The sequence below is a fragment of the Carcharhinus amblyrhynchos genome, chromosome 1 (genome assembly GCF_965287045.1).
Source record: "Carcharhinus amblyrhynchos chromosome 1, sCarAmb.v2.hapA, whole genome shotgun sequence".
NCBI classification, from domain to species: Eukaryota; Metazoa; Chordata; class Chondrichthyes; order Carcharhiniformes; family Carcharhinidae; genus Carcharhinus; species Carcharhinus amblyrhynchos.
In genome coordinates this window covers 72113519-72257697 of record NC_137324.1, presented here as the reverse complement: position 1 = coordinate 72257697, position 144179 = coordinate 72113519, and positions in this window count along the sequence as shown.

Sequence of the window (144179 nt, the reverse complement as noted above, 5' to 3'; positions counted from 1 at the left end):
TCCTGTGGATCATACTGACATCAACAAAATCCCAGTGTTGTGCTGAAATGACCAGTACTTGATTAAGTAATTGGATTTCTTGGCTGTCCTTTCCAGTCGATGGGCATCGAGCCTCTGGTATTCCCCAAATATCCCTTGGCAGTGGGAAGACACCAGGCTTCCCTACCAACACCTTCAGCCAGCATTTTTTCTGCCTCATAAGAACATAAGAACATAAGAAATAGGAGCAGGCGTAGGCTATCTAGCCCTTTGAGCCTGCTCCGCCATTCAATAAGATCATGGCTGATCTGAAGTGGATCAGTTCCACTTTCCCGCTTTCTCCCCATAACCCTTAATTCCCTTGCCTACCAAAAAACTATCTACCCCGTGTCTTAAATATATTTAGCGAGGTAGCCTCCACCACTCCAACGGGCAGATAATTCCAGAGATTCACCACCCTTTGAGTGAAGAAGTTCCTCCTCAACTCCGATCTAAACTGCACCCCCCCCTTATCTTGAGGCTGTGCCCTCTAGTCCTGCTATCCTTTCTGAGCGGGAAGAATCTCTCTACCTCTACCCTATCCATCCCCTTCATTATCTTATACGTCTCTGTAAGATCCCCCCTCATCCTTCTAAACTCCAACGAGTACAGACCCAGTCTATTCACCATAGTCCAACTCACTCAACTCTGGTATCAGCCTAGTGAACTTCCTCTGCACTCCCTCCAAGGCCGTAATATCCTTGCGCAAGTGCGGCGACTAAAACTTCACACAGTATTCCAGCTGCGGCCTCACCAGTGCCCTGTACAGTTGCAGCAAGACCTCCCTGCTTTTATATTCTATCCCCCTCGCTATAAAGGCCAGCATCCCATTTGCCTTCCTGACCACCTGCTGCACCTGCAGGCTTGGTTTTTGCAACTCATGCACAAGGACCCCCAGGTCCCTCTGCACCGTAGCATGCTGCAGCTTTTTGCCCTTTAAATAGTAATCCCTCCTACTATTATTCCTGCCAAAGTGGATAACCTCACACTTGCTAACATTGTACTCCATCTGCCAGGTCCTCGCCCACTCGCTTAGCCTATCTAGGTCCCTCTGCAGACTTTCCACACCCTCCGCACAATTTGCTTTTCCATTTATCTTTGTGTCATCAGCAAATTTCGACACCCTACACTCAGCCCCCTCCTCCAGATAATCTATATAAATGGTAAATAGCTGAGGCCCCAGCACCGACCCCTGGGGCACTCCACTAGTCACCAACCGCCAATCCGAATAGCACTCATTGATACCAACTCTCTGCCTCCAATTAGACAGCTAATCCTCTATCCATGCTAACGCCTCACCCCCAACTCCATGCCCCCTAACCTTCTGAAGCAACCTTTTGTGCGGCACCTTATCAAATGCCTTCTGAAAATCAAGAAACACCACATCCACCGGTTCCCCTCAGTCTACCGCGCTAGTCACATCCTCATAGAACATAAGAACATAAGAACATAAGAAATAGGAGCAGGAGTAGGCCATCTGGCCCTTCGAGCCTGCCCCGCCATTCAATAAGATCATGGCTGATCTGTCGTGGCTCAGTTCCACTTTCCCGCCCTCTCCCCATAACCCTTAATCCCCTCTCTTATCAAAAACCCATCAACCCGCTTCTTAAAAATATTTAGCGAGGCAGCCTCCACCACTTCAACGGGCAGAGAATTCCAGAGATTCACCACCCTTTGAGTGAAGAAGTTCCTCCTCAACTCCGTTCTGAACCGCCCCCCCTTTATCTTGAGGCTGTGCCCCCTAGTCCTACTGTCTTTTTTGAGCGGGAAGAGTCTTTCCACCTCTATCCTATCCATCCCATTCATCATCTTATACGTCCCAATGAGATCTCCCCTCATTCTTCTAAACTCTAACGAGTACAAGCCTAGTTTATTCAGCCTCTCCTCATAGCTCAACCCCCTCAACTCCGGTATCAGCCTAGTAAACCTCCTCTGCACTCCCTCCAAGGCCAAAATATCCTTGCGCAGGTGCGGCGCCCAAAACTGCACACAGTACTCCAGCTGCGGCCTCACCAATGCCCTATACAGCTGCAGCAAGACCTCCCTACTTTTATATTCAATCCCCCTCGCTATGAAGGCCAGCATCCCATTCGCCTTCCTGACCACCTGCTGCACCTGCAGGCTGGGTTTTTGCGACTCATGCACAAGGACCCCGAGGTCCCTCTGCACCGTCGCCTGCTGCAGTTTTTCGCCCCGTAAGTAATAGTCCTTCCTACCATTCTTCCTACCAAAGTGGACCACCTCACACTTGCCAACATTAAATTCCATTTGCCATTTCCTGGCCCATTCGCCCAGCCTATCTAGATCCTTCTGCAGACTCTCCACACCCTCCGCACAATTTGCCTTTCCCCCAGTCTTGGTGTCATCAGCAAATTTCGACACCCTACACTCGGTTCCCTCCTCCAGATCATCTATATAAATGGTAAATAGCTGAGGCCCCAGCACCGACCCCTGGGGCACCCCACTAGTCACCAACCGCCAATCCGAATAGCACCCATTGACCCCCACTCTCTGCCTCCTATTTGACAACCAATCCTCTATCCACGCTAACACCCTACCCCCAACTCCATGTCCTCTGACCTTCTGCAGTAACCTCTTGTGAGGTACCTTATCAAACGCCTTCTGAAAATCCAGAAAGACCACATCCACCGGCTCTCCTCTATCCACCGCCCTAGACACATCCTCATAGAACTCCAGTAAATTTGTCAGACACGACTTCCCTTTAATGAAACCGTGTTGCGTCTGCCCTATCAAGCAATTCCCTTCAAGATGCCTCGCAATTTCCTCCTTAATGACGGATTCTAACATTTTACCTACCACAGACGTTAAACTAACCGGCCTGTAATTCCCCGCCTTTTGCCTGGCACCCTTCTTAAACAACGGCGTAACATTAGCCGTTTTCCAATCCTCCGGCACTTCCCCGGAATCCAGCGACGTCTGGAAAATAACCACCAAGGCATCCACTATCACCTCCGCCATTTCTTTCAGAACCCTCGGATGCATTCCATCCGGTCCTGGGGACTTGTCCACAATCAGCCCCTCCAGTCTGTCGCGCACCACCTCTCTAGTAACAGTAATGTCATTAAGACCCTCCAGTCCTACCACCTTTCCATCGCTAACACCCGGCAAATTATTCACGTCCTCCTCCGTGAAGACAGAAACAAAAAAGTTATTCAAGACCTTAGCCATATCCCCATCCCCTACCACTAGGTCCCCTTTCTCATCCGCTAAGGGACCAACGTTCACCCTAGCCAGCCTCTTCCTTTTTATATATTTATAAAAACTCTTGCTATCCTTTTTTATATTAAGCGCTAGCCCAGCTTCATAGCTTCTTCTACCCTCCTTTATCAACTTTTTTGTCAATCTTTGTTGACATTTAAACCTTTCCCAATCCTCTTCTCGCCCACTGCTCTTAGCTACTCTAAATTCCTCCGCTTTTAATTTAACACTTTCCTTCACCTCCTTCGTTATCCACGGCTTATTACCTCTCTTCCTACTGTCCTTTTTAACCATCGGAATAAATTTCTGCTGAGCACCAAGAAAGATCTCCTTAAAGATCCTCCACAGCAGACCTACCTTCCAACGCGCTCCCCCAGTCCACATTCGCCAATTCTTCTCTCATCCTACCATACTCCCCTCTATTCAAACAAAGGACACGTGTCCGGGAACCCACTTTCTCCTCCTCCATCTGCAACAGAAACTCCACCATACAATGATCACTCTCTCCAAGAGGATCCTTCACCTCAAGGTCCCTAATTCTACCCGCCTCATTACATAGCACCAGATCCAAGATAGCTCGCTCCCTCGTCGGCTCCAACACACACTGTTCCAGGAAACTATCCCGGCAGCATTCCAAGAACTCCTCCTCGAGCCCACCTCGTCCAACATGGGTCGACCAATCAATATGCAGATTGAAATCCCCCATAACTACTGCCGTCCCATTCCTGCACGCCGCACTTATTTGCGCGTTAACAGCCCGCCCCACCTCCAGATCATTATTCGGGGGCCTATAGACGACACCCACCAGCGTCTTCCTCCCTTTGCTGTTCCTAATCTCCACCCACAACGATTCCACTTTCTGCTCTTTGGCTCCGATATCATCCCTTGCTACCACCTTGATACTATCCTTAATCAGCAGAGCTACGCCACCCCCTCTTTCCTCCTGCCTATCCTTCCTAAACACTTGATAGCCCTGTACATTCATCTCCCAGTCCCTGTCACCTTGCAGCCACGTCTCTGTAATGGCCACCAGATCGTATCCATTTGTGTCGATCTGCGCCACCAGCTCATCCACTTTATTCCGAATGCTTCGTGCATTCAGATAAAGCGCTTTCATCCCAGCCTTCTTCTGGACCCTATTTGCCGTAACGCCACCACTTGGGACATCCTCAGCCTCCTCCCTTACCTGTACCCTATCCTTAACTGTAGACCTCCTAACATCACCTACCCTCGCACCCTCCCCCCCCCTAATTAGTTTAAAGCCCTGTCTACAGTCCTCTTTACTCGATTCGCCAGCACTCTGGTCCCAGCACGATTCAGACCAACCCCATCCCGCCCGAACAAGTCCCACCTACCCCAATACTGGTGCCAATGCCCCATAAATTCGATCCCATTCCTCCCACACCAATCTCTGAGCCACCCATTCACTTCCTTTATCCTGTCAACCCTACACCCGTCTGCACTCGGTTCAGGCAGTAGCCCAGAGAAGACCACCTTGTCGGTTCTACTTTTTAATTCCATTCCCAGCTTCTCATACTCCCTCCCCAGATCCTCAGTCCGCACTTTGCCTACGTCGCTTGCACCCACATGTACCACCACAACTGGGTTCTCACCCTCCCACTCCAGATTCCTCTGCAGCCCAGCTGCGACATCCTGTACCCGAGCACCAGGCAGACAACACACCCTTCTGTGCACTTTGTCATTGTGACAAAGGACAGTGTCAATACCCTTCACCCCACTATCTCCAATCACTACTACGTTCCTTTTCCCCTTCTCTTTGCCTATGTCCTGCTGCATCACTGTACCGTGTGCAGTTTGCTCACCAACCTCACCTGCCTCGTCCTCTTCCAGACTGGAAGCAAGAACCTCAAACCTGTTATGCAGATTAAGAGGCTGAGGCCTCCGCTCCTCACCCCCCTTCCTCCTCCCAGCAGCCCCCTTTTGTTCCTGACCCTTAGATTTAGACAGTCTAGGGGGGGTGGATGTCACTTGCACCCCATTGACAATGACACCCTCTCTCCCCTTGATGAGCCTCAGTGTCTGTAGCTCAGAGGCCAGCTCATCCACCTTGAGCTGGAGCTCCTCCAGCAACCTGCACTTACTGCAGACATGGCCACTGGGAAGGACCCTGGGGTCCACCAGTTCCCACATCATACAGGAACCGCACATCACATGCCCCTCCATTATTCAATATAATTTGTTTTGGGAAAAAATTTTTTCCTTGTTTTTTGCTGTAGTAGTTTTGAAAAAAAAATTTTTTTTTTTTTTTCCCTTGTTCTTTCAACCTGGCCTTTTTACCTTCCAGCCCTTTTTGATATTAAGCCCTAATAGCTCACTCTGCTTCCCTCTCACTCCGCTGCACGCTCCGACGCTGCCCGCTATCTACACCAGGCCTCCTTTTAAACTTGGCGCTGATTTAAAGCTGATGGGCCACAACTGCCTGATAATCACTCCCTCACAATTCTTAAAGCAGTAAATACAATAAGTAAATGCTTTAAACAGTTCTACAAAGAACAAAGTGCTTTAAACTTATTTTAAACAGGTTTTTAACAGGTAAAGTCTTAGCTTTCTCTCTGATGCTCCTTCCTCGTCTGCTCCAGCAAACAATGTAAGGCTTCACCGTGTGGACACTTGATAATTAAAGCTGATGGGCCACAACTGCCTGATAATCACTCCCTCACAATTCTTAAAGCAGTAAATACAATAAGTAAATGCTTTAAACAGTTCTACAAAGAACAAAGTGCTTTAAACTTATTTTAAACAGGTTTTTAACAGGTAAAGTCTTAGCTTTCTCTCTGATGCTCCTTCCTCGTCTGCTCCAGCAAACAATGTAAGGCTTCACCGTGTGGACACTTGATAATTAAAGCTGATGGGCCACAACTGCCTGATAATCACTCCCTCACAATTCTTAAAGCAGTAAATACAATAAGTAAATGCTTTAAACAGTTCTACAAAGAACAAAGTGCTTTAAACTTATTTTAAACAGGTTTTTAACAGGTAAAGTCTTAGCTTTCTCTCTGATGCTCCTTCCTCGTCTGCTCCAGCAAACAATAGAATTCCAATAAATTTGTCAGACACGACTTCCCCTTAACGAATCCGTGCTGCGTCTGCTCTATCAAACAATTCTTCTCTAGGTGCCTCGCTATTTCTTCTTTGATGACGGATTCAAGCATTTTTCCCACAACAGACATTAAACTAACCGGCCTATAATTACCTGCCTTTTGCCTACTACCTTTTTTAAACAGTGGCGTAACATTAGCCGTTTTCCAATCTTCTGGCACTACCCTGGAATCCAGCGAAGCTTGATAAATAATTACTGAGGCATCCACTATCACCTCTGCCATTTTCTTCAGAACCCTGGGGTGCATTCCATCCGGTCCTGGGGACTTGTCCACCATCAGTCCCACTAGTCGATCAAGCACTACCTCTCTAGTGACTGTAATCGCATTCAGGCCCTCAACTCCTACCATCCTTCTATCTTTAATACCTGGCAAACTATTCGCGTCCTCCTCCGTGAAGACCGAGGCAAAAAACTTATTTAAGACCTCAGCCATTTCCTCATCCCCCACCACTAAATCCCCCCTCTCATCTTCTAAGGGTCCAACATTCACTCTAGCCAGCCTCCTCCTCTTTATATATTTACAAAAACTCTTACTATCCTTTTTTATATTTAGTGCTAGTTTAGGTTCATAGTCTATCCTTCCTTTCTTTATCATCTTCTTAGTCAATCTTTGTTGATTTTTAAACCTCTCCCAATCTTCTACTCGCCCACTACTTTTAGCAACTCTAAACGCATCAGCTTTTAATTTAATACTTTCCTTTATTTCCTTTGATAACCACGGCTGATTATCCCTTCTCCTACGATCCTTCTTTACCATCGGAATAAATTTCTGCTGAGCACCGAGAAAGATCTCCTTAAAGATCCTCCCAAACCTTTTCCCAAGGACTGGTAAAATGCAGCCCAAGTGTGGGTTCCTGAGAGCAGTCATGAGCTAAATATGGGAGAGATGGCCTTGTAGCCAGGCAGCCAGTCTCGAATTCACTACTTGGGGCAAATAGTGAGAAATTGGGATAAACATCATGCCAGATGCAACAAGATGAGTGGAGAAACTACCTCCACCTCCTTTACCACTGCCATCACTATTTTATTTCACAAGAAACAGATCTCTTAATTCACTTGAATTACCATCCAAACTCCAATCATTCCACTCTTTCCAAAGTCCTGGAATATATTTTTGCCTCACAGTTATGTTCCTTCCTCCACCAGTACTTATTAATTTAGATCCTTGAATCTAGTTCACATCCCACCCTGAGCAGAGATGAGCCAAGTCACAAATACCTAAGGTGATGGCTTTCCATCTGCCCCCACCTTACATGACCTCATTATCAAGAGGGAACATTCCATCATCCTTTAACACACCACCCCTTACAGGCCAGCACTGCTCCCTACTGGGTCTACCATTCTGTCACAATGCAAGTATTACATTCCCTCCAACACCTTCACCTCCTCTGCTCTAACAGTCACTTGCAGTGTATCACAAGGTCCATCCTTGTTGCCCTCATTTTTCATTTACAATATCATTTGGAAACCTTCGGCATTCGTGGGTAAACACAATTGACTCTAGTTGTCTGCTTTCTTCATTAATTTCAAGACTTTTCTTAAACTCTCTAGGACTGCCTGTCTAAAATTACCTTGGAGGGGTCAAAATTCCATAAACATAATGTAAGCAAGAACAACAATTACTCCCATTAGCTTTTGTCTACATGTGGCTTTGACTCTCTGCAATCACCTCAGAATGTTAATTGCTATGTGAGCTTCATGCTATATTAAACTACGCCCAGCTTTCTATACCATATCCATTCTGTTCCTCGGATTACTTTCATCCAACTCTCCAACGTTGTCTGCTCTGTGCCTCCAGTTACTGAAATCTTAGTTCATGACTTCTACACTTTAATTCTCTAATGTGCAAGCCTTCTCTGATTCTCCATAAGATTCAACACATCTAAATCTCCACGAGTTACATCTTCATTTTGATTAAATCCTATAATTCCATCACCTCTGTCCACTTCAAGCTCTTCTGTTCTCCAGATAAGAATAGCTGATTTAATAAAGAGTATAAGAGTATATAAGCCTGTGCTACCAGAAAAATGTAATTAAGTGCTCTGCACACTGCAGTATTCTCATCCTTGCTTGTAAATTCCTCCTGGGCCTCACTTTACCTATTTTCACAGTCACTTGCTGCCTCATATCCATATACATCCCTGTTCCTAAAATATTGTTGGTTGCTTTTTGTGGAGGTGTCAGAAGTCCTGCTACTAAAGCTGGAAGTGGGAAGCATATCCACTTCGGTGTGCGCTGGCATCTGGGACCGAGGGAGATGTATTGCCAGTGGGGAACAATTGAGTTGTTGCCATTCAATTAAAGACAATGGCCTACTCCCAAGAACGGCTGACCCAATCAGAAGGCTGGCAGCTCAGCAGCCTCACCAGTTGGTGGCCATTATGGAGACTGCTGCAGGCAAATAGTTTCAGTGGTTGGGCATCCTTGAAAAAAGGTGATTGGGATAGACAGAGTGGCCTCTCTACCCTTTTCTGCTCATTATCAGATCCATACCCTCTGTTTATCAACCAGTATGCCAATGGAAACTGTTTAGCTTGTCTATTAAAATTCATCATCATTGTCTGCTCTGTGCCTCAATATGTTGGAGAGTTGGATGAAAGCAGTCCTAGGAACAGAATGGATGTGGGATATAAAGCTGGACACAGTTTAATAAAGCACTAAGCTCACAGAACGGCTAACATTCTGAGATGATTGCAGAGCGTTAATGCCAGATATAGACCGAAGCTGGTGGTAGTAATTGTTGTTTTTGCTTACATTATGTTTATGGAATTTTGATTCTTCCAAGATGAGTTCCACTGTTTTCCAAGGGCTCTCTCAGTGGTGGGTAGTGGGGATGAGGGAATTTGATAGGAGGCCAAAATATCAGTTTCATACTGGAGTAGATTTACAGCTGGATCTTTTACTGGAAAGGGCTGCATGGTGACACAGTGATTAGCTCTGCTGCCCCACAGGGTCAAGGACCCGGATTTAATTCCTGGCTCGGGTCACTGTCTGTATGGAGTTTGCAAATTCTCCCCGTGTCTGCATGGATTTCCTCCCATAGTTCAAAGATGTATGGGTTAGGTGCATTGGCCATGTTAAATTGGCCCTTAGTGTCCCAAGATGTGTAGGTTAGAGGGATCAGCAGGGTAGATATGTGGGGTTATGGGGATAGGGCCTGGGTGGGATAGATGTTGGTGCAGACTTAATGGGCTGAATGGCCTTCTTCTGCACTGTAGAGATTCTATGCCCACTATGACAAATTTGGGAACTTGCTGGAGGCTGGCATGAAACTCATTTGCATCGCGCCAATGGAAAGCAGATGAAGGTTTGACCACCCATGCCCAATTCTCCACAGACCCAGCAGGAAAACATGCTGGTGTGAAACACATTTGGAACGCTGTGGTGTGCCGATGTTCAGGTGATTCCCAACAATGTCTAGGGCTGCCTGTGGAATTTGGGATGGAGGCTGATGGTGACTGTGGAACACTACAGCAGTGAGTCAAGGAACATCTGCAGATGGTCCTTCCTGATTTAGCATCTGGGAGCAGGTCCATCATCCAGCCTCAGAATGTCCCTGGTGGTTCATCTTCTTTCTCAAGAGGCCCATCTTCTGGTCTCAGGATGCTCCCCGAGATCTATCTTCATTCCCGGCAGGTTCACCTTCTTCCTTCAATTATGGGTCAGTGATGTTGGGTATGTTTTCAGTATGGCGTCCAGATAGAATGGTGGACTACATGCCATCAGGTCCACCTGCCACGGAATATGACGCAAAAACACCCAGTTGCATAATTAATGAGGTGGGGCTGGAAGATTTGGCATGTTATCCTGCCAACCTCCACAGCTGGAAACACTCCACATTCCTACCCCCACCACGGGACTTAGTCCCTAACTCTCAGGAATTTCATATCTTGTATGTTTCACTTCCTCACTGGTTTTCAAACACCTCCTTTGAGTCGATCTTTTTTTTTCTCTCTCCACTTGATGTGAAATCCATTAAGGTATATTCATGCATATTAGGAGTTATTTGCAGCTTAAAGCATTATCGGTATTCATGAGGAATAAAACATGAAGCATCAGTATTAGACAATCAAGTAATTAGATGTAGAAGTAATTCATATTTGAGGAAGGTTCATTTACGCTTTCCAAATGAATGTTCTTAGAATATGTGGCTAAATATCTTCCAGTGAACAAAACCCACATAAATACTTGGCAATAGCAAAAATTGCTTTCCTCTCTCTGCCAAACCTTCTTGATTTTAATTGATTTTTGAAGCTTTACTTACGACTCAGCCTTAACATAGATACATTTCAAAGATACAATGCATAGTTTAAAGAAAATTGACACAGGAACAATGACGAATAACCTTCTGAAAATTACACTTGTCAAATTTAGATCCGTTGTAACAATGCATTCCCCTCACAAATCGAAATACATACATTTTAGGCAAGACTGGGATTGCACAGCTGTTCCTAACTGTTACAATTTCCAGACAAATGATTTTAACATTCAGCTGTGGCCAAGGATATACCATGGTTAGCAAACTGTTCAATTGAAAACACAGAACCATGGCTTTTGCCAACAAGCACATAAATTAGCACATCAAACTTAATTCCAAGACAGTTCAAAGGAGATCCTTATGCTGGACCAGCCAGTCTGGTGCCAAGCTGCCATTTTAAATTTAAAGGGACATGACTTGACATCTTTTTCCACATGTACTGAAAGGTGTCCCTTGTAGCTTAGCTTTCAAGGATTTTAAAGATGTAAGTACAGTTCTTTTAATATAAGATTATTGGCTCATTATTACAATGCCACAGTTTAAGAGAATAAAATGTTTTTATTTTGTTGATTAGATTTCTGTGTTCTTTGAAAAATAGAAAATCTAACTCAAAAGGATATTGCATGGACTGAGTAAAAACTCCCCATCAACAGAAAGAGGAGAGTTCATCCAAAGGGATTGCAATAATACACAACATATCGGGCCTTAATATCCAAACTCCGGGTTTTGTATTTGGGGGCCAAACTAATGATGTACAAGGAATACATCCACACCCGACTCCCCCATCACCTAATGTGATTTCTCACATAAAGTCCACATGGCAATTACCTGAGAGATACAAATTCCCCTGGGCAATTGCCTTGCACTAAGAACCTTCCAAAAGTTTGATTTAAATCTCAAACTTTGGTTGCTTCCAGTGGTGTTACATCAATAGCTACCCAGACAAATTAAAACCACTTCCAACTTCTGGGTAACTGTTGTACAAACACACACAAACCCCCAAGGGATGCCCAGCACCCCTTCACCATTATCCACCTCAACGAAGATTTGTTATCTCCATGGGATGTCCCCATCAGACTCCTCACCCACAAAACTCCCCACAAATCCTCTCCCCCCCACCCTCACCCACATGGATTTTCTCCCCATCTCTGCCCAAGGCTTAACTTCCAACTTTCTGCCCCCTCCCCCCAAAGCCTGACCCAACCAGACACCCCCTCCAAGCTGCAACTTGACCCACTACCACAAGGCCTGGGCCCAGAGGCCCAACCTGACTCCTCCCCCCATCACCTCCACTGAGGCGGGGTGATTTTCCTCCTGAGGCATAGCCTGAACTGCTCCCTCCACAAGTCCCTAAATCACCTCTCCATGTGGCCCGATCCAATCTGGCCTTCTCTTGGAGGCCCAGGCCAATCCAAAATTCAACACCCTACCCCCCTTCCAAATTGCATTGAGGCCCAACCCAATTCAAGCCCCCCCCCCAATTCCCACCGAGGCCTGAACTAAACCTCCCCACCACCCCAAAGTACAATGCAGCCCAAGCTCCGCTCAAAACACCCTCCCTTCCTAATCCTACTCACTTACCTGACTTGTCCTTGTCTCGTTCAAGCCTTTAAACTTGGCTGGATCTTTAACTTACCTGATTTCACCTACAAAAAAGAAACTGGAACCTCCTAACATGGGACTGAGCTATCATGGACACCAAGCCTCAGGAACGTGCTGCACTGCCTTGACCCCACCTGACCTGAGTCAGAAAGTTGGACAAGATGGGATTGAAAATAATTTCACGTAACCAAGTAAGAGCGGAGTGGCAATGTGACTCTGGCTGCCGCTTTGTAGAAGTTCAGGTACAATATTTTCTCCCATTCGTTACTGGATTTGTGAAAATGTGACCAGGTTAGTAGCAATTACAGCTGCAAAGATTATTTATCAGAAACAGCAGATAAGATAACCTGATTCATAAAGAAGAGTATATAAACCTGGATAATGCTTTCATTAATAATTTTTCTACATAGCATTTAAATATTGAACAGTATCCCTTATCTAATCAAAGCTTTCCTGTTGCACATGACTGAATTTGATTTCTGGCGTGCTTTCTGCAATCTGATTGGGGTTAGTTAATTCAGGAAAGCACTGACCCAGCAAGATTTGGAGACACCTATAAACAAAATAATTGGAATTTTACCTCAGCAATGGTAATTCTTCAATAAGCTTTAACAGACTCCTAATGACAGTAATAAAACATGACAGGTAAAAAAATGAAAATGAACTCTTTTTGACTGTTGTCAACAAACCTCTGCTAAACCAGCTAAGCACTCTTGTCTGAACAACCCATCTGACAGCCTTCCTTTCCTAGTGGTTGATAGGTATTGTTGGCAATCAAAATGGAAAAAGATCAAGATATGTGGGAGTACTTCCAGAGTAGGTAATGAGGGATGGGAAGGAGATCCCTGTGGAATGGAGATGTGAGGTACTGAATAGCACAGTGTAACATATTTCTGAACTGTGGTTCAGGGTTGAAGAGAAAGGAACAATTTAAAATATTAATTTTAAACTGTCTACACATGATAAGAGTGCAATAAAACTCACCATATAATTATCAGGGTTTTAAATTGAGTTGTGAGATTCTCATATGTTTCTAATTTCACTCCACTGCACTGTGATGTGGAACCATATTATTGTGCGATAGTTCGGGCTGAGCAAGAAATTGAATGCATAAGACGGAACAGCAAGGTGGCACAGTGGTTAGCACTGTGCCAGGGGCCCAGGTTCGATTCCCTGCTTGGGTCATTGTCTGTGTGGAATCTGCACGTTCTCCCTGTGTCTGCATGGGTTTCCTCCGGGTGCTCCGGTTTCCCCCCATAATCTGGAAGACGAGCTGGGTAGGTGCATTGCCATGCAAAAGAAAATTCTCTCATTGTACCCGAAGAGGCACCTGAGTGTGGCGACTAGGGGATTTTCACAGTAACTTCATTGCAGTGTTAGTGTAAACCTACTTGTGACACTAATAAATAAAACTAAAAAAAGCCGCCATTGACGTATGTTGGAAGGATTTAAAACTTGATACTCAAATTCCTTGCCCACATTATTAATGGCTTCCTTGGCTGTCAAATCTTGGAGCAGGACCTGAACCCAAAGCCTCTGGATCAGCAGCAGGGATGCGACCCACTGCACAACAGGATCTCCTCATACACTTCCTTCCTCACCCACTTACTTTAGAACACTGGGTTGGAAATCATCAGGTTCTGGGCAATTTTCATCCTTTTACCATTATTTTAAGACTGTTTTCTTGCTTACATTCATTTTAATGAGTTATGGTCCGTGTTTTTTTTTACCGGTTTCCCTGGAATGTCAGGTATATTACCCACTTCCTCTACTGTGAAGACAAAATAATCAAAAAGTTGATCCAGTCAGTAACTGCTGACAGATGATTTGTACATGTGGGCCATCATAGCTAAACCGAACTCTTACTTAACATCTGTGCATTTCCAGCAAAGGTTGCTGTGCAGCACTTAAGAGCTATGGGGGAAATCTTTAGTCACGCTCGCTTCCCGTCCGAATGCCAGCATGGGCTCAAGATTCGGAAGTCACAGTCCTTGCCAATGAGAATGTGAATTTGAATCTTCTCCACTCCATGGTGGTTGAGGTCATCATGGATTTGAATGTATTTAAATGTTGTTAAGCCATCTCTTCACCAGATATTGACCCCTCACCATATATTGATGTTGCGCTGAACATGAACCTGCAGTGGGGGTTATTTCAGGGGCGCATGGATAAGAATAGCCCCCATTGGAGAGGGATGTGGCCAGACAGTGGCCTGGCATGCTCCCATACAGGTTGGCACCATACCCATGCCAACTTGTGCCAAGGGATGAGCCCAGTGGGAGCCTCCTGGGGGATGGGGTGTTCATTTAGATGTAGTTCAGTGGATGGAGGAGCTGGGAGTCCCTGAGAGCTCCATGGTGGGCTGGGATGAGGTTTACTTAAGTTCTGATGCGGTGCCTTTTAAAGAAGGCACCCCTATCTCTGAGCAGCCGGGTTTTGCTAGTGTACATAAGAACATAAGAAATAGGAGCAGGAGTAGGCCATCTAGCCCTTCGAGCCTGCCCCGCCATTCAATAAGATCATGGCTGATCTGTCGTGGCTCAGTTCCACATTCCCGCCCTCTCCCCATAACCCTTAATCCCCTCGCTTATCAAAAACCCATCAACCCGCGTCTTAAAAATATTTAGCGAGGCAGCCTTCACCACCTCAATGGGCAGAGAATTCCAGAGATTCACCACCCTTTGAGTGAAGAAGTTCCTCCTCAACTCCGTTCTAAACCGCCCCCCTTTATCTTGAGGCTGTGCCCCCTAGTCCTACTGTCCTTTCTGAGCGGGAAGAGTCTCTCCGCCTCTAGTGTGTTGAGGTCCCTCCCCTTTGTATGATAACGTGAAACACACACCCCCTTGATTTTCTTTGGCAGCATCATAAGATCTGAGAGAAAACTTCTCACTGGAAGCAACACTCTGCTATGTTTTGGTATGATTTAGTCCAATATTTCTCTAGTATTTGCCATTATGCTGAGACCAAAGCATATTGCTGCCACAGTTCAGATGAGCTATCCAGAAAAAAAACAAATTTGATAACATCCAAGCTGGCATGGTTCAGTGCAGCAGTATCAGAATTTGGGGTTATGCACCTCTTTTTGGCAGGAATAGACATTAAAGTGCCCAAGTCATAAAATGCGAGTTGGGGAATCTCCTCGTTCATGCACAATCATCAGGTAAAAGAAACCTGAATAGTTCAACTTTCACTCTGGAAGGGCTGTTGCAGGATGGAGCCTGATTTGCTGTCATAGATACAGGTCAAAAATGGCCACACGTTCTGCTGAGTGCCAAGCAGAGCAGTTTAAAATGTTTGCCTCTGTTCTCTGGAATTTCAGCCCAGTTGCTTTGTTTAATATTAAATCCTCATTTCTCATACCCAATTAACTACTGCCTCCCCACCCCACCCACACCCATGTCTGATACATGCCAACTCAAGGCCCTCACTGAGTCGAACGGCATCTTTTAAACTCATGCCATTTTGTTGCTAACCTATACCAACCATGTACCTCACTCAACACCTTTTTCCCTGACGCATTCCATGCCAACTCACCTAGTATTCACCATGGGCAGAACTCAGGAACAATGTTGAGATTAAATTTAAACAAATCTACATATCTATTACAATTTTAATTGTGATTTTAAAAGAAAAAAAACACCATTCAAAGCTTTAAAGGCCCCTCAAGTACTTAATCCCTTATCAAGGAAATTGACTTGTTTTTGTTAGCCCAAATCAAAGACAGATAATCCTTGAATTAAGCTGTTGATCTGTCAATCATATTCTCAATTTACAACACTCCCCACCTCGCTGTGATCATTGTCGATTGTGGAAAACAAACAATTATTTAAAAATATAATGATTGTCCTTTGGATAATGTCAGCAAACAGCTAATGTAATTGGTGGAACAGTTTTCAATTCTCACACAAGCTGGCTTTCTTAATTTTTAAAGAGTTGGGGATTTAAATAACTTTATAGCTTGACAGTTCCACAGACCATATTTGCCCTTCAAAAACATTTATGTCAAACCTAAATCATTTATGTTTAATCATACTGTGAGTAAGTCTCTTGCCTACACTGAAAATGCAGCCTGGTTGAAATCCACACTCATTTCAGATGGCCCTGCTGAGTTCAAGTTTCTCGTGTGTGAGTCACACCTCACCCCGTTTCCCCTCCAGGTGAAAATAGAATCAATTGGAAATCGTGAGGTTTAAAAACCCCTCAAGTACTTAATCCCTTATCAAAGAAATTGACTTGTTTTCATAACCCCAAATCAAAGACAGATGATCCTCGAATTAAGTTGTTGAGCTGTCAATCATATTCTCAATTTACAACACTCCCCACATCGCTGTTTTCTTTGTAGATTATGGAAAACAAACAACAATTATGCGAAATATAATGATTGCCCTTTGGATAATGTCAGCAAACATCTAATGTAATTGTTAGGACAATTCGTTACTGAACTCTCACTGACTCAGTGAGATTTAAAAAAAAACTGGGCTCTGGCCACCTTTTAAAGGTCCCCAGAGTCTCCACAACTTGTGAAAATCTAAGCAAAAATTCAAGCATCTTTTATTCAATTAACCCCTTTCTAGCCCCAGTGATCTTCAGCTACATGTGTAGGCGAACTTTCTTTGACCAGTCAAATATATTTGATATACACAAGAAATACCCACAGACAGTCTGATGTTCCCAGCTTTTTGCTGCGGATAAACTCTTTTATAACTTGACATAATTTTCCCATACTCCCACAATCGTGGCCTATTTTCTATAATTTACCCCATATGTCAGTGTTCCTATGTTGCTGCCACAAAAAGTATCTAACAAAGTCATGTTAGCTTCAAATAAAGTAAATTGGGGCTGGGGTTTTCTCCAAAACCAGCTAAGTCTGATGTTGGGTGGGAAAAGCGGTGTTGAAACCGCTCGTGGCAAGGGCAGCTTTCTCTGCCATGTACCACAGCACATAATTCATGATTCCATGATGTATCACTGGCAGCCAGCCCCTGAATTGCTCACCCTGCCATAAATCAGGCACTTGATGATCCAGATGCCATTTATAAAGGCAGTCCCAGCACACAGCTTGCATACAAGAAAAGAATCTTTGTCCAGGTGCCCCTGGCATCCTCCAGGAAGTCTGGCACCTCCATGGCAATACCCTGGCATCAAGCTGGCACCACTAGGCATTAACCTATTGTTACCCTGGTGTTATGTGGGCATTACCCTGGCACTACCCTCTCCCCCAGAGCATTCCACTTACCTCAAGCATCCCTGGGAATACTGATCACCAGTTGCAAGTCTTCTGAGACCAGTCGTGCTTTACGATGTTCTGAAATCATGCCACCATGGGTGGATTTTCTAACATTCTGGTGTATGGGCCTGATAATTATGATTTATTATAATGAGGTTCTAGACATTGAGCATCAAGAATTGCAGCCCGCCTCTGATAAATGCAAGGAGATAATTACTTCCTGGTTTGACATTGTCATGAAACACAACTTTGCTTTCTCCTGACATTTCCTGCTCTCCTCGTTGAATCTGGGAGTGGGAGTGGAAAATCTCATCCCAGATCTTAACAATTTGTCTGTCAGTAACCTGATAATCTTACAACAGCTATCAATGCATTTATTTGCTGGAGCATTGGAAGTTAAATCGCGTAATGTCCATATATTGCAAACCATCATGCTATAAAATTGTCTATTGTGTTTTCAGCAGCTTAAATTATATGCAGCTTTGTATATATTGATTAGGAAATAATAGTACAGGTTGTGTATTGGATGACTCAGTCACTTTACACTTAATACTTTTTAAAATTTCATGCTTTTTATAATTACGTTCTTGAGGGTTTTATGAGTACTGATCCATGTAAATATACTCTTGTTTTAGAAAATAAACGAATTTCAATGGCCTAATGTATATAAATTGTTCAGGTCCTAGTTCTGCTCTTTAATGCAATCCATAATTATTGAGTTAATGGTTATATGAAACTATCACTCTGTAACAATTGCATTTAGCAATAGTTCACTAAAGCTCCATTGTGTGCCCCAGATTAAAGCAATTTGATGGTCTGCTGCTGACTTTACCAGCTGAACAAAATCGAGACATTTGCTCTAATTTGATTACAAATACTGAGATGCTAATTCAGGCCTAACTAAGGAAGTGAAGTTCGCCTTGGGTAATAGCACAAAATGGAGTGATTCCATTCCTTTTATTCTCCACTTCATTTACTTAATCACTTTAATGGAACAAAGTGTAAATGGGTTGTCAATTTGCTATTACCTATTTTATGCCCTAGTCAAATTTCAACCCTTAACATTGTTGATGAAGGAAGTACCATTAAAATAGTAATGAATAAACTTCTTCCACATGTCTGGACCGTATGCCAACTGTTGACTCTATCAAATCAACAAAAAACACTGAAGCTGATTTAAGAATGAGGTACTATCATCAGTTAACATAATAACCATGTAAGGGATATAAATACAGGAAATCCAGTTCCATTGTCACCTCACTCCTCTAATACAAAGGTTGTAGGAACTGGAGGACTTTTGTGTAATTATGTGACTCAGATGAAGTAAAAATAATGAAAAGCAGATTAGCAAACTAGTGACGCCTGAGAAGCATAAATGATGTTTGCTTAATACTCCGTTTTATACTTAAACGTTTCTGTCCAAAATGTCTGCCTTAATTACTTCATCTTTCTGTTCTCAGCTTTGATATATGAGTGCCTGACTTCCAACATCACTCCCCAATGAACTGAAAGTGGATGGGCACATTAAATTCAACAGATGGCCTGCCTACCTGCATGTCCTGCCCCCACCATGATTATACCAGCAGCAGGGGTGGCATTGCCCCCTTAAGGGCTGCCAGCATTTAACTAGTGGCAGGAGAAGGCCAATCAAAGTGGTCAGTCTGGCAACTTTCCCTATGTGGGCTGGTGGGGGAGGGGTGGCACATGCAGGGAAGGGCACCCTCCTTAACTGGGCTCCTAGACCTGTAGGTTGTCTTCCCCAAGCTTGTCCTCCCCTCATGGCCATCCCCATCACTGACACCCTTGGCTGACCTCCAAACACTCGCAAAGTTCCAACCCATTGCAGCTCATCTTGTCATTGCCCAAGTGCAGTACAGGCAATGGTGATCTGTTCTGATGGCACTGCTTGTGCAGAGAGAGCTTCTGGCCCCTGACTGGCTGGCAGTTTTAGTAAGGGGAAGAAATCTCCCCACCAGCTATTTATTTGGCCATGAAATGACTCCAGAGTGGTCATTATTCCCCTGGTGGATTCTCCCCACTGATATTTTAGCCAATAGGATGGGGAACATGGTGCCTCATAGACCATGACAGAGGGTGGTTGTAGAGGGTTGTTTTTTAAACTGGAGGTTGGTGATCAATCATGTGCATCAGGGATTGGTGCTGGGGCCACTGTTACTTGTTTTTATATTAATGCTTTGGATGAGAATTTAGGAGGCATGGTTAGTAAGTTTGCAAATGACACCAAGATTGGTGACATAGTGGACAGTGAAGAATGTTATCTAGGATTGCAATGGGATCCAGAGGTCAATGAATGTCTGATGGAACTTAATTTAGATAAATGTGAGGTGATGCATTTTGGTAGATCAAATCGGGGCAGGACCTACTCAGTTAATGGTAGGGCATTGGGGAGTGTTATAGAATAAAGAGATCAAAGGATACAGGTTCATAGCTCCTTGAAAGTGGAGTCACAGGTGGACAGAGTGGTAAAGAAGGCATTCAGCATGCTTGGTTTCATTGGTCAGAGCACTGATTACGGAAGCTGGGACATCTTGTTGAAGTTGTACAAGACATTAGTAATTCACAATTGGAATGCTGTGTGCAGTTCTGGTAACCCTGTTACAGAATGGATATTATTAAACCAGAAAGAGTGCAGAAAATATTTACTAGGATGCTACCAGGACTTGATGGTTTGAGTTAAAAGGAGAGACTGGATAAACTGGGATTTTTATCCTTGGAGCATAGGAGTGATCTTATAGAGGTCCGTGAAATAATGAGAGGCATAGATAAGGTAGATAATTAACATCTTTTCCCAAAGGCAGGGGAGCCTAAAACTAGAGGGCATAGGTTTAAGGTGAAAGGGGAGAGATATAAGAGGGTCCAAAGAGGTAATTTTTTCACTCAGAGGGTGGTGAGTGTCTGGAACAAGCTGCCAGAAGTAGTAGTAGGAGTCTGTACAATTTTGTTTTTTAAAAAGCGTTTAGACAGTTACATGGGTAAAATGGCCATAGAGGGATATAAGAACATAAGAAATAGGAGCAGGACTAGGCCATCTAGCCCTTCGAGCCTGCCCCGCCATTCAATAAGATCATGGTTGATCTGTTGTGGCTCAGTTCCACTTTCCCGCCCTCTCCCCATAACCCTTAATCCCCTCTCTTATCAAGAACCCATCAACCCGCGTCTTAAAAATATTTAGCAAGGCAGCCTCCACCACTTCAACGGGCAGAGAATTCCAGAGATTCACCACCCTTTGAGTGAAGAAGTTCCTCCTCAACTCCGTTCTAAACCGCCTCCCCTTTATCTTGAGGCTGTGCCCCCTAGTCCTACTGTCTTTTTTGAGCGGGAAGAGTCTCTCCACCTCTATCCTATCCATCCCATTCATCATCTTTTAAGTCTCAATGAGATCTCCCCTCATTCTTCTAAACTCTAACGAGTACAAGCCCAGTTTATTCAGCCTCTCCTCATAGCTCAATCCCCTCAACTCCGGTATCAGCCTAGTAAACCTCCTCTGCACTCCCTCCAGGGCCAAAATATCCTTGCGCAGGTGCGGTGCCCAAAACTGCACACAGTACTCCAGCTGCGGCCTCACCAATGCCCTATACAGCTGCAGCAAGACCTCCCTACTTTTATATTCAATCCCCCTCGCTATGAAGGCCAGCATCCCATTCGCCTTCCTGACCACCTGCTGCACCTGCAAGCTGGGTTTTTGCGACTCATGCACAAGGACCCCGAGGTCCCTCTGCACCGTCGCCTGCTGCAGTTTTTCGCCACGTAAGTAATAGTCCTTCCTACCATTCTTCCTACCAAAGTGGACCACCTCACACTTGCCAACATTAAATTCCATTTGCCATTTCCTGGCCCATTCGCCCAGCCTATCTAGATCCTTCTGCAGACTCTCCACACCCTCCGCACAATTTGCCTTTCCCCCAGTCTTGGTGTCATCAGCAAATTTCGACACCCTGCACTCGGTTCCCTACTCCAGATCATCTATATAAATGGTAAATAGCTGAGGCCCCAGCACCGACCCCTGGGGCACCCCACTAGTCACCAACCGCCAATCCGAATAGCACCCATTGACCCCCACTCTCTGCCTCCTATTTGACAACCAATCCTCTATCCACGCTAACACCCTACCCCCAACTCCATGTCCCCTGACCTTCTGCAATAACCTCTTGTGAGGTACCTTGTCAAACGCCTTCTGAAAATCCAGAAAGACCACATCCACCGGCTCTCCTCTATCCACTGCCCTAGACACATCCTCATAGAACTCCAGTAAATTTGTCAGACACGACTTCCCTTTAATGAAACCATGTTGCGTCCGCCCTATCAAGCAATTCCCTTCAAGATGCCTCGCAATTTCCTCCTTAATGACGGATTCTAACATTTTACCTTCCACAGACGTTAAACTTACCGGCCTATAATTCCCCGCCTTTTGCCTGGCACCCTTCTTAAACAACGACGTAACATTAGCCGTTTTCCAATCTTCCGGCACTTCCCCGGAATCCAGCGACGTCTGGAAAATAACCACCAAGGCATCCACTATCACCTCCGCCATTTCTTTCAGAACCCTCGGATGCATTCCATCCGGTCCTGGGGACTTGTCCACAATCAGCCCCTCCAGTCTGTCGAGCACCACCTCTCTAGTAACAGTAATGTCATTAAGGCCCTCCATTCCTACCACCTTTCCATCGCTAACACCCGGCAAATTATTCACGTCCTCCTCCGTGAAGACAGAAACAAAAAAGTTATTTAAGACCTTAGCCATATCCCCATCCCCTACCACTAGCTCCCCTTTCTCATCCTCTAAAGGACCAACGTTCACCCTAGCCAGCCTCTTCCTTTTTATATATTTATAAAAACTCTTGCTATCCTTTTTTATATTAAGTGCTAGCCCAGCCTCATAGCTTCTCCTACCCCCCTTTATCAACTTCTTTGTCAATCTTTGTTGACATTTAAACCTTTCCCAATCCTCTTCTCGCCCACCGCTCTTAGCTACTCTAAATTCCTCCGCTTTTAATTTAACACTTTCTTTCACCTCCTTCGTTATCCACGGCTTATTACCTCTCTTCCTACTGTCCTTTTTAACCATCGGAATAAATTTCTGCTGAGTACCAAGAAAGATCTCCTTAAAGATCCTCCACTGCTCCTCAGCAGACCTACCTTCCAACGCACTCCCCCAGTCCACATTCGCCAATTCTTCTCTCATCCTACCATACTCCCCTCTATTCAAACAAAGGACGCGTGTCCGGGAACCCACTTTCTCCTCCTCCATCTGCACCAGAAACTCCACCATACAATGATCACTCTCTCCAAGAGGATCCTTCACCGCAAGGTCCCTAATTCTACCCGCCTCATTACATAGCACCAGATCCAAGATAGCTCGCTCCCTCGTCGGCTCCAACACACACTGTTCAAGGAAATTATCCCGGCAGCATTCCAAGAACTCCTCCTCGAGCCCACCTCGTCCAACATGGGTCGACCAATCAATATGCAGATTGAAATCTCCCATAACTACTGCCGTCCCATTCCTGCACGCCGCACTTATTTGCGCGTTAACAGCCCGCCCCACCTCCAGATCATTATTCGGGGGCCTATAGACGACACCCACCAGCGTCTTCCTTCCTTTGCTGTTCCTAATCTCCACCCACAACGATTCCACGTTCTGCTCTTTGGCTCCGATATCATCCCTTGCTACCACCTTGATACTATCCTTAATCAGCAGAGCTACGCCACCCCCTCTTTCCTCCTGCCTATCCTTCCTAAACACTTGATAGCCCTGTACATTCATCTCCCAGTCCCTGTCACCTTGCAGCCACGTCTCTGTAATGGCCACCAGATCGTATCCATTTGTGTCGATCTGCGCCACCAGCTCATCCACTTTATTCCGAATGCTTCGTGCATTCAGATAAAGCGCTTTCATCCCAGCCTTCACCTGGACCCTATTTGCCGTAACGCCACCAATTGGGACATCCTTGGCCTCTTCCCTTACCTGTACCCTATCCTTAACTTTAGACCTCGTAGCGTCACCTACCCTCACACCCTCCCCCCCCCTAATTAGTTTAAAGCCCTGTCTACAGTCCTCTTTACTCGATTCGCCAACACTCTGGTCCCAGCACGATTCAGACCAACCCCATCCCGCCCGAACAAGTCCCACCTACCCCAACACTGGTGCCAATGCCCCATAAATTCGAACCCATTCCTCCCACACCAATCCCTGAGCCACCCATTCACTTCCTTTATCCTGTCAACCCTACGCCCGTCTGCACTTAGTTCAGGCAGTAGCCCAGAGACGACCACCTTGTCGGTTCTACTTTTTAATTCCATTCCCAGCTTCTCATACTCCCTCCCCAGATCCTCAGTCCGCACTTTGCCTACATCGCCGGCACCCACATGTACTACAACGACCGGGTTCTCACCCTCCCACTCCAGGTTCCTCTGCAGCCCAGCTGCGACATCCCGGACCCGAGCACCAGGCAGACAACACACCCTTCTGTGCACTTTGTCATTGTGACAAAGGACAGTGTCAATACCCTTCACCCCACTATCTCCAATCACTACTACGTTCCTTTTCCTTTTCTCTTTGCCTATGTCCTGCTGCAGCACTGTACCGTGTGCAGCTTGTTCACCAACCTCACCAGCCTCGTCCTCTTCCAGACTGGAAGCAAGAACCTCAAACCTGTTATGCAGATTAAGAGGCTGAGGCCTCCGCTCCTCACCCCCCTTCCTCCTCCCAGCAGCCCCCTTTTGTCCCTGACCCTTAGATTTAGCCAGTCTAGGGGCACCCTCTCTCCCCCTGATGAGCCTCAGTGTCTGTAGCTCAGAGGCCAGCTCATCCACCTTGAGCTGGAGCTCCTCCAGCAACCTGCACTTACTGCAGACATGGTCACTGGGAAGGACCCTGGGGTCCGCCAGTTCCCACATCATACAGAAACCACACATCACATGCCCCTCCATTATTCACTGTAATTTTTTATGGGGAAAAAATTTTTTTCCTTGTTTCTTGCTGTAGTAGTTTTGAAAGACCAAACACAGGAAATTGGGACTAGCTTAGTGGTAAAAACTGGGCGGCATGGACAAGTTCAAGAGCCTGTTTCCATACAGTAAACCTCTGACTATATGATTCAACTGCATATTTCTATGTTTTAGATATTGGATTCATTACATTAATTTATTGATAACATTTTACTCAAGTTCAATTAACAAAAATTACATTACACAATTATATCGTAAGTAGAGTGCTAATTCATTTTGCTCTCTTTTAATCAACTTCCCCAATACTTAATTATGATTAGAAGGTTGTTATTTGAAAAATCAAGTGAGCACCAGGCTGAATTTAGATTGTTCAGATGAAAGTGATAAAAGTAACGAGAATCAAAGAGAGAAGATGAGAAGAGACAGGCAGCTTGGATTTGATTTGATCTTTTATTGTCACGCGTAAGTATACAGTGAAAAGTTTTGTTTCTTGCGTGCTTATACAGACAAAGTATACAGTTCATAGAGAGGGAAGCGTGAGAGTGCAGAATGTAGTGTTACAGTCATAGTCAGTAAAGAACAACTTAATATGAGGCAGGTCCATTCAAGAGTCTGGCGGCAGGAGGGAAGAAGGTGTTCTTAAGTTGATTGGTACATTACCTCAGACTTTTGTATCTTTTTCCTGATAAAAGAAGGTATATCCGGGGTGCATGGGGTCCTTGATAATGTTGGCTGGCTGCTTTTCCAAGGTGGCGGGAAGTGTAGACAGTCAATGATTGGTAGGCTGGTTTGCGTGATGGTTTGGACTTTGTTCATGACCCTTTGTAGTTTCTTGCGGTCTTGGGCAGAGCAGGAGCCATTCCAACCTGTGATACACCTGGAAAGAATGCTTTCAATGGTATATCTGTAAAAGTTGGTGAGAGTTATAGTGGACATGTCAAATTTTCTTAGCCTCCTGAGAAAGTATAGGTGTTGGTGGGCTTTAACTATAACGTTGCCATGGAGGGATATGTTGTTGGTGACCTAGAAACTTGAAGCAATTCCATTTCAACCGCATTGAAGTAGACATGCGCATGTCCTTCACTAGGCTTCCTGAAGTCGATGACTATCATTTTTATTTTGCTGTCATTGTCAAGGCATTAGAAAGACTGCCAAAAAGATGTATGAGAATGATTTCAGAGTTGAGGGATTTCAGTTTAATGGATAGACTGATGAAACTGGGGCTGTTCTCTTTTGAGAAGGTAAGGTTGAGAGATTTGATAGAGGTGATCGAAATAATCTGGACAGCGTAGATGGGGAGAAACTGTTCCCATTGGTGGAAGAATCACGAAACAGAGGGCACCAATTTAAGGTGAATGGCAAAGGACCAACAGTGGCATGAACAAATTTTTTTTTGCAGTATGTGGTTAAGATGTGGAATATACTGCCTGAGAGTGTTCTGGACGCAGGTTCAATTATAGTCTGCAAACAGGAATCAGATAGTTATCTCAAGAGCAAAAATTGGTAGGGCAGCTGGGAAAGGGTTGGGTTCTGAGAGTCAGAATTAGTTCCTACAGAGAACTGAATGGCCTCTGTTTCTACTGTATCCATTCTATGATTCTACAATTAGCACAATAACTTACACCATAAACACAGGGAAAGATACTAATATAATACTATTACATTATGGAAGGGATAAATTAACATTATCGTTATCATGTGAATGAGATTAATGTCCTTATTTGGTTTTGATAACTAACTATTTAACAAAAAACAACTGAGCCAATGGCATTACCATTGCAACCACCAACCAAATAACATTTGGATCATAGGATAGTGGCAAAATAGTACAGCATGGCTCATTGTGCCCACTGAATTATTCAGGGGCCCATTGTGCTCAAAAGCACTTAGCGTGACATTTATTATAAGTATGTTAATGGAAGAATTCGTAAGAGAATGTGGAAATGTTAAAGTCAATTCCATGAAACAGCTAAATTTGAAGAACCTGGTGAGAATGGAGATATCGACAATGTGAATCTGAATGAGGGCAGCAGCAGCCTGGACGAGAGTTGAAGCAGGGAGTCTGGAGTAGGTGTGGCTGAAAACCTAGCGTAAGGATACTCAAGATATGAATTAGGACTATATTGGCACATGAAGAGAAGTAGTGAGTTGAAGTGGTCCATATTCCATCGGTGAAAGAGCAGGATCAGATTTCAGGATGGAAGCTGAGCTTATGAACAATTTGGATAGTAAGGGACTGGCTTTGGGGTAGAAGTCAGGGTGACTGAGAGAATGCAATCGGAACTGCATTGATCAAACTGCCTTGATCAAAATAACAAGAATGTGATAAAGATTGACAAGTCTTTATTTTATCCGTGAGCTTTAGCAAAACTATTAGCTGCTAGAAATTGATACATTTTTGTGATGTGATTTATAATTATTTAATACTATTTTATTTGAAACACCATGTGTACTCTGCAAAAGAAAAACTTAAAACAACAACAAACAAGGAAATATTGCTCTGAATTCGGTTTGAAAACCTAAAGAAAATGTGTAGAGTAAATCCACACAACTCAGATGCTTTAATGTGAAAGATTCAGTTAGCTTTCTTTAACTTTCCAAGTTTTGCAATTACCTAGACATCATCTTCCCAAACACTTGCAGGTTTAAATGTGCTTTCTTCTAATATTTGCTGGTTGCCCTTCATGTCTTATCTTAATACTCCCATTAGCAATGAGTCAATCACATCACAAGCGGAATAAAAATGTTAGAAGGAGAAAGTAAGAAATATTAGCACACAAAAGGAACCTTCCTTCCATCACTAAACACACAGGTTAAAGAAATCAAGATTGAATATTTACTTTGCGCATATTAGAGAAGAAAAGTAATAACAGGCAACTTTAAATCTGAGATTGTTCTTTGTCCCCCCCTTGAAACATCAATAAAGTAATTAGGTATGTCCAATTCTTTTTGTTTAGTGGTTTCTATTGATCCAGCAAAAAATAAGCACAATGGGCTAAATGTGCTGTAAATTTTTAAGACTGCATGGGATAACTGGAAACTAGTAGAGTTTAGTGAGGACAGGGTGATGGATGAACAGATGAGGGGGTGATGACATTTTGGTTGAATTGGAGTTTATGTAAGCTGGAGCTGGGAGGCCAGTGGTGATGTTTAATCTGGAGGTAATGAAAGCCCATATAAAGGATTTAACAGTGATGGGAGTGAAATAGGAATGGGGAAAAATGACATTCAGAGGTGAAGGTTGCTGGCTTGTTAATGGACCAGATGTGGGTTTGAAACAGAGCTCAGGGTTAAATAGGATATTGGAACTGCATGCTGCTGTGTTCTACCCAAGTGACCAGTTATCAGAGGGAGAATGGAAACAGGGGAACATATTTACTGCTGTGTAGGGAAAACTTTTGGCTCATTGTAGTTTATATTGGAAAGGAGGTCAGACAATATAACACCAGTCATGGGTTCATTTCTTTGGACATTTGCAGTTATTCTGAAATAATTACAATGGATGACTGGGATGAAATCTGGCAAAATTCAAACTCTTTGGGCCGCAGCTCAGATCAATCCATGTGATTTTTCTTTTTTAATCTCACTAATTGTGGATCCGTGAGGAGCTGATATAACTGACATGCATGTTCTGAACTGTTCTTTCACTCATAGTGATCATAGTTAATCCATCTGCCTCTGTGGAGGAGAAAATGTCCCACAACAGAAAGGAGAGAATGAAGACCAGAGGTGTTATCCGAGCAGAGGACACTTTCCTCCAGTGAGCTGCAGTGGCAGAGCTTGCTGGAGAGGAGGGAGATCATTCCTGTCAGAAGGCCAGATTGGTCTCCCCCAAGAATCCAGTGAGGATGAACCAAGTATACATTGCCCACATGCAAACAATGACTGTGAGTGACGTGTAGGAGCCTGCCTTTCCAATCGTTCATTATCTCTTCTCTCCAGCTACCAGCACAAAAAGGTAGAGGAAGACCTCCAACAAGTGCCTCAGTCCCAGCTTCCAGGCTACCTCAGCTGAGGAGGGAGAGCAACTTTCAGATGAAGACCCTTAACGGTGTTTACCTCCACTCTCCACCAGCGCAGAGACACACAACTTGGTAGATCTTAGTTCTCGAGTAGGCTTGAGTTCACAATCTGGGGATCAGCTCACAGACATGTGCGGCTATGAGAACTGGTTAACAGGGTTAGTGATTATCCTGATGCTGTCACCCTGGCATTTCTTGTTTGTGGATGTTGCAAGTATTTGTCATGGCCAATATTGGTGGCTTTTCTCCCAACTGTATTGTTTGATGGCATTTATTTTATGACTGAGGGTTTGGGACAAGCAGTATTCATCGTTAAGCAACATAGACTTTCATGCCTCCCTGCAGCACGTTTTCATTTCTGTGTTTAAAGCTGAACGTTATCCCTTTCTAAGTTCCCATTTTCCCTACGCATGACTCGCAATGATTGAAATTGGTTCCACTTGGTGACATTTGAAATATCTGCTAGAGGGAAATGAGTGTGTGATGTTAGAGGTTTGTGCTCATCCAGATGAAGCTGTGAGGATCACACATTGCTTTTGAAAGGCTGCCTCGCAGTGTTTTACGGAACCTTCTGTAAAAGGCACGGCGTGAAATTTGGTATGGAATTTATTGCATGACTGTGTATTCATTGACTTAGGGCAGACAGAAAGGATTGTCCTTTGTGAGATGGACAATGTGGAGGACTAGAATGCTATGAAAGCGATGCTTTAGCACATCTCCTGGGTGCTCAGCAGGACCTATGAAGGGAAAAAGTTGTTTTAACTTGTATCAATACTGACTGGATCACATCACTCTCCAATTCGTAGGCATTGCAGCATATGGATTTGGCTAACTTCTGACAAATACAGAGTCTTGAGTGTTTGTAAATCATAGAATCATAGAATCCCTATAGTGCAGGAGGAGGCCATTTGGCCCATTGACCCTGCCCCGACAACAATCCCACCTGGGCCCTATCTCCATAACCCCATGTATTTACCTGCTAATCCATCTTTTTACCTTGATAGTCCCACTGACCCTAAGGATCAATTTATCACGGCCAATCCACTTAAACTGCACATCTTTGGAATTCGGGAGGAAACTGGAGCAACCAGAGGAAAGCCATGCAGACACAGGGAGAATCTGCAAACTCCACACAGACAGTGAACCAAGCCGAGAATTGAACCCGGGTTCCTAGCACTGTAAGGCAGCAGTGCTAACCACTGTGCCATGAGAGGACAATACCAACCTATCTTGCAGCTTTGAGTCTATGCTATAGATTAACAGGTAACAGCGTCCTGATGCCTGAGACACAGTGACAAGTTGATGCCTCTGCATTATTCATTTATGAGAGCTGGTGTTTGGGGAAATGATGCTGTCCAGATGATATTCCCTCTTGAGACAGTCAAGCACTAAACATTGATGAATACTTCTTCTGTTAGTACCATCTTGGTAAGCTGCTGTCGTACTGATTTGAGAGCATCCATGTATGTAATAGTGTGTCAGCTGCTTGCAAACTGCCATGTCCACATGGCAGCCTGCAAACAGGTTGAAAGGACAGCATGTGGAATTGCTTAAGGCAGTGTGCTAGTGGAGTGCTGATGACATTCCACAGCAGCCGCATGTTCCTTTAGCTAATGTGCCTTCCAAGGATGATACCCGCCATTAGGGTTGAAGTAGACTTTTTCTGCTTCCACGGTCATTTTTCAAAAATTTATTAGTGTCACAAGTAGGCTTACATTAACACTGCAATTTAGTTACTGTGAAATTTCCCTAGTTATCATACTCTGGTGCCTGTTCGGGTACACTTAGGGAGAATTTAACATGGCCAATGTATCTAACCTGAACATCTTTGGAGTGTGGGAAGAAACTGGAGCACCGGTGGAGGAAACCCACAAAGACACGAGGAGAACATGCAGGCTCTGCACAACAGTGACCCAAGCAGGAGTCGAACCCAGGTCCCTGACGCTGTGAGGCAGCAGGACTAAACACTGTGCCATTGTGCTGCCATTCTGAGATTGATGACTTTACACCATGAAGGAAGGCTTTTTTCGTGTCCTCATGCATTGAAGCCCGAAGAGAACTTCAGCTGTGAAAACTCATTCTCACCTCACTCCTCCTGGAATCTTGCAGCAATGAGGGTATCTGCTGTGTTGTGCTCTTGCGATTGTATCGTCTTGTGGCCACCCCCTTCTGAGTTTGCTTTGTCTGAGGACGTATTTAGCTCCTCAACACGTCCCTCTGGCAACTCATCCCCTTTTGAAGTGCTATGTGCAGCAAATAACAATGATGTGGGATATTTACTGTGGTGAGTGTTGGAGAATCCCACCTGACCAGTCGAAACATTGGAAACACATCTTTAACAAGCCAATAGTCTGCTCTGCTTCTACTCTGTGGTGGGATATGCAATCTCTACTCAGAAGCATTTTCTGGCTGATGAACAGGTGCCATTAGCTATGGTCTGAGGGTACCCCTTATCACCAAGGAGCCAACCCTCTAAATGCTGAGCTCTCTAATATCTTTGGCACATGGGAGTGACTCAAAATCTATCAGTTGTGAGAGCTTCCTGTCCACTGAGCACAAACATGCCACATCTACTTCCTGTGATCGTGCGTTAACTAAGTGTTCAGAGAGTGAAATCTTTTTCTATTAATTAATCTCAAGGCCACGTGTGTGCAGTCAGAGGCACACTGCACTTAGGGAAAGCTGTGATGCAGCGAATCTCACAGCTCTGGCAGCCTGGCACGCTGAACTGGGTGTAATGGTGAGCTTTTATCTTAGCAATGAGAGTCCCACACTGAAAAGCAGAAGCATTTGAATTCAGCTGGGACCAGGTAACTGAGAAGCATGAAGCTTTCCTCAGAAACTGCTAATACAGGCAGGGCAATACAGAGGGACAGAAAGCAAATCCCTGAAGCTAAATAAAATAAAATTTTAGAAGCCAGGAAATAAAAAAGGGGAAAACTCTAGGAAGACTGAAGTCAAGGAGCCATACGAACTGGAGCCTGAACAAAGTGCTGTGAACTGAATTTAAGATGTGGAGATGCTGCCGTCGGACTGGGGTGTGCGCAGTAAGAGGTCTCACCACACCAGGTTAAAGTCCAACAGGTTTATTTGGAATCACAAGCTTTCAAAGTGCTGCTCCTTCATCAGGTGACAGACTGATCGGGTGGGTTCACGACCACTTTCTCGCCTCTTACAATGTGACCGGCCTCTTGCTCAGGGTGGTTGTGGGCTGGGGCAAGCAGTACCCCTTGGGCTCTGGCATTGTCCACCAGGCACAGGGCAGTGCCAAGGTGGCTGGGCCTAAGGAGAGAGACAGGGTCTGAAGGGGGCAGGCCTGAAGGGGGTGGGCCCACAATGGGAGGCAGGCCCATGACAGGGAGGTGAAGGGATTGTATTCTGCATCAGAGATCAGCAAGGGCTGTGATCAACTGGGAAGGTGGGTGGATCAGGGCCAGCAATTGGTTGTGGGGGAGTAGAACAAGGCCAGCAATTGCAGGGGGGGGATCAATTGAAGGAGTGCAGATATCCTTGGGGGGGGGGAGGCAATGTCTGGGGCTGTGGCGAGGATTGACAGATTTCCCAGTGTGCTATTGTACAGAGGCCTCGACAGCTCAGTAGCTGACCCGCCAATGTGAAAAGACTCTGCCCACATTCCCTTCTAGCAAGAATCACATTTTGCCTTTTTTTCTAAGTGCCATATGACTGCGTCCAGGAGTTCACTCGAAAAATGGGCATGATTCTCTCCTGTTTTCATGCTTGCTCGACACTTAGAATGTTTTTGGTTAGATCACCCCCTTCAGTGTTTTGTCTAGCTTTGGGTGCCATTCAATTCCCCCTGTTGTTACTGTGCCTCCTCGATACCTGAACCATTTCTACTTTGAAGGCTTCCTATTGAACTATTGCAGTTTGTGTACTAACTGTCGATTCCAACCCAGTTGGACCAGATCCCTTCTCAACTCACTCAAGTTAGCCTTCCACCCATTAAACATGTTAATGCTTTGCTGCTCCTTGTCCTTTTCCATACCTGTTCTAAAGCTGATGAAATTATGACCACCTTTCCCCAAATGACCCCTCGCTGCATATTGGGGTGATTAAAGCTCTATTTCATTATCACTGTGCTGGAGTTCTACCTGCCTGTAAATTTACTTTTCCGTCTCTTTCCTTTGGTAGCTTGTAGTAATGAATTAGATTTAATTAAGATTACCTGGTAGCCGTGGGGCAATTATCCATTTATTTGCATTTGTAACTGTGAGAAGAATTGAAGGTACACCTGTTTTTTTCTGGCAGTCTATAGTGTTTGCTGAAATCATAATTATTAAGATCTGTAGCCAAAGCTTGAAAATCTCTGGCTTCTGACCTCTCCTCCAATTAAACAGCAAAACTACATTTCAATATTACTTTGTGAACAATTTGGCAGAGTCAAAAGGAATCTGGTATGTTATTTGATCTGCTCTACTTTAATTGTGTAACTCACTTAATTGCAATGTCACCAGCTCAAACTGGCCACTTGTCCATGTTCATTAGTTGCAACTGAGCTTCTTTTCCTTTGTCAACTCCTTGAGACTGAGCAAATCTGTTTTACCTTGCAACAAAATTAGGTATATTCATCCTCAGCGCACACTGCGTGACCAGCCTGAGTTCATCTATTATGGCAGCTATGTATAAGATATATTCACATTCATCGTCTATGCCTGCTACACAATTGTCACTTCAGTCTTCTAATTATGCTTCAAACATGATTTATTTTGTCTTCTTGCTACTTTCAAGGACAAATATATTCAGATGAAAGCAAACCATTGAACAACAATGGAAAACTCTGCAGCCTGATGTTTGCAAAAGCCCTTCCTTCAACTTGGGAAGAGTGCTTATTTAAAAGACATGAAAATTAAACTGTGACTATATTTCAATAATGGAATATTATGTTGGGACATAAATACACAAAACTGAAGGTGTTGTGAATTATTTATTTCGCGAATGCAAAACCCTGAAGCCAAGTAGTTTCTTCCAGTCCTGTTGTGTTGAATGCGAATAGGTCTTCACTAAATTTGTGGATTGGACACTCTTCTATGATGTGGTGCATAGTTTGCTGTCTCTCACAGGTACATAGGTGGCTAGCACCAATGCCCCATCTGTAGATGTTGGCTAAACAGGGCTGTTCCTTGTCCTGAAGGCGGACCACTCTTTCTTTGGAAGGTTGAAACCAAGCAACTGTTAGGTTGGGTGGTACTTGCTTGTTGTGTCCAATGATTCCTATTCATTTATCTGGGTGGAATTCTCATTGATGTCCTGTGTGGGAGGGTTTTACCAGATCGGCCTTCTTGACCTTCTTGTTGGAAATTGTACTTTAGGTGAACTGAACAGATCAGCACAAAGGGGGAGGGGTGGGTGGGAGTGGTTTCAGGCCCATGATGCCCAAATTAGAGAGTTCTAATTGGAAATACTTAGAGGTAGGTTAACACTAAAAACAGATTAGTTTCTTCTGAATAGGATTGGTAGAATATAATGAAAAATAGTGATCTTGGAGTTGCCTGGCTGAGTGTCAGCAGTTTTGAGCAGATTACTATTAGTGAAACATAAACTGGGATTTTATCGGCATTCCCAAAGTTGTTGACCAATGTGGGTGAGTGACAGGATAGTGGCAGCCATTTTACTGCTGTCTCATTAAGGAGGGTGGTCTGTCTCTCTGAGCTGCCAACCAGACCAGAGGGCTGGTAGCACTTTAATCTCTGAAATTCCACCATTAGAGGTAGCTGTTGCTAAGGCAACATTGAGAAAAAGAAGGCGTCTCCATATTGAGGCATCCTCCAAGGGCTGGCATTAAAAATATTGATATGTCAGGTCCGGGAAGATGCAATTGGAGGGTTGAACCCCCCTGCATCAGAGACTGGGCACGAGGTTGACCATTGCTCCCAGAGGACCCCTCCATGGGTCAGGAAGCCTCTGGAAAGGAAGATCAGCCAAACAGAAGCTGCTGGTGACTGCCTTGATGAAGTTAGTAGAAGTCTCATCCTGCAAAGAGGCTTTTCTGGCACTGATAAAATGCTGACGAGTTGTGAAGATGGATGTCAATAACCCTATTAATTGGCCTCTGGTTGGCAGATGGCCTACTCCTTGCTGTTCTGACTGTTGGGACTATCTCTTGGCAGTAGTAACATGTTAGGCTTTCCTCCTGATGCCTCCTGCCACACAGCCCATCTCCAAAGGACTGATAAAATGTCCAACCATGGAGGCAGGTCAACATCAATTAAGCAGTTCTACTGCAATTATAGTTGTAAGTTTGAGCATTAAGCTTTGATTATATCCCTGGTGTCGATTTGAGTAGTTTTCTGTCTCTGTTCAATAGAATAAAGATCTTGCCTTGTAATTATGACTTTGGACGAATGTGTAAGACAGGCACTATGAGGCCATTGACTTCATTGGTGATCAGCCATGGTCAAAATGAATGGCAGAACAGGCTTGAAGAGCTGAATGGCCTACTCCTGCTTCTATTTTCTGAGTTTCTGTATATCTAATTGATAATCGAAGGAGAGATGCATAATGAGTGGGTGATCATTTTTTTTTTAGCAATTGTCCAAAGTGAAAATGAAATTGAATGCATTGTGTGTAAGATGTCACATTTTTGGGAGAGCATTTCCATGGCCAAAGCATTATTGGCTCTGTGCATCACCACCTTGACGCTGACCCCTGCTTCATATGTTTTCCCCACTTCGAGAATAACCAGCCTCACATCAGCCAAGATACTTTATTTTGGCTTTTCAGGGACCACCTGATAATGCAAATCCTGAATCAAAATTGTTGGTGGCCCCTGCTGATCTCTGCAGCCAGACACAATGCATTCCTACCTATCATCCACTTATCATGTGGCCAACTTACAATCTACATAGTGTCGGTGACAAGACCAATGTTTTTTGCCCACACCTTATTGCCTTTGTGTAGGAGCTGGTGAGCAATTTTGTTTCACTCCATGTGTTGTAGGTACATCTGTAGTGCTGTTGGATAGTGAGTTCAATATTTATACCCAGCTGTACTTCCTGCATTGCTGCAGCAACAACAGCATTAATTAATCCCTGATGTGCCCCCTAACAGTGGGGGCCAATGGTATGATTCCCTCTTAATGCAAGGAAACCTGACTCTCTGTAGATGCTTCTGGTGTGGCCCCCTGTTGGCTTGAATGATAAGCTAGGATGAAGCTGGAATCCCCTACAGCCACCATTGGACACATGTGGGATTGTACTGTTTGGGGATCCTTGCTCTGTACTTACTTCATATGCAGAGCCATGTGCCTACAGCAAGAAGCTTTGCTTCTCTTGTTTGCAATTCTGGTGCTGCTGCGTGTGGCTTTCCATAGGATTGGCTATTCTGTCCATGGAAAAGTTTGCACCCCGAGCACACCAGATGCCCCAACTCCATGGGGTTAAAATAAGGTGAGCGTGAGAGTTCTTTTCAGAAAGTATTCTTGCAGCATCAGGAATTGGCACCTCAAAGGGAAAAATCCAGATCTGTGAATCAAAATATGAACAAATTTAGATTTTCTCAATGAAGATAAAGAAAAAATACTGACCAATTCAGCAAAATGGGGAAAATTCCCAATCTACCACTGTAACTTCAGAAGAAGATAAGCAAAAATCTTTGTAGATTGGTATCAACTAACATTTGTAATCAGTTGTGCCATCTCACTGCAAATCTCCTGCTGTGAAACCCTAGCCAAAATTCCAAGTGGATATATTAATTTAGTAAACTGTGTGAAGATTAATAAAAAGTATCCTGTTGCATATTTTATGCTGCACACCAGGGATGTGAGTTTCTTTGAGGCCACTCCAAGTACAACATGCACTAATAGGCTTACGGGTGAACTTCTACTGGATGTACAATGGTACAATGATGGAAGCCACAAGGGAATCTACACTGTAATTACTGGGACCAAAGCTTAAAGATAAACTGGAAGAAACAAACCAGCATAAAACAAAAATAGATTGCGGAATTTAGGGAAAAAAAATCCAAAGATGAGGAGTGGGAATAAAAAAGGGCCATAAGAAAATTTGTGGACTTTCACCAATGGAGTGAAGACATTTCAAGTCCTAGACCTAGATAGAATGTAGTATCATAGAATGATATGCCAAAGAAGGAGGCCACTTGGCCCATTGAACCTGGTTTTAGCGTCCCCTGTATCTTACTTGAAATTGGCCTAGTATTGAATAACACTAGAGTTGTTACAAATATAACAACATTAGTTCTACTGAATAATACTTGTGCCAATGAAACACGTCTTTTAGATTCACATTTCACGTAATGAGTAAATAGACCAGGAGTTGAATGAGTTACTAACACAATTAGATGTTGGAGTAAAATGGGATGATGATTGTTTGGAGGACATTAGAGATTGTTTAACAGATCATTCCACAAAACATGGAAACGGATATTCTGGATAGCGATAATAGTGTTGGTTACTTTTCATCCCTGAATGCTAGTTTTTCATTCTTCAGCTTCTCATTCAATTTTACCATTTCATGGCTTACTCTTTATATCACCATGATTTTCACTTTAGTTTACACCGATTTTATTGCTCTCCTCTACAGGTGTCCCAATCTGTTGCCCCCTAGTAATTTGACAGACTTAGATTGACTTTTAGTTCTTCCGTACATGGTTTTGATGATACAAAACTGAATTATCATCACTTATTCTGATTTATGGCCACCTCTGATTAATTTACCAACATCTGGGAGGTAGCAATAATCCATCTTTTTTAATTCATTCATGGGATATGAGCGTCGCTGGCTGGGTTAGCATTTATTGCCGTTCCCTAATTACCCTTTAAGGGAGGCTTCTGAGAATCACCCACATTGTTGTGAATCTGGAGTCTAACGTAGGCCAGACTGGGTAAGGATGGCAGATTTCCCCAAGTGTACATTAGTGAAACCAGATGGGTTTTTACAACTATGGTATCATGGTCAATGTTAGAATTTTAATTCCAGATTTTTACTGAATTCAAATTTCACCATCTGCAGTGGTGGGATTTGAACCTGGATCCCCAGAGCATTGCCCTAGGTCTCTGGGTTATTATTCCAGTGACATTATCACAATGCCAGAATACAGACTAGTTTTTCAGGATACCATTTGGGATTGTCACATAAGCCTAGATTTTTCACAATGGTGGAGAAGATCTTCATTACTGCAAAGGTAGCTGACATACCTGGAAATCAGAACCAGTCCCTAAGCACAGCACAAAGTATTCTCATGGGGATGGATTGCATTTCCGTTCATTGCATTTTATATTTGCCCGTTTCAAGGATGCAGTTGCCTATTTCAACAAGGTAGATGCCTCCACTCAAGTTGGATTTGGATCTCGCAGGTGCCTGCCTGTGGATGTGTGCAGAGCAGGCCTGGATAGAGAAGGTCAGAACTTTGTGCATTTCTTTGTAAAGCCAAGATATTCACTACTTCTGGAATTGCCTTCCCCATCTGCTAATATGGCCTTCATCGCCATCACATCCCATCTCCCCCCAACCCCTGCCTCACCCTGCCTCTCCCAGGCTAAACATCTGACTTATGGTCAGACATTTCTCAAAGCCAGATTGTGGAGCTAGGAATTATCCCACCTCTCCTCACCTGGAGGCCATAATGTTAGCTGGTGCCTCACAGTTTTAGCTATTTCCTCATTGCTTTTAACTTGTCATGTAAGATTACATTCATAGCACCACTTACTGGTGCAGTAACTCAGGAATTCATGAAAAACATTGTTTTAAGAATATTGCTGTTAAAAATAGAATTGAAGTCAAAATTAATAAAATGGACAGGCAGTGAAAAGGTTTTAAAATATCTTGTATATTTTATTTTTTTTTAAAAAGATCACAGATGCAGTCGGAAGAATACTAATTTACTTTAGAAAGGCAGGTGAAGCATTCATTGCTTTTCCAACAAAAAGCTCTTCCAACTTTTTTGTGGAATATATCATGTGTCAGCCAAAATGTTTCCCTATTGTTGTTGTTTCCCTCACTCCCCAATTATAATTGTGTTTCTTTCTCCCCAGTGTCTCTTATTATTTTGCATGCTGTCTCTTTTAACTCTTTCTCTTCTATTTATCTCTTTTTCACTTTTCTCTTTATAATCTCTTGTGTTGCCTTACATTTCCATTACATTTACACAGGGGTGATGAGGTGGTGGTGTAGCAGTATTGTCACTGAACTAGTTAGCCAAAGACCAAAGGTAATGATCTCAGGACCTGGTTTCCAATCCCACCACAGCAGATGATGGGATTGAAATTCAATTTTTTTAAAGTCTGAATTAAAAACCATTACCACCTAGGTCACTTATGTCCTGGAGGGAAGGAAATCTGCCATCCTTATCTGGTCCATAATGTGATGGAAAGGGTCATCAACATTTACCAGCATTTGCTTAACAATAACCACACTCATTGACACTGCTCTGTCAGAGTCATTCAGCTCCTGACTTATTTATTAATTTGTGTGTGTTGCTAACTGGCCAGCAGTTATTGCCCGTCCTTGGTTGCCCATGAGAAGGTGGTGGTGAGCCACCTTCTTGAAATGCTGCAGTCCACCTGCTGTAGGTTGATCCACAATGCCATTGGGGGGCGAATTCCAGGTTATTGACCCAGCAACTGTGAATGAACGACGAAACATTTCCAAGTCAGGATGGTGAGTGGCTTGAAGGGGAACTTGCTGTTGGTGATGTTCCCATGTTTCTACTGCCGTTGTCCTTCTAGATGGAAGTGGTCGTGGGTTTGGAAAGTGTTGTCTAAACATCTTTGGTGAGTTGCTGCAGTGTGTTGTAGTTAGTACAAACCACTGCCATTATGCATCCATGAATGACACCTGCAAGAAAAGAAAGGACAAAGGAACATCATTGGAGATTGTTAAGTGTTCAACAATAATTTCTAGAAAATTAACTGCCAGATTGGCAGTTTGTGACACAGCTGAACTTAAGAGTCATAGAGGTTTACAGCATGGAAAAAGGCCGTTCGGCTGAACTTGTCCATGCGGTGCTTTTTTTAAAAACCCCTAAGCTAGTCCCAATTGCCCACATTTGTCCCATATCCCTCTATACCCATATTACCCATGTAACCGTCTAAATGCTTTTTAAAAGACAAAATTGTGCCCGCATCTACTACTACCCCTGGTGGCTTGTTCCAGACACTCACCATCCTCTGTGTGAAAAAATTGGCCCTCTGGATCCTTTTGTATCTCTTCCCTCTCACTTTAAACTATGCCCTCTAGTTTTAGACTCCCCTACCTTTGGGAAGAGATATTGACTATCCAGCTGATCTATGCTGCTCATTATTTTAAAGACCTCTATAACATCACCCCTCAGCCTCCTACGGTCCAGAAGAAAAATGTCCCAGTCTATCCAGCCTTTCCTTATAACTCAAAACATCAAGTCCCGGCAGCATCCTAATAAATATCTTTTGCACTCTTTCTAGTTTAATAATACCATTTCCATAACAGGGTGACCACAACTGTACATGATATTCCAAGAGTGGCTTTACCAATGTCTTGTACAACTTCAAGACGTCCCAGCTCCTGTGCTCAATGTTCTGGCCGATGAAACCAAGCATGCCGAATGCCTTCTTTACTACTCTGTCCAATTGTGATTCCGCTTTCAAAGAGCTCTGAACCTGTATCCTAGATTTCTTTGTTCTTTAACTCTCCCCAATGCCCTACCATTAACTGAGTAAGTCCTGTCCTGTTTCAATCTACCAAAATGCATCACCTCACATTTACCTAAATTAAACTCTACCTGCCATTTGTCAGCCCACTGGCTCAATTGATCATGATCCCATTGCAATCTCAGATAACCTTCTTCATTGACCACTATGGGAGGTTAAACTTTACAATCAAGGTTCCTGGTGCGAACCAGGAAACATGAATCAATGGACGGGATTTTCCTGCCATTCCCACTTGCACGATTTTCTTGTCCTGCTGATGGCGAACCCCTATTGCGGGTTTCCCAGTGACGGAAGGTGTGACAGATCCCACTGCCAGCCAGTGGTGTGTTGCTTCTGCTGCCACAAAACGTGTCATGAGGGGAGTGGTGGTAGAGGAGGGGGGAAACTGGGGGGCATACGTTGGGGAAAGCTGGAGGTGAATTGAGCACACCAGAAGTTCCATCATATAATGTTTCCCAAAAATATATTGCAAAAATATATGAAATAATAATTCCTTTTTCTTACAATCATGATCTATAATGGTTATAACGATTGAATGAGGTAACTTCAGGCAATGGATGTTTGGGTGTTGAAGAATCTTACATCGGACACCCTGAGTTAGGTTTCATAGCCTAGAGTATATTCACAGCAAATCTTTATAGACAATTCATAACAATGAATATATTTACAGTAGAGAGTACAGGTATACAGCTGACTCCAGTCTAGACCTTTACTCTTCTCTGACCGTCTGTAGACTGACCCTGGCTTTGGGTCATGTGTTCTCTAACATGACTGTGTGGGTGGTACTGTGCTCAATCCTACGTTAAACCTTTATGCATACACAAATGCCTTCTGGAACCACTGTAAGGTAACATTGTTACAAAATGTCAAAAATATGCTTACTGTGATGATAATATTGTTTTCTACAGTTAGAGCACCCTTTATATATAATCATGCCATCTGATATTACATTTTAATTACATATTAATTATTGTGTAATATCTGATACTAAATAAAATAATTAATTAGATTAGATTTTGATTTCTAATCGTTAAGTCACTCATTTGTAATCACTGTTCATGGAAATATAAAAAAACCCACAAAAATCATTTTGAATAAATTATATCTGACTGCATTGAAGAGCTACTTGACATTCAGGTGGGATCAGTTACATAAATAAAGCAGCTTTCATCAAGCTACACTTTAAAAAGGTTATTTGGCTTTGCTCTTTTGAATTGGATTCTTTTCATTGAAGTTAAAAGTTGCCAAGTGTAAATGCCAAGTTCTGTACTAAGCACGTGTGAACATGATGTTACTTTGTAAATCTGTCTTTGCTAGTTAATGTAGAATCATGACTCGTTTTGATGGTGTGATTTCTGATATGGCTGTGTTTTCATGTTGTTTTGTGTCACTAATGGGTGGCAGGTATATTCAAAATGACTAAATAATAGGTTCCAAATCAACTTACTACAGCTGCAAACTGTATCCATCCCAGTCACTCCAAAGCTGAGTCTCCTCCTCAATGTGCTTGATGTGACAATCTTCTATTATTGTCCTCAAGTTGGAGCTGGGGGGGGAGAAAAGTGGGTGTGGGGGCAGAAATTGGGGTACAGTTTGCAGACTGTTGGAGGAGGATGCATGGTATAATTTTGTATGTTCAAAAGTAGCAATCAAATCACACAATCTACTTTTCACATTGGAATAAAAGTAAAATACTGCAGATGCTGGAAATCTGAAATTCTGAAGAAGAGTCATATGATGCTGCCAGACCTGCTGAGGTTTTTCCAGTATTTCCTGTTTTTATTTCACATTTGACCCTTTGGCAACGTGGTTGCAAAGGATGTTCATAGCATCTTAGGTGTTGTTGAGCATTTCCAATGGTGTTAGAGGCGATTAAATTACAAAAGGCCATGGTTTGCCTGAAAACCAACCTGTTCCACAATGTCATTGAATTATATTCCCAAACTTCCTTGCATTAGTCCCTTAATATCCTGGTCGCCGACTAAATGATTTTCCTAAGATTGACAGCCAGTTGCATGGTTAATGGCACAGGCTCATTATGGTAGCATCGCCCCTTTAAGAGGTGATCCTTTGCCAGCCACATGACCACATGACCAGGCCGGAACCAATGGAATGTGAGCATGCGACCTCGGCCAACTGGGAGTGAGGGCACATATCCACGGGGCTGGAAGTTGGCAGAGCGAATTAAGGAGTTGTTGGAAGCAGATCTATGTTGTTGTGTTACAAATCCTTCTGTTGCACACAGTTTCTTCTCACTAAATAAATCTTCTTGTTTTATAGCTGCCATACTGAGTTGCCTTGAGTTATTATCCATGTCCAATATGTGTAAACGCCCTGACATCAGGATTTGGGATAGATTAGATCTCTCCAATTTTCTCTGCGTAGTATACTTGTGGTTGATTTACAATAGTTGTGTTGCAGATTGCCTTAACCCAGATTTTAGCTGGTCTGTTCCTTGTTTACCTCATGAAGATATTCACTGCTTGTTGGCTGGCAGAGTATTTTACATTGTGTCTGGTGAAAGAAAATCATTGCATTTGAGACTGTTGTGGATCGCTTCCCCCCATCAACGGCATTTCTGAAATGGTAAGCGGCTGGGAAGTATTGAACTTCAAAGGAACTTGGGTGTCCTTATTCCTGAGTGACTGAAAGCTAACGTGCAGGTACAATAAGCAATTAGGAAAGCAAATGCTATGTTAGCTTTTATAACAAGAGAGTTTGAATATTGGAGTAATGATGTGTTACTGCAATTATTGCCTTGGTAAGACTGCACCTGGGATATTGTGTGCAGTTGTGGTCTCCTTACTCAAGGAAAGGTATACTTGCCACAGAACGATTACAGTGAAGGTTCACAGATCAATTTCTGGGATGGAAGGCTTTTCCTATGAGGAAATATTAAATAGACTGGGCCTATATCTTCAGGAGTTTAGAAGAATGAGAAGTGATCCCACTCAAACCCAGGAAATCCTTACAGGGATCATTAGGGTAGATGCAGGAAGGATGCTTCCATTGGCTGGGGCAGTCTGGAACCAGGGGGCATTGGCTGGGATTTTCTGGCCCCATTTGAGGGCGGGCATTACTGCAAGCTGGGGCAGAAAATGTTGGGAGGCCAAAAGTTGGTTGTACATTGTTGCACAGCCAGGTCATGATCATCCACCTCATGTGTCAATGGCAGGCTGCGTTCCCACCATGATATGCAGGAATGTCAGTTTAATCAACCTGCATGTTGGATCATCCAGGCATGTGGGCATGCAATTAGAATAACGCCTTTCATAATAGTACATAAATAACATGCAACTGGTGATCTGCACTTTCATTGTGACTTTGAGTTTAGTTCACTTACCTTGGATCATGCAGTGCTCACAGGAATCAGCAAGAAGGTTTTTAGGCAGCATCACATCACTTTCAGGGGATCTCACAGGCAAATCTTTACCTACCAGACCAGATATGGTGGGGTCCCTTCTCAAGGGATGCAGAGTTAGGGCTCTATGGTCTCAGGTTCTGCTCTGTCGTGACCAAAGTCTCACTACAATAAACACAACTGCAGGGTGAGAGATGTTGAAATCTGGGTGTTTGAGCAGCAATGCACTAATGTGAAAAGCTTCATCATTTGAGGTGGCAAGCTGCTCCCATTTATTGAGCTCAGGAAATGTAAACTCTGAAAGTTGAACATGTAATTTGCTGACGGAAGTGCATGCAAGCTCCGAATGTGGGCTCAGATAGCAAACCCTGGCCAGACACAGAGATCACATGAAATTACAGGATAGATGACCCTTCTCCATGCATGAACACACCTCTCTTTGTATACTACACTTTCACCTTTCCAGAATGTAGACAAGATAGGAGAATGTCTCTGCCTCAATCTTACACAGCCAAGAATAATCATAACGTGACCCTGTAAAGCACGTGAATAAAATTCATTCCACAAACACACTTGACATTACGGTTGAGGCATTGCTGATGTTGAGAATGATCAGGGAAAGGGTTACTCTCTGGCTCTTTAACACTACAATGAGGTTACTGTGAAAATCCCCTGAGACTGAGCTAAGGAGGAATTTCTTCTCCCACATTCTGTGGTGATATGGGAACATATTACATAGACAAGAGGCTCATGATAGTGACATCTGCAATAAGCGGGGGAGGGATCATGCAGTAAGAAATCTCACAGCACCAGGTTAAAGTCCAACAGGGTTATTTGGTCGCAGAAGCCACTAGCTTTCGGAGCACTGGCTGCCCCTTCGTCAGGTGAGTGGTCTTTGTGACAGCAACACAGTGCATCATAAAAAGGAGGTATACAGAAGAGGGGATGGTGAAATTGGTATGTTTCTATATATATTTGCATTCATGATATACATAGAACATAACAGCACGGTACAGGCTCTTTGGCCCTTGATGTTGCGCCAACCTGTGAAACCAACCTAAAGCCCATCTAACCTACACTGTTCCAATATCATCCATATGTTTATCCAATGACCATTTAAATGCCCTTATTGTTGGCGAGTCCACTACTGTTGCAGGCAGGGCATTCCACACCCTTATTACTCTCTGATAAAGAACCTATCTCTGACATCTGTCCCATATCTATCATCCCTCAATTTAAAGCTATGTCCCCTCGTGCTAGCCATCTCCATCTGAGGAAAAAGGCTTTGGCTGTCCACCTTATCTAATCCACTGATCATCTTATATGTCTCTATTAAGTCACCGCTTAACCTTCTCCTTTACAAAAACAGTCCCTCAGTCTTTCCTCATAAGACCTTCCCACCATACCAGGCAACATCCTGATAAATTTCCCCTGCACCCTTTCCAATGCTTCCACATCCTTCCTATAATGCGGCAACCAGAACTGTATGCAATACTCCAAGTGTGGCTGCACTAGAGTTTTGTACAGCTGCAACAATACCTCATGGCTCCAAAACTCAATCCCTCTACCAAAAAAAGCTAACACACCATACAACTTCTTAACAACCCTACCAACCTGGGTGCCAACTTTCAGGGACCTATGCACATGGACACCGAGATCTCTCTGCTCATCCACACTATCAAGTATCTTACCACCAGCCCAGTACTCTGTATTCCTGTTACTCCTTCCAAAGTGAATCACTTCACACTTTTCCGCATTAAACTCCTTTTGCCACCTCTCAGCCCAGCTCTGCAGCTTATCTATATCCCTCTGTAGTCTGTAACATCCTTCCTCACTGTCCACAACTCCACCAACTTTAGTGTCATCTGCAAATTTACTAACCTATCCTTCTATACCCTCAACCAGGTCATTTATAAAAATGACAAACAGCAGTGGCCCCAAAATAGATCCTTGTTATACACCACTAGTGACTGAACCCCAGGATGAACATTTCCCATCAACCAACATCCTCTGTCTTCTTATAGCTAGCCAACTTCTGATACAAACTGGTAAATCACCCTCAATCCCATGCCTCCGTACCTTCTGCAATAGGTTACCGTGGGGAACCTTATCAAACACTTTATTGAAATCATATACACCACATCAACTGCTTTACCCTCATCCACCTCTTTGGTCACCTTCTCAAAGAACTCAATAATGTTTGTGAAGCACGACCTACCCTTCACAAAACCGTGTTGACTATCCCTAATCAAATTATTCCTTTCTAGATGATTATAAATCCTATCTCTTATAATCCTTTCCAAAACTTTGGCCCCAATAGAAGTAAGGCTCACTAGTCTATAATTAACAGGGTTGTTTCTTCTACCCTTCTTGAACAAGGGGACATCATTTGCTATTCCCCAGTCTTCCAGCACTATACCTGTAGTTAATGGCAACCTAAAGATCAAAGCCAAAGGCTCTGCAATCTTCTCCCTAGCTTCCTAGAGAATCCTAGGATAAATCCCATCTGCCCCAGGGGACTTATCTATTTTCATACTTTCCGGAATTGCTAACACCTCCATCTTATGAACTCAATCCCTGTATCTCAGTATTCTGCTCGACAGTGTTGTCTTTTTCCTGTGTGAATACTGACGAAAAATACTCATTTGGCGTCTTTCTATCTCTTCGGACTCCACACACAACTTTCCACTACTGTCCTTGACTGGCCGTAATCTTACCCTAGTCATTCTTTTATTCCTGACATATCTATAGAAAACTTTAGGGTTTTCCTTCATCTTACCTGCCAAAGACCTGCCAAGTACATGTGGTGAACACCTGTGTGACTGTTGTGCGCCTAAATCTTTCTAATGTTCCTAACCTTACTCCTACACCTTGGTGCTTCCTTGACATCCACAGTAGAGTTGGAGGCAGCTTGTTGGTACTTATGTCCTGTTGCCTGTGACGATCTTGTCCGGTGCCCTTTGGAAGGCTGAGACCAAGGAGGGCCCTGGCCTAGCGTGAATGTGCTGCTGTAGGGCAGGTGTACCATTCTGCGCCTGTGGAGCTAATGGGAGTCACCGGCATAAGTGATTTGGATGGGCCAGAGAGTCCTGGAGACACCGGGGTGAATAGTCTTGGGGTATCCAGCTGATTGGCCTCCTCCCTATAAATGCCCTGGCTGACTTGCTGAGGAGAAAGGGCAGCTGGAGTGAGATTGCTTACTCTATCCCTTTATTGACACCGATGAGTGCCTCTAATGAGTAAAGCAATGGAGTACAGCTTCAGTAGCAGTGAGGACCAATATCCTAGACAAAGATTTCCACAGTGGCTGCCAGCCTGCTGTGTTGACCTGTAAGCAGTTCAAAACAATATTGATTTTCACGCATGCTACTGCACTTAGTGGAATTCAAGGAAAATTCCACCTATCGTCTCAAAATAAGTAGCAGGCCATTTAGGCTTTTTTAAATGTTTATTTATTAGTATCACTAGTAGACTTAGATTAACACTGCAATGAATTTACTGTGAAAATTCCCTAGGACTGAGCTAAGGAGGAATTTCTTTTCCCAGACTGTGGCGAAGTTTTGGAGTTCTCTGCCCCAAAGGGCTGGGGAGACTTAGTTGTTGAGTATGTTGAAGACATCAAGTATGTTAATAGATTTTCCCATGTTAAATTCATCAAGGGATACAGAGATCATGCAGGAAAATGGAGTTGAAGAGGAAATTCAGCCATAATTTCACTGAATGGCAAAGTGGACTCGAAGGCTGATTGATCTACTCCTGGTCCTATTTCCTATCTGTTAACATATCTAACACATGACAATATTTTCAGCAATAGTCACTGGGGAGGAATCTGGAGTTGGAATTGAGTTGATTTTCCCATCTGTGGCCAAACCCACACAGCCTTTACCAACTAAATCATCAACTAAATCAAAAAAGACAGTAGGACTAGGGGGCACAGCCTCAAGATAAAGGGGGGGCGGTTCAGAACGGAGTTGAGGAGGAACTTCTTCACTCAAAGGGTGGTGAATCTCTGGAATTCTCTGCCCGTTGAAGTGGTGGAGGCTGCCTCGCTAAATATTTTTAAGAAGCGGGTTGATGGGTTTTTGATAAGAGAGGGGATTAAGGGTTATGGGGAGAGGGCGGGAAAGTGGAACTGAGCCACGACAGATCAGCCACGACAGATCAGCCATGATCTTATTGAATGGCGGGGCAGGCTCGAAGGGCCAGATGGCCTACTCCTGCTCCTATTTCTTATGTTCTTATGTTCTTATGTTCTTATGTATTTTGCATACGTAAAATGTAAATTCACTTTGTATAATTTATCGACCCCCACAACCACTTAGCTAAACAATAGTACAGAAGGAAGGCCTAGAATTATAAATGCAGCTGTACTTTCTGTATTTGTTCTTATTATGGCAGCTACCTGTGTTTGAATCTGAAAATGCACATTGATGAATTTAAGGAATTTAGTTTAATTTAAGCCAATACTGAAAGTCAATAATGTGTTTAGTTCTTCCTAAACTGTCAATAGACAGCACAATGAATTAAACAAGTCATCAATATGATTTGGTCAAGTTCTGCCTCCCTGCCAGTCAAGTTTAAAATAGGAACAAGTCCCTGAGGTGTTAATGAATCCGTCCTTCACAACTTCAGCTTGGCTACTGTTCTGGGGCACAGGTCTTTTCATTATTTGAGTAAATTAGGATTTGATTAAAGGTTTTGACAAATAAAATTATCACTAAAATTGCAAGTCTGAGCATCTGCTGATTACATTGTCTATCTCTAAGCTATATTGGGTAGAATTTGATTTTGTGCAATAGTCTAAAGTGTGCTAGTGAATCATAGGCCATTTTACACCTCTCTTGATTTTTACTTTAATTGGCTTGATGGAAATAAAAATTAGGAGAAATGTAAAATATACTGACAATTTATTCTCAACCACTTAACTTTTAGTTTATACATTCACGGATTGAGCATCACTTGGAAGACCAGCATTTGTTGCCCATCCCTAATTGCCCTTGAGAAGGTGCTGAACTGCTGCAATCCATGTGGTGTGGGAACACCCACAGTGCTGCTGTGAAGCAAGTTCCGGGATTTTGATCCAGTGACAATGAAAGAACAGTGATATAGTTCCAAGTCAGGGTGGTGAGTGTCTTGAAGGGAACTTCCAGCTGATGGTGTTCCCATGAATCTGCTGCCTTTGATCTTCTTGGTGGTATATGTTACAGGTTTGGAAATTGCTGTCAAAGGAGGCTTGGTCAGTTCCTGCAGTGCATCCTGTGAATGGTACACACTGCTGCTACTTTGGTGGTGGGGAGTAAAAAATATAAGATGGTGAATGATGATCAAGAGGGCAATTTTTTCTTGAGTGTTGTCAAAGCTGTACTTACCCAGAAAGTAGAGAGTATTCCATCATGACCCTGGTTGTGCCTTGTGGGTAGTGGACAGATTTTGATAAGTCAGGAGTTGAGTTACTCACCTCAAAATTCCCAGCCTTTGACCTGTAGCTGGAGTATTGATATATCTGGTCTGGTTCTGTTTCTAGACTGCAGTGCCGGATGTTGATGATGAGGCATTCAATGATAGCAATGTCATTGAATGTCAAGGAGAGAGAGTTAGATTCTCTCATGTTGAAAATGACCATTGCCTGGCACCTGTGTGGCATGACTGTTATTTGCCATGTATCAGCCCAAGTATGTATGTTACCCAAGTCTTGTTACATGCATGGACTGCTTCAGTGTCTGAAGAGTTGTGAATGGTACTGAACTGCAATCACCACACAAAGTCGAAATGTAACCTTATGGAGCAAATTTTACCATCCCGCCTGCCACGGAAATTGGAGTGGGTGAGGGGCGGACCATGGAAAGATATGTTGACCTCAGGCAGGATTTTCTGGTTCTGAGCAAGGTCAGAAAATATTCCTTTTAATGTTTAGCTGACCTTCAACTATCTCCCCTTCCAGATCCCCATGGTGATGTATTCACATCAAAGGTTATTAAACCTGTCTGAAGTTATTTATTTTGAACTTTCAATGACAAAACAAAAAGATGCAATTAAAAATAATTCTTAATGTTGCAACCATGTTTCTGATGGAAAGCTGAGCAGCTTTTGCCCTCTGGCAGCAAGCACAGATTTTCTGTAGAGTAGTGTATGCTCCAGCAACTTTGCTTCAGCAAATGCTACGTAAGCCTGCATTTAAACGTTCCTGTATAAGGAATAGAGTCTCAGATAAGAAAATCTCCTGGGAGAGAATTCCATCAACAAAAGCAACAGTGTGGAAATGTCACTGCTGATATTCCTTTTGGATTAATGTGTTGAATTGCGTCTGTGATAGCTCTAACGTTTCTGACGTAAAAGCCTTGAGTGGCAACACGTTTTGTGTTGCCGTCTCTATCATAAGCTTGCACGGGATGAGGGCTAACCCAACCACGTTTCTTGACATTGCACAGTTTGAATGATAATTTGGCTTTCTTTCTGGAATAGGTCATCCTCACCAAGCTCTGGAAGGTGCTATTTTCAGGATGGGTTTATACTGCTTCTTACTAAACCAGCAGTATTCCTCCAGTTGGTGAATATAGAATTTAGGGGAAATTCAGACTTCCCAATATTGATTTTCTATTCATTTAATAAGTATGGGCTATGACGTTGACCTAAAGCTTCTGGTCCGAAGTGCCGTGGATAGTATTGCAGGCCGAATGGAGAATTCCAGGGCAGAAGAAACTGGAAAATCCTGCTGTTTGCATCCAATGCATTCTGGGCACACGTGGGCAAGAAATGATTGTATTTTTCCAGTGGCATCAAATAGGACAAAGCTCCTGTTGGATTTACCGTTTTTACCTTTGGCCTTCCACTCAGTAAAGCTTGAATTTAAAATGGTCTCAATCTAAGGATATCAATGATATTACCAGAAGGCATTTGTGATTGTAGTTGGGTAGAAGAGGGAAAGAGCACAGTCTGTTTATCACTTCCAAGTCATTGGTTTGGTCTTATCAGAATTGTAGTGACATAGTTATCATCCAATTCTGCACTGTCACATTTTTCATGTTTTATTGCTTGATATTTTCTTATGCATAACAATCACCACTTTCAGTTGGACATTGTGTTTTCTATGGTTGGGATTGCAGTTTTTATTGCTCAATATCGAGATAAATGTCAACATAACATGATGATCGGAACACTGTATACCAGCACTGAAATGCCTCAGGTGCCAGCATGTGCATTCTCTTCTCTTTATGGAACATGAACTAAAACTCTCAACTGAAAGAGACATGTGGGTGGGATTTTATGGCCTCACTCGAGCAAGAGCAGAAATTCTGCCCGAGGTCAACAGACATTTTCGTTGTCTGCCCCTTGCCTGCAGCAGTTCTGTGGCGGGTGGGGAGGGGGTGTAGAATTCTGGTGAAAGTTTCAGATGAATTGTCAGTTTATTTGAGATAAAATACATGAATTTTTTTTTGATAAGTCAATTTTCTATGGTCCTGCATTAATGAGAAATAATCAGATACAACTGTGAATATGGCTGCATGAACTGTAATTAGATCTTGTTTTTCTTTCATGGGATATACACAAACCGAATCACTTACCAGACCATTTCAGAGGGCATTTAAAAGTCAACCACATTGCTTCTGACCTGGAGTCACAAATAGTCTAGACCAGTTAAGGATGGAAAATTTCCTTATCCGAAGGACATTTGTTGAACCAGATTAACTTTGAAGACAATTGATGATAGTTTCATGGGTCAGGGTTTTAGGATGACTGGGTTTCCTTTCCTGCCTTTCCAATTTGTTATCAGCATTCTTTTATACCTCAGAACTCCTCCCACCAGCCTGGAAATTGAGGGTGGGCAGGAAACAGGCCTTGACTAAATGGCAACTTAAGGGAATCAATTTGGGCAAGAATGGGCAAACTGGCTAATGCCTCTCTTGCCATAGCACAAAACTCCAGAGAGGCTGGGATAGGTGGGAACCCAGCGGGAAGCCCATTTGAGGAGTCTTATGCCCACCCACATCTACAAACCTAATAGTGGGAGAGGCCATTATTGCAATTACTGAGACTAGCTTTCAATTCCAGATTTATTAACTAATCGAAATTCTGCCAATTGTCAGGGTGGGAATTGACCCTGTGCCGCCAGCCCAGGTGCCACATTCATCTGGACCTCTGGATTACAAGACCAGTGACATTACGGTTACGCACTATTTCCTCATCTCAAGGTGAGTGTCCAATGGATAGCTTTTCCAGCAGTCAGGATTCATAAGCAAAATATTGTGGATGTTGGAAATTTGAACAAGAACTAGATAATTCTGGAAATACTCAGTGGGTCCGACAGCATCTCTGAGGGGGAGAAACCGAGTTAACATTTCAGGTCAATGACTTTAATGAGAGGCCAGTAACCTGCATTGTTCCATAGATGCTGTCAGGCCTGCTAAGTAGTTTCTACCAATTTATGCTTTTGTTACAGCTTACATGTTGTTTAACAGGACAGGATCTGCAACTAGAGTACTCACTTACATTGTATTGTGAGTTACTGAGGGCTGCAGACTGGGTTTGTCCTTAGATAAGCAACCAGTATACCCTTCAATGTTTAATGAGCTCTGAAAAGCAATCTATCACCAACTTTTGTTGATAGCCTGAGACGCTTCTCAATGACAGTGACTATTTTAATTAATTAACCATTTGGGACTTCCCATTGTTTTAAATCTATAAAAAAATGTATAAATAAGAATCATAGATGTCAAAATGCCTATCAGTGATGGGCCAGTAACTATTTCCTCTCAGGGTATGAATCATCATTTCAAATAACCATGTTGTCCTTGGTTGAGTATTCATAGGACAATCATTACAGGAGCATTATAAATTTTAAAATCCTGTCCAAGCAACACAAAGAACAAAGTTGGTACACTTTCCAAAGTGATTTAATTATTGCACTTCTTTTGAATGAACATTTAACATGTTGTCATGGATTACATTATTTTCTTCAGTCAAAAGAATATCCATTCAATACTACTCTCTGTTTTCTATCCAATGCCCTGAGAAGAGTATAAATTGTTTTTCCCTTTACAATTTAGTGAATTGTCCTGATGAGTGCAAAATGAGAAGTTTTGACAATACGTTTTTTCAGCAATTCTCAAATTCTTTATTACCAAAAGACAACCTTTAATTTCTTCTAAACCCTTTTAAAAACAAACATTTATATTCACAGGCCCACTTCAATGACTTTACAAAGATTAGGAGCTATCAATCAAACTGTGAGCTGATGGGCAGTGATAAAAATGGGTTGTGAACTCAGTTATACCGTATTAATCCTATAATGTCAACAAACTTTTTTTAACACAGCAGACAGTTTCTATTTCAAATATTTCAAGGGCAAGAGATTTCAAATCCTTGACATAGAGTCATAGGGATTTACAAGCATGGAAACAGACCCTTCAGCCCAACTTGTCCGTGCCGCCCTTTATTTTAAACCCTGAAGCTCGTCCCAGTTGCCGCATTTGGCCCGTATCCCTCTACCCATCCCAGTCATGTACCTGTCTAAACAATTTTTAAAACAGAAAATTGTACCCGCCTCTACTACTGCCTCTGGCAGCTTGTTCCTGACACTCACCACCCTCTGTGAAAATATTGCCCCTCTAGACACTTTTGTATTTCTCCCCTCTCACCATAAACCTATGTCTTTTAGTTTGAGATTCCCCTACCTTTGGGATATTGACTATCTAGCTGATCTATGCCCCATATATATAGGCTATTTTCTAGACCTTTATAAGATCACCCCTCAGCCTTCTACGCTCCAGAGAAAGAAGTCCCGGTCCATCCAGCCTCTCCTTATAACTGGTAGCATCCTAGTAAATCTTTTCTGCACTCTTTCTAGTTTATTAATATCCTTTCTATAATAGGGTGACCAGAATTGTACACAGTATTCCAAATGTGGCCTTACCAATGTCTTGTACAACTTCAACAAGACCTCCCAACTCCTGTATTCAACATTCTGACCAATGAAACCAAGCATGTTGAATGTCTTCTTCACCACTCTGTCCACCTGTGATTCAATTTCAAGGAACTATGAACATGTGTCCCTAGGTCTCTTTGTTCTTTAACTCTCCTCAATGCCCTACCATTAACTGAGTAAATTCTGCCCTGGTTCAATCTACCAAAATGCACTGCCTTGCATTTACCCAAATTAAACTACATCTGCCATTCGTCAGCTCACTGGTCCAATTGATCACGATCCCGTTGCTGTCCTTGATAACCTTCTTCACTGTCCACAATACCACCAATCATGGTGTCATCTGCAAACTTAATAACTGTGCCTCTTGACATCTTGACGGTTCCCATTAACAGTTCTTTTCACAGCACTCTTAATAATTCCAATGCATTTATGTGCTTTTTATATGCATTTGTGTCTAGTTTACCAATCACAAAGGGCACTTGATTTTTCCCAAAGTATCTTGGGACCATGTCTGAAAGGATTCCCTTCTCTTTCCAGAAGACTACCTTACTTCTCCAAAGAAGTTCAGTCAGTTTAGACCTTCTCCAACCAGGCCTAAAGCATATAAGTCATGCTTTGCACATACCGCTGACAAAAATAAGACCTAACTGAGTCAGCTGCACTTTAGCATGCATAGTTACCTCTGTGAACAATGCGTGTGCTATTTAGAACCCCGCCCCCATTTGCCCCATCCACCTCCACACCGCAGAAATGGTGGATGCTGAGTTTGTGGATGGGACTCGTGATTCGTGCCTTTGTAGTCATTTTCACAGAGATGGAGAGAACCTCTCTGTCAGCTCAGGCATTTAGGCCTATATCGTTACTCCAAGTTGAAAATTGCACCAGTAGTTCATCAATCTTTGCATTCCAAAATGAGGCTAGTTCAGCTGCCTAATTCCCCTCATTCTATACGAGTTATTATCTTGCTGCTTATTTCCCTTCTTTTAATGCTGTTCGTCTTCCCTCTCTGCTATTGTGACCTGATGCCCTCCCTTAGTTTAATAAACCATCCCCCAAATAACTAGTTAACCTTCAATTGAGGACAATGATTGCAGCCTTGTTCAGATGTAAACCTCCTGGTTTGTAAAGATCCTTCCTTCCCTACACTTGGTTCCAATGCCGTAGGAAACTGAAATCCTCCATCCTGCAACGCTACTCCAGCCATGCAATTATCTGAATAATCTTTCTTTTTCCTCTAATCAGACATATGGGCATCATGAACAATCCAGAGACTTCCACCTTGGATATCCTTCAACCTTTGACCAATGGTGAGCAGGGACTATTACCATGTGAGAAAAGCACCAGGTGAACCCCGCTGGGCAAACCTGCACACTCGTTTGGGAGTGTGGTCCCTCTTTCTCAGGCATCCTGTGCCCAATGGAGAGCCCTGCTGGTAGGAAGGGAGGGACCTATCTCCTCCACTAGCATCACCAATACCTGCACCACCCCTTGCCCCACTCCCCCATGTACTACATACCTCCCATTAGGGCTTCCCTGACTGCTCTCAGCATCTCCACCCATTCACCTGCACTTTGATGCTCCAGCAATGATCTTCATTTTCAGGCAAGCTGCAGTAGCAACACTGGCCAATGTTTCCAGTGGCACAGGTAGCCAACAGCTCTCCAAAGGCAAAACATTAGTTTTTCTGGGGAGGAGGTCTGGCAGGAAGTTGCCTCTTGTGGAGCCAGGAACCTCCGGAACTCCAACTGGGACTTAATCTCAACAAAGTTCCGGAAATGGCTGTGGTGGGGTTCCCACCTACTCTCCAGCCAGTGGATGGGCCCACTACTACAACCATTGTATTCTGCCCATTAACACTATAGAAATTACAACAGTGACTGCATCTCAAATGTACTTAATTGGCTGTAAAATGCCTTGGCACACACTGTGGTCATGAAAGACTCTACATAAAGGCCTCTCCCTCACATGTTTGCTGCCTGACCCACTGAACATTTCCAATATTCTGCATTTTTATCTCAGATCTGTCGCAGTTGCAGTATTTTGCTTTTATCTTAATATTGATGTATTGCTGACATTTGGAAATTAAAGCAATGGCTGTAATGTCAGGGTTAAACCATCCCTTCCAAGGGTCAAATTCCTGTTTCAAGAAGTCGGGAGTTTTAGGAAGTGTTTTGTAAGATGATGAGTGAGCTTGTCAGTATTATTAAAACCAGATAGCTTTGGAAAGGAGTTGTTTTGTCTAAATCCTAACTGGCAATTAAAAGTACTTAAATCATATTGCAGATTGCACAACCCCCCCATAAAAGACAAAGCTACATTTCCTTCAACTGCATGCACAAAAATGTCAGGAAGGGCTTAATCAGTAAGAACAAGCTAGCTTGCCAAATACTTGAGAATCAAAATAAATGGGATGAATACTTTCTAAAGGACTTCAATGGATTTTACAACATATGGAAAGTGAAATTTTCAGTTGCCTTGGATTGACAGACACATTGGTCCCATCATCTTTTCTCATTGATTTGAAAAGAAAGTCTGACGCCTGTAAATATATGAAAAAATCATTGTAGATTTCAATTGCAAAATTGTTGTGGATGAGTATATTGATATATTTCAGTTCCTTACCATGACTGTGTTTGTATTAGAAGCAGTGCGAGTCAACAGTTGAGGCAATTTGTTTGGTTTATGCTTCTGGGTATTAGTTAGGCCTGAGGATTGAGAGAAAAGGCCGTGCAAAGCAATAGCTATGCCAAGTGGGTGGGTCATTGGCCTTCACTTTGTGTTGAGTGTGCCTTCAAAAATAAACATTTGACTGCTTAGTATTCTGCCACTTCCAGGCAGGTTCCATTTATCATTCGTTCGAATTGTAGCAATTGCTACTAGTTGTTGGGGATGGGGACAGAATTTTAATCATATGAGTTCCTGTAGCAGGGATCCTTCAACTTACAGCAGGGGTCACAGCAAGAGCTGAGATCCAGAATGACTGAATCTGGGACATGAGGTAAAGGTGTGCCGGATAGTGCTCTGCTGGCCATAGCTTTCTGACATCATCTAGTATGGAAGATGAAATTTATAACTGCATACATGATATAAGATCTTAAATTATAAAAGACCTGTCTCCACATGTCTCACCTCTGTTTCTCTCATAATAGGTAGCCTAAGTCATAGTCATAGAGTCACGGAGGTTTACAGCATAGAAACAGGCTCTTTGGCCCAACTTGTCCATGCCATCCATTTTTTAAAACCCCAAAACTAGCCCCAAGTGTCCGCATATGGCCCATATCCCTCTATACCCATGTAACTGTCTAAATGCTTTTTAAAAGACAAAATTGTACCCGCCCCCACTGTTACCTCTGGCAGCTTGTTCCAGACACTCACCACCCTCTGTGTGAAAAAATTGCCCCTTTGGACACTTTTGTATCTCTCCCCTCTCACCTTAAACCTCTGCCCTCTAGTTTTAGACTCCCCTACCTTTGGGAAAGGATATTGACTTTCTAGTTGATCTATGCACCCTCATTATTTTATAGACCTCTACAAGATCACCCCTCAGCCATCTATGCTCTAGAGAAAAAATCCCAGTCTATCCAGCCTCCCCTTATAACTCAAACCATCAAGTCCTGGTAACATCCTAATAAATCTTTTCTGCACTCTTTCTAGTTCAATAATATATTGTATGATAGGGTGACCAGAACTGTACACAGTATTCCAACTGTGGCTTACAGTCTTGTTCTCAGATTTCACTCAAGATTCACGTCCTGATTTTTGTCATCGAGGTGTGCTGAATGGAGATGCTTCCACAGGAATCTGTTCAGGTGCAGGGGGAGAGTTCACTGGAGTTATTTTCCATTGTATGAAAGACGCTTGTTTTTTTTATCTCTATTACCTTTACCTTCAGTCTTCTCCAAAGAAAACATTTCCAACTTCTTCAATCTACCCTCATAACTGAAGCTCCTTATCCATGGAACTCTGCACTCTCTCCAGTGCTGTTTACATCTTTCCTAATGCGTGGCATCCAGAACAAGACACAATATTCCAGCTGAGGCCAAACTAGTGTCTTATAAAAGTTCAACATAACTTCCTTGCTCTTATATTCTATGTCCCTGTTAATAAGGCCTAGGATACTTTTTTGCTATGTTAAGTCTGCTTTCAACTGTCCTATGCCCCTCTGTTCCTATACTCTCTCTAGTATTGTATGCTGACCGTCCATGTTCTTTCTACCAAAATTAAAAACTTCATATTCCTCTGCATTAAATTTCATATAAATTCATTCTCTGGGTGACCTACACTGGCTGGGATCTGAGAGCAGCTCAGGAACGATGTGCACTCTCTGGGAAATGAGCACACAACTGGAGAAAGTGCTTTGTGTGGTATAGACCAGAAGAACATTTTGAGAGTGTAAGTCCATGTGGTTCATGAGCTGCACTCCCTGATCCCTACCCTAGGATTCTCTGGGAGGCTAGAGAGGTGATTGCAGAGCCTCTGGCTCAGATCTTCAGGTCGTCATTGGTCTCTGGTGTAGTCCCGGAGGATTGGAGGATAGCGAATGTTGTCCCATTGTTTAAGAAGGGGAACAGAGACTTTGCCGGGAATTATAGACCGGTGAGTCTTACTTCTGTTGTGGGCAAGGTTTTAGAAAAAATTATTAGGGATAGGATTTATAGTTATTTGGAGTGTAATGAATTAATTAGAAATAGTCAGCATGGTTTTGTAGCGGGTAGGTCATGCCTTACTAACCTTATTGAGTTTTTTGAGAAGGTGACCAAAGAGGTGGATGGGGGTAAGGCAGTTGACGTGGTATACATGGATTTTAGTAAGGCGTTCGATAAGGTTCACCATGGTAGGCTTCTGCAGAAAATGCAGATGTATGGGATTGTGGGTAATCTAGGAAGTTGGATCAGGAATTGGCTATCAGATAGGAGACAGAGGGTGGTGGTGGATGATAAATATTCATCATGGAGTGCAGTTACGAGTGGTGTGCCTCAGGGATCTGTTTTGGGGCCACTGTTGTTTGTAATTTTTATTAATGATCTGGATGAGGGTATAGTTGGGTGGATTAGTAAATTTGCTGATGACACCAAAGTTGGAGGTGTGGTAGATTGTGAGGAAGGGTGTCATAGTCTGCAGGGAGACTTAGATAGGTTGCAGAGCTGGGCCGAGAGGTGGCGGATGGAATTTAATGCGGAGAAGTGTGAGGTAATTCACTTTGGTAGGAGCAACAGATGTGTCGAGTATAGGGCTAACGGGAGGACTTTGAATAGTGTGGATGAACAGAGGGATCTAGGTGTGTGTGTACATAGATCCCTGAAAGTTGGGAATCAAGTAGATAAGGTTATCAAGAAGGTGTACGGTGTCTTGGCGTTTATTGGTAGGGGGATTGAATTTAGGAGTCGCAGTGTAATGTTGCAACTGTACACTACTCTAGTGCGACCGCACTTGGAGTACTGTGTGCAGTTCTGGTCCCCGCATTACAAGAAGGATGTGGAGGCGTTGGAGAGGGTGCAGAGGAGGTTTACTAGGATGTTGCCTGGTATGGTGGGGAGGTCCTATGAGGAGAGACTGAGGGATTTAGGGTTGTTTTCGTTGGAAAGAAGGCGGCTAAGAGGGGATCTTATTGAAACATATAAGATGATTAGAGGTTTAGATAGGGTGGATAGTGATAGCCTTTTTCCTCGGATGGAGAAAGCTAGCACGAGGGGGCATGGCTTTAAATTAAGGGGGGGTAGCTACAGGACGGATGTCAGGGGTAGGTTCTTTACCCAGCGGGTGGTGAGGGATTGGAATGCCCTGCCTGCTGCAGTTGTAAATGCGTCTAGTTTGGGGGCGTTTAAGAGATCTCTGGATAGGTTTATGGACGAAAAGGGATTGGTATAGGCTAGTGGGTCATTGTTTTTGTAACTGGTCGGCGCAACATCGTGGGCCGAAGGGCCTGTTCTGCGCTGTAATGTTCTATGTTCTATGTTCTATGCCACGTGGCATGGAGAACCATGTTGGTGCAGCAGTGGAAAGCCAGAAATCTGGGCCAATCCCATGTCCCTTGCATCCTGGCAAGCCTGATTCTGGTTGAAATGGATGCAATTGTGAGCCCTGTGGTGCATCCATCACTTCCTTGATGCTGTTTTGTGCGGAGCTTGTGAGTTGCCACAAAGGTCAGCTATGGATTTCTGGAAGAACATATAAGTTGAGGGCAGTTGTGACTTTCAGTGCCCCAGGCAGTGGATGCCACCTGATTTCCCATGGGGACAACTCCTGCAGAAGGGCACATAAATGAATCTGTTCTCTTGACAGGTGAAGTATTCCCAGACTCTGGTTCTCGCTCATCTATAGGAAGCTCAGTGCTGTCTGTGCACCTGAGTCGGGGAAGGTGACTCCAAGAGACTTCTCTCTGGGGTCTCTCTGTGCCAATAGAGCAGACCCTGCACCCATTCCTTCTCAGTTCTCCTCATGCCTCTGGAGAGCCAGGCACTTTCGTTGATGCCTCGTCTCCTCTCTACGTGCCAGAGGAATGAGAATCAGTTCCACAGGCTCCATCTTTCCCTAGTGCTAAGCACTTCAAAAGTTGGGAGAGAATTAACAGTTAGCTTTTGCCTCCAAGGGTTCACCCTTTTTCCATTTAACTTTGGTAGCTCCATAGAAACCAGAGCATCTGGAGGAAACCTACACAGACACGGAGAGAATGTGTAAACTTCACACAGACAGTGACCCAAGCCGGGAATTGAACCTGGGTCTCTAGCACTGTGAGGCAGCAGTGCTAACCACTGTGCCATCATGCCACACTCAACTAGAAATTAAATTTGGGGCAGAGTATTGATGGAAACTGGAGAATGCAAAAAAAAACACCCTGAAAATGTATTGTGCTGCCACTACACTCTGACTCATCAATACAACAGAAGATTTTTGAAGCCCCATACAATGTTTTCTAAGCATTCTTTCCTGCAGTAATTTTTACTATTTAATAGCTAACCCTGTAACTAAATTTAAAAATTTAATACAATGCCAGAGGTATGAATTAATGCCGTGGACTTGGTGCTTTTAAAATATTAAAACAATTCAATTCACAGACACCTTTCATGCAAATGATCTAAAGTCAATAATTTATCCTCAAGCGGAATAAATCAGGTTAGATTTTAAAGAAAGCTGGAAAATTTGATTAAACTTTTTTAATGTTTTCATAAAATCTCTGAATTAGATGGGTCTAAAATGTCGACTGTGAGTTAGGAGGAATATGCTGGGATTTAGCATTCCCCATGATGAAGAAAAACCAACAACCCAGAATTCTCTCCTTGTGAATGTGTGAGGATTCCTGTCCAATAATACACAATCCTGTGGAGTAACTATAGGAACTTATGTACCCACACACTGGTTATGATTTATCTGCTAACAGTGAATCTTGTTTGGATGCCAGGAGTTGCATGTATATCATTAACATCTTGCGCTGTATATAGGAAGTTGCTTGAGGGATGAGAATGAAGACAGAGGGTGGAATTTTAATTGCCTCAAGAACGCATGTTCATCAAATCATAGAACCATAGAACCCATACAGTGCAGAAGGAGGCAATTCAGCCCATCGAATTTACAATGACTACCTGACAGAGCATTTCACCCAGGCCCACACTGCTGCCCAAATATTCCACTAATCCCCCTAAACTACACATCTTCAGACACTAAGGAGCAACTTAGCATGGCTAATCCACCTAATCTGCACTTCTTTGGACTGTGAAAGGAAACCAAGGCATACAGTAGAAACCCACAATGGTAACCACTGTGCCACCCAGCTGTGTGTTAAATCCATGGAAAGTGGCATTAGTTTAGGCACTCAACGCGATCCTGCTTGAGCCTAACCCAGGTACATTTGCAGGTGAGTGGGGCAGTCCCATGGCATTGCCAGGTGAGGATTTATGATGGTCTTACAGACAATTAATTTCAGCCAGTATTCCAGCTTCAACAAGTCGAACACACACAGCTCACTGGGGTTAACCAGGCGAGTACGGTGACAGCCTGGGAAGCTGTCGAACAGTGAAACTGTGTTTAGCTAGTGCACTTATTTTGTGAGTGTGCCTTCATTGCTTGGGAGATAATCTGCAAATTCTTGGAAGTTGTTCACCTATCTTGCGCTACAGTCACCTTAAGTTGTACTCTCTTGCTGTCAGCCTTCACTGCAGCATTGGAACAGCTTATGTAGCTTTATTTTACACCTCTGATAATAAGAAATGAGTGGAGCAGCAGCACCAACAGCACCAGAAGCAAGAGGAGAACCATCATCAGCAGCAGCACCAGTTGCCTTCTCTGCCACAAGACACTCCACAGGGTAGAGTGAAGAGGTAGAGTTACCCTGTTGGAAGGAGGCAAGATCCTCTTAACACATGGTTGGAGGTGGGAGGTGTCTCTTGCAGAGGATGAGTTTTCTCGACATGTATGAGCACCAGTACCTCAGGAGACTCTGGTTTGCCTAGCAGGTTGTTACTGACATCTGCAGCCTCCTGGGACACAACTTCCTCCCTGTGGACATAGGAATCATAAGCAGGAGCTGACCTGCTTTGCCAATCAATAAGATCATGGTTAGTCTTCTCTCTCAAGTCCACTTTTCTGTGCTGTCCATGCAATGAGATGACTGTGGTCATGACTCCACTTTCCTGTCTATCCCTTTATACCCTTTGACTCCCTTGTCAATCAAAAATCTGTTGAACTTGATCTTGAACAGCTTTACAGAATCTTTACAGTGCAGAAGGAGGCCATTTGGCCCAATAAGGCTGCACTGGCTCTCAGAAACAGCCCTTCTCTGCCTTATTACTGTAACCTTTCACAGCCTTTCTTTTCAAATGCAATCCGATTCCCTTTAGAATATCTTGATCGAGCCTGTCTCCACTTGAACTCCTCTTGAAGTTTGTTCCAGACACCAATTACCCTCTAGGTGCAAAACATTTCCTCACATCAGTTTTAATCATTTTGCCAATCGCTTTGAACCTGTGCCCTTTAGTTCTTGATACTTTCTTGCATGGAAACAGTTTCTCACTATTTACATTGTCTGTACCATTCAGGATCTCAAATACCTCGATTAAGTCTCTTCTCAGCCTTTTCTCCATGGCAAACAGTCCCAATCTCTCCAATTTATCCTTATCACCACAGTTCTTTATCCCTAGAATCAGTTTGTGAATCTAATCTGTGCTCTCTCCAATGCATTCATGTCCATCCTCCAATATGTTACCCAATACCCCAGATGAACCCTAACTAGTGCCTTGTACAAGTTCAACATGACTCCCTTACTCTTATACTCATATTAACTGCTTTCTTTGTCATCTCCCATGAATTATGTACACATAGATTGATATCCCTCAATTTCTACACTTCCTTAAGAGTTTCTCTCTTTATTTTGTAGTCTTTCCATATTCTTTGTGCCAAAATGAATTATTGAGCTTCATCTGTCTACCCCATCTACAAACACGTCTATATTATTTTCAAGCTCAAGACTATCCTCATCACATTTGACAAGGTTTTTAATCTTTATATCCTTTGCAAATTTTGAAATCATGCTGTCTGAGAAAAGAGTTCCAGGGACTACTGACCCTCTGAGAGATTAAAGATTAAATAGGAAATCTCTCATTTCTAAACTTGTGTTCCCTAGTTCTAAACTTTCCCACAAGGAGAAACATTCTGTCACCATCCATCCTTTTAAGCCCCCCCAGGGTCTTGCACATTTCAGTCAGATCATCTCTCATAAACTTGAATTGGTACAGGCCCAAGCTGCTGAATCTTACCTCATAAATTGACCCTTTCATCCCAGGAATCAGTTGAGTGAACCTTCTCTGAACTACTTCTAATGTAATTATCTCCTTTTTAAATAAGGAAACCAATTTGAACACAGTACTCCAATACAATCTCGTTAAAAACTTTTTAAGGTTAAGATAGCCATCATTTATAGCCAATCCCCTGATGTCTACAACCTTCTCCAGGCCTAAAGCCCCTGCCAAGTTTTTGTAATACAAGGTGGGCACTAAAACATCCAAAGACAGCATAGCCAGGCAGTGTGTGCATGCACAATCTCTCTGGAGGTACGTTGCCCGACATATTGTAAAAAGCAGAAAGTGAGGTATCAGATCCTGCACCAGAAACAATTATTAGGCCGTTTAAATATACAAGAAGCAGCCTGTCTGAGGCCCCATTTTCAAAATGGCTGTGCCCTAACTACAACCTACCTGAGCCACCTGCAGTTTTGAAAATCTGGTCAACCTGTAGCCTATGCAGTTGTCCTTGAAGGGACACCACAGTGTCAAAGATTGGCTCTCAATCAGCATGCTCACAACAGCCTGTCAGGGTGAATCAATTTCCAGGCCTCTATGTTTGCACAGTTATTTTTGATCTCTATTGAACAGGTCATTGTTGGATATATTTTAATCTACTTTTAGAAGAAAGGAAGGAGGCATACAAATGACGTTAAACCTTTCCAACTGTCTACTCATTCATCTATCTATTTCTGCCAGAACTGAAAAAAAAATGGTTTTATTCTTTTCACAGTCAAGGTCCCGAGGGTACAAGAATGATTCCTTCTGAAGTTTTGTTTAATCTGACAGGAAATAAAACAATAGCAGAACCAACTCATTTAAAAATCGACAGAAACAAAGTAGAAATATGGCTTCAGAAATCGTACTGTAGTTTATAGGCAGCAGATTTGGAAGTAAACTTTCATCAGTCTTGAAAATTAATTGGGTCTTTTTTTTTAAATAGTTATGTCAATTTTAATTAAAAGATGATAGAAGCAAAATACAAGAGAAATGCCTTCAAAGATGTTCACCAATTTCAATAGTTCCATAAAAAGGATGCTTTTCTCTTTTAAAGATGAGTTGTTTTCTTTGCCTAAAAGTTAATTTTGTTTCAGTTGCTTTTAGAAGAAGGAATTGGAAACAAAGTCATCCAGGCATGGCTTTTTAAAGGCACAGTCACATTCTCTGGATGATAAGTTTCATTTTCATAGAAACCCGACAGTGCAGAATGAGGCCATTCGGCCCATAGAGTCTGCACCGACAGTAATCCCACCCAGAACCTATCCCCACAGCCCCATCTATTTACCCTACTAATCCCCTGACATTAAGGGCCGATTTAGCGTAACCAATCCACCTAATCTGCACATCTTTGGACTGTGGGGGGAAACTCACACAGACACGAAGAAAATGTGTAAATTCCAGCTTTGGAGAGGGTTTAGAAAAGATTTATTAGGATGTTGCCTGGCATGGAGGGCATTAGTTATGAGGAGAGGTTGGAGAAACTTGGTTTGTTCTCACTGGAATCATGGAGGTTGAGGGGAAACCTGATAAAAGTCTACAAGATTATGAGAGGCATGGACAAAGCGGATAATCAGAAGCCTTTTCCCAGGATGGAAGAGTCAATTACTAGGGGGCAAAGGTTTAAGGTGTGAGGGGCAAGGTTTAAAGGAGATGTATGAGGCAGATTTTTTACACAGAGTAGTGGGTGCCTGGAACTCGTTGCTGGAACAGGTGGTAGAAGTGGATATGGTAGTGATTTTAAAGGGGCGTTTTGACAAATACATGAATAGGATGGGAATAGAGGGATATGGTCCCCGGAGGTGTAGGGAGTTTTATTTAAGTTGGGTAGCATGGTCGATGTGTGCTGTAATTTTATTTGTTCTTTGTTCTTTGTCCCACACAGACAGTCATTTTTAAAATGGCAACTGATCTCATTAAAACTGTGATAGAATTTGAAGTGTCAACACATTTACTTGTGCTTTGCCTGTTGGCATTTCATTATTTTCATGCATGTATGCTTAAGATGTAGTCAGGGATGATTGTCACTCGTCAAAACAACAGGACAATTTAGAGTAAAGACAAACTTTTTTTTTAGTTCATTTAGACAGTAACCAGCAATGATTTTTGGAAACATTAAAATTCAGCTTTGCAGGGGTGCAGAGTAGCTGTTATCGCATGATTGTACATGCATCCTTCTTGAAAACTCCTGGAAACGTACCTTTCTATCTTTATTCATAAAAATGTTAAACATTTGCATGAGTCCTGGCCAAGTCACAGCCTTTGATCTCCAGGTGTCCCTACACCTGATCAACTGCATTTGTTCAGCATAAAGGCCACCCAATGTTGCATGTGATTGGGGACACAGAAATTCCTGGGCTGGGAATCCCTATATCCTTTAAGTTTATTTTTTATTACTGTCACATGTAAACTTACGTTAACGCTGTAATAAAGTTACTGTGAAATTCCTCTAATTGCCACACTCTGGCGCCTGTTTGGGTACACTGAGAAAGAATTTAGCACAAGCACTGCACCTAACTAGCACGTCTTTTGGACTATGGAAGGAAACCGGAGCACCCAGTGGGAATGCACGCAGACATGGTGAGAACATGCAGACTCCACACAGACTGTGTCCCAAGCTGGGGATCAAACCTGGGTTCCTGGCGCTGTGAGGCAGTAACAAGTCTCGCAACACCAGGTTAAAGTCCAGCAGGTTTATTTAGTAGCAAAAGACACTAGCTTTCGGAGCGCTGCCCCTTCGTCAGGTGAGTGGGAGTTCTATTCACAAACAGGGCTTATAAAGACACCAACTCAATTTACAGAATAATGGTTGCAATGCGAGTCTTTACAAGTAATCAAGTCTTAAAGGTACAGACAATGTGAATGGAGAGAGCGTTAAGAACAAGTTAAAGAGATGTGTATTGTCTCCAGCCAGGACAGTTAGTGAGATTTTGCAAACCCAGGCAAGTCATGGAGGTTGCAGATAATATGACATGAAGCGAAGGTGCTGGTTGAGGCCGTCCTCATGTGTGCAGAACTTGGCTATCAGTCTCCGCTCAGCGACTCTGCGTTGTTGTGTGTCGTGAAGGCCGCCTTGGAGAATGCTTACCCAAAGATCAGAGGCTGAATGTCCATGACCGCTGAAGTGTTTCCCAACAGCAAGAGAACAGTCTTGTCTGGTGATTGTCGAGCGGTGTTCATTCATCCATTGTCATAGCGTCTGCTTGGTCTTCCCAATGTGCCATGCCTTGGGGCATCCTTTCCTGCAGCTTATCAGGTAGACAACGTTGGCTGAGTTGCAAGAGTATGTACCATATACCTGGTGGATGGTGTTCTCATGTGAGATGATGGCATCTGTGTCGATGATCCGGCATGTCTTGCAGAGGTTGCTGTGGGGGGGTTGTGTAGTGTTGTGGTCACTGTTCTCCTGAAGGTAAAAATAAAAGTAAAAATGCTGTGAGGCAGCAGTGCTAACCACTGTGCCATCATGCCACTCTTGCATGGCCATGCCTCTATAATGCTGATGTCCTTGTTTGGGGCAGGCAGAGACTGTATCCCCCTAGCAAGTCTCTGAAATCTGTCAGGGAAGATTATGGGCTGTGGCATTCATGTATCAAGACATATTTCTATTGGAATTAACTGTGCAATTCAATATGCCTGTCTCTATTTGTATGGATGTATTCAAATGTAGACTAATGATGGAAATATGTCAACCATCTCCCCCCTCTCTTCATAGAACATAGAACATTACAGCGCAGTACAGGCCTTTTGGCCCTCGATGTTGCACCGACAGTGGAACCAATCTAATGACCCTCTAACCTAAACTATTCCAATGTTATCCATATGCCTATCCACTGACCATTTGAACGTCCTTAAAGTTGGCGAGTCCACAACAGCTGCAGGCAGGGCATTCCACGCCCTTACTACCCTCTGAGTAAAGAACCTACCTCTGACATCCGTCCTATAATTACCACCCTTAATTTAAAGCCATGTCCCCTTGTGTTAGCCATCACCATCCGAGGTAAAAGGCTCTCACTGTCCACCCTATCCAATCCTTTGATCATCTTGTATGCCTCAATCAGGTCACCTTGTAACCTTCTTCTCTCCAATGAAAATAATCTCAAGTCCCTCAGCCTTTCCTCATAAGACCTTCCCACCATACCAGGCAACATCCTGGTAAACCTCCTCTGCACCCTTTCCAATGCCTCCACATCTTTCTTATAATGCGGCGACCAGAACTGTACGCAATACTCCAAGTGCGGCCGCACCAGAGTTTTGCACAGTTGTAACATGACCTCAGGGCTTCGAAATTCAATCCCTCTAACAATAAAAGCTAACACACCGTACGCCTTCTTAACAACCTTATCAACCTGGGTGCCAACTTTCAGGGAGCTATGCACATGTACCCCGAGATCTCACTGCTCGTCAACACTACTAAGAGTCCTTCCATTAGCCCTATATTCTGTACTCCTGTTATTCTTACCAAAGTGAATCACCTCACACTTTTCCATATTAAACTCCATCTGCCACCTCTCGGCCCAGCTCTGCAGCTTATCTATGTCCCTCTGCAAACTGTAACATCCATCCTCACTGTCTACAACTCTTCCGACTTTGGTGTCATCAGCAAATTTACTAATCCATCCTTCTACACCCTCATGTAGGTCATTTATAAAAATGACAAACAGCAGTGGCCCCAAAACAGATCCTTGAGGTCCACCACTTGTAACTGAACTCCAGGTTGAATATTTCCCATCAATCACCACCCTCTGTCTTCTATCAGCTAGCCAATTCCTGATCCAAACTGCTAAATCACCCTCAATCCCATGCATCTGCATTTTCTGCAATAGCCTACCATGGGGAACCTTATCAAACGCTTTGCTAAAATCCATATACACCACGTCAACTGCCTTACCCTTATCCACCTCTTTGGTCACCTTTTCAAAAAATTCAATAAGGTTTGTGAGGCACGACCTACCCTTCACAAAACCAAAACTTCCTCTAAAGACATCTTTAAAACCCACTTATTTTACCAAAACTTTTGGCCATCGCTCCTATAATTTCCTTCCTTAGTTTACTATATCAATGAACCTCTGCATTCAAGTTCTATATGAATGCAATTCAATTTTCCTGTTTTTGCAGCAGTATCCTGCAGGAAATGCAACCTTAAATGATGACTATGAGTTAGGAGAGCACCTTGAATGCCAATAATTTTGAATATTGCTGCCTTTATCATTTTGATGTTGTTCCCAGTTTCCTGGACTAGTAGTTTAACCTTTACCCTGAAGCATATAATTTAATACCTGGCAAATATTGCCGCAACTGTGCGCTAGCAGATAAAACAACTGAGGGGATTTAGCGAAATATAATAAATCAAAAATTATCCAAGTAGTAAAAATGAAAGATTAAGATTCAGAACCTTGGCTTCAGATAACATTTACCTGCCAGACCTTAATCATAAAGCAGCAGTGATTTTGCATTAATAGTTGTTTTTGCAGCACTTCATCATCAAGGACTGTCTTAATATTGTCTGGTCACATGATGATGCCCAAATTTCCATTGAGCAAAACATCTTACTTTATCCTGCCTTTTTTATAACATTGGTATCGCTCGTTCGAAGTGTTAGTGCAATCCTATGGAAGAAAGAAAGTTATTGTAATGATCAGTGTAACGTTTTCATTAATTAGTCAATTTGATGTTCAACAGTTTGATTGCAGACAATTCAAATCAAATACTGAAGTAATTGTCATTTTTCGTGTTCATTTAGCAATCCATCAAACTCAGTTTTTCATCTTGTAGCTGATTAAATTGGCAGATTGTAATTAGCGATGCAATGGCTAGTTGATTACTCCACATATCTGTGGGTGGCTCAAATTTGCATTTTCAATTAATCACCAACATAATAGATAACTCCTCCACCTTTGCAGTTCTCCATAATTCAACAGTAGGATGGGTAAAGTGCTCACCTACATAACAGCGAGAGACTGAAAAAGGCACTGGCAGCCTTGTCTTGTCCACTGAGTGACTATTGTGTAGGAGCTCTCAAATGACAGCTGAATTGGCAACTCAGAGAAGACTGATTAGGACAGGCTTCTGGTGAGTACATTTCTGAGGTCATTCATGGAGTGGCAGTGTTGTCAAAACTGAAGGAGAATGAAGTTCAACTCACTCACTCTGACAGCTACAGAGCTGCAGTGGCAGCAATTAAGAGGCTCAGTGAACGGCAGGGAGCAAATGAAAATTGGGGATTAAAAACAAGCACTCACTCATGTAGTGCGGAATTCCGGAAGCATGGTTCACATAATTACTTAAAATAATATAAATCATTATATTGCGTAATCTGCAGATGCTGTCATTCTCAATTAATTAAGGATTACAGCAAAAGCATAAATCTGAATCTTAATCAGCCTGAATTCAGCTATCATTTAGAAAGTCACATTCTGTATAAAAGGTTACAGACAGAATGATCTGTTTATACCTTGTTACCTGAGTCACCAACACTGTGGACATTTTTGTTTGCTTGTCTATTCTGTATACATGTAATATCACTTGTAAAAGACAGCCCAAATGCTGCTTTTCATGCTGGTTTGACAGGAATGATTGATGGCATGCAGCTGTTTTATTATTTTAATTTTTGACATTCCTTTTTATAGTGGCAATGGCACAAACACTGTTTGTATTTGAGTTTCCTAGTGGCATTAAGATGATTTTTTTCCATTGCTTACGGGAGAGTCACCTCTCAGTAGAAATTGGGCAATCACTTCATGCAATACTTCTTTTCTGCTCTCAAGCTTGCTGTAGACCTCCTCATGGCTTATTGTGTCAACCCTCCTCACATCTTCTTTCCATCTCTATCTCATTCTGAATATTGCTCCTTTCTGAAGGATTGGAACAATCTGTTAAGCTTTGTGCAGTCTCTCAGTCTGAACACTGATTCAAGCAACTTCTTCCAGCCTGCTGCCCATGTTTCCCTTTCATGGTTCACTTTGCAGCCATTACTTTGGAACTTTTGTCTTTGTAATGCTTTCTCATAGTCTGACCAGGATAATCATTTGGGAGAAAGGTTGTATGTATCTTTCTTTAGTATCCCGTGTCACTTTCCAACTTCAAAAAATGTCAATTAGCTACCTTTTCTACTTATGCTTTTTAGCGGGCCTACGTTAGCTCCTGGTCTGAACCTGCCCAGATTGAAAATTTTCCATCGTTATAGCCTCATACTTTCTTCCAAAATCTTGGTACTTCTCCAATTCCAGCTTCTTGCGCATTCCTGGTGATTATTACTCCACCATTGGTTGCTGTGCTTTCAGCTGTATAGAATTTACTCTCAACTTATATATAGCTTTCTCCTCCTTTTTAAAATGCTACCTGAACCCTCATTTTTGACCATTCTTTTGACGACTTGTTCTCTTAAATGGTTTCAACTCAAGTTTTGCTTGATAAAGCTGTTTGGATAGCCTTGGGATAGTTTTCCTTTTTCTTTTATGGCATAAAGACGTAACTGGCAAGGCCAGCATTTATTGTCCATCCCTGTTTGTCTTTGAGAATGTGATGGTGAGCTACCTTCTTGAGCTGTTGCAATCTGCTGCACAGTACTGTTAGGAAGGAGATTCCAGGATTTTGACCCAGCAGTGAAGGATGCAATTCCAAGTCAGGATAGTGTGTGGCTTGGAGGGGAATTTGCATGTGATAGTGTTCACATGCTTCTGCTGCCATTGACCTTCTAGGTGGCAGATTTGGAATGTAGTGTCAAAGGAGTCTTAGTGAGTTGCTACTGTGCATCTTGTACCGGTGCACAATTGTGAGCACTGTTGCTTCAAGTGCTAGGGACCTGGGTTTGTTTTCGGCTTGGATCACTGTCTGTGTGGAGTTTGCAAGTTCTCTCCATGAGTTTCTTCTGCGTGCTCTGGTTTCCTCCCACAACCCAAAAGACATGCTGATTAGATGCATTGGTCATGCTAAATTCCCCTTCAGTATAACCGAACAGGCTCCGGATTGCGGTGACTAGGGGATTTTCACAGTTACTTCATTGCAGTGTTAGTGTAAGCTACTTGTGACACTAATAAATAAACATTAAAAGAAACTTGTATATGGTATATACTATTGCCACTGTGCAACACTTGTGGAGGGAGAGAATTTCTAAGTTGAAAGATAGTGCACCGAACAAGTGGACTGTTTTGTCCTGGGTGGTGTTGAGCTTCTTGAGTGATGTTGGAACTGCACTCGCCTAGGCAAGTAGTGAGTATTCCATCACACTCCTGACTTGTGCCTAGTAGAGGTTGGACAGGCTTTGGGGAATCAGGAGGTGAGTTTAGCAATCCTAGCCTCTGATCTGCTTTATAGCCATGGTGTGGAGCTGCCGGTGTTGGACGGGGGTAAGCTCAGTAAGATGTCTCACAACACAAGGTTAAATTCCAGCAGGTTTATTTGGCAACACTAGCTTTCTGAGCCTCAAGCTTCTTCTTCAGGTGTGTGGGAGTTCTGTTCACAAACAGGCATATAAAGACACAAACTCAATTTACAAAATAACGATTGGAATGTAAATCTTTACAGGTAATCAAGTCTTAAAAGCACAGACAATGTGAGTGGAGAGAGGGTTAAGCACAGGTTAAAGAGATGTGTATTGTCTCCAGCCAGGACAGTTAGTGAGATTTTGCAAGCCCAGGCGAGTTGTGGGGGCTACAGATAGTGTGACATGAACACAAGATCCCGGTTGAGGCGGCCCTCAAATGTGCAGAACTTCAAGTTTATATGCCCTGTTTGTGATCACAAGTTCTCAACTCACCTGAAGGAGCAGCTTGAGGCTCCGGAAGCTAGTGCTGCCAAATAAACCTGCTGGACTTTAACCTGGTGTTGTGAGACTTCTTCCTGTGCTTTATAACCGCAGTAACCAGTTCAGCTTCCGGTTGATGGGAACACACCAGGCATGGACAGTGGGGCTTCAGCGATGAAGTGTTTCCTGTCATTTCTCTTCTCTCATATTAAAGGAGAAACTCTCTTTGCAGCATCTTAATTTTTTATTTTTAAATTTTCAGCATTCCTGACTTTCTTTCATGTCTGTGTGATGCGTTTGAATCCAGGGGGGTGAATTCTTTGACCTCGCTCACAGTTGGGATTCTCCAGTCCTGCTACAGGGTACAGCTATTCGGTTGAGCTCCAATTTCTCTGTCTTTACTGACAGTGGTGGTGGGGCGCAACCAGCTGGAGAATTCCAGCCCAGCTTTTTGGAATGTGGAGAATCAGGACTGTATTTCAGCTTATTAATAATTTGCAGCATAAATAAAACTCATGCAGGTCAAAGTACAGACATCGACATATTCCTTTTGAGGTAGGAAGCTGTCACAGATTCTAATTAAGTTGTCAGTTGCACGACTGAAGTCTGCAATGAAGCAAAAGCTCCCTGATTATCATCACAAATGAAACTGTGGACTCTGAATTCAAAATGGCAAAGTTGCTGCAAATCCTCTGATACTAACTTTAAAGTCTGCACATGTTCCTCAAACATCCCTTTCTGACAGCATAGGTAACATGCATATTAGTGACACATTGGCACTGCATCTTGTGTATATGTTGGAGCTTGAGGTGTGTACCTGGATCCATACAGTTCTCCTACTGCCTCAACAAGCCCACAGCAGATGCCATCTTCCTGGACCGACAGTCAACCCTGGAGCATCTAGATAACAAAGACACCTTTGTCAGACTCCTATTTATTGACTACAGCTTAGCCTTCAACACAATTATTCCTACAAAACTCATCTCCAAACTCCATGGCCTGGGCCTCAGCACCTCTCTCTGTGACTGGATCCAAGAATTCCTAACCCACAGACCGCAGTCAGTAAGGATAGGCAACAACACCTTCTCCACGATCATCCTCAACACTGGTGCCTCTCAAGATGTCCTCAGCTCCCTACTATCCTCCTGATACATCGATGACTGTATGGCCAAATTCCCCTCCAACTCTATTTTCAAGTTTGCTGATGACGTCACCATAATGAGTTGGATCTCAAACAACGATGAGACGGAGTACAGGAATGAGATAGAGAATCTGGTGAACTGGAGTGATGACAATAATTTCTCCCTCAATGTCAACAAAACAAAGCAGATAATTATTGACTTCAGGAAGCGTATTGGAGGACATTTCCCTGTCTACATCAATGGGGATGTAGCAGAAATGGTTGAGAGCTTCAAGTTTTTAGGTGTCTAGATCACCAACAACCTGTCCTGGTCTCTCAATGCCGACGCTATAGTTAAGAAAGCCTCTACATTCTCAGAAGACTAAGGAAATTTGACACGTCCACTAGTACTCTTATCAACTTTTACAGATGCACCATAAAAAGCATTCTTTCTGGTTCTATCAGAGCTTGGTATAGCTTCTGCTCTGTCCAAGACGGCAATAAATTACAAAGGGTCATGAACGATCCCAGTCCATCACTCACACCAGCCTCCCATCCATTGACGCTGTCTATACTTGCTGCTGCCTCAGGAAAGTAGCCAGCATAATTAAGGACCCCTGCACCCTGGATGTTCTCTCTTCCATCTTCTTCCATCGGGTGCAGGGTAGTGCAAAAAGGGCTCGGCCTAATGAGGCAGGGCCTGGTAGGGAGGAGTCAAGGCCTCCGGGGACGATCGGTGGGAGTGGGGGATGCAGGAGCCCGCTGCCACTCTGCATAGAGATTTCAAGTAGAGGGAGGAAGTCCAGTAATTGGGATTGGCCGTCTGGGTGGGGGGAGAGGTGGTGGGGGTTGTTCGGCCTAGTGGAGGGGAGGTCATGTGTGTTGAATGGGAAATCAGGACAGGGGGTAAGGGGGGGTGCGGTGATCAAGGCGATTGTTGGGGGGGGGGGTCGGAACTTGGCCTTGGTATGCTTGAAGGGACTGGCAATGGGAATGTGGGGTGGGGGGTGGGGGGTGGGGGGTGCGGGGGGGGGGGGGGGGGGGGGTGCGGGGGGGGGGGGGGGCTGGTGGTGGAGGGCCAGCATTTCGGGGTTTGCAAGGCTGGTCAGTGATTGAGCTAGTCAGCAATCAGGAGGCTGGCAGTGTGGAGGTCACTGTGTATGTGCCGATCTCAGCGCTGACAGATCGGCGCATGCGCACTGGGTTGCTCAGTGCTTTGCTGCCGGCCTCCACAGCGGGAATGTGCCCTGTTCTCTGATTTTTTTTTAATGCAATTCACGTTAGGTCACTAAGCAGCGCACAGTACGTGGGAGATTCATTTTGAAACTCCCGTTGGAAAAAAAAGCATGATTTACTCCAATTTTCATGCAAATTTGGCACTTAGAATTATTTTGGAAGAGTCGTCCCCTATATATCTTTCCCCCTATATATCTCTCTCCCCTTGTAAAATGAAAAGACCATCATTACAGCAGCCTCAGTAAACAGAATGTAAATCAAGTCATTTTTTTGAGTTCAGTGTGTCCATTTTTTCTGAACACAGAAATAGTTTTTTAGATATGAAAGTTTATGATGACAGTGCTGAGTTCTGTGAGCATGAGGCTTGTGGTTCTGTGTGATCAGCACAACGAGGCGGATAATCCACATCATAGGCACTTATCAGAAAAAGAAATGCATCCTCATAATCTCTGTACTTGAAACATCCTGGCCTACTTGTTATCAAGAGTAACACATTCCACATTGTGTTTTCATCCAGCAGATAAGCATTGGTGCCAAGGAACCACTTGATCTGCTTTAGTCCTGATAGAGATGATGCAGGTTTGTGGTCATGATTGGCTGTTTGATGCAAAGCCAATCTCCTATTTCAGTTTGTAGTCTCCCTGCTTGTTCGTTTGTTAAAAAATATGCTTTTCCTTTATCTCGGAAAGGATTTTCCAGTCCCGCCCAACACCAGGATTATTCAATCCCACCGAAAATCCATGGACCATTGGCTGACCCACTGCATCCCCCCACCTCACAGCATATCCTGCAGGAAAATCCCAGTCTTTGGTCTTTTGGGGTTTGTTCTGGTTTCGCTCAGATATTCACACTGGATAATGGTGGTGGCTGAAGAATGGTCAGCAGCATGCAAAATTTACAACCAATCATAAGCTTGGATGGTGCGTTTGCTGTCAGAGATTGTGAGAAGGATTGAGTTAGGATATGAGTGGATTGTCCAAAGATTTTCCTCTCCCACCATTGAATTGTCCAGCATCACCATTGGATTGTGGGTTTTATCATGATTCAGATGACCATGAATTCCTCAGCTTGGAAACAAACTGCTTCATTCTCTGTAGTGATCGCCTCCACCAAACATCATTTTGCAAACAATTTATCCAGGATGCCACTGACCAAAGTGGTGATTATAAGTTTGTTCTAGCAATTTCCAGTCATTTACCATGTAGATCATGAACATCTACTTTGAGTGGTTAACATGGTTTAGTGGCCATATGGATGGCTGTGTTGGAAAAAGAAAGCCTTTGAACAATCCACTCTTATCCTAACTCAAGCCGCGTCACACTTGCAGAATTTTCGGGCATGGTTTAACAGATTGGTCACTGAATGCGCAAGATGCACAGTTTCTAACAAACTCTGTTATTGCTGACCACCAGATTGCTTCATGGGGTTATTGTTTCATCTTAACAACACCTGGATGCCCTTCATGGAAAATATAGCAATACAAGTTGCCGTAGCACATTTGGGATAACCATTCAAGTTCCATATGTGATACAGATATCCTCAAATAATGAGTTAATTGTACACTCTGTAGCATAAGACCAGTTCTTCACCTATTTTGTGAGGCTCCCGATTCTTCTGTCGAGTAGTTGTGTACGGTTTCTGACAATGACCATGACACATTAGCACTTGGTCATTTACTTTTTTCAGTGAACTGTGAGGGTACACCTCCTGTCACATTTCCTGATGCATCTGCTATAATGTACGTTGGCACATCTGTGTTGAAATGCATATGGTTGGCAGACATACATCTACTCCTTTAATGTGTCAAATGCTGTTTGCTGTGCAATTACTTATTCCCATTTTTTATCATTGTACACTTGTTTCAAAGAGACTGCGTGATCTCTGCATACTTAGGAATGAATTTTTGATTAAAGGTGATAGTACTGAGGAATAATGTAGTCTCTTTTACATTAGATAGATTTGGAAGTACATGAATGTCTTTGACTTTATTGTGTGTACGTCTACTCCAGCTGTTGTCTCTCCGTGCTTGAGAAAGTCAACCCAAGATGCTGCAAATGTGCAATTGCCTTTGTTGAACATCAAATTTTGATGTGCAAATTGAATGGGAATCACTGATAATTGTTGATTACGTTCTGGTTTCTCTCTTCCATGAACAATATCAAATAGATTGACATACCCTCAATGTCTGCCAAGACTGAAGAAATAATCTTCTGGGGCGTGCTGAACTAAGTCCGTAGGACATTCTGTTAGACTGGGTCTGCGGCAGGTAGTGAGGGAACCAATAAGGGAGAAAAATATATTTGACTTCATCCTGAACAACCTGCCAGCCACACTTGCACCTGTCCATGACAGTATTGATAGGAATGACCACAGCATAGTCCTTATGGTGATGAAGTTCATCTTCACATTGAGGATGCTCTCCATCGTATTGTGTGGCATTGCCACTGTACATGGCAGCTGCCTGGGAATCTTGAATACATGTGAAGAAATAACTTATTGTGGTCACATGTACTTCTACGTTGAGTGAAATGATTTGTGGTTTATCAAAATGTCTCTGCATGTTGCATTCCAGAGGGAAGCCTGCAATTTGAGCAAAGGCTGTGACTGAGTCTGAGACTCAATAACCATGGGGAAACTACTGTACCCCCCAACATGAGCAAACAGGGTATTAGTTAATTCTGTACTTTACCTGTGTGCTGCTGACTGGGATATTCCAGCCAGCTTTCCCACTGAACCCTGGAAAGAGCTTGAGGCATAGAAGTTCAGTGTTACCTCTACAGCCATTGGCACATTTGTGTCAATGGATAGAGACTTCACCTGCTGCACCTTGTGATAAATGTCTGTCACAGCATCAAGGTTTAACCTGAGTCTTCTCTGACACTTGTTTCTGTCATGTTGCAGTATGATGTCCTCTATCAGCACACCCTTCCCACAGGGGAGAAAGAACCTGGTTTGCTTCCCTTTCTTCTTTCTCCTTCCACTGGTGCCGCTGTCTCTTACCCATAATCTGTGGTCCTCTCTCTGGGGCTCTGGCTGCTCACTTTGACTGGCTTCTACTGCTTCTATGTGAGTGGGTGAAAGGCCAAACCTCTATACTTCCTTGAACAAAGCGCTATGCGCTGCTCTAAAGCATTAATTTCTTCCTTGTACCTGGGTGCAAGACTCAGTGGGGCAAAGAAAATTTGCCCTAGCTGACCAGCTGCAACCTTTCACCTCCACCCCTTCCCCATTCACTCTCTTGGGTCATGAGAAGTCAGTGAGGGCTGAGTTCCTGGCATTTCTGAGGCACTAAATGAAAACTTCAATGTAACTTTACAGAAGCACTTCACCTCTCCAAGGAGGGGTTCCCTGGCTCTTTAAAGCAAACACACAGAAACCAGATGGCATGGTCTATGCTGTGCACATGATTCACATAGAGTGCAAAAATCAGAAGTCAGTGGTGATTTAAATTTGAATTGTGCGTGCACCAGAACCTGCCCTTGTGAAGATGGGAAATGCTGAGTTTGAGGGTGAAACAGAAATTGTGGCTCTTTCTGGGACTTTTTCCATGATGGAGAGATTCTTCATTGTAGTGAAAATCCGGACCTGTGTTGTTCTCGTAGGTAGTAGCCTGATCCACAGATGCCAATATTTACAATCAAGACTCCTAACCTGACCAGTATCAACAAGTCCCACTCCCAACCCCTTCCACAGGTTATGCTGTAAAATAAAATAAATAAAAGAGAATCCTTTATTCAATTTTATTTTATGTTTGCATGCCATCCCACAGTATTTGCAATCAATTGCTGCAGGGCTCCAGTGGCCAAATTTTTCTTTTACTGTAAATGGGAGGGTCAGGAGTTTTAATGAACTTTCAACTCTCTATCTGAGAGTCAATCTGATTTCGGGATGATATAGCTTAGCATTACCAGAATGTTAAAGTAAGCTTGCCTCTGTCAAACCTGCAAGAACACTACAGAAAATGTCTAAACTTGTAGTCTAATGAACTGTCATTTCTCAGCTGCAATCATGTGATATAATCTGGAGCAGCACAGTGTGTACTGCTTTGAAGCCAATAATATTTTATTCAGAGCCATCAGATTTCTCTTAAAATGCAACTATCATATTCATCACCCTGAACTTTATTCTAGCTTTAACTATCTAACTCATATTGTTAGATCAGCATGCAGTGCAAGTCGGCAAATGTAGAAATGGGATGCCTACTGTTTATTTAACTGACAAGTTTATGAGATCTCTGTAATTCATGGGCACAATGCTAGATAAGAAGATAATTTTTTTTTCTGTGCAACCAGCAATGTTTGGTTACAGACTTTTGATAAATTCACTATTTTTCCCTGCTCTTGTAAAATAGTTTTGCAGGTAGCATATAAATCATGTTTAATTTCACTTACAGCTTTGGAACTGTCAAATGGTACAGTTCCCAATGCAACAAATTGATAATGGGGATGTTTTAAAGTCCTTTGGTTGTCTTGAGATTATCAGAAGAAAAGGGAGATTTCATCAAGTCTGGAATATAAATATCCCCCAAATTAATGGCTGTAATATTCTTTAAAAACCATTATTTATTTCTTAACTATATAATTATAATTGTTTGCGTCTGAGTTGTAATGATCCCAGCTGATAATACAGGACAAATCAGATCTCAGAATGAAACCTGGTTTGATAGATCCTAACTTTTTTTCGTAAGCATGGAGAAAAGTTATTGAACAAATTCACAGGAATCTGCTGAAGAACTTTCAACAAAAAAGAAGAAAAATGACCTTTAGTACAATGGAACAAAAAGGCTGTTAAGTACTCAATGTAAATGCAAGAAGATGGTTCAAATTCCCACTATCATTTTACCCCAGCAATACCTTCACAAACACATAAACCAATGAAGAGTTACCACTTGCTTGATACACAAAGACTTCTCGCTCCGTTCGTACACAGTTGCAAGTATTTATCTTATGGTGAATTTCTGAGCATTTACTTGATGCCTTTTACCCAATTCATATCTCTCCCTGAGAGACACATCAAACCTAAACTCAGTCTTCCAGTAGAATCTCTGCAAAACTTATCACTTCAGTTATCTCTATAACTGACTAGTCAGTCAACTACTGTGAGCCTGGTAATGTTTTTGTTCCAAAGAGCTGAAAATTCCTGACTTCACTATCTCTGGCACACATTGAATTCTCTCTTCCTTGATGTCAATGGGGCAAAGTAGAAATAGTTGAAAGCTTCAACATTTTAAGTGTCCAGATTATCAACAACTTGGGCTGGTTCCCCCATGCCGACTTGATAGTTAAGAAAGCCCACAAACGCCTCTACTTTCTCAGAAGACTAAGGTAATTTGGCATGTCCTCTACGACTCTCACCAACTTTTACAGATGCACCATAGAAAGTGGTTGTATCACAGCTTGGTTTGGCTCCTGCTCTGCCCAAGACCGCAATAAATTACTAAGGGTCACGAATGTAGCCCAGTCCATCATGCAAATGAGCCTCCAATCCATTGACTCTGTCTATACTTCCTGCTGCCCTGGCAAAGCAGCCAGTATAATTAAGAACCCCACATACACCAGACATTCTCTCTTCCACCTTCTTCCGTCATGAAAAAGATATAAAAGTCTGAGCTCACATACCAACCAACTCAAGAACAGCTTCTTCCGTGCTGCCATCAGACTTTTGAATGGACCTACCTTGCATCAAGTTGATCTTTCTCTATACCCTAGCTATGACTGTAACACTACATTCTGCACTCTCGCCTTTCCTTCTCTATGAACGGTATGCTTTGTCTGTAGCGCATGCAAGAAACAATACTTTTCACTGTATGTTAATACATGTGACAATAATAAATCAAAATCAAGTCAAATGACCACTACAGGGTGGACTACCATATTATGTGGAGCCAAGTGATTCTGCAGATAAGATCAATGGCCGCAGTTTCAGCACAATCCTTTAATTGCAACCACAGTGGACACTTTGGAAATCTATACAATGCTAACACATCCCGATGCTCAGAAGATCCCAAGACGACTCTTGAAGTTGAGGTACCATACCAAGAAAAAACACAAGATTGTTTCTTGGGTGAGGTTAAAATTTAGGGATTTTTGTTCATCCAGTTTTAGGCATGATTCTGGAACCATTAAGGTATGGCAGGAAGCAAATCTTTGAATTCATGTATGTCATTTATAACCAGTTTGTTTTGACCGTTGCAACCATTAACTGCTGGAACAGAGAAGTAGCCATCAACAAATCAGTGAGGTAAGGAAACAAACGAATGAGCAAGTTGTTGCACAGAAAGCCAATCTGCAAGTTGAGCCCATTGGTAAGTCACCCATACTACAGGAAATGACACCTTCCATCCCAACATGCATCACGGCGAATCACACAGAGGAAGAAAGGCAGAATGACTCTTATAGTTGAACTATGAGTTCATCCCCTTTTAAGGAACAGGGTAAACTGCTGATCATCTGTTAAACCAAATGGGAAGTTGCGAAAGAGCGGTTCAACTTCAAAGACCAAAAAGAGAATTAAATTCAACCAAATTTCAGAACCACGCCCACGTTGAAACCAAGTTCTTCTTCATCAAGGTTTATCCAGTACAACAGAATCTGCCACCCCTCCAACTGTTGTAAAGACAAGATCTTGAAGAATTCTGAAGTCTCCACACTATCTGAGCCAGGAAATAGACTTGAGGATGGGGGTGGGGTGTTGGAGGTAGAACGTAAGTAATGTAAATACATTGGGTAAACTGGAATGCATTGTATATACATTAGGGGGAGGTGTAGTATAAAGCTCTGGTATAGGAAGTATTAATGTTGGATTGTGTACAGTACTACCTACACTGTAATATAAAGGAATACATGAATTGAGTCTAGAGTAATGTCTTATACTAGACAGAGACATGTTTAGAGGCATAATAACAATAGCTCTAACTTAGCCCTTATACTGTGTCGCTCTATATGGTTGTGTGTGGTTAATAAACACAGTGGGACTATTCAAGAATCAGAACCACTTTGTGAGACCTACCAAACTACACATGATATTTATTTTCTTTATTCTTCCATGGGTTGTGAGTGTCACTGGGAAGACCAGTATTTGTTTCCCATTGGTAATTGTTCTTAGACTGGCTGGCTGGCTTGTCCATTTCAAAGGGGTAGTTAAGATTCAACCAAAATGCTATGAGTCTGGAGTCACATGTAGACCAGACCAGGTAAGGACAGCTAATTTCCTTTCCAAAAGGATGTTAATGATTTTTTTTTATAACAATCAATGATGGTTTCATAGTGATCATTACAAAGATTAGCTTTCAATTCCAGATTTACCTATTGAATTTAAATTCTACTAGCTGCCACGGTCAGATTCAAACATATGCGTCATTTCAAATTAGCTTGGATTACTAGTCCAATGACATTGCCAGTACATGACTGTCACCTCCCCAGCTTTGAGCTGTCTCCATGTCTCTGTCCAGTATAAGATTGGCTTCTATACTGAGGTCACTTGCTCCTTTCCAGCACAAGGCAGTGGTACTGTACCCAGTCCCATGTAAAGAAAATTCTATGCCCAATCCTTATACTACAATAACATGGGAGGGAGATAATAACAGGGATAATTAAATTTTAAGATTCTCAATGGCTCTGGCTTTCATTGATCAATTTGGTGGGAGCAGGATGGTTGCAAATGGCACTATAGAACCTACGGGTCTAACCCTGCTGAAGTTCTGTCACTTGTTGGGAATCTTGAAATGGTTGGGTGGGAATCAGCAGTTCTCAGCCTTCTGTATCCTCATTCCCAACCCCCACCCTCATGATATAAATCTCAACTGATTCTCTTTGCTCTTAGCTCTGACAAAGAGTCATCTAGAATTGAAACTTTGGCTCTATTTTTTCCCCACTGATGCCATCAGACCTGCTGAGATTTTGCAGCATTTTCTGATTCTAGCACCCGCAGTATTTTGTTTCATCCTATACTTCAATTGGTCACTGGTCCAATATCAAAGAGCTTGTAAATTGTGTAACTAGCAGCCCTTAAAAGGACTGCCTCAGATTGTTCAAATTAAAGAAAATGTGGAGGCAGTGGTTTTGCAATAGAAATAGAAATGAAGCTATCAGATCTGACTTTTATTAAAGAATAAATCAGACAGCAACTTTCTGTTTTATTCAGTTAAATATAGAAATCAGAAAGCTGCTGTCAGAGTTGACTTGCTCCTCCAGAAGATGCATTACTGATATTTCATTGAGAGAGAGATTCACCATCCAAATACATCGGATGGATTTCAGTTGTATGTTTATTTGCAAGTTCCCGAGGCTGGTGGTGGGGCTGTACCTCATTGAAAGGCATTTAGTGCCTGACCAAGGGAGCTGGCATTGAGAAAGGGGCAAGATCCTGGTGAAAACCATCCCACTATCCTTGTTTTCAACACCACCCACATGTCCTTGGGTCTCAGCTTGATGTGAGGCACTGGGTGAGTATTGCGCCAACCGTGGACTTCCTCCCTGGTGGGTATTGTGAGTTCCCAGGAGCTGTCATCCTCTGTATGGCTCCAAGCAGGTGTGACTTCCACTCCTGGGAGCCTTGATCGCAGGGAAAGTCTGCTTTGCGGTATTTGAGGGCAAGCAACTATTTGATCGGCACCCCATTCACCACTTTAAGCATTCACTTCCTCCATCATTGATGCACAGTGGCAGCAGTGTGTGTTGGCCATCAGACTGCAATAATTCTCTTCAGCAGCATTTTCCAAAACTGTCAACACTACCATTTAGAAAGACAAGGACAACCAATACATGGGAATGCCACCATTAGGAAGTTCCCCTCTAAGCCACCACCACCACCAGATTTGGAAATACATCACTGTATCTTCACTGTCACTGGGTCAAAAATCTGGAGCCCCTGCTCCTGCCTTCCCAACATCCCAGACTTCAAGAAATCTGCTCACCAACACCTTCTCAAATGCAATCAGCAATGGGCAATAGCTCTTGACTTCACCAGTGATGCCACATCCCATGAATAAATGTTTAAAAATCACTGATTTAGGTCACTGCTCATTTGCCCAGTAAATAGTTAATGCAATTTTGAACACATTTTAAACTAGCTTACTACCTGGCAGAAATAAATTTAGAGAAACATTAGTACTGTATTTAGTCAGAAATCGAATGCAACTGCTTCCTTTTATACATAAGTATTTGCTTTATCTCTTGGCACAAGCCCATATTTTATTTATTTGCATTCTATTTAATCAGTTTTCAGTCACTATCTTGCTTTGGTCTAGACCCTGTTATAATCTACCACTTTTGTCAGCACAAATGATCTCAGTACTCTCACCATTTACGTTAATCCTTTTTTTTGTCTCTGGTTCATATCTGGTAGCAGAATGGTATAAAACATCTTTATTTGTATTCAGGTATATAAAACAAACATATTATTTGCTTTCAAGCATAGATTTATATCCATTGCAAACTGTAAACTCGACAAAGTAACATCTTCAACAACAGACATTTAGGCACCAGAATTACATACGGCCATAGTCAGCGTTAGATTTTGCTGCCTCATATTTTACTGATTGCACACTGAATATTGTGCTGTTATTGACGTTGCATGTGCTCTGCCCAAAAGATAGGTCCTTCACCCATTGGCTGCTGCTGCTTCATCCTTCAGCAGTTCCTTGGCCTTTTTTTTGGGTTGGGGTGGTTCGCCATTACTTTCTACTGTCAGGGATAGGATGAGGAGGAAGGGCCCAAGTACACTTCAGCCGGAACAGGAATCGAAGCCATACTGTTGGCATTCTTCAACACATTCTAGTTAACTGAGCTAACTAGCCCCCATACACTGCTAGGCATATTGAGGGGAAAATATTCTGGGGCAACTGCTGCATGCCTCATTAATGATGGAAAACAGGGCAGCTAGCAGTTGGGATTATTTTTTAAATCAGCGCGCCAATGCTTGAATTGCCTCAATGGTTGCTAATTAGCTTGACCAATTTTTATTTTTGAATACTCTCACACCTAGAAATGTCTCCTAATGGTCTTAAACCTATCTTAGCACTTTGTTAAAGCTGCCAAATGTCTGTTTGCCAAACCTCAAATCCACACTGTTATTCTTCAAATCTATTTGAATGAGCCACAACCATAACTTTTGATCATCTCCCACTATTCACTGGCCCTCATAAAATGATTTCAGGCTCATCAAAATGTAACCAAATTTCTTTTGGCATTTTATTATCTTATTTGCCTGTTTTTGGTCTTCTGTAGAATTCCCTTATTGGATCCCTTGCTTGTTTTCTTATTACACCGTGATTCAATTTAAATGGTTTCTGCTGCATTTAATCTGTCTTCATTGGGTTAGTTTGAATTTTAATAGGAACCACATCAAAATTGCCTTCAGTCCTCGAACATTTTTCTACTGTACATCTTACAAGTATTATTATGCTCCAATTAACCTCTTATATCATATGCACTCCTTCAAAGTGTGCTGTGTTAAAGTACATAGTTTTTGTTTGGCAATCTTTTACAAACACTTGCATGAATATTTTAATTTCAATGGTACTGTTTGCTGGATGTTGAATGATCCTTACTATTCCGTGGTGTCAAGCTGTATTTGAGTGGAGGGACCAGGGCAGGTTGTTAGTGATCAGGACACGAGAAACTTGAAGCTGTCATCCATTTCCACTTCATCACCAAAATACTGTGAAAGAAAAAAATAAAATGCACAGAATTCAACTTTCTGTGATCTGCAATCAGTATCCAAATGCACCAAAACAATTTATATGAAAGAAGCCTCTCCTGAGAGAGGAACATTCTGATTTCTTTATCAGTTTAACTTTGAAACCTAGCCAATAAATGGCAGTGCACACTCCAGCCGATTTCACTACCAGACATTCTCATCAATCATTTAATGTCAATTTTGAAGAAATCAATGCATTTGATGCTAACTTTTACAAATTTATTCTAAAGGAACAATGAACTTACGTTTATATAGCACATTTCATGACCTCAAGATGTTGTAAAACATTTTTGTAGTCAGTGAAATACTTTGAGGTGCAGTCACTGTTGTAATACAGATAAATGCAGTGGCATGGTGGCACAGTGGTTAGCATTGCTACTTCACAGCGTCAGGGACCCAGCTTCGATTTCTGACTTGAATCACTGTCTGTGTGGAGCTTGCACATTCTCTCTGTGTCTGCGTGGGTTTCCAACAGGTGCTCTGTTTTCCTCCCGCATTCAGAAAGGCGTGCTCGTTAGGTGCATTGATTCAAACAAGTGCTGGAGTGGTGACTAGGGGAATTTCACAGTAACTTCATTGCAGTGTTAATGTAAGCCTTACTTGTGACTAATAAATACACTTTAAAACTTAATAAAGTGATTGCCAGTTGTGGAAAGCAGCTCTGATAGACAGCAATGAGATAAATGACCAAATAATCCTTTTTTGGTAACATAGATTGAGGGCAGTGACCAGGACACCAGTTGCTGTTCCACTTAGTTTAGTTCTATCTGATAAGATGGACAAGGCCCTAGTTAAACTCCCATCTCAAAAGCAACCCTGAAGCGTGTAGCACTCCCTCAAGACTGCACAGATGTACCTGTATGGGTTGTGTAGTCAAATCTCTGGATTGAAGGTTGAACTATGCAAACAACACTTTAACATGTTTTACTACTCATTTTATTTTTGTAAATGCAACCAGTGGAATTAATTAATGGTTGTCTAGTTTGTTAAAAAGAAATAATGGCCGCGATTTTCCAAAGCTGGGTTTAATGGTGCAGAAAGTGAACATGCAGCAGGACCTGAAAAATCAGTTTCCCACAGGTGTGAAATGAACAATGGGAACTTGACATACGCTGGCGAACAACAGATGTGCATTGAATTAATGAGATGCAGATTAAGAACCGACTGGAATTTCCCCCCCCGCCCGTGGGATATCATGCTAGTCCAGAGCACAACTGCACCAATACAGCATGGACATGTTGGGACTGGCCTGAAGATGGTAAAATGTAGGTCTTCAGCGACCCTGGAACACCATGTGCAACCATGGGTTAGTGGAGTATTGACCACATAGATTGTAACATTGCAGGCTCTTCCAGAACATGAGTCTTCTAGCTGCAGGCAGATGAGGTACTGTTGGGAGGCGATGGCCTGTGCCAGGGGAGAGTGGACAGGGTGGAATTAGATGGGGAGGAGAGGAATGAAGAGATGGGGTGGATGTGGAGGCCCAAAGGGGAGCAGGATGGTTTAGAAGTTGTAATGGAAAGGTGGAATTGGAGGCATGTCACCATTGGAAGTTGGTGGAATCTTCCATTCCCTTTGAAGTCAATGGCCATTCGAATTGATCATGGGTCATGCCGCAAAGGTACCCACTGTCAGCGGGACCAGAAGATCCTGCAGGCAGGAAGGGCTAGAAAATCCCACCTGGTATGTGATTTGATTTGATTTGATTTATTATTGTCACATGTATTAACATACAATGAAAAGTATTGTTTCTTGCGCGCTATACAGACAAAACATACTGTTCATAGAGAAGGAAATGAGAGAGCAAAGAATGCAGTGTTACAGTCATAGTTAGAGTGTAGAGAAAAATCAACTCAATGCAAGATAAGTTCATTCAGAAGTCTGACAGCAGCAGGGAAGAAGCTGTTCTTGAGTCGGTTGGTACATGACCTCAGACTTTTGTATCTTTTTCCCAAAGGAAGAAGGTGGAGGAGAATATCCGGGGTACGTTGGATTCTTAATTAAGTTGGCTGCTTTGCCCAGGCATTGGGAAATGTAGACAGAGTCAATGGATGGGAGGCTGGTTGCACACATGAGATGCTTGTGTGCAATGCATCTGCAGTGACCGACTAGTAGAACAAACAGTTATTAACAAACAGTAGATCTTTCTTAACACACTACCTATGACTGTAACACTACATTTTGCACCCTCTCCTTTCCTTTTCAATGAATAGGATGCTTTGTCTGTATAGCACACAAGAAACAATATTTTTCACTGTATACTGATACAATAATAAATCAGATCAAATAATGCATGAGAACAGTGGTAAGTTACAGGTACACAGGATTGTGCATGCAAATGTGTCTTTTGTTCACTGAATAAGGGGGAATACTTGTAACTTTTGTTCAATTCGAAAGGGGGGACATTTCAGTTTTGAAACCACAATCTCACAAAGTGTACTACCTAGCTTTCCATAGGCATGTGACTTGTGCTGCCACTGCTGTTCAGTTCAATAAGCAATGTGGTTGATACTTAACTGCCCTCAGGCAACTAGAGATGGGCAATAAATGCTGGCCAGCCAGAGTAGCCCATGTCCCACAGATGAATAATAAATAAAGTCTCTCACTGACTCAAGATAAATAATTCTGCAGTCCTGATATATGAAATATTCCTGATCAGAGGAGAATTGATGAGAAGCAGCAGGATTGAGTTTGAAGAACTGCATATATACAGTCAGATATGAATATTGCCAATTAATGGAGCTGTATCCAACAGGACTTTCCTTTTCCAGGGAATGCTTCAGGAGCCAACGTGATTCTCGCTGTCATTACTAATGGGCTTTCCCTCATGGGGACAAGCAGATAAATTGGACTTCAAGCACAGGGAGTCGCAATTTATTAGATTCAACTGAACTTGCAACATCTGGAGTTGTTATTAAACAGTGGGTACATTTGCGACATGTAGAGAATTGAAACTTTATAGTACTTGAATACAATTCTTTCAAACTATGAAAGTGAGCTAAGTGCATTGTCTCACACAGAACAATTATAGCAGTCGTTTTCTTTGGATCAAATGAATGCATTTATAAGTTGCTGCCCATCTGTTTCTGCAACAGTTGAAATAATTTAAACTGTCGGAACAGCTGCTGTTTCCAAGATTTAAGCAATTATTCTCATTGAAGTGGAGCTTGTTTCAAACAAAACAGCAAAGCTATTCCTAGAGCTTTCTGTTTTAAAGTGAGATGCATTACAAATGCTTGATCACCAACAGTGTTAATGATAATGATAAAAATCAATCTTTAATTCATGAAATATTCTGCACCTCGTTTCACAGTAATGGTGTATATCTGCTTGACGATGATATATCTTTGCATTGACCTGTACCATGTTGACATGATCAGCACTTTGATGCTCAGCTTCACAACTCAGTGTTGATTATTGGCGATTTCAATGATCATGTAGAAGATTCCATGCCATAAATCTCTGCTTTACCAAAAATGAAGGCACTTTTATTCATTCATTTGCTTTATACGTTTTGTAAACATCGAAATGAAGGATACTAGGAAATGAAATAGTTTCCTATTAGAGCAGCCAATGTAAACGGTGAGCAGTGCCAGCTAAAATAGGAGCACCAATACTCCAATAATAGGAAACATAAGGGACGAATTTCCTCTGACCTTTTTCCACTCTGCTGAATACATGGCAGACTCTCTATCAACATACAGGATTTTTGCCTTATGCCTGCCAAGATTCTGATGGTGGAGCAAGAGAAACTTCCAAGAAAATGTATCCTCATGATTCTCAGCCTTCCCAGTGAACAGTTTTCTCTGGGCCTGCAGAGCATGTCATTCAGTTTTTCAATAGGAGTCCCCCCCCACTGCTTGCTTGTTGCCACATGAGCAGGTTACATGTTGACAAAAAGCTTATGCAGAGAGCTTAGCCTGTTGCACACTTGGATTGCGATCTGAACAACAAAAATGGAACCTATCTGAGGCCACAGGAGGCCATTAAAGCAGATGCTGTGTTGTTGAAAGAAAAATTGAGTAATTGCGGCATAGTAGAGACCTATGAGTAATGCTACACCATTTAATGTTGCTAAGCACCCAAATACTATAAACTTGACATTTTTATCCTTGTGTTTAAATCAGTTCTTGACCTCACATTTGATTATCTCTGTAACCTCCTCCAGCCCTACAAACCCTGCTCCCTCAAACACTCCATTCCTTAGACTTTGTCTTATGCTCCCCCACCACCTGCGCCAGACTTGTTTCTCTTTCATTTACTTTGCTATTGACAATTGTGCCTTCAGCCACCTAGACCCAAGTATGGAGTTCTCTCTTAATCCATCAGCATCTCCACTCTCTCTCTTCTTTAAGCTCCTTCTCTAAAATCCACCGTCTTATGCAAATTTTACATCACTTCATCCAAGTCTGTTTATAATCTTAAAATTCAAGCCTGACCATTTGGGAACAAAATCAAGAGAACTTTTATGCAAAGTAAAGTAAACATTTGAAACTCCCTTTCCTAAAAGATTTTAGGTGTTGAGACAGCTGGAGCGTTCAAGAGTAAGAATGACAGACAATGGATTTGAGTGTAGATCAGTTATGATCTAGTTGAATGTCAGAAGAGGCTGAATGACTATTAGTGTTTCTGTGCTCCAGCTTTGGCTCAGGGTCCATTTTTGATTTAAGCACCTTGGGATTCTTTGCTATACTGAATTCACTATAGAAAGTTTTTATTGTTTGTCGCCTCTTGTAGGCATGCAGATGGCGAATTATTGCATGGTGTAGTTGCAATCCACACTAAACAACTTGTATTTCAGACATTCTGTACCCAAGTTTCATCATCCACGGTACAGTATTATGAACACTGTTCTTGGATTGCTTTTCTATGCCAAAGACAATATAAAATACAGATTGTTGCCGTTGCTTTCTTTTAACAAGACTTGTTGAACTCAAGATCCCATCTAATATGGATGAGGTGCATGACAAAGAATAACGAAAAGTACAGAACAGGAACAGGCCTGTTCCTCCAAGCCCATGCTGAACATGATGCCCTAAGTAAACTAAAAGAAAACCTTTTCCCTTTACTTGGTCCATATCCCTCTATTGTCTCCCTACCCATCCAGATGCCTCTTAAAAGTTGCTAATGAGCCTGCTTTCACTACATCCTCTGGCAGCACGTTCCAGGCACCCACAAGTCTCTGTGTGGAAAAGCTTCCCCTGCACATCTCCCTTAAACTTTCCACCTCTCATCTTGAACCTGTGCCCCCTTGTAAGTGACACTTCCACCCTTGGAAAAAGCCTCTGACCATCTACTCTGTCTAATTTTGTAGACCTCTAACAGGTCTCCCCTCAGCCTCTGTCTTTCCAGCCATGACAAACCCTCATTTGCGAGTTGCAACTTGGGTAGGGGGTGAAATTTAACTTCATTTAGAAATCGCACAAGGTCCATTCTTGCCATTCTGCATTTTGCCATTGAAAATAGGGGCTGCAGCTTAAAATTCCATGAATGTGCTTTAACTCTAACATTTGGCACCAATGTGACATTTTTGGCATCAATTTGCCATCTTGAGCCTCTGTTGATTGAATTTGCCACTTCATTAGCAACATTTTAGTGGAAAACCCACAAGACTTGGATTGCTCGGTCTAATTTCATTCAAGATTATTGCAGACTGCAAAACATGGGAAACTTTCATAACTTATTTTTAAAATTGCATGTTTTTTTTATCCCCTCTTGCCTCTTTAAATCTCCAAGTGACAGACATAATAAGAGAAATTTTAATCTTAACAAAATGAGTGGGTTTGGATCAGATCCTGCTGCTTCACAGCTCCAGAGTCCTGGGTTCGATTCCCGGCTCGGGTCACTGTCTGTGTGGAGTTTGCACATTCTCCTCGTGTCTCCATGGGTTTCCTCCGGGTACTCCGGTTTCCTCCCACAGTCCAAAGATGTGCGGGTTAGGTTGATAGGCCGTGCTAAGAAGTTGCCCCTTCGTGTCCAGGGATGCATAGGTTAGAGGGATTAGTGGGTATAATATGTAGGGGTATGGGGTGGGATTGTGTTCGGTACAGACTCGATGGGCCGAAGGGCCTCTTTCTGCACTGTAGTGTTCTATGAGTGTATTAAACTATGATAATTTGTGTTTCCCAATCCAAACCTGTCTTCATCCCTTACATTTGCAGCTTTAACTGAAGTAGGAAAGTGGGTAGGTGACCAAAAGAGAATATGCTCAAAGACCTCAGCAGGTCTGGCAGCATCTGTAAGGAGAGAATAAAGCTGACATTTCCAGTCCAGATGACCCAGGCATAGAAAGTGGGAGATATTTATACTGCAGGGAGAGGGAATGAGAGATGAGTCATAGCCACAGAAACCAGGAGAAAGGCTGCTAATGGCTGTCCATAGACAGAATACAAGGTGTGAATGCAGGGAAGCTGAAATCAGAGGGTAAACTGTGACAGATGAAGATGTGGGGGGAGGGGTGGGGGGATGAGTGGGAGAGAGGTAAAATGAGGAAAAGAAGGGGAAGCAAAGGGGAGAAAAGATAAGGAAAGGGGGGATCAGGTAGGGGGAAAGAAGGTGAGGGGGAAAAAAAAGAGCGACAATAAAGGAGTAAAAGTTAAAGAACAGTTGAAAACTAAATAAAATGAAAACAAAGGGGGCGAGGTGGGGTAAAGCTAATTATCTGAAGTTGTTGAATTCGATGTTGAGGCCAAAAGGCTGCAGCATGCCTAGCCAGAAGATGAGCTTCACTGGAACATTGCAGCAGGCCAAGGACAGACATGTGGGTATTGGAGCAGGATCATGAGTGGGTGACTAACTTGATGGGTTGGAACTTTAAATACGGTGATTAGCTGCAGGACTCATCATCATTCTAATGTTTGATTTTAGCTGCAATTCACAAACCCAACAGTTTAAATGAGATGAGGATTTGTTGGATTCGGGAGGTAAACTCCTTTCCAACTACCTCCTGAATCCACTTGTCTGCCAGAGAACCTCCATGTTCAGACACACATTTCTAAGACCTCTGACCCTACCACAAGACTTCCAATGTGGTTTCCTTTAGGTCTCCGAAGATTCAACCTAAGGCACCCAATCTGACCCCAACGACCTTTTAATTCCATCCCCTACCCAACCCCAGAATTGGCAGCCCACAAACACTCAACTGACTCACCCTATTCCCAAGATTGGCATAGACGTACCCACTCCTGGCTTCCTGCCCAGCTACCTGATTGATCTATCAGCTAGGCTGGGCCGCTGCTTGGGAAACTGATCCATGTTGACACTAACATGCCGTGCAGTTAAAATTCCACAGTGTGGGAGAAAGGGCTGGAATCCCAAATTCCAAGTTCCACACAATTTTCTAAGCAATCTGCTCCCTGCAGATCAAGAAGGCGAAATGTCAGCTCAATTTCTCTGGATGAAAAGTTAAACTTTCCTTATACTGTTCTATAAATAACTACAGGAGCTGCACACGGGTCTTATGATTTAAACATGTTGATTTATTTCTTCCTGCTTTTCTTTTGCTTAGTCTTTCCCTAATGAAGCAATTGAGATTTGCAACCCATCAAATGGGGAATTTCTTCTGCCAATTTGGTAATGTAACTCTTTCTGAATATGGATTGATTTACAATTTCTATAAAGCTGCTTTATTTCAAATAGAATTATTGCCTCATCAACCAGTTGAGGTATTTTTTACTTTGAAACAATCCGAACAGGGAAGGCGAGTTTGAAGAATTGTTATTGTGCACAGTGATTGGACAATGATTAGTCATTTGTTTTTCAGATTGTGCATCTACTCCTTGGTCTTTTATTTGGCAAAACATTATTATCATAGAATCATTAAGGTTTACAGCATGGAAAGATGCCCTTTGACCCAACTTGTCCCTTTTGTTTATAACCACTAAGCTATTCCCAATTGCCTGCGTTTGGCGCATATCCCTCTATACCCATCTTACATAAGAACATAAGAAATAGGAGCAGGAGTAGGCCATCTAGCCCTTCGAGCCTGCCCCGCCATTCAATAAGATCATGGCTGATCTGTCGTGGCTCAGTTCCACATTCCCGCCCTCTCCCCATAACCCTTAATCCCGTCGCTTATCAAAAACCTATCAACCCGCGTCTTAAAAATATTTAGCGAGGCAGCCTCCACCACTTCAAGAGTCAAAATTGTACCCGCATTTACTACTACCTCTGGCAGCTTGTTCTAGACACTCACCACCTTCTGTGTGAAAAATTGCCTCTCTGGAACCTTTTGTATCTCTCCCCTCTCATCTTAAACTTATGCCTTCTAGTTTTAGACTCCCCTACCTTTGGAGAAAGATATTGACTATCCAGCTGATTTATGCCCCTCATTATTTTATGGACCTCTATTACATCGCCCCTCAACCTTCTGTGCTCCACAGAAAAAAATCCCAGTCTATCCAGCCTCTCCTTATAACTCAAACCATTAAGTCCCAGGAGCATCCTAGCAAATTTTTCTGCACGCTTTCTAGTTTAATAATATCCTTTCTATGATAGTGACCAGAACTGTACACAGTATTCCAACTGTGGCCTTAGCAATGTCTTGTACAACTTGACCAAGTTGTCCCAACTCCTGTAGTCAATGTTCTGACCAATGAAACCAAGCATGCTGAATGCCTTCTTCATTACTCTAGCCACCTGTAACTCCACTTTCAAGGAGCTATAAATCTGTACCCCTAGATCTCTGTCCTATAACAGTCCCCAATGCCCTACCATTAACTGAGTAAGTCCTGCCCTGATTCGATATACCAAAATGCATCCCCTGGCATTTATCTAAATTAAACTCCATCTGCCGTTCATCAGCCCACTGGCCCAATTGATCAAAGTCCTGCTGCAATCTGAGATAAGCTTCTTCACTGTCCACTATGCCATTAATCTTCGTGTCATCTGCAAACTGACTAACCATGCCTCCTAAATTCTCATCCATGTCATTACTATAAATGACAAATAACAGTAGCCCCAGTACCGATCCCTGAGGCACACCGCTGGTTACAGGGCTCCAGTTTGAAAAGCAACCGTCTACAACCACCCTCTGGCTTCTGTCATCAAGCCAATTTTGTATTATATATAGCCTCCTTCCTGACACACTTTTAATCTCATTGATTGTTTTCCCAACACTGTATCTTTTTTAAATGAATTATGAATGTGATTTTTAACAGGCTTTTCATTTGTTATTTAATTTTATCCAAGAGTTTCCCTTAAAAATATGAAGAAAATTACAGCGCAGGAACAGGCCCTTCGGCCTTCCAAGCCTGCACCTACCATGCTGCGCTACTGAACTAAAACCTTCTACCTTCAGGGGATCATATCCCTCTATTCCCATCCTATTCATGTATTTATCAACACTCCTTTTAAAAGTCATTATTGTATTTGCTTCCATTACCTCCCCCAGCGGTGAGTTCCAGGCACCCCCACCCTCTGTGTAAAAACTTGCCTCGTGCATCTCCTTTAAACCTTGCCCCTCACACCTTAAACCTATGTCCCTAATAATTGACACTTCCACCTTGGGCAAAAGCTTCTGATTATCTGCTCTGTTCATGCCCCTTATAATCTTGTAGACTTCTATCAGGTCGCCCCTCAACCTCTGTCTTTCCAAAAAAACAAACCAATTTTCTCCAACCTGTCCTCATAGCTATTGCCCTTCATACAAGGCAACATCTTGGTAAACCTTTTCTGTACTCTCTCCAAACCCTCCACACCCTTCTGATGGAATATAGTGTTCAATTCTGGTCGCCACTCTAAGTGCACCCTAACTAATGTTCTATAATGCAGCAACATAACTTACCAATTTTTAAACTCAGTGCCCAGGCCAATGAGAGCAAGCATGCCATCTGCCTCCTTGACTATCTTCTCCACCTATGTTGCAACTTTCAGTGACCTGTGTACCTGCACACCCAGATCTCTCTGCCTATCAATACTCTTCTGCCATTTACTGTATATTTCCTATCTGCATTAGGTCTTCCAAAATGCATTATCTCTCATTTGTCCGGATTACAGTCCATCTGCCATCTCTCTGCTCAAGAGTTCAACTGATCTATATGCTGCTTGTATCCTCTGATGATCCTCATCGCTATCCGCAATTCCATCAACTTTTGTGTCATCCGCAAACTTACGAATCAAACCGGTTACATTTTCCTCCAAATCATTTATATATGTTACAAACAGCAAAGGTCCCAGCACTGATCCCTGAGGAACACCACTTGTCACAGCTCTCCATTCAGAAATGCATCCTTCTACTGCTAACGTCTGTCTTCTATGACCGAGCTACTTCTGTATCAATCTTGCCAGCTCATCACTGATCCCATGCAACTTCACCTTCTGCTCCAGTGTGCCATGAAGGACCTTGTCAAAGGCCTTACTGAAGTCCATGTAGACAACATCCACTGCCCTACCCTCATCAATCATTTTTGTCACTTCCTCGAAAAACTCAATCAAGTTAGTGAGACATGACCTCCCCTTCAGAAACCCATGTTGCCTCTTTTTAACACGTGCATCTATTTCCAAGTGGCTGTAAACCCTGTCTCAAAGAATCCTCTCCAATAATTTCCCCACCACTGATGTGAGGCTCACAGATCTGTAATTACCTGAATTATCTCTGCTATCCTTCTTAAACAAAGGAACAACATAGGCTATTCTCCAGTCTTCTGGGACCTCCCCTGTCGCCAGTGAGAATACAAAGATTTCTCTCAAGGCCCCAGCAATTTCCTCCCTTGCCTCACTCAGTATTTTGGGACACATTCCATCAGGCCCTGAGGACTTGTCAACGTTAATGTTTCTCAAGAATCCCAATGTCTCCTCCTTTTTGCTCTCAACATGATCGAAACTATCTACAGACCCTTCCTCAGACTTTTTTTTTTAATATTCATTCATGGGACATGGATGTTTCTGGCTGGTCAGTATTTATTGCCCATCCCTAGTTGCCTGAGGGCAGTTGAAAGTCAACCACATTGCTGTGGCTCTGGAGTCAAATGTAAGCCAGACCAGGTAAGGACAGCAGACTTCTCTCCTTAAACGACATTAGTGAACCAGATGGGTTTTTCCAACAATTGACAATAGTTTCATGGTTATCAGTAGATTCTTAATTCTAGATTTTTTTTATTGATTTTAATTTCTACCACCTGCTGTGGGATTTGAACTCAGGTCTCCAGAACATTAACTGAGTTTCTGGATTAATAGTCTGGCAACAATATCAGGACGCCATCTCCTCCTCATCATCCAGCAAGTCTTTCTCTTTGGTGAATACTGATGCAAAGTACTCATTTAGTACCTTACCCATTTCCTATGGCTCCACACATAGATTCCCTCTCCTGTCCTTGAATGGGCCAGTCCTCTTCCTGGCTACCCTCTTGCTCTTTATATATGTATAAAAAGGTTTGGGAATTTCCTTAATCCAGCTGGCAAATTACTTTTCATGACCTCTTCTAGCCCTCCTTACTCCTTGCTTAAGTTTATTTCTACTTTCCTTGTAGTTCATACTTATTTTGTGTGTTCCCAGTCTCCTAACCTTGACAAATGCTTTCTTTTTCTCTTTGACTAGGCTCACAATATCTCTTGTTATCCAAGGTTCCTGAAACTTGACATTCTTATCCTTCATCCTTCCAGGAATGTGCTGGTCCTGAATTCCTGTCAACTTACGCTTGAAAGCCTCTCACATGCCAGATGTTGACTTGCCCTCAAATGTCTGCCCCCAATCTATGTACTTCAGTTTCTGCCTGATATTGTTGTAATTAGCCTTTCCCCAGTTTAGCACCTTAACTTGAGAACTATACTCTTCTTTATCATCAGTACCTTAAAATTTACTGAATTGTGATCACTGTTCCTGAACTGCTCCCCTGCTGAAACATTGACCACACGGCCGGGCTCATTCCCCAGTACCAGGTCTGGTGTGGCTCCTTCCCTAATTGGACTATCTATATATTGTTTCAAGAAGCCCTCCTGGATGCTTCTTATAAATTCTACACTATCTGCGCCCCTTGCACTAAGTGAATTAAGTCCAATCATATCTCAGTCCACCTAGAAAATAGGTGCAAAACCTTTCTGAAGACAGTCAATCTCCTTTTCATTCATTGTATACTCAGAAAATGTTATCTTCTGTATATTTAATAATGTAACTGCAGACTCTTTGTGGACCCTTTAAGGCTGAGGATGTGATAGCTTTGGTTTACAGTCTATTTACCCACTTTAACTCCAGTTTTTTAATGTCCTTAACTAAAAGAAATTGGTCTGTAACCACCTTGATTTCTACTATCTTTTATGTAAAACATGAAATTACTCCCTACTGCAAACTGGATGAAATTGGGTGTGGTCTAAAATAATCCTGAAGTTTTTCTTAAAACGCTGACTTTAAGATTGCAACAAAGTTTTATTTGGCTCCTTGCTCTGAGCAAATGCCACTCAGTGGGGAAGACCGTTAATATTATTTGTGGTCATATATCACATCGTCTCTGCCCTTGCATCCCCTTTAAAACTGTAAAATTAGCCATTGCCTCTGTTGTCTTTCTCTTTAAAAATGTATCACTTCATGTCCCATGATGATTCTAGGCCTTGGTTTGTGCATTGTTGGTAACTACCACTGCTCCCACTGGAATTGGCACCATAAGGAGCTGCCAGCCTCTCAGGGCTTTCACGCCCAAGGATCTCAATCATAGAGAATCGCACTTGATTCTGTCAGGCCTCCCCAGTGGAACTGATTGGGGATCCATATTGGTTCACGTATTGGTGGGTGAGATCCCTGTTGTCCCAATAAAAACCTAGCCATCCTTCTTAATTAATACTGGCAGCCTTCCTCCTTAATTTACTTCTCTATCGTTGTCTACAAACAGTATTGTGAAATCAATCTTTTGTAATCATTTGGAGAAGTGCAACCATTAACCACTGGAAGGGTTGTCTGCATTTTAATGACTCGATGAAGATATGTCCAGGAAAAGTCATTTGCATTTTAATAACTTTGTAAAGACTTGCCCAGCTATGAAGATTAACTCAGGGTTCTTGCAGTTCCACGTGCATTGGCAGGAAACACAAACTCTTATGACCTCTCAACTCCATTTTGCTTGATGAGAAATGTAAGTTTATATTTATAGCATTCATATTGTTTGAAAAAGCCTCCAAGATTCAAGGAATGGTGAATGAAACAAGTTATCCCCTGCTGTCAATCCTGTTCAACGTTTTCTCCAATGATGGGCTGGATGATATCAAAAGGCAGAGCTTTGGTGCGACAGCTCTGGATATTTTCTCAAGAATCATGGAGCTGCTTTTTGCAAACGAATTTTCCAACAATACAGTGCCGCATGTTACTGTAGTGGCTCCATTCACCACTACTTTGGCTGAAAGGCAGAATAACTGCAGAATATTGGAAAAAGCAGCAAGCAGTGGAAATAATCAACATTTCCTGGAGGTTGGGCGCATGCTCCAAGTTACAACAGGGAAAAAAAAATCATAGTTTCAGTAAAATAAAAGCAAAATGCCGAGGAGACAGGAAATCTGAAATAAAAGCAAAAAATGTTGCAAAAATTCAGCAGGGGAGAGAAATTGAGTTATATGTTTTGAGTCTGTATGACTATTTCAAAACTAAAAGAAGGGAGGAATATGATGGTTTTTATACTGTTTAAGAGAGGGTGGACTAGGTGGAGCAAAATAGAAGGTCAGGGATAGATGGGAGCTCAGAAGAGTTTGCAACAAAGATGGCATGGGTACAAGACAAAGAGTGAATGGTAGCATTAAAGGCTGAAGAAGGTGCTGATAGTAGCATGAAGATAAAATAGCAGAACGTGTCAATAGCAGAACAAGGATGAATGCCCTGTGAAAGCAAAACTTGAACAAATGACAAGATTGATAGATGGACCTGTGATGGTGGCTGGGGGAGGGGTTGGGGAAAAATGGATTGAAAATGAGATTAAGATGGAGGGGAGAGTTCATGGTTTGAAGCTATTGAATACATTGTTGAGTCAGGAAGGCTGTAAAGTGCCTAATCAGAAGGTGAGATGCTGTTTTTCCAGTTTGCATTGGGCTTTGCTGGAGCATTGCAGCAGGCCAGAGACCAACATGTGTGACATGAGAATAAGATGCTGAATTGAAATGATAAGCAATAGGAAAGTTGGGGTCATGATTGTGGAGTGAGTGAAGGTGTTTCACAAAGCAGTCACCCAGTCTGCTTTTAACCTCTCTAATATAGAGAAGTCTATACTGGGAGCAGCGAATACAGAAGGTCAAATTGAAGGAGGGGCAAGTGAAATGGTGAGTCACCTGAAGGGAATGTTTGAGGTCTTGGATGGTGAGGAGGTAAAGGGGGAGGTGTTACACCTTCTGCAATTGCATGGGAAGGTATTTTTGGAAAGGGATAAGGAGCTGGACATGATGGATGAATAGGCCAATGTTTCACGGAGGGAATGGTCCAGATGGAGTGCTGATGGGGCAGGGGAAGTGGTGCTGAGGAAGAAATGTGTTCAGTGGTGGCACCCTTCTGTCATGCTGCAGTTGGCAGAAATGGTGGAGGATGATCTTTTGAATGTGGAGGCTGGTGGAGTAAAGGCATCTTGGTTCTGAGAGGAGCTTTTTCCCACGGTGGAAAAGTCAATTACTAGGGAGCATAGATTTAAGGTGCAAGGGGCAAGGTTTAAAAGAGATGTACAATGCAGATGTTTTACACAGAGAGTGGTGGGTGCCTGGAACACGTTGCCAGGGGAGGTAGTGGAAACAGATACGATTGCGACTTTTAAGGGGCGTCTTGACAAGTACTTGAATGAGTTGGGAATAGTGGGATATGGTCCCTGGAAGGGTAGGGGTTTTAGTTATGTCGAGCAGCATTGTCGGTGTGGGCTTGGAGGGCCAAAGGGTCTGTTCCTGCGCTGTAGTTTTCTTTGTTCGTTCTTTGAGGGGAAGGGATGAGGGTAAAGGTTTGGGACGTAGGTCGGACACAATTTAGTGCCCTGTCAATCTTAGTGGGGGGACCTATCAATTCAAGAAATAAGAAGACATGTCAGAAATACCATTTTGAAGGTAGCATCAGCAGAACAGATGCAATGAAGGCAAAGAAACCAGGCAAATGAAATAGAATTCATCACAGGAAGTATGGTGTGAGAAGCTGTCATCAAGGTAGCTGTGGGAGATGGTGGGCTTATAATAAATATTGGTAGGCAGTCTATCACCAGACAAAATTCAAGGAAGGCGGCGACGGATCATGTAAAGGGGGGGGTGGAAATTTGAAGCAAAATCGATATGTTCTTCCATGTCAAGATAAGAGAATGAAGTTTCCCCTTGACAGCATAAGTAATAGATAATTAATTGCATGGACAGCTTAAGATTCTTTGTATTTTCATTTTAATTATTTATTTTCAAGTAAAACTTTCCCTAAAGGAACAAAATATAGAACTTAGAGTCTTTAAAATCCTATACTTATGATACTATATTCAGGATTGTGTTTGAGTGGCTCATTTTAAGTTGTCAGTTTTTATCAGGGCTGTCAGCTTTTTTAGAAAGCTCATCGTCAGTTTTCTGGATGACATTTATCAATACACAACAGTATGTATGCAGAGAATGCTGCCATTTACAAAGGCTGGAGCATACAAAATAAGTCCTCCAAATTGAATTAAATTTAGGCTTGGACAATGGTATCAGCATTTTCCAAGTTAAAGCACTTAATGATCTGTTTGCTTTGGATTACATTCTGACCTTGAATCCATTAAAATCGTGAAGATTCAAAGATTTTGGTGGGGGAGAGTGGGATAGTAAAATTTGAGCAGTCTGAACTGTTAACAAAACAGCTCAGTAAAATCAGGATTGCAAATCTGAAGAATATAATTGGAGCAGGAGTTTACCACATGGCCCCTCAAACCCATTCTGCCATTTAACACAATTATGATCTTGATCTTCAACTTCATTTCCCCACCCATTCTCCTTATCCTTTAATTCCCTGAGACCAATGATCTCTGTCCCAGCCTTAAATGTATTCAATTATGGAGCATCCACAACTCTCTGGTTTACATAATCATAGGGTGCGATCTTACCTGTTGTTTACGCCATGCTCCCGCTGCATCGGCCAGCCAAATTTCCATTAATTGTGGTGGGATGGGGAAAATTCTGCTGGCGTGAACGGTGACAAGATTCTGGTCATAGGTTTTTGCAGCACAGAAAAGAATTCTAAAGATTCACCATCCTATGAATGAAGGAATTTCTTCTCATCTCAGTCCTAAATGATTTGTCTCTTATCCTAAACTGTGCCTTTTGCTTTAGGTTCTCCCACCAATGGAAACAATCTCTCAGCCTCCACCCCATCAAGCTCTTTGGCATTTTGTAAGTTTCAATGAGATAGCCTCTCACTCTGATAAACTTCGGAGAAAATAAGTCCAATTTATTCAGCCTCTCAACATAAGACAACCCCTTCATCCCAGGGGCTAATTTAGTGCTCCTTCGCTTATGGCCTCCAATGCAAGTATCTCCTTTATTAAATATGAAGTCAAAAACTACGCATAGTACTCCAGAAGTGGTCTCACCAAAACCCTGCACAACTGTAGCAAGACTTCTTCATTCTTGTACTCCAAACACGTCACAATAAAAGCCAACTTCCCATTTGCCTTTGTAATTGTTTGCTGCACCTGCATGCTAGCTTTATGCATTCCCTGTAGCAGCACATCCAAGTTTCTGTGAACATTAACACTTGCAGCTTTCTTAGCTTTTAAAAAAACATTTTATTCTTGTGACAAAAGTGAAAAGCTTCACATTATACTCCATCTGCCATCTTGTCGTCCACTAACCTAGCCTGTCCATATCTCCCTTTGCAGTATCTTTGTGTCTTCCCACAGCTTATTTTCCGCCTAGTTTTGTATCATCAGCAATCCTAGATACATTGCTACCTATCTCATCAAAGTCATTAATATAGGTTATAAATAGCTGAGGCCCCTACACTGATCCTTCAGGCAATCCACTATTCATAGAACCCCTACAGCACAGAAGGAAGCCTTTGGGCCCATTGAGTCTGTACCGACCACAATCCAACCCAGGCTTTATTACCGTAACTCTCATTTACCCTGCTAATCCCCATGATACCAGGCTCAGATTAGCATGGCTGAACAACTTAACCTGCACATCCTTGGACTGTGGGAAGAAACCAGAGCACCTGGAAGAAACCCACACAAACACTAAGAAAATATACAAAATTCACACAGACAGTGACCCGAGGCTGGAATTGAATCTGGGTCCCTGGCACTGTGAGGTAGCAGTGCTAACCACCGCACCACTGTGCTACCCTCAGTGCTCACATAAGAACATAAGAACATAAGAAATAGGAGCAGGAGTAGGCCATCCAGCCCTTCGAGCCTGCCCCGCCATTCAATAAGATCATGGCTGATCTGTCGTGGCTCAGTTCCACATTCCTGCCCTCTCCCCATAACCCTTAATCCCCTCGCTTATCAAAAACCCATCAACCTGCGTCTTAAATATATTTAGCGAGGCAGCCTCCACCACTTCAACGGGCAGAGAATTCCAGAGATTCACCACCCTTTGAGTGAAGAAGTTCCTCCTCAACTCCGTTCTAAACTGCCCCCCCCTTTATCTTGAGGCTGTGCCCCCTAGTCCTACTGTCCTTTCTGAGCGGGAAGAACCTCTCCACCTTTATCCTATCCATCCCATTCATCATCTTATATGTCTCAATGAGATCTCCCCTCATTCTTCTAAACTCTAATGAGTACAAGCCTAGTTTATTCAGCCTCTCCTCATAGCTCAGCCCCCTCAACTCCGGAATCAGCCTAGTAAACCTCCTCTGCACTCCCTCCAAGGCCAAAATATCCTTGCGTAAATACGGCGCCCAAAACTGCACACAGTACTCCAGCTGCGGCTTCACCAATGCCCTATACAGCTGCAGCAAGACCTCCCTACTTTTATATTCAATCCCCCTCACTATGAAGGCCAGCATCCCATTACCAACTTGAAAAAGCTTGGTCTATGCCCACTCTCTGTTAACAAGTTGGCTACCCACATGAATGTATTTACCCTAAATTGCCTATTTACCTTATGTGTGGCACCTCATCAAAAGTGTTTCATAAATTCAGGTGTACTACATATACTAGTCCCCCTTTATTGATCGTACTGATAACATCCTCAAAAAGCTCTAATAAATTTATTAAATATGGATGTTCCTGGGATTTTGGAACTGTCCAACGATGAGAGATTGAGCAAACTGGACTTGTATTCACTGGGGCTTCGAAGAATGAAAAGTGATCTCGTTAAAATCTACAAAATACTTAAAGGTTTAGACAGGGTAGATGCAGGTAAGAAACTTCCCCTAGCTGGAAAATCTAGAACCGGAGATACAATTTCAAAGTAAGAGAGAAGCCAATTAGTACTGAAATGAGGAGAATTGTTTTGCTCAGAGTGAATCTTTGAGATTTTATACCCCAGAGGCCTGTGAAAGCTCAGCAATTGAGTATGCTTAAAGCAGAGATTGACAGATTTCTAAATGCTAGTGACATAAAGTGATATGGTGACTGTGTGAGCGAAGGGCATCATCAACATTGACTGTATTGAATGACAGAGCAGACTTAATGGTTTGAATGGCCTACTCCTGCTCTGATGTTCCTATTTTCCTTTATTTAAACCATTGTTAACTTGTTCTAATCACACAATTCTCTTCTAAGTGCATTGTTAAGATGTTTTAAACAACAGATTCCAGCATTTTCCCAACAACTGAGTGAGGCCAACAGGTCTGAAATTCACTGTTTTCTCTCTCCTTTCTTTCTTCAAAAGCAGTATAACATTTGCCAACTTCCAATCTAGTGGAACCATACCTGAATCAAAGGGAATTTTGGAAAATCATAGTTAGATCTATTGGCCAGAATTTTATGCTCTAACCACCCTCACCCTCCACAGGGTTGTTGAGGTAGGGGAGGGAAGAACACAAAATTGCATGATGGACAAAATTTCCTCCGGGATTCACCTGCCCTAATCTGCACATGCCTCTGTGCATGGTAGGTTCTTGATGGCAATGCCCAGTCTATTCGGCCTCTCTTCATAGTCCAACCCCCTCAACTCTGGTATCAGCCTAGTGAACCTCCTCTGCACTCCCTCCAAGGCCAAAATATCCTTGCGCAAGTGAGGTGACCAAAACTGCACACAGTACTCCAGCTGCGGCCTCACCAGTGCCCTGTACAGTTGCAGCAAGACCTCCCTACTTTTATATTCAATCCCCCTCGCTATGAAGGTCAGCATCCCATTTGCCTTCCTGACCACCTGCTGCACCTGCAGACTGGGTTTTTGCGACTCATGCACAAGGACCCCCAGGTCCCTCTGCACCGTAGCATGCTGCAGCTTTTCGCCCTGTAAGTAGTAGTCGTTCCTACTATTATTCCTGCCAAAGTGGATAACCTCACACTTGCCAACATTGTATTCCATCTGCCAGGTCCTTGCCCACTTGTTCAGCCTATCTAGATCCCTCTGCAGACTTTCCACACCCTCCGCACAATTTGCTTTTCCACTTATCTTTGTGTCATCAGCAAATTTCGACACCTTACACTCGGCTCCCCCCTCCAGATCATCTATATAAATGGTAAATAGCTGAGGCCCCAGCACCGATCCCTGCGGCACTCCACTAGTCACCAACCACCAATCCGAATAGCACCCATTGACACCCACTCTCTGCCTCCTATTTGACAGCCAATCCTCTATCCACGCTAACACCTTACCCCCAACTCCATGCCCCCTAACCTTCTGTAACAACCTTTTGTGCGGCACCTTATCAAACGCCTTCTGAAAATCGAGAAACTCCACATCCACCGGTTCCCCTCCATCCACCGCACTAGACACATCCTCATAGAATTCCAATAAATTCGTCAGACACGACTTCCCCTTAACGAATCCGTGCTGCGTCTGCTCTATCAAACAATTCTTCTCAAGATGCCTCGCTATTTCTTCTTTGATGACGGATTCCAGCATTTTTCCTACAACAGACATTAAACTAACAGGCCTATAATTCCCTGCCTTTTGTCTGCTACCCTTTTTAAACAGCGGCGTAACATTAGCTGTTTTCCAATCTTCCGGCACTTCCCCGGAATCCAGTGAGGTTTGGAAAATAATCACCAAGGCATCCACTATCACCTCCGCCATTTCCTTCAGAACCCTGGGATGCATTCCATCCAGTCCTGGGGACTTGTCCACCATCAGTCCCACTAGTCTGTCGAGCACTACCTCTCTGGTGACAATGATCTCATTCAGGCCCTCAACTCCTACCATCTTTCCATCGTTAATACTCAGCAAACTACTCGCGTCCTAGAAACTTTCCATCGTTAATACCCGGCAAACTATTTGCGTCCTCTAGTTCTGCTATCCTAGAAAGGATAGCAGAACTAGAGGGCACAGCCTCAAGATAAGGGGGGGGGGGGGGTTGCAGTTTAGATCAGAGTTGAGGAGGAACTTCTTCACTCAAAGGATGGTGAATCTCTGAAATTCTCTGCCCGTTGAAGTGGTGGAGGCTACCTCGCTAAATATATTTAAGTCATGGGTAGATAGGTTTCTGATAGACAGGGGAATTAAGGGTTATGGGGAGAAAGCAGGAAAGTGGAACTGATCCACTTCAGATCAGCCATGATCTTATTGAATGGCGGGGCAGGCTCGAAGGGCTAGATGGCCTACTCCTGCTCCTATTTCTTATGTTCGTATGTTCTTAGAACAGTTTTCCAAATCAGATCTGAATTGTGCCCAGATTTAGCACTTAGAATCAAAACAGTAAAACTGGGGCCTTAGTCTCAGTAATTGTACCATGAAACTATTGTCAATTGTCATAAAGTATATCTGGCTCATTAATGTCCTTTGGGGAAAGAAATCTGCCTTCATTACCTGGTCTGGCCTATATGTGACTCCAGGGCCACAGCAATGTGGTTAACTCTTAACTGCTCTCTGAAATGGCCAAGTAAGCCATTCAATTATCTCAAACTTCTACAAAGTCTGAAAAGAATGGAGCTCTTCCCTAACAGCATTTTGAGTGTACCAATGCACCACATAGATCGCAGTGGTTCAAGAAGACAAATCACTCCGACCTTCCCTAGGGCAATTAGGAATGAGCAATAAATATTGGCCTTGAATAAATACAAAAATTCTGCCGCTTGCAACGTTTTGACCCTGTTTTTTGGCCTGCCTTTTAGCAGAGGCCTATTGAAATTTTCCTTTCAGCCTGTAGGTTCCCAGAGACATTCTGGGACAAGACAGTTGCCTAGAAGTGGCCTTTTGGGGACCACAATTCTTGGCAAGCTTAGAGTCCATGCTGCATGCCTTGATTCAGCTACAGTTGCTGGTCCTACTCAACGCTCAGCCATGTTGACCTGGATGCAGGGGGCTTTTTTAAATTTTACATTTAAAAATGTTAAACATGAGGAACCTTGAAATGATGGCATCTTCTCTCACTTACCTTCAAAGGCCAACTTTTGCTTCTTCTGATTTAGTGGGCTCCCAGTGGCCCCCTGGCTTCAAGAACCAAATCGAATGCCAAGCTTAGTGTCTGGCTGCTGATTTGCTAAATAGGGGAAATCACAGATGAGTAATTGTTCCTGAGACAGTGTAGACTTCTGATTCTTTCCGCCCTTGAAATGGGGTCCAGACACTTAATTGAAAAGGAATGGGAATTTGGGATAAAGACTGGAAGGTAGCAGGGAGCTAGATCGTGTGATGAACATTGAGTTACAAATAAATATTGATTTATTTTATGCCCTCGTCCACAGTCGCCCAGGCCTTGTGAGTGCTGACACGTCTGGGAACTGTGACAGCACTACAGCTAAAAGGGAAATAATGGACTAAGTATTGTAGCTAAAGGCCAGTGTTTTTAATGGATTTTTTTTAAACTTTATTCTTACAATGTCAGCCGCACAGCCAAACACATCATGTATTTTCCAACGTGTGGCTAGTTGCTCTGAGACGATTTAAGAGTCAATTATATAGCAGCTGGAGTTATATGTGACCAGTCAGGAAGTTCCTAGATTTATTTGAGGGCCTAATTCCCCTAACAGACAGTATTATCAACAATAGAAATTCAGGGACTGTGAGCTGGGTTTTCACAAATGACACTCTCTACAAGTGTCACTCCTCATTGCAAGTGTTCAATGGGTGAATCGTATCCTTAATCTTCTTTCCTGTTCTTCTTAATCTGCATGTTGCCCTTCATAGTGATCACTGGTCTATCATAGTATCTCAGTTTTAAAAGGAATTTCTAAGTTATTGTGGAGAGAAGGTGCTGGAAAAACCCAGCAGCTCTGCATCATTTGTGGAAAGAGAAATAAAGTTAACATTTTGGGTGGAATTTTCCATCCCGCCCACCACGGGAATCATACTGGGCAGGGGTGGACCGTGCAAAGGTAAGTTGACCTCAGGCGGGAATTTCCAGCCTTGGGGAGAGTGTGGCTGGAAAATCCTGCCCTTTGATTGCATTATGAATCTTCTTTGGAGCTGAAGAGAGATATAAATGAGATGGGATGTGAAGTTATTCTGGAGCTTGCTTAATTATAGATGTAGAGAAATTCTTTTCAAGCATCGCCTTGTGAGGCAACATAAAAAAATGATTGCTTCTGAAGTACATCAAAGATCTCCCCTTCCTGTTTCTCATTTACATGCTGCCCGCCCCCAATATTATTGGAAGACATGTATTAGCCCCAAATGCTATATCTTGCCGCCTCAGAATGTATTCAAGAGGCGGTGAGATATAACACTTGGGGCTAACGGGATCAAAGGTCATGGGGAGAAAGCAGGACTAGGCTATTGAGTTGGACAATCAGCTAAAACTGTAATGAATGGTGGAGAAGACTGAAAGGACCAAATGGCCTCCTCCTACTCCTTTCTTCTATGTTTCTGTGACATGATGTCAGGTTTCACACTTATACTGACAACACCTAGCTCTAGGACACCATCACCGCTCTCAACTTCGCCAATACCACTTTACAGTAAGCCTACTTGTTTCATATCAGGTACCAGATGAGACACTAAACATCAGGTGGATTGTTGCTATTGTCATCAATCCCAACACACACATTTTTCTGTCACTATCGTTGCTAGGTTGTACCTGAGGCTGCTTTTCCAGGTCAAAAGAGTTGAATTAAGGCAAGCTGCTGTCCTGTCACCCCTCAAATGGAAGACCTCTAACATATCACACCTACCAATAGCGTGGGATCATTTGATGTGTAAAGTCCTGTGACCTTCATCCAGTAGATTCTGAATTTATGACTGTAAGCTTGTCACGCTCCACCATTGGATGGAAATGGAGATAGCAGTCAGGGTTTTCCAGCTGGCCACAGGATTTCCTGTTGACAGAAGATTTAGTGAAATATGAGAAAACTATTCTGGTGTTATAAAATACTGAGAAAACACAGCGAATTTAGAAAGAAAGAGTTACAAGCAGATGTACAGTTTTTAGTGGAATTAATGCAGATTCCTTTCTCTATTCAAATAAATCTTTATACTGAAATAGGGCCAGTACATAACATCATCCAGGTGGGAAGTACTTGATTAGGCTGGGAAGATAGGTGGAGTATTTAAATCATTGAGTGACATGAGGTCATACCAGCGAGCTCTGAGAAATGACTGGGAAATAAGAACATCACAGTGAGCCTCAATGAACACATCACAACAAATTACTGAATAAGGCATCACAATGTTTAATACCAGAAAGTGCCATAAACATGGTGATGAATCATTGCAACAAACAAGAGCTTTGCAGCGAATCTGTGGAATAAATGAGAGTGTCGCCGACATCCCTCCTTACAATCAGCAGGAATGAAAATCAATGTATCACAAGAAATCCGTGTCACAGAGGGGAAAAGAAGATGATTATGGTTGGTCTTTTTAGAAATACTACGGCGAATCTTTGTGCGAGAGAAGATGAAGCAATGATTGTGTGATTGGTTTGCAAGAAAATGAGCATCTTGGTGAATCTCTGCAAGAAATGAGAGAATTATAAATAGCATGTCAAATTGTAATGAGAAAAAAGAATACTCTGAAAAAACATAATGACTCCCTGTAAGAAATAAGCATCCAAATGAATCAGAGTAAATCTCTGCAGAAACAAAAGTTGTAAGATAAAAGAGCACCATAACAAATGTCTTTATAAAAAGAACAAGTATCACGATGTGTGACTACAAGAAATGATTACTGCAGTGAAATATGGCTCCCACAGGAAATTGGTTTTGCATTGACCTAGTTAACAGTGTAGAAATTAAAATTATCTTACTTCGTATCTTAGTGTTTATAACTACAAGACCATTTCTACTACTATTTTGTTCTTGTGACATGGTATTCCCTATCTCTTGCTCATCCTTTAGAGGATGAGAAGGGGGATGTAGTAACTGGAAATGAGAAAATGGCTGAGGCTTTGAACAGATATTTTGTCAGTCTTCACAGTAGAAGACACAAATAACATGCCAAAAATTGATGACAGGAAGGCTATGAGGACCTAGAAACAATCATTATCACAAAAGAGGTGGTGTTGAGCAAATTAATGGGGCTAAAGCTAGACAAGTCTCCTGGTCCTGATGGAATGCATCCTAGGATACTAAGAGATGGCAGGAGAAATAGCAAGTGCGCCAGTGGTAATTTACCAAAATTCCATGGACTCTGGGGTGGTTCCTGCAGATTGGAAAACAACAAATGTGATGCTACTGTTTAAAAAGGGAGGTAGACAAAAGGCGGGTAACTATAGGCTGGTTAGCTTAACTTCTGTAGTAGGGAAAATGCTTTAATCTATCATCACGAAAGAAATAGCGAGGCATCTGGATATAAATTGTCCCATTAGTAAGATGCAGCATGGGTTCGTGAAGGGAAGGTCATGTTTGACTAATTTGGTGGAATTCTTTGAGAACGTTACATGTGTAGTGACAATGGAGAACCTGTGGATTTGGTGAATCTGGATTTTCAGAAGGCATTTGACAAGGTGCCGTACCAAAGACTGCTACATAAGATAAAGGTGCACGATGTTATGGGTAATGTATTAGCATGGACAGAAGATTGATTAACTAACAGAAATCAAAAAGTGGAGGTAAATGGGTGTTTTTCTGGATGGTGATCAGTGACTAGTGGTGTGCCTCAGGGAACAATGCTGGGACCGCAATTGTTTACGATTTACGTACATGATTTGGGATTGGGGACCAAAATTTGCAGATGACACTAAGATGAGTGGCAGAACAAAGTGTGCAGAGGATGCTGAAAGTCTCCAAAGGGATATAGATAGTCTAAGTGAGTGGGCGAGGATCTGGCAGATGGAGTACAATGATGGTAAATGTGAGGTCATCCATTTTGGTAGGAATAACAGCAAAATGGACTATTATTTAAATGGTAAAAAATTGCAGCATGCAGTTGTGCAGAAAGATGGGGGTGTCTTTGTGCAAGGTTTTGGTTTGCAGGTGCAGCAGGTAATTAAGAAGACAAATGGAATTTTGTCCTTCATTGCTAGAGCGATGGAGGTTAAAAATCGTGAGGTTACGTTGCAGCTGTATAAAGTGCTGGTGAGGCCACACCCGGAGTACTGTGTACAGTTATGGTCTCCTTCCTTGAGAAAGGATATACTGGCACTGGAGAGGGAGCAGAGGAGATTCGCTAAGTTGATTCTGGAGTTGAGAGGGCTGGCTTATGAGGGGAGACTGAGTAGACTGGAGCTATACTCATTGGAATTCAGAAGAATGAGGAAAGATCTTATAGAAACCTATAAGATTATGAAGGGAGTAGATGAGATAGAAACAATGAAGTTGTTTCCACTGGCAGGTGAAACTAGAACTAGGGGGCATAGCCTCAAAATAAGGGGAAGTAGATTTAGGACTGAGTTGAGGAGGAACTTCTTCACATAAAGGGTTGTGAATCTGTGAAATTCCCTGCCCAATGAAGCAGTTGAGGCTACCTCATTGAATGTTTTTAAGGCAAGGACAGATAAATTTTGAACAGTAAAGAAATTAAGAGTTATGGTGAGCAGGCAGGTAAGTAGAGCCAAGCCCACAAAAAGATCAGCCATGATCTTACTGAATGGCGGAGCAGGCTCGAGGGGCCAGATGGCTTACTCCTGCTCCTTGTTCTTACGTTATGTGCCCTCTTCCAACCTTCCACTTGTAATCTCTAGAATACAGGATTAAGAATGTATTGATGGATTTCCAGTCCAATCCTTTCTGAATTGCATAGCTGTGAAACACTTAGAAGGATATGAGCCCCTTCACCCCCAGCCCTCTCTACTACTATTTCCCTCCCCACCCACCCATCCCACAGATCAAGCAAGTCACAGAAGTTTTGTTTCTCAATGACTGCTCTGTTTGGTGATTGGGCCTTGTTATAGTGAATCTCTACTAATGATTTTGGCAGTGGAAGTAGCTCAATGTTTATTCAAATGAGGGCTACATCTTGCCTCCCAGAAGCATCTGACACTTGTCTTCTTTGAATGGAGCTGGGAGGCTAAAATCCATCATGACATGATATCTAATTGATGAGTGTATTCATTTTTGGATTCACTGGTGTTTGAGTATGAAGAGAATCAAGGGCTACGAAGGTAAAGTTGAAGATGAGAAATAATTTGAAAGGTGTCCAGATTGTATTTAGTGGCAAAGTAGGCCCGAGCGGTCATTTATGTTCTTCTGCTCTAAAAACATTGTGACAAGGTGCTCAAGTTTGACATGCAAATTTGGTTCCATAAACAATTTTGAGGGAGGTAATCTTGCAATTCTGGAAATTCAATGGTTGCACAGTAGGAACCTGTTAAATAATGTGTGCCATAATGTGGATGTGGTGCTCCACATGTGCTCCATTCAATGCTGACTGAATTCTGGGAAAGTCATTAACAAACTGGAGCTGAATAGCCCCTCTTGTTGCTGTCCCAAAGTGATCCCAAAACAAGCAAATTACACTATTCTACTGAAGCTGCAATCTAAATCTGAGTGAGACAGACAGTCCCAAATTCTGAAGTTCAGCAGCTTCCTGGCAAACCTGAAATCCACAGAATAGAATCCCTCCAGTGCACAAGGAGGCATTTGGCCCATTGAGTCTGTACTGACCACAATTCCATCCAGGCCCTATTCCCATTACCTCTCATATTTACTCTGCTAATCCCCCTAAATTATGGGTTAATTTATCATGGCCAATCAACCTAACGCACACATCTTGGACTGTGGGAGGAAACCAAAACACCAGGAGGAGACCCATGCAGACATGGGGAGAAAGTGCAAACACCACACTGATAATGACCCGAGGCCAGAGTTGAATCCAGGTCCCTGGTGCTGTAAGCCAGCAATGCTAACCACTCTGCCACGTGTTGTAAGCAAAAATTCTCCTGACAATGAGTACCTGTAAGTGGGGTGACCTTCTGTTGTCACGTTTATGCCTTTTATCTGCTGACACACTGGCAAAAATTATGGTTGGTAAGATGGAACAGCTGAGTATTCAGACACATTGAGCCACCTATTTCAATTGAATGGATGTACATATGAAAGTTTGGGCAGATGAAATGGTCTCTCCAACCCAGTCTGGAAATCCAATCATAGAATCCCTACAGTGCAGAAAGAAGCCATCCAGCTCATCAAGTCTGCCCCCAAGCTCTTCTGAAAGTTCATCCCACCTATGCCTTCCCCTCCGCCTATCCCCGTAATCCGACACATTTACCATGGCTAATCCACCTAACCTACATATCTTTGGACACTAAGGGGCAATTTAGCATGGACGATCCACCTCACCTGCACATCTTTGGACTGTGGGAGCAAACTGGAGCATCCGGAGGAATACACGTACAGACATGACGAGAATACGCAAACTCCACACAGTTAGCCAAGACCAGAATCAAATCCAGATTCCTGGTACTGAGGCAGCAGTACTAGTCACTGCAACACCATGCTGCCTAATGGAATAATTTTGGGATAAATTCCAGGCAATGATCACCTCCAACAAGAAGGGGTCTAACCATTGTCCCGTGATATTCAATAGCATTACCATTCCTGAAGTAAACTAATGCTCTTCCTTTTTGTATCTGGCTCAGTGGTTAACACTATTGCTTTATAGTGCCAGGGACCTGGGTTCAATTCCCGGCTTGAGTCACTGCATGGAGTTTGCATGTTCTCTTTGTGTCTGTGTGGGTTTCCTCCGAGTGTCCTGGTTTCCTCCCACAAGTCCAAAAGACTAAATTCTACTGTGATGTACCTGAACAGGTGGCGACTAGTGGATTTTCACAGTAACTTCATTGCAGTGTTAATGTAAGCCTATTTTGCGGCAATGATATATTATAATTTCTGACTTTGGTTGTGTATAATTGTTTGTATTAATTCCTAGATGACTAAGAGGATTAAAATTTTGTTATCTAATTATTGGGGTTTAGCTCCTCCCTGTTTTGCAGACAGAAGTAATAGACTGACGAGAACAGCATGCTCCATTGACAAAGAAGAGATTTTAACCTACTTCATAATGCAACAGTTACAAGTGAGCTGAAGTTTCCCATTTACAGTGTTGCACCCTGTTTATTTTGTGGAGAATTACTTGGTCATCATCATGTTTCGCATGTGGGGATTTGCAGCGCAGAAGTGTCTGCTATGTTTCTTGCATTCTGATGGTGACAATGCTTCAAAAATTACTTCCTTGGCTGTTCAGCCCTTTGGGATAACCTGTGGTTGTGACAGACGCAATATTAATGCAGATGTTTTCCATCCTTTATGAATTAATTTGCATTTATATGGAGGAAACACCTTTCATGAGCTCACAATACCCCAAAGCACTTCAGAGCCACTGAAGAGTTTTTGATCTCTAGCCAATTTTACTATAAAATATATGGTCATACAATGGGGATGAAATCTTTTCAGGCTTAATATTGGCCTGAAAATATGTGCTTCAGGAATTCAATCTGAGCTATTGAGATGTACACTGTAAGAAACCCCTTCCTGCAAAAAAAAAGGAAGACTGAGAGTCTGTTAATTGTGCCTCAGTTGTATTTAATTGCATACAGGATGGCATTAATTGAAATCTCACTTCAGCAGATATAAAGAAACAATTATAGTCTTATTTGTACTTCAGTCCCGTGCTGTTGATCTTTGAATCATAGAATCATCAAACCCTACAGTGCAGAAAGAGGCCCTTTGGCCCATCGAGTCTGCACTGAACACAATCCCACCCAGGCCCTACCCCCATATCCCTACATATTATACCCACTGATCCCTCTAACCTAGCATGCCTAGACACTAAGGGGCAATTTCTTAGCATGGCCAATCAACCTAACCTGACTGTGGGAGGAAACCGGAGTACCCAGAGGAAACCCATGCAGACATGAGGAGAATGTGCAAACTCCACACAGACAGCGACCCGAGCCGGGAATCAAACCCAGGACCCTGGAGCTGTGAAGCAGCAGTGCTCACCACTGTGCTACCGTGCCGCCCAGCAGTCAGCGGCGGGGTAGTGCATGGAGGTAGGAGGAGAAGATATAGGAGGACCATCTCATGAACTTGCTCCTGCTCCTGAGCTTGCTCAAGCTCACTATTAACAGATCCAGGGTGATCTGACTCTACCATGGCTATATTCGTGGCCTTGGAGGAAGGAATACTGTCAGCACCATCAAGGCCCTCCATGCCCAGTGGACTTTGAGGGGATTGGGGTGCTTTATCAATCCCTTTAATCCCATTTTAGTTGAGGTTTTAAGCTTCCTTTGTGATTGGGGCTATGCAAAAATGGTTAAAAAAGACACCTATTGAACGATGTTGTACATCCACATGTACAGATTATTGACATGAATGACTTGGATTTGCAGGGATGTGAGAAAAATTGAACTTGACGTAGCTTTAGAAGGTTTAAAGATGGCCTAGACCTTGAAGTGTGAGCATGAACTTCCTACAGACCCTCCAGAAAACCCAGGACGTGCTTCTAAAATGCAGTAGAGTCAGGAAACAGAGGTAGGTTTAAGTGATCTATATTTATATTGTTAAACATTAGAAATAAGATACGAATTTCATTGGGTCTGATTTAGTGTTTTGTGATGGAATTGGTACAATTCTAGTTAGATTCATGTTAAATAAAGATGTTTCCATATATGGGGGCTTTTGGATTAGTTCAAACTGTTTTTATTGTGCCAAGGGAGAATTTATGATGGGAAAAGTGAACATGAGCTTGAAGAACAAATGAAATGTTACTCAGCAACCAATGGCCACTTTTTAGAGAGAAGACGTTTTGAGTTCTAAGCTGTGTTTAACTGGATCTAGGCAGTTGCAGCTAGGAAGCTGGAGAGGGAACAGCTGTCAGCTCTGCTAGAAACAGGAAAACTATGCAATGGAGTAATGTGCCTGAAAGCAAGCTCCAGAGAAGCTAAAGGACAGAGAGTTCTAGAAACTGCAAGTTTCCATGAAGTTTGAACTTAGAGTAGCAAAGAGAAACCGCCATTGGAAGAGGGGATCAGTACAAGAATAAGTTGGAAGTGTAGACCTGAGTGAAGTATCTAGGAAAAAGTCAAATATCTGACTTTTATTGTATGTTTAATGCCTTTATTTCTAGCCTTTGGAAACAATAGTATTCATTTGGGAGTTGCGTACAGGAGATTTGAGTAGAAGTTTGAATGCTCGTGGCAATTCAGGATGCAGGAATACTGAAAGGAATGTTGGAAAACCTGGAAGTGGTCCTTGCTAAAATAGCTGAGAGAAAGCCTTGGTTGAAAGGAAAGTTGGAAAACCTGGAGGTAGATTCTTGATACAAACAGCAGGAAAAAGCAATGTTTGAAAGAAGATTTTAAAACATGTTTTTTTGGGAGTGGAATTTGAAACACTTATGAGACAATCATCTTAGCGCAATTTGAGAAGAGATCCACAGAAACTCAATTAAGTGGCACCTGTCACTGAGTTTCAGAGTGGGGTGTTGTCTGACTATGGTTAGCTTGTTGAGTGATGTGGAGATACCAGAGTTAGATTGGGGTAAGCACAGTCAGAAGTCTCACAACACCAGGTTAAAATCCAACAGGTTTATTTGGCAGCACTGGCTTTCAGAGCCTCAAGCTCCTTCTTCAGATGAGTGAGGACTTGTGTTCACAAATGTGGCACATAAAGACACAAACTCAATTTACAAGATAATGGTTGGAATGCAAATCTTTACAGGTAATCAAGTCTTAAAGCTATAGACAATGTGAGTGAAGAGAGGGTTGAGTACAGGTTAAAGAGATGTGTATTGTCCCCAGCCAGCACAGTTAGTGAGATTTTGCAAGCCCAGGCAAGTCATGTGGGTTACAGCTAATAGGACACAAACCCAAGATCTCGGTTGAGGCCATCCTCGTGTGCGGACTTTGGCTATCAATCTCTGCTCAGCGATTCTGTGTTATCCTTGAAATCTGGGTACTTTTGTGAAGATCAGGAAGAGGAGTGAAGAATATTGTATTGTAGTCAAACTTGTTTTATTTTTTAGTTGTGAAAAGCTAATTGGCATTGCCGTGATTCTGTTCCTCCATGTTTTCTAAAACAATAGGTTAAAATTTCCATGTTTTTGGGTCAGTGTTCCATTTTGTGATCGTCTCATCCTGTTATAACACCAACTGGGATCATAACAAGAGACAGATTCAAGACCTCAGTTCCAGGTTTTCCATCAGGCCTACCTTGGTGATTTAACATTGCATTGGTTTTTAATGAGAGTTCATTGAACCTTTGTTGATTACTGCCATAGCTATTGTAATGAAATGCGTAAAAGACATTTTGCCAAGGAATTTGATCCTTTATTTTGGTCCACCTAATTACACTAATGGCTTGAAACCTGGTATGTACTGCTTATTATTCTGCACTTTGAGCTACACCTTGACATTTATGAATTCCTGTGTCCCAGTTCTATAAGGTTGTGGACTAATGCCAAGAGTCTCTCATATCAACATTTTTATGTCAATGAAAAACAGGCCAGGAATAAGCTTCAGAATGATGGGTGGTGTAATTGCTGTGAAGAAGAAAACGCTTGTTTATGTAGAAATTTCTGAAGAAATTAATTTTAGCTGCTGTTTCATAGTCTACAGGGATACATCTTGTGGAATTTTAAGAAGCTTATGAAAAAGGCACTTATACTGCAATTCTATAACAAGGCTACTTTACAAAGGCCTTACTGAGTTCATGCTAAATCACAAAAGAGAGCAGGTAGCTTGCATTTTCATCATTCAGTGATTACAGTTGAGAGATTGAAAGCTTTTATTTAAAGACGCATTTTGAATGCTGATGTTTCAGCGCAATGTTGTAATATATTGACACTCAAGTGAACTTTGTCGGGGATGTGGGTGTTCATCATGAATCCCACACAGTGACTTTGTAATCTTACTTGTTTTGAGGAAGTTTGTAAAGTAAAGGTCAGACACTTCTTTGCACAGTGAGGGAAAACTATCACCCTGGGTTGTTCGTACAAACTTGTAGAATCTATAGCGGGGAGGTCTTGATGTTTCTCTAATCTTTTCAATTGGGACAGTGCTTAGTGTGAAGGAGGGAAAAAACACAGCAAGTTATTTCTTTGTTTCAATAGATATAATAAACTGACTCAACTTTATATGAAGCATACTGGTCAAATCTTTACCTTGGTGTCATGTAGGTGGTCAGAGGTTATGGGATCGTAATTGGGATCAGAACTGAGTTTGAATGTTATGGATCAAGTCCCTACTTCACGCACTTGAGCAGATAAACTAGGCTGACATATCAAGGTAGTTCTTAGGGGATGCAGTGTTGTCGGAGATGCTGCACTGTCGGAGGTGCTATCTTCTGGATGAAATAATAAATGTCTCACTTCTCAGGTGGGGATAATGTATTAAATGGCTTGAGAAGAGCAGTGAAATTCTCATGTGTGGCTTGACTAATATTGAATCCCAACAAACATAAAACAGACTTTCTGATCCTTATCTTGTTGCTATTTGGCTGCTGCATTTCTGACAATACAACAGTAGCTATAGTTCAAACTACTTCATGACTTTGCAATGTTTTGTGGTCACGAAAGGTGTTATATAAAGGCAAAGCCATCTTCTTTATTATTTGTTTTCAATCTCACTGTATTGTATTGGTGTGTCACTTGTACATGAAATCATTGTGATAAATGATGCAAAATGTTGCCAGCTTAAAGTGTTCAAAACAAAGATGGACAATTTTTGATAAAGATTGCACCTTGCTAATGTTCAAATGGCCAAATGATCATTCCCACATGTTAGTCTCACAAAGCTTTGCTTACAGGCAAGATAAAATGTTTATCTCCCTTCTTGTAACGAGCCAGATTTCTTTCCTGCTCCCTATACTGCAGCTGAGAGCCCAGGTACTGGGAATGTAAGCTTTCCAATGCACCAATATTAATTTGTGGAAAATCTGTGGAGAAATTTCCAGTTTACAGCTCACATTGATAAGGTTGCTCTTTATTTTTCTTGCATAGAGTTCCCACATAAAATTTTCTTCAATTTCCATTACATCTGATTTGATTTGATTTACTATTGTCACATGTATTAATGTACAGTGAAAAGTATTGTTTCTTGCGCACTTTACAAAGCATACCGTTCATAGAGAAGGAAGACGAGAGAGTGCAGAATGTAATATTACAGTCGTAGCTAGGGTGTAGAGAAAGATCAACTTAATGCAAAGTAAGTCCATTCAAAAGTCTGATGGCAGCAGGGAAGAAGCTGTTCTTGAGTGGGTTGGTACCTGACCTCAGGCTTTTGTATCTTTTTCCCAACGGAAGAAGGTGGAACAGAGAATGTCCGGAATGCATGGGGTCCTTAATTATGCTGGCTGCTTTGCTGAGACAGCGGGAAGTATAGTTGGAGTCAATGGATGGGAGACTGGTTTGCGTGATGGATTGGGTTACATTCACAACCTTTTGTAGTTCCTTGTTATCTTGGGCAGAGCAGGAGCCATACCAAGCTGTGATACAACCAGAAAGAATGCTTTCTATGGTTTCTATGCTTTTTATACATCTTCACTAAATCAAATGAAAATTGTTGTTTGCATAGGCTTCTGAAGCTTTTGGAACATGAAATTGGGAAACTAGAAGAAAACCTGGGAAATTTAATGCCTCTATCTATTAATTTGCCTTCCACTCTCTCTCTCTCTCTCTTTGGAAACAAAACTCATATATTTTTAATTGAAATGTCCTTATTTAGTTGCTTCCCCAACGCAGTGATTTTGATAGTTAGTCCAGAACAAAGTAATCATATAGGTGTTGATTTATGTATCAGGAACTCCTGCTGAATGGCTTTCATGTATAGCACTAAATTGTAAATTTTGACCTGCAAATCTTTGTTGTCCATTTTTGATGGCTGGATGGAGGTGCTAGACAACATGTGTCAGGTTGGAGTGGAAGGGTGAGGGCCTAGTGGTCATAGTTCACTTAGGTACCAATGACAGATGTAATACAAGGAAAGAGGTTCTGCTGAAGAAATAAGAAGAGATTTATAAACTAAAAAGCCACATGTCAAAGGCTATATGTAATACCTGGGTCATTACCTGAGCCCAAGAAACTGACATAGGGTAAATAAGATTAACGAGTTAAAAGCATGACTCAAAATTTGTTATGGGACAAGCACCAGTACTGGGGGAGAGTGGGAGCTGTATCATTAGAATTCTTTTCCTCTGAACCGTGCTGGGACCAGTATTCTGGCATGTTGTACAAGTAGAACAGTAGAGAGGATTTCGAACAAAATATTGTGTTGAGGGATCAAGTTCGAAAAGACAAGGCAAAAATGCAGTCTAGGAATAAGGGACTTGATAATCAGAGTATGTCAGGAAGGGACAGAGGGCCCGATTTTCCCACTGTGCGCAAGAACGTGGTAAAGTCGGGCGTGAGACCATTAACACGATCCGTGCCCACGTCCACGCAGATGGCCACTTTAACCGAAACCCGGGAATGGCAGCAATCCGCTTGCGGCCAAAACGGGCGCATCAGCAATTTAAATGCATTTGCATGCATTTAAACTGAATTAATGAACTGCCCGCCCAACTTTATCAGTGTTCGCCCCTTTACTGCCGTGTTCACCGATCCGGAATCATGCCAAAATGGACCTGCTGAATGAAAGTCTGGATTAGGCACTCCAGCTGCTAAAGAGCACATTCAGAGCTTCCAATGGCTCTCTGATTCAGATCGGTAGTGGGGGGGAGGAGGGAGGCAGGTCAGGTCATTCTCTGGTTGGGGAGCGGGGAGGGGAGTGAGGCCAGATCATTGCCTGGTTTGGGGAGGGTGAGGAGGAGGCAGGTTAGATGTATCTCTGGTTGGGGGGGAGGGCCAACGGTTGTCTGGGTGGGGAGGGCTGATCGTTTTTGGGAGGCAGAGGGCTGATCGTCGTCTGTTGGTTAGGGAGGAGGAGGCAGGTCAGATGTTCCTCTGAGGGGGTGGGCAGGAGCGAGCGAGGCCAGACCATTTTCTGGGGGGCATGAATGAGGCCAGATCATTGTCTGGTTTGGGGGGGGGGGGGGGGGGGGGGGGGCGGGTGGCTGCAGGGGAGGCGGGGGAGGTGGGTAATATCAGTGGTACAGCTGGTGGAGGGGGGAGGGTGTGTGCAGGGGGAGCAACTGCTCCCCCGAGCACATTTTTCAGAAGTGGCACCTTTTATACTCAGTAACTCTCGCCCACACACAACCCCCGAGTGACAGCTTGATAAACCAATCCGGAGCACGACTGTTCACCCACTAACTGACACGTTTACGGCGAGGCTGGAACCTGTACTGGGAATGTACATAACCTAGGAAATGAAAGGCAGAAACACTCATGTAAAGTGCAGTGAGGTGAGCGGATAAACACACCAGTACTCGTTTGTTAATTACGCTGTATCTTTTAATTCTGTAACAAAGTTGAGCCAGAAGTTATGAAGTTGAAATGTCCCATTTCTATGCTGAAATTAACTATCTCGCAGCATTCCTGAGATTATAGTGTCAGAGACAAATAGTCATTGTCCTTCCTACTGTCTGCAAGTGCCCACATGAGGTGATTTTGAATGCCTTTCGAACTTCAAGCACGGAATTCATTGATTACAGCCTACATGTGATTATTGATTTTTTTAAAATGTGTATCTTGTAGTGATATATTGTGGTTTATGGGGAGGACCCACACCCAACCCCCTGACTGACAGCTCAATAAGCCAATCCTAGGATGATATGCCCCCCCCCCCCCCAGTCTGGTACAAGGGACCTCACTTAGTGCTGACTGACAGCTGAGTTCACCAATCACAGCACAGCACGTCCACAACCTCCGCCAATCCAGACACGGCTCCTCGGCCCTGCCCTGTCAGTGGGACAGTCCAGTCTACGGAGGGACATTGGGATTCAGCAGTAGTCGTTTTTCAGAAGTGGCGCCTTTTCAAAAGTAGATTTTTTTTTAAAGGAAATAAATTACTGAGAAAAGAATGGTTGTTTTGCTTGTGATATGATGACACCAGACTGTGATGATGTCAGCATGGGGGGGCGTGGCCTGGACAGGGTGGGTGGGGATCGATGGAATAGTAATGAGGGGGCAGTCCTTCTTTATGTCATGGCTCCTTTTTTATGTGCTCACTCCCCCTCACCTTCCAACCTGGTTACACCACTGGGTAAGATATACCTCTGGTGGGGGTGGGGGCAGGCCTGATCGCTCACTGGGGGGGCGGGGGGGGCAGCTAGATGGATCTCTGGTGGGGAGGTGGGGGAGGGGCAGGGGGGGTCTGCTGCCACTCTGCAGGCGATCGTTGGGGTGGAGGGGGGGGCAGAGGTGGCAATTGATCTGGGTAGTGTCGGGGGTGGTTGATCAAGGGAACAGTGATGTGTGTAGGGGCCATCGCTCCCGCTTTTTGCTTCTGGCTGTTTTCTCCGCTTTCTGGGGCCCGGGAGTGATCTGCACGGGTGCGCTTTTTCACATTTTTTTTCTAACTGTGCATGCGCAGTTCAGAGCTCTGATCATTTTGGCCGTGCTAAGCCCAGACCAGAGCACAAATAGGGCTTGCAATTTTTTTTCCGGCTGAGTATGTGTGGGAACGCCTGAAAGCAGATTTCCAAGTTGGATCTGCATTACGCTCAGATTCAGCACTTAGAATTTAAATGATAAAATCGGACCCAGAAACCTAAAAGTACACCAGCAGATAAGAATTAAAGTTACAAAAGTAGTAAAAACCCAGAACTAAATGCTCTGTATGTGAATCCCTGCAGCATTTGTAGCAAAACAGATTACTTGACAGCAATAATAGAAATGAATGTGTATGATCTGATGGACTAGATCTGAATATTCGTGGCTACATGTTATTTAGGGACTCACTTGCAGCTTGGGCTTGATTTTGTAAGGAGGGCAGAATTTGTAAGAAGCGTCCAGAACAATTTCTTGAAACAGCATGTAAATAGTCCAATTCAAAAAGAAACCTAGTGTTAGGGAATGAGCCTGCCTGATGATTGACATTTCAGTAGGAGAGCATTTTGGGAATAGTGATCATAATTTTGTAAGTTTTGAAATGCCTGTGGATAAGGACAACAGTGGCCCTCGGGTGAAGGTGTTAAGTTGGGGGAAGACTAACTACATTAAGCAGGATCTGTAGAGTGTAGACTGAGGGAAGCTGTTTGAGGGTAAATCAACATCCGACATGTGGGAGTCTTTCAAATGTAAGTTGGTTGGAAATCAGGACCGGCATGTACCCATGAGGATGAAGGATAAGTGTGGAAAGTATCAGAAACCCTGGATAATGAAGGAAGTATTCGTAAGGTCTAAAAGGCTTAGGACAGATGAAGCCCTTGAAGAATATAAAAAAATTAGTCAACCAGTCAATATAGGGAAAGTTAAAATCACCCACCATAACAACCCTGTTGTTTTTGCATCTTTCCAAAATCTATCTGCATATTTGCTCCTCTATCTCCCGCAAGCTGTTGGGAGACCTGTAATAAACTCTCAACATTGTGACTGCACCCTTCCTATTCCAAAGCTCTACCCATATTGACTCGCTGCCTGAACCCCTTGAGCTGTCTTCCCTCACTACAGCTGCAATATTCTCCTCAAGCAGTAATGCAACTCCCCTACCTCTTTTAGATCCCCCTTGATCCTGCCTGAAGAATCTAAATCCTGGAATGTTTAGCTGCCAATCCTGTCCCTCTTTCAACCATGTCTCTGTAATAGCAACAACATCATAGTTCCAGGTTTGAGTCATGTTGAGATCAGAAAGGAGGAGGTATTGGGGTTCTTGAGAAACATTAAGTAGACAAGTCCCCAGGGCGTGATGGGATATACCCCAGAATACTGAGAGAGGCAAGGGAGGAAATTGCTGGAGCCTTGAGAGAAATCTGTATATCTTCACTGGCTACAGGGGAGGTCCCAGAGGATTGGAGAATAGTCAATGTTGTTCATTTGTTTAAGAAGGGTAGCAAAAATAATCCAGGTAATTACAGGCCAGTGAGCCTTACATCAGTAGTAGGGAAATTATTGGAGCAGATTCTTTGAGACAGGATTTATTCCCAATTGGAAATAAGTGGATGTATTAGTGAGAGGCAATATGGTTTTGTGAAGGGGAGGTTGTGTCTCACGATTGAGTTTTTCGGAAAGTGACAAATATGATTGATGAGGATAGGGCAGTGGATGTTGTCTACATGGACTTCAGTAAGGCCTTTGACAAGCTTCCTCATGGCAGATTGGTAAAGTTGCAAGGGATCGGAGGTGATCTGGCAAGGTGGATACAAAACTGGCTTGATCAAAGAAGGTAAGAAGTCTCACAACACCAGATTAAAGTCCAACAAGTTTATTTGATAGTAAACCCACTAGCTTTCGGGGTTTGCCCCTTCGTCAGGTGAGTGGAGAGTTCTGGTCACAGAGCATATAAAGGCACACACAGTTCACAGAATACTGATTAGAATGCGAGTCTTTACAACTAATCAATTCTTAAAGGTGCAGACAGTGTGAGTGGAGATAGCATTAAGCATAGGTTAAAAAGATGTATATTGTCTCCAGTCAGGACAGTAAGTGAGATGTTGCAAGCCCAGGCAAGTCATGGGGGTCACAAATAGAGTGACATGGACCCAAGATCCCGGTTGAGGCCATCCTCATGTGTGCAGAACTTGGCTATCAGTTTCTGCTCAGCAGCTCTGCGCTGTTGTATGTCATGAAGGCCGCCTTGGAGAGTGTTTACTCGAAGATCAGAGACCGAATGCCCCTAACCACTGAAGTGTTCGCCAACAGGAAGAGAACACTCCTGCCTGGTGATTGTTGAGCGGTGTTCATTCATCCATTGTCATAGCGTCTGCATCGTTTCTCCAATGTACCATGCTTCAGAACATCCTTTCTTGCAGCGTGTCAGGTAGACAATGTTGGCTGAGTTGCAAGAGTATGTGCTGTGTACCTGGAGGATGGTGTTCTCACGTAAGATGATGGCACCTGTGTCGATGATCTGGCATATCTTGCAAAGGTTGCTGTGACAGGGTTGTGTGGTGTTGTGGTCACTGTTCTCCTGAAGGCTGGGTAGTTTGCTGCGAACAATGGTCTGTTTGAGGTTGTGTGGTTGTCTGAAGGCAAGAAGTGGGGGTGTGGGGATGGCCTTGGCAAGATGTTCATCTTCATCAATGACATGTTGAAGGCTCCGAAGAAGATGTTGAAGTTTCTCTGCTCCAGGGAAGTATTTGACAATGAAGGGTACTCTGTCCACCGTGTCCCGTGTTTGTCTTCTGAGGAGGTCAGTGCGGTTTTTCGCTGTGGCGCATCGGAACTGTCGATCGATGAGTCGAGCACCATATCCTGTTCTTATGAGACATTGCCTGGGCTTGCAACACCTCACTTACTATCCTGTCTGGAGACAATACACATCCCTTTAACCTATGTTTAATTCCATCTCCACTCACATTGTCTGCCCCTTTAAGAGTTGATTAGCTGTAAAGACTCGCTTTCTAATTAGTATTCTGTAAACTGTTGTGCCGTTATGCTCTTTTTGAGACCAGAACTCTCCACTCACCTGACGAAGGGGCAAAGCACGAAAGCTTGTGAGTTTACTATCAAATAAACTTGTTGGACTTTAACCTGGTGTTGCAAGATAAAGCAGCCAACTTGATTTGCACCCCATCCTCAAACATTCATTTCATTCACCACTGACACAGAACGGCAGCAGTATGTACAATACATTTACAAAATGCACTATAATAACTCACCAAGGCTCCTTCAACATCAACTTCCACTGCCAACATCTGCCATTTCGAAGAACAAAGGCAACAGACACATGGGAACACAATCACTGTTAAGATCCTCTCCAACCCACACACCATCCTGATCTGGATCTATATTGCCATTCCTTCAGTGTCATTTGGTCAAAAACTTATTTTTTAACTGTTAATGTCAAACAGCACAGGGACTGCAGTGGTTGAAGAAGGTAGCTCACCACCACCTTTTCAAGGGCAATTAGAGATGGACAGTAAATGTTGGCCTAGCCAGAAATGTCCACATCCCATGAAAGAATAAAACAAATCACTGACAAAGTCATTCAGAGCAGAACCTGAGGGAGGAAAGTGGTGCAGATATCTCGGTGAGAAAATTTTAATCTCTCTTCTGTTCCAAAGAAAACAACCTCCGCTTCTCAATCTTTCCTCCTGTCTAAAATTCTCTGTTTCTGGCAACATCTTCAAAAAGCTCCTCCGTACCCTCTTCAGTGTGATCACATCCTTTTTGTAATGCTGTGACCAGATCTGTGTGCAGTACTCTATCTGTGGTAGTTATTAACTTATACAGTGTTAGCATAACCTCTCTACTCTAACTGACTCATCAGTAATTGTGTAGAAGACTCTGTGACAAAGAGGCAAATCCGTGCTTCTCATTGGAAACCGTGGATGAACAGGGATATTCACTGCTTGCTGAAGTCCAGGTCATGGAGTCATAGAGGTTTACAGCATGGAAACAGACTCCTCGGCCCAACTTGTCCATGCCACCCTTTTTATAAATTCTAAGCTAGCCCCAGTTGCCTGCATTTGGCCCATATCCCTCCATACCCATCTTATCCATGTAACTGTTTAAATGCTTTTTAAGAGACAAATTTGTACCTACCTCTACTACTACCTCTGGCAGCTTGTTCCAGGCACTCAGCACCCTCTGCGTGAAAAAATTGCCCCTCTGGACTCTTTTGTATCTCTCCCCTCTCACCTTCAACCTATGCCCTCTAGTTTTAGACTCCCCTACATTTGGGAAAAGATATTGACTATCAAGCTGATCTATGTCTCATTATTTTATAGACCTCTATAAGATCACCCTTCAGCCTTTTACACTCCAGAGAAAAAAGTCCCAGTCTATCCAACCTCTCCTTATAACTCAAATCATCATATCCCGGTAGCATCCTAGTAAATCTCTTCTGCACTCTTTCAAGTTTAATAATATCCTTTCTATAATAGGGTGATCAGAACTGTGCACAGTATTCTGAGTGTGACCTTACCAATGTCCTGTACAACTCCAACATCTTCCTGCAGTCTGCAGATGTCCTCCACATTATCAACCAGATGGAATCCTTGGATTATCTGAAAACTTCCTAATCATTTGGATTGTTTTCTGTAGAGCAGAGAAGGCTAAGCGGGGGACATGATTGAGGTATATGGGATTATGAGGGATATGGACAGGGTGAATAGGGAGAAGCTGTTCCTCTTGGTTGAGGGGTCAAACGGGAGGGGGCGTAGTTTTAGGGTAAGGGGCAGGAGATTCAGAGGGATTTACAAAAATACCATTTCACTCAGAGGGAATCTGAAATCCGCTGCCTGGGAAACTAACGGAGGCCTCACAACCTTTAAAAAATATTTGGACGAGCACTTGAAATATCTTAATATTCAAGAATATCAGCCAAGTGCAGGAAAATAGGATTGCCTTTAGTGGTAAATATTGTCAGTGCAGACCCAAATGGGTTGAATAACTCTGACTCCTTCCACCTACCCAGCTTCATTTCCTAACACAATATCCAGAACTGCCTCTTCTCTTATTGAATTGGAATGTACTAGCTAAAAGTGTTCTCCTGAGTGCATTTTAAAGAAGTCTGCATCTCCATCCCTTTTACACTGATTTTAACCCAATTATTATTACAGCAGTTGAAATCCCTCACTGTTACTTTTTAAAAATGATTTCATGGGATGTGGACGTTGCTGACTGGTCCAGCCTTTATTGCTCATCCCTTAAGGCATTTCAAAGTTGAACACATTACTGTGGGTTGAGAAGCATATCAGCCATGATCGAATGGAGGACCAGACTCAATGGGCCTAATTTTACTCCTATATCTTATGGTCTTATGGATCTGGAGTTACATGTCGGCCAGGCCACGTAAGGATGACAGATTTCCTTCCGCAAGAACATTAGTTTAGTTTTTACAACAATTGACAGTGGTTTCATGGTCATCATGAGATTTTTAATTCATTTTGCCACATTGGCAGTAATTCGTGGGATGAAATGCTCATGAATTTTGATATGTCTAGAAACTGAACTGTGAAGTGGAAAAGTTCGAAAGCAGTTTTCGTGAAAAGCATAGGGCATGAGAAGATAAGATTCATAGTGATCCAAGCTTAGTGACAAATTTAAAGCCTGTGGCAATTTTCAAACATAAAGCAATGCTGAAAATCAAGTTTGATGCAGGAATGTTTATATTTGTCCAGTTGGATGACTGACGATGGAATAAATTTATCTGTAATGCGTGAAATAGGTGTCCAGGTGGCATATGCAAAAAATGCAGCTTATTAGTGTGGGATATTTTTGGATCCCGTATATCCAGTGAGATCATGCCATACATGTGAGAAATAGCACCCACATTGCAGTGATGCTGGAAGTTGGGGTGGGGGTGAGTTGTGGGGTGATTAGTCTAACACTTATAGTTTAACCTTTTGGAGGTGTGCCTCAACAAACATTGAAGTGTCACGTCTGATCCAGAGTGGCAACCTTACAACAACGCCATAGCCAAAGATGAACTTGGAGTTGGATGCCAAAGACAATGAATTTGATGGGTTTTAAATGATTTCTTTGTGGTCAAAGTTATTTTTGTTCACTTAGTTTGTTTGATAAGCTGTGTCACATTAATTTACTATGAATTGCCAGCGTTTTGTATTAATTCACACTTTAAAATGACAACTGCCATCTCCATATCAATAGTAAGCCATGTTTCAGTAAAAGCAATGATTGACTTCCAACTGCCGATCAGTGCCCTCAACTCACTGATCTGCTTTATTCACTAAATTTGTGGATTTTAAGTATGTGCTATTTCACAAGCCAAACTCTGCTGTTGCCTAATATTTCTAGCCTTTGAGATGGCATGGGTGGCACAGTGGTTAGCACTGCTGCCTCACAGCACCAGGGACCTGGGTTCAATTCCTGGTATGGGTCACTATCTATGTGGAGTTTGTACGTTTCCCCTTTCTTCATGGGTTTCCTCTGGGTGTTCCAGTTTCCTACCACAATGCTGGTCGGGTGCATAGGCCATGTTAAATTCTCCCTCAGTGTATCCAAACGGGTGCTGGAGTGTGGCGAGTAGGGGGTTTTCGCAGTGACTTCACTGCAGTGTTAATGTAAGCCTACTTGTGACACTAGTGAAAAAACTTAAACATGAATCCTGTCTTGCATACTCATTTATTAATTTTTTGTCTTACATTTCTAGCTGGCTCCTAAAAAAATCTTTTGATGACTCACAACACCACCCCAAAATCTATCAAGATTCTCCCCTTTTCAAGTTTAACTTACAGCTGAACTTCACGGATAAGTCATTGGAATTCTCACCCACGCTGCCAAATTAAGCCAGTCAGCGCCTGTAGCTCACCCGACATATTCACTTGTGGGTTGGCACAGTGAAAGGAATTTGGATTTCTCACTAGTGTTTTCAGGCACTGTCCGGTGATCACTTGGGAAAATAGCGCGTGGAGCTAAAAATCCTATTCGCATCTGGCACAAAATGATTTCCAGTCTTTCCTGCTCCTTCCATAAAGTGTGCAAAGCTTATTAGCATGAGATTGACTGGATTTCAATATCATTAGGGAAGTTTGTCATGCATGCTTCACCCCATTCCCCGTTTCTGAATGCTTCCCACTTCTTCAATGAGACACAATGCCAGTGCAAATTACTATTCTTCTGCACTAGCACACAAGACCTGGCAAGCTGGACATGCCAGGGGGCTTGGAGGCTATCAAAGCCTGTGCGTAGTTGGCGGTATAGCCAGTGCCCATCTGGCAGTGTCCACCAGATATTGAAACTTTTGATTAAATAAAGCCAAATACCAATCACCAAGTTGCTTCATTTCACAGATTTCACTTCTCCCCTTGGAATGGGGAGAGATAATAAACAGCACACGGTGTCCTTTTATTGGGCTGATGTAATTTTTTTTGGCAAGACTTGATCTGTTGCATTTTTAGTTTCCAGCCTCAGGCCACAAACTGTCCTTTTGTTCAGAATTCAGCTGCCTGGTGAACACGTGCTTTCATTATTTCCCTGTTAATTCTGACTGCAGGAAGCAGAGGGAGTGCCCTCCGTGCTGGGATTTGATGACAAACCTGTCAGAACAAAAGAGCAACATTGCCATTTTTCAGGATTTTGTTGATCATTTCTCCTTAGAAAAAGGTTTTGAAAAGCATGTTCCTTTGAGGGTTTTTCAGGTTAAGTTATCTTCCTACAAATTTCAAAAATGCAGTCTCAGTAAAAGCTGCCTAAAAAGTAAATGATGTTATTTCCAGCTAAGATTGTATATGCTAAGCATCTGCAATCCTTCCTCAGTAATTAGAATATTTGAATGATTATAACAAGAAGGAGGCCTCAGATCTTCACAGGCATGCCGGCTTTCCTCTAGAGCAACTCTTTTTGTGCCACCCACCTCACCGTTTTTTCGCATAGCTCTGCAAATCGTTTTTTTCAGATAATTATCCAATTCCCCTTTGAAATGATTCAGTCTGCCTCTACCACACTGTCAGGCAGTGCATTCTTAATCTTGCCACAGAAAGGAATTTTCCTTCATGGTGCCTCTGGTTCTTTCGCCCATCGCTTTAAATCAATGTTGTCTGGTGCTTGATCCTTCCACCGATGGTTTCTCTCTATCTACTCTGTCCAGACCCCTCATGTTTGTAAACACCTTTAGCAAATCTTCTTTCTATCATTTCTGAGGAGAACTGCCCTGGTTTCTCTAATCTATCATTGTACCTACAGTCCCTTTTCCCTTGAACCACCCTCTCCAATGCTTTCACATTCCTTTAAAACATGGAGGCCAGAATTGGACACAATAGTCCAAGTGAAACAATATTTTATCCAACATAACTTTACTTGCTTCTATTTTGAAAGCCTAGAATCCTGTATGCTTTATTAATTGAGTGTGAGCTTGTTAAAGAAAGAGTGTGTGTTATATATATATTGACTTCCATAACCTTAGGGTATCTTGATGTGACTTACAACCACAAAGTACTTTTGAAGTGTAGTCACAGATATAGGTGTGTTGGTCTCTGTTTCTAGATTGACTGTAAGAGTTACTTGAAAGAGAACATAAGAACAAAAGAAATAGGAGCAGGAGTAGGCCATCCAGCCCTTCGAGCCTGCCCCGCCATTTAATAAGATCATGGCTGATCTGTCGCTGCTCAGTTTCACTTTCCCGCTTTCTCCCCATAACCCTTAATCCCCTCTCTTATCAAAACCCATCAACCCGCGTCTTAAAAATATTTAGCGAGGCAGCCTCCACCACCTCAACGGGCAGAGAATTCCAGAGATTCACCACCCTTTGAGTGAAGAAGTTCCTCCTCAACTCTGTTCTAAACTGCCCCCCCTTTTATCTTGAGGCTGTGCCCCCTAGTCCTACTGTCTTTTTTGAGCGGGAAGAGTCTCTCCACCTCTATCCTATCCATCCCATTCATCATCTTTTAAGTCTCAATGAGATCTCCCCTCATTCTTCTAAACTCTAACGAGTACAAGCCCAGTTTATTCAGCCTCTCCTCATAGCTCAACCCCCTCAACTCCGGTATCAGCCTAGTAAACCTCCTCTGCACTCCCTCCAAGGCCAAATTATCTTTGCGCAGGTGCGGCGCCCAAAACTGCACACAGTACTCCAGCTGCGGCCTCACCAATGCCCTATATAGCCGCAGCAAGACCTCCCTACTTTTATATTCAATCCCCCTCGCTATGAAGGCCAGCATCCCATTCGCCTTCCTGACCACCTGCTGCACCTGCAAGCTGGGTTTTTGCGACTCATGCACAAGGATCCCGAGGTCCCTCTGCACCGTCGCCTGCTGCAGTTTTTCGCCCCGTAAGTAATAGTCCTTCCTACCATTCTTCCTACCAAAGTGGACCACCTCACACTTGCCAACATTAAATTCCATTTGCCATTTCCTGGCCCATTCGCCCAACCTATCTAGATCCTTCTGCAGACTCTCCACACCCTCCGCACAATTTCTGCCCTTCTCTTTGCAATGACGGAGATACAAAAAGGCTGAGATACAGATGTCAGTCAGATTTCTAAAGTAAAAAAAATGCAAAGGCAAGCTTTGGCCAGGTGCCAAAAAAACCATCTGGGAGAATAGTTATTAGTTATTTTGTTTGCGTCAATCATGATGACTCACTGGCATGCTGAGTGTATTTGATATTTTGTATTATTACACATAGACAAGTTAGATTGAATGAAATGAGTCTTTTCCATCACTATTGCTCTGCATGTTCATTTGCTTTGACATAAAACTGTTTAATTTATATCTGGCCTTGGCTTACTCAGGTGTTCTCAGTCAAAATGGAAGATGCTGGAAATCAGCATGTCAGACAGAATCTGTGGAGAGAGAAACAGAGGTTCTGTTGAAAGTTTGTTGATTGAAAAAGTGAACTCTCTTTCTCTCTCCATGAATGTTGCCTGACCTAATGAGTTCCCTGCAGTTCCTATTTTTATAGAGTGCAAGAGCAAGGAGGTTATGTTGAATCTGTACAAAACACTAGTCACCTGCTGTATTGTGTATAGTTTTGGGCACCACACTGTAGGAAAGATGTGAACACATTAGAGAGAGTGCAGAAGGGGTTTACAAGAATAGTTCCAGGGAACAGAAATTTCAGTCATAATGATAGATTGGAGTGATTGGGAGTGTTCTTCTTGAAGAGAAGAAGGCTAAGGGGAGATTTGGTAGAGATATTCAATATCATGAGGGGGTTGGACAGAGTAGATAAAGAGAAACTGTTCCACCTCATGAGAATCAACAATGAGATTTGATATGACTTTCAAAGGAAGCAAATGTGATGAGAGAAAATCTTTTTCACACAACAAGTTGTTCAGGTCTGGGATGTACTGCCTGGAAATGTGATGGAGGCAAGTTCAATTGAGGCATTCAAGAGGCTATTAAAGGATTACTTGAATAGAAACAATGTGCAGGGACTTTGAGAAAAGGCAGAGTAATGGCACTAAGCCATGATACTTATTTGAAGAGTTGGTGCAGACACAATGGGCTAAATGATCTTCTTTTGCGCATTAACAATTCTGTGATTCTATGATTTTTATTTAAGCTTTCCAGCATCTGCTATATTTTACGTTTGGTTTTTCAGTGAACCGTTTTAAAGATTGGAAAAGCACATGTGAATAATAAAGATATCCAATTATGATTTTAAAGAGTACTCTTTTTTTTACACCTCTGGAGTGGACAATCATATAAGTAGATATTGGGCATTGTGAGTGCATTCAGCTATGTAAAGGATATGGGTTCACTGCAATGGGTGTGAATACCTAGATGGCCACCTGTAGACATAATGACAAATTGCTCAATGTCCCTGGCTACTAGATCTGAAATTAGACAATGGATCCCCCTTGCATCAGTTTGAAACAAATTGAAAATTGTGATATTCTAAAATTGATTGTTCTGATTTTAACACACATTCTTCAATGTCTGTAGCCTACAGCCTTTTTTTACACACCTGTGTATAACCAGTTAACTTTAAAACAGAAACTTGAAATGTAATTTAATACCCAAATCCCTTCCAGGAGTTAAAAATTCTGAAACATTATACCTATGTTATAAATTGCACATTTTACCTGATTACAGTACAAGAACATAAAAAAATGGGAGCAGGTGTTGGACATTTGGCCCCTCGAGCCTACTCCACCATTCAATAAGATCGTGGATACTTTGATTGTAGTCTCTATTAAACCTTCCTGCTTACCACCCAAAACCCCTGACTCAGTTGTCCATCAAAAATTTGTATAACTCAGCCTTGAGTATTTGCAATGACTCATCCTCCACTGCTACAAACATACATACATATGAATTGGGAGCATGAGTAGACCATTTGGCCCCTCAAGTCTGCTCCACCATTCAACAAGATCATAGCTGATCTGATTGTGGTCCCATTTCCACACTCTGCCTTCCCCTGATTACCTTTGAATCCCTTGTTGATCAAGAATCTATCTTTGTCTGCCTTAAAAATATTCCATGGCTGCAGGGGGAAGAGAGTTTCAAAGATTCACAACCATCTGAGAGAAAAAATTTCTTCTAATCTCTAATCTTCTAATAAATAGCAGCCCCTTGTTTTTAAATCAAGCTCCTTTGTTCCAGTCTCTCCCTCAAGGGAACCATTCTCCTGTCAAATCCCCTCAAGATCTTATTTGTTTCAGTAAGATCACAACTCAACTTCTAATCTTCAATGGATACAAACCCAACCTGCATAACCTTTTTTCATAGAATAACACCTCCTTATGCCACGTGTCAGTTGGGTGAACCATCTCTGAACTGCTTCTAAGTCATTTATACCCTTTTCTTAAATACAAAAACCAAAACTGTACCCAGGTAGGGGCAGCATAGTGGTTAGCACTGCTGCCTCATAGCGCCAGGGACTCAGATTCAATTCTGGCCCTAGGTGACTGTCTGGGTGGAGCATATTCTCCCAGTGTCTGTGTGGGTTTCTTCCAGGTGCTGTGGTTTCCTCCCACAGTCCAAAGATGTACAGGCTAAGTGAATTGGCTATGATAAGATGGGGGTGGGGGTTGGGGAGTGCCGAGGGGGCTGGTGGTTGAGGCTTGGAGGACGGCATTCTCTGTTGGCCTCGGGCGGGATCGTATGAATCTTGGGTGGATGTGTCGGTAAAATTTCACCCTTTGTGTCCTCCTCAAAAGTTGTTTTCCTGCTCACCTTTGCATCATCAAAAATTTGGCTGCAGTACACTCTCTACAATACAGTCTATCAGTCTATTGCCTCATTTATGTCATTAATATAGACTGATAAACAGTTGAGGCCCCAGCACTGATCCCTGTGACGCTCCATTAGTTACAGTTTGCCATCCTGAAAATGACTCATCTATTTTGACTCTTTCCTGTTAGCTGATTTCTTTTCATGCAAATATATTACTTCTAACAGCATAAGTTCTCATCTTATGCAGTAACATTTTATGTGGCACCTTATTGAAATGGAAATCCAAATACAGGACATCTGCTCGTTCTCCTTTTATCCGCCCTGCTTGTTCCATCCTCAAAGAATTCTAATAATTTGTCAAATATAAACATAGGAACGGCACAGTGGCGCAGTGGTTAGCATTGCAGCCTCACAGCCCCAGAGGCCTGGGTTTGATTCCGGCCTTGAGTCACTGTCTGTGTGAAGTTCTCTCCTTCTCTATGTGGGTTTTTTCCAGGTGCCCCAGTTTCCTTCCACAGTCTGAAAGACGTGCTGATTAAGTGCATTGACCTAAACAGGTGCCGGAATGCGGTGACTTGGGGAATTTCACAGTAACTTCATTGCAATGTTAACATAAGCCTTACTTGTGACTAATAAATAAACTTCAACTTTATAATTTAAACTTGCCGAAAAGCTTGTACCTGACTGCATTATGATTTTCTCAGCATTCTACTTTAATTTCCTTAATAATGGATTACAACTTTTTTGCAATGACAGATGTTAGGATAATTGATCTATTCTCTCCTGATTTCTGTCTCTTCTCTTTCCTGAATGGATGTGTTATATTTACAGTTTTCCAATTCACTGGGACCTTTCTGGAATTGAGGGAGTTATGGAAGATTACAACCATTGCATGCATTATCTGTGCAGTTAGCTTGTTGAATAAATAGAACAGCTGCTAGAATAAGCCGGTAAGCATTTATTTGAATGAATGATTAGACTTCTGGTATTTGAGTATTCATTAATGATTTTGACATAATTAGGTTGTCTTTTTGCTTGGGCTGCTTGCTGTAGATTTGTTACCTTTTCCCATCTGTTTATTGAACAAACTGTTTTATTTCTTTCCAAAGCAAAATAGTGGAAACCTGAAATAAAAGCAGAAAATGGAGGAAATAGTCAGCAGCTGCAGAGCGAGGAACACTGTTAGTGGTTTCAATTTTCCTCAGCCACTGGGGATTTGGGGTGGCACGGTGGCACAGTGATTATCATTGCTGCCTCACAACACCCGGGACCCAGATTCAATTCCAGCCTCAGGTCACTGTCTGTGTGGGGTTTGCACATTCTCCCCACGTCTGCGTGAGTTTCCTCTGGATGCTCTGATTTCCTCCCACAGATGTGGAGATGCTGGCTTTGGACTGGAGTAAACACAGTAAGAAGTCTCAAAATACCAGGTTAAAGTCCAACAGGTTTATTTGACAACACAAGCCTTTGGAGTGTCACTCCTTCAGGTGAGTAAGGAGTTGTGTTCACTAACAGGGCATATATAGACACAAACTCAATTTACAAGATAGTGGTTGGAATGCGAGTCTTTCCAGGTAATCAGGTCTTTATCGGCGCAGACAATGCGAGTGGAGAGAGGGTTAAGCACAGGTTAAAGAGATGTGTATTGTCTTCAGCCAGGATGGTTAGTGAGATTGTTGGATAGTTGTATTTTAACCTGGTGTTGTGAGACTGCTTACTGATCCTGCCACAGTCCAAAGATGTATGGATTATGTACTCGAGTTGTGGCCTAAGAATTGTTCATACAGCTCCATCACAGTTCCGTGTTCTTATAATCTGTGCTTCAGCTAATGTAGACAAGCTTCTCAAATGCTTCCTTATCTACCTGCAGGGATATATGGACATGCAGCTCAAGATCCCCCGTCCCTTTGCATTTCCTAGTGCCTTACTGTTTGTTGTGTATTCCCTTCCCTTCTTAGTCCCCCCAAAATGCATCACTACACAGGATTAAATTCCATTTTTCACTGTTCTGCCCATCTGACCAGCCTGTCTATATCATCCTGTAGCCTACAGCTTTTCTCCTCACTATTTACCACTCCACCAATTTTGTATCATCTCTGAATTTACTGATCATGCCTCTTACATTCATTAATGTGCACAACAAGGAACAAAGAACCCAGCACCGATCCCTGTGGTACACCATTGGATGCAGGCTTCCAGTAACAAAAACAACCTTCGACCCATCACCTTCTGACTTCTGCTACTAATTCAATCGATACAGTTTTCCCTGGATCCCGTGGGCTTGTTACCTTCTTCACCAATCTCCCATGCCGGACCTTACTGAAGTCCATCAACTGCACTGCCTTCATCTACATATCTGTCCCTCAGAATGTTTTTCACTATTTCCTTACCGCTGATGTTAGACTCACTGGCCTGCAATTACTTGTTTTTTTACCTTCCTCCCTTCTTGCTGTCCTCTAATTCTCTGGGACCTCACCTGTGGCCAGAGAGGATTTGTAAAGCAGTGTCGGATCCCCCACAATCTCTATCCTTGCCTCACACAGCAGCCTGGGATATGTCTCGTTTGGGCCTGGGATAGGATTCTCTCAGAATTTTTTTGTGCTATGGGTTATATGATCCTTTAAGATGACACATTTTGAATGGAAAGATTGTAGATCTAAAATTTGTAACTATGTCGCTTAAGAAATTTTGTCCTTTTCACAGAAATTGCTGTTTGCCACATATCAAATATCGGTGTCACAATGCACAAAACCTTTTCACAATACAGTAAGAGTGGTGCTTTTAAAATCTTGACTCCAAGATGATTAATTTCCTATATGTCTCAGATCCTGATAGGACTCTATGAGTAAAAAAGCAAAAACAGGTTCATAGTCAGTGGAAGAGTTTATTTTATTATCTCTATTTGTATTTTATTCAGCTATCAATATAAAAGTAAATTATGTTCAGCTGCACTGAGCATTATAGCGAGTAAACAACTATGCTTTGACATCTGAGAACAGAGTTATAATTCAGATTGAAGTAATGGATGTGAGGGTTTTGAATGAAATGAATTCAAAAACTTAACTCACACATGGCTCAGCGGCCTATCATACAAGTTACTCGTAATTTCTAAGTTACACTAAATTATCGTTTAGTCAGGAAGAAATAATGTTCCAATGAACAGCTGGGGCTGTTGTTTAGTAGGGGCTATCATGTCCTCATAGCTTAATGCAGTGATATCCAAATGAACTCCTTCTTGTCAACTGATGAAGGTTTTGCTGGTTCCCTTTGCCTCGTGCTTGTGTACAAAACTGACTTCAGCACCTTTAATGTGGAGGAAGTTCTTGGTGTTGGAAGAGTGATGAAAAGATAGATAAAAAAAATAATGAAGACAGGAGGTAGAGAGGGATAAGACGAGAAACTGAAGTGGATAGAAAGGAAAGGAAAAAGAAGCAATGAGATGAGAAAGGACTGGAGGAGAAATGCAGAGAGGATGAGTCAGAAGGAGAGCAGCTTAAGAGAAAGGAAACTAGGGTAATAGAGAAAGGATAAGAGGGAGAGCAAAATAATGCAATTACAAAGGCATGGAACAACAGGTACAAAGGAGGGAATGTTAAGTGAATAAAAAGATTGGGACTATGAAGAAAGAAAAGAGCTTGGTTGATTGCATAGTCTTATTTTTGATTGAATTACGATAAAAGATCTTTACTTCTTATGCTTGGAAATTTGTATTATTGTATAATGAAAAATAGGCAACTCTGTGTTTTTGATCCAACTTCAAAAGGTTAGTGGTAGGCAACAGATAGTAGGAGTAATGGGTAGGTATCCAAATTGGCAGGATCTGACTCGTGGGGCTGGTTTTTACCATTGTGTTGCACCCATTTTCGGACATGAAACTGTGGTGAAGTTGGGTGTGGGCTCAATAACGCGATCCGCACAGATTGCCATTTTACCGAAATCCGGGAATGGCGGCAATCCTCTTTGCGCCCAAAACGAGTGCAGCGACAATTTAAATGTTTTTGCATGCCTTTAAATTGAATTCATGAACTGCCCGCCCAACTCTATCAGCATTTCCCCCTTTACCATTGCGTTTAACAATCTGGAACAGTGTCATAATGGACCTGCTAAATAAACGCCTGAATCGGGTGCTCCAGCTGCTAAAGAGCGCATTCAGTGTTTCCAATGGCTCTCTGACTCAGATCAGTGGTGGGGTGGGGTGGAAGAAGGTGGGTCAGATCATTCTCTGGTTGGTGGGGAGGGGAGTGAGGCCAGATCGTTGTCTAGTTGGGTGGGGGGGGAGGAGGAGGAGGCGGGTCAGATGTATCTCTGGAGACGGGGTAATGAGGCCAGATCATTCTCCGGCATGAGGGGGGCTGGGGTGAGTGAGGCTAGATTATTTTCTGGGTTGCGGGGGGTTGAGTAAGGCTAGATCATTGCCTGGGGGGTGGGGAGTGAAGCCAGCCATTCTCTGGGGGGTGGGGGGGGCGGGGAGGGGGATAGTGTGGCTAGATAGTTGTCTGTAGGGCGGTGGCGGGGGGGGGGGGGGGGGGGCGCTAGTGGGGCCACACCACTCTCTGGGGAGGAGGTGTGAGGCTAGATCGTTGTTGGGGGGGAGGCCCGATTGCTCACTAGTGTGGGGGCGTGGTGGGCAGATGGATCTCTGTGGGGGGGCAAGAAGGTCCACTGCCACTCTGCAGGCTATTGGTGGGGAGGGGGGGCAGAGGTGGCGATCAGTCTGGTTAGTGAGGGTGGTGGATAAGGGGACAGTGATGTGTGTGGGTGGTGGGGAGTGGGTAAGGGGGACAGTGATGTGTGTGGGTGGTGGGGGGGGGGTGGGATAAGGCAGACAGTGATGTGTGTGGATAGTGGGGGGTGGGTAAGGGGGACAGTGATGTGTGTGGGTAGTGGAGGGGTGGATAAGGGGGACAGTGATGTGTGTGGGTAGCAGGGGGTGGGTAAGGGGGACAGTGATGTGTGTGGGTAGTGGGGGGTGGGTAAGGGGGACAGTGATGTGTGTGGGTAGCAGGGGGTGGGTAAGGGGGACAGTGATGTGTGTGGGTAGCAGGGGGTGGGTAAGGGGGACAGTGATGTGTGTGGGTAGTGGGGGGTGGGTAAGGGGGACAGTGATGTGTGTGGGTAGTGGGGAGTGGGTAAGGGGGACAGTGATGTGTGTGGGTAGCAGGGGGTGGGTAAGGGGGACAGTGATGTGTGTGGGTAGTGGGGAGTGGGTAAGGGGGACAGTGATGTGTGTGGGTAGTGGGGGGGGGGGTAAGGGGGACAGTGATGTGTGTGGGTAGTGGAGGGATGGGTAAGGGGGACAGTGATGTGTGTGGGTAGTGGAGGGGTGGGTAAGGGGGACAGTGATGTGTGTGGGTGGTGGGGAGTGGGTAAGGGGGACAGTGATGTGTGTGGGTAGTGGGGAGTGGGTAAGGGGGACAGTGATGTGTGTGGGTAGTGGAGGGGTGGGTAAGGGGGACAGTGATGTGTGTGGGTAGTGGAGGGGTGGGTAAGGGGGACAGTGATGTGTGTGGGTAATGGGGGGTGGGATAAGGCAGACAGTGATGTGTGTGGGTAGTGGGGGGTGGGATAAGGCAGACAGTGATGTGTGTGGGTAGTTGGGGGTGGTGGATGAGGGGGACAATGATGTGTGTGGGTAGTGGGGGGTGGGTAAGGGGGTCAGTGATGTGTGTGGGTAGCAGGGGGTGGGTAAGGGGACAGTGATGTGTGTGGGTAGTGGGGGGTGGGTAAGGGGACAGTGATGTGTGTGGGTAGTGGGGGTGGGTAAGGGGGACAGTGATGTGTGTGGGTAGTGGAGGGGTGGATAAGGGGGACAGTGATGTGTGTGGATAGTTGGGGGTGGTGGATGAGGGGGACAATGATGTGTGTGGGTAGCAGGGGGTGGGTAAGGGGGTCAGTGATGTGTGTGGGTAGTGGGGGGTGGGTAAGGGGCACAGTGATGTGTGTGGGTAGTGGGGGATGGATAAGGGGGACAGTGATGTGTGTGGGTAGTGGGGAGTGGGTAAGGGGGACAGTGATGTGTGTGGGTAGTGAGGGGTGGTTAAGGGGGACAGTGATGTGTGTGGGTAGTGGAGGGGTGGATAAGGGGGACAGTGATGTGTGTGGGTAGTGGAGGGGTGGATAAGGGGGAGAATGATCTGTGTGTGCACTATCGTTCCCGCTTTTCCCTCCTGGGCCGTTTTCTCCGCTTTCTGCAGCTTGGGAGCAATCTGACACAGGCACGTTTTTTAAAATTTTTTTCCAACTGCGCATGTGTAGTTCAGAGCTCTGATCGTTCCGTCAGCGCTAAGCCCTGCCCACAGCATGAATGGGACTGGAGATGGCTGAATGCGTATGGGGGCACCTGAAAGCAGATTTCTAAACCGGATCTGCTTTACGCCCAGATTCAGCACTTAGAATGAAAATGGTAAAATTGGGCCCATGGTGTCTCACAAGGATCGGATTTGAGGCCTTAATTGTCCAGATTGTTTATTAATGACTTTGATAATGGCATAGAAAGTCATATATCTAAATTTGCTGATGACACAAATTTAGGTGGCATTGTAGACCATGTAGACCATGCATAAAATTACAAAGGGATAATAATAGACTGGCTGTGTAGGCAAAACTGGATTTCAATCTAAGTATGAGATTATCCATTTTGAACCAAAAAAAGTATAGATCAAAATATTTTCTATATGGTTGCAGTTAAAGGAGGATAAATGCGTGGCTGAGGGATTGGAGCAGGGGGCAGGGATTCAGTTTCCTGGATCATTGGGACCTCTTTAGGGGCGGGTTGCACTTGAATCCTGGTGGGAAGGTTTGCTAAGACTACTGGGGAGACTTTAAACTAGAATGGTTGGGGGGAGGGAATCAAAATCAAATGACTGGGAGAGAGGAGGTTACCTTGCAAATAGAGAGAGATTGTTGACAGTGTGAGAGGGAGGTGATGGAGAAGGGGAGTGCTCAGACCGAAGGGTTGAGATGTGTCTATTTTAACGTGAGGAATGTTGTGAACAAAGTGGATGAGCTTAGAGCGTGGATCACTGCTTGGAAATGTGATGTGGTGGCCATTACAGAGACTTGGATGACCCAAGGACAGGACTGGATACTTCAAGTGCCGGGTTTCAGATGTTTAAGGAGGGACAGGGAGGGAGGTAAAAGAAGTGGGGGAGTGGCACTGTTGATCAGGGATAGTGTCACAGCTGTAGAAAAGATGGACCCACGGAGGGATTGTCTATGGAGTCTCTCTGGGTGGAGGTTCGGAACAGGAAGGGGTTAATAACTATACTGGGTGTTTTCTATAGGCCACCCACTAGCAACAGGGATGTTGAGGAACAGATAGGGAAACAGATCCTGGAGAGATGTAATAATAACAGAGTTGTTGTGATGGGAGACTTAATTTCCTAAATATCGATTGGAATCTCCCTAGGATGAGGGGTTTAGATGGGGAGGAGTTTGTTAGGTGTGTTCAGGAGGGTTTCCTATGTGGATAAACCTACAAGAGGAGAGGCTGTACTTGATTTGGTATTGGGTAATGAACCTGGACAGGTGTCAGATATCTCAGTGGGAGAGCATTTTGAGGATAGTGATCATAACTCTATATCCTTTATGCTAGCATTGGAAAGAGATAGGATCAGACAAGCTAGGAAAGTGTTTTTCTGGAGTAAGGGGAATTATGAAGCCATCAGGCAGGAAATTAGAGGCATAAATTGGACGGAGGTTTTCTTGGGGAAATGTACAGAAGTAATGTGGCAGATTTTCAAGGAATGTTTGTCTGGAGTTCTGCACGACAACATTCTGATGAGACAGGGAAGTTTTGGTCAGTTACAGGAACCGTAGTGCGCGAAAGTTGTAATGAATCTAGTGAAAAGAAAGAAAAGCGTACAAAAGGTTTAGGGAGCTAGGAAATGTTAGGGATCTAGAGAAGTATACGGCTTGTAGGAAGGAACTTGAGAAGGAAATTAGGAGAGCCAGAAGGGGTCATGAGAAGGCCTTGGCAGGTAAGATTAAGGAAAACCCTAAGGCATTCTCCAAGTACATGAAGAGCAGAAGGATGAGATGTGAAGGAATAGAACCTATCAAATGTGACGGTGGGGAAGTTTGTATAGAACCGATAGAAATAGCAGAGGTGCTCAATGAATACTTTACTTCAGTATTTACAGTAGAAAAGGATCTTGATGGCTGTAGTGCAGGCTTGCAGTGAACTGAAAAGCTTGAGTATGTGGACATTAAGAAAGAGGATGTGTTGAAGCTTTTGAAAAGCATCAAGTTAGATAAGTAGCCAGGACCGGATGGGATGTACCCCAGGTTACTGTGGGAGGTGACCGAAGAGATTGCAGAGCCCCTGGCAATGATCTTTGCGTCATCAATGGAGATGGGAGTGATTCTGGAGGATTGGAGGATTGCGGATGTGGTTCCTCTTTTCAAGAAAGGGAGTAGAGATAGCCTAGCAAATTATCGACTGGTGAGTCTAACCTCAATGGTTGGTAAGTTGATGGAGAAAATCCTGAGAGACAGGATTTATGAACATTTGGAGAGGTATAGAATGATCAAAAAGAGTCCCCATGGCTTTGTTAAAGACAGATCATGCCTGATGAGCCTGATTGAGTTTTTTGAAGATGTGACTAAACACATTGATGAAGGAAGAGCAGTAGATGTGGTTTATATGGACTTCAGCAAGGCGTTCAATAAGGTCACCCATGCAAGGCTTATTGAGAAAGTGAGGGATCCAAGGGGACATTGCTTTGTGGATCCAGAACTGGCTTGCCCATAGAAGGCAAAGAGTGGTTGTAGATGGGTCTTTTTCTGCATGGAAGTCGGTCACCAGTGGAGTGCCCCAGGGATCTGTTCTGAGACCCTTGCTGTTTGTGATTTTTATAAATGACCTAGATGAAGAAGTGGAGAGCTGGGTTGGTAAGTTTGCCGATGACACGAAGGTTGGAGATGTTGTGGATAGTTTGGAGGGATGTCAGAAGTTGCAACAAGACATAGATAGGATGCAAGACTGGGTGGAGAAGTGGCAGATGGACTTCAACCCGAATAAGTGTGCGGTGGTTCATTTTGGCAGGTCAAATGGGATGATGGAATATAATATTAAAGGTAAGAATCTTAGCAGTATGGAAGATCAGAAGGATCTTGGAGTCTGGGTTCATAGGGCTCTCAAATCTGCTTCACAGGTAGAGGATGTGGTTAAGAAGGCGTATGGTGTACAATCGAGGAGTTGAGTTTAAGAGTCGGGAGATAATGCTGCAGCTGTATAAGACCCTGGTCAGACCCCACTTAGAGTACTATGCTCAGTTCTAGTCGCCTCATTACAGGAAGGGTGAGGAAGCCATAGAAAAGGTGCAGAGGAGATTTACAAGGATGTTGCCTGGATTGGACGGCATGCCTTATTAGGATAGGTTGAGCGAGCTCGGCCTTTTCTCCTTAGAGAGACGAAGGATGAGAGGGGACCTGATAGAGGTATATAAGATGTTGAAAGGTATTGATCAAGTGGATTCTTAGAGGCTTTTTCCCAGGGATGAAATGGCTGCCACAAGAGGACACAGGTTTAGGGTGCTGGGGAGTAGGTACAGAGGAGATGTCAAGGGTAAGTTTTTCACTCAGAGGGTGGTGGGTATGTGGAATCGGTGGCTGGCGGTGGTGCTGGAGGCGGATTTGATAGGGTCTTTTAAGAGACTTTTGGATAAGTACATGGGATTTAGTAAGATAGAGGGTTATAGGTAAGCCTAGTAAGTAGGGATATGTTTGGTGCAACTTGTGGGCCGAAGGTCCTGGTTGTGCTGCAGTTTTTCTATGTTCTAAAATACAGTGGATGTTCAAAGAGACTTGTGGGAGGTGGGATATGAGGGAAAGAAGGGGTTCAGGTCCATTGATCTTTGTAATGCCGCCTACAGGTGCAGAAAATAATGAAGAAGGCATTATTTCTAGAGGATTGGAGTATAAAAACACAGAAGTTATGCTGCAGCTATACAAAGCCCTGGAGTACTATGAGCAGATCTGGGCACCACACCTCAGGAAGGAGATATTGACCTTGGAGGGAGTGCACCATAGATTTACAAGAACGATAGCTGGACTTCAGGGATTTACTTTTGAGGAGAGATTATACAAGTTAGACCTGTTTTCTCTAGAATTCAGAATGTAAAGGCGTGATCTGATTGAAGATAGCAACATACTAATGGGAACAGACAAGATAGATAAAGATAAGCTATCTTCATTGGTTGGAGATTTTAGAACAAGGGGTCATGGTCTAAAATTTAGGGCCAGAACTTCAGGAGAGATATTAGGAAGATTTCTACATAT